The 144179-nt window shown below is 40.3% G+C and overlaps 8 protein-coding genes across 32 annotated transcripts in view; 3 read left to right on the top strand and 5 right to left on the bottom strand.

Moving 5' to 3' along the window:
• Nucleotides 1-10645, bottom strand: part of LOC147236653 (ankyrin-3-like) — a 130736-nt gene extending 120091 nt beyond the window's left edge. For all 21 annotated transcript variants that reach the window (XR_015108536.1, XR_015108548.1, XR_015108542.1 and 18 more), the window contains exon 1: nt 10281-10645. Coding sequence is in view for 18 of the 21 variants with exons in the window: in XM_086171841.1 (XP_086027967.1) it covers nt 10281-10349 (69 nt within the window). In the remaining 3 variants the exon portion in view is untranslated. The remainder of the gene's footprint in view (nt 1-10280) is intronic.
• Nucleotides 10646-35829: 25184 nt separating this feature from the next.
• On the bottom strand, nt 35830-45005 carry ubac2 (UBA domain containing 2). 2 transcript variants are annotated; one of them, XM_086171818.1, is made up of 10 exons: nt 44868-45005; nt 44100-44224; nt 43413-43532; nt 42296-42402; nt 41548-41671; nt 40488-40535; nt 40170-40278; nt 39172-39314; nt 38840-38986; nt 35830-37808 (listed from the first exon to the last, which is right to left on the bottom strand). In XM_086171818.1, exons 1-10 carry the CDS (start codon nt 44896-44898, stop codon nt 37701-37703), a joined length of 1062 nt encoding a protein of 353 aa, XP_086027944.1. In that variant the 5' UTR covers nt 44899-45005; the 3' UTR covers nt 35830-37700. The 2 variants fall into 2 exon arrangements, with proteins under 2 accessions (XP_086027944.1, XP_086027945.1); XM_086171819.1 differs by lacking the exon at nt 44868-45005 and adding an exon at nt 44499-44637.
• Nucleotides 45006-48600: 3595 nt separating this feature from the next.
• Nucleotides 48601-77156, bottom strand: dachc (dachshund c). Of its 3 annotated transcripts, XR_015108365.1 has the most exons (12): nt 76245-77156; nt 68537-68646; nt 65360-65467; nt 60977-61155; nt 59220-59340; nt 58950-59078; nt 55051-55244; nt 53721-53871; nt 51663-51791; nt 51410-51502; nt 50187-50350; nt 48601-49163 (listed from the first exon to the last, which is right to left on the bottom strand). XR_015108365.1 is itself a non-coding variant. In XM_086171826.1 (11 exons), the coding sequence occupies exons 1-11, from the start codon at nt 76892-76894 to the stop codon at nt 49126-49128; spliced, it is 1902 nt and encodes a 633-aa protein (XP_086027952.1). In that variant the 5' UTR covers nt 76895-77154; the 3' UTR covers nt 48601-49125. The 3 variants fall into 3 exon arrangements, 2 of the variants coding, with proteins under 2 accessions (XP_086027952.1, XP_086027953.1); XM_086171826.1 differs by lacking the exon at nt 50187-50350 and having other exon boundaries at nt 76245-77154; XM_086171827.1 differs by lacking the exon at nt 50187-50350 and having other exon boundaries at nt 53721-53868; nt 76245-77152.
• An 8203-nt stretch (nt 77157-85359) lies between these two features.
• mzt1 (mitotic spindle organizing protein 1) lies at nt 85360-89102 on the bottom strand. Its single transcript, XM_086171825.1, has 3 exons — nt 88835-89102; nt 88521-88666; nt 85360-85876 (listed from the first exon to the last, which is right to left on the bottom strand). Exons 1-3 carry the CDS (start codon nt 88884-88886, stop codon nt 85853-85855), a joined length of 222 nt encoding a protein of 73 aa, XP_086027951.1. The 5' UTR covers nt 88887-89102; the 3' UTR covers nt 85360-85852.
• Nucleotides 89103-89510: 408 nt separating this feature from the next.
• Nucleotides 89511-94266, top strand: bora (bora aurora kinase A activator). The gene is made up of 11 exons (XM_086162243.1): nt 89511-89660; nt 89822-89928; nt 90107-90152; nt 90238-90316; nt 90455-90499; nt 90589-90645; nt 90741-91024; nt 92362-92518; nt 92638-93188; nt 93370-93510; nt 93610-94266. The coding sequence occupies exons 1-11, from the start codon at nt 89511-89513 to the stop codon at nt 93628-93630; spliced, it is 1638 nt and encodes a 545-aa protein (XP_086018369.1). The 3' UTR covers nt 93631-94266.
• A 383-nt stretch (nt 94267-94649) lies between these two features.
• dis3 (DIS3 exosome endoribonuclease and 3'-5' exoribonuclease) lies at nt 94650-104170 on the bottom strand. Its single transcript, XM_086162232.1, has 21 exons — nt 103814-104170; nt 103164-103321; nt 102089-102285; nt 101796-101869; nt 101547-101714; nt 101018-101182; nt 100220-100333; nt 99430-99567; nt 99196-99342; nt 98955-99071; nt 98194-98295; nt 97962-98026; nt 97749-97833; nt 97479-97606; nt 97229-97315; nt 96975-97131; nt 96195-96409; nt 95926-96094; nt 95622-95780; nt 95420-95542; nt 94650-95312 (listed from the first exon to the last, which is right to left on the bottom strand). The coding sequence occupies exons 1-21, from the start codon at nt 104030-104032 to the stop codon at nt 95244-95246; spliced, it is 2856 nt and encodes a 951-aa protein (XP_086018358.1). The 5' UTR covers nt 104033-104170; the 3' UTR covers nt 94650-95243.
• Nucleotides 104171-104569: 399 nt separating this feature from the next.
• pibf1 (progesterone immunomodulatory binding factor 1) lies at nt 104570-124662 on the top strand. Of its 2 annotated transcripts, XM_086171815.1 has the most exons (18): nt 104570-105220; nt 105569-105669; nt 106296-106494; nt 107139-107258; nt 108253-108386; nt 108841-108949; nt 109577-109696; nt 109798-109859; nt 109994-110119; nt 110293-110391; nt 115119-115284; nt 117104-117254; nt 117636-117726; nt 119241-119343; nt 120844-120974; nt 122758-122842; nt 123712-123882; nt 124489-124662. In XM_086171815.1, exons 1-18 carry the CDS (start codon nt 104954-104956, stop codon nt 124540-124542), a joined length of 2289 nt encoding a protein of 762 aa, XP_086027941.1. In that variant the 5' UTR covers nt 104570-104953; the 3' UTR covers nt 124543-124662. The 2 variants fall into 2 exon arrangements, with proteins under 2 accessions (XP_086027941.1, XP_086027942.1); XM_086171816.1 differs by lacking the exons at nt 119241-119343; nt 120844-120974; nt 122758-122842; nt 123712-123882; nt 124489-124662 and adding an exon at nt 117806-117938.
• A 2073-nt stretch (nt 124663-126735) lies between these two features.
• klf5a (Kruppel like factor 5a) lies at nt 126736-135643 on the top strand. Its single transcript, XM_086171817.1, has 4 exons — nt 126736-127228; nt 128215-129292; nt 130873-130932; nt 133587-135643. The coding sequence occupies exons 1-4, from the start codon at nt 127052-127054 to the stop codon at nt 133763-133765; spliced, it is 1494 nt and encodes a 497-aa protein (XP_086027943.1). The 5' UTR covers nt 126736-127051; the 3' UTR covers nt 133766-135643.
• The last annotated feature ends 8536 nt before the right edge of the window (nt 135644-144179 follow it).

Raw genomic sequence — 144179 nt, 5'->3', positions numbered from 1 at the left:
GTGTGTCATTTTGCCACTACAACATCTTAACTACATACTGCTCCTCCTCCCCCCCCCCCTTCTTTGTCGGTCGTAACTTTTGAAATTTCCCATTCAAGTTGTTGTTTTGGCTTGGTTTAACACCATTCTTGGAGGTAATAGTCATTTCCCCCACGCCTGCCTTTTTGAAGTGTTTGATTTCAGTGGCGGCGGCAGCTAATTGATGATGGATGAAGCAATCATAGAGAGTCCTCAGCTAGTAAATTATGACTTGGCTTATCCTCTGCGGGTAAATTAGGCCATCTGGGATGCGTTCTAAGTATGCAAGTATACTGGTCCATGCTGGCTAAGGCAGGGAGGAGATCTCAGCTGTGATTTATTCATGACCGGAGTGGGGAAAGACTTAGGCTCCTTCCTCTTTTCACTGACGCCTCTTTTCTAAGCTGCTTCCTGGACACCTTCTTTATAATAGCTTTTATGCATCAGACGGTCCCTAATTTCACAACCTCCATTACCATATTGATCCACACAGATTTGGCCCCATCGTACATTTGCGTCGTGTTTGGTGTGATGGCACCGAATGATCTCCGCATGACCTCTCACAACTTGTCTGGTCTATTCTATCAACAAACAAATGTGCACACACACACGCACCGTCGTGCTCACATACAGGTCCGGAGGGTATCTCATTAGCAAACTCACACCCTCACAGCTGGAGGTTGTCACATTGCGTGTGTACCGTAACTGACCGAGGTAACGTCAGCACGAGGCCATGGAAGATTCCCACCACGGGCAATCTGTGAGATACGGATTCCAAGCAAGCAGAGAGTATTTATGATAATCAAATCAGTGCTTAATGCTCTTGGTGTCACCTGACAACAGTCAACGGTAATGTGTTCTTAGGGAATTCGGTAGACCTGACATGAGACTTGGGGCGATTTGTTCATCAGGGAGATCCGGGCGACGCACCACGAAAGCTCGGCAAAGGAGAGAATTTTTAAAATTACAATCTACTGCTGTTACAGCAGTTCTGATCGTTGTAGCTGTCTCTGAATGTAACATCCAATCAGTGTGCGGTGCCGTTCCACGGGGAACGGTCTTGTTTTGGGGCGATTTTCAGTCAGGTTGAAATCAGCCCAAGTTATTTCATAGACACGTGATTTTTTTTTTTTTTTTTCCCCACAAAACAGGCACCTCAACGCATTCCCTATGGGTTGTGGGAGGGCTTGCACATACGTGCATTGGTTACTACATGACCTGCTCAGGCTTGCACATACGTGCTTCGGTCATACAGGCAATGGTCAAACAGGCATCTCTCTTCATATTCAGAGGTATCTGGAGTTTAACTGACAATTCTTCTATGATAGAATGATAACCCACCGTGGTCATTGTAGATAAAAAACACTCGTGAACAATTTTGATGTACCTTCCTCATAGCTTAGGTAGCTAAAGGAAACATCTTTTTGTGTATCTCGCCGCCTATTAGTTACAAGTTGTATTGCTTGGTAATTTTGTCAACATAAATTGTGACAAAGGTCTAGTCACCTGTGACTACCTATTTAATGGGTCACCTTAGTCGTCATTGCAAAGGTTGATAGTTTTGTCAGGAGCCACAACAGCATTAAACACAAGGTGTGGCAGAAATTAGTTTCGACGTGCAAATAATGGCCGTGCAAAAAAAGAAAAAACACATTAAACTCCAAGTCAATTGACATTGGCATTTCTTTTTTTTTAAAATGACCACGTGAAAAAGATGACTCTTTCATATCATGTAACTCCGGCCCAGCAGCTTTTAGCTTTTTCCATCCAATCACTCACTTCATCACTGTCATTCCAACGGTAGATGTTGTAAATTTGCGGTGCTGATGAGCACCGCAATAATATCTTCCAATCTGTGTCACTCACGGGTGAAATAAATCTCAAGGAAAACAATGTCAGGGATGAAAATTAGTGATGTAGAGAATGGACGGTTGTGTTTGAGGAAAGGAAGGAAGGCTTTCAGCACACTTGTAAAGTTCAAGATTGGGATTTGCTTTCAGATAGATGTTTCAAAACAAGACTAAAATTATAGAACAGAGATTTATGTCCAACCATCGAATGAAAACATTGTAAATCAGTTTTTACCTGTCTGCGATCACTTGCCAGATAAATGGGATGTTATGACGAAAGAACAGATGAGGTGAGCTTTTTTTGGTTCTCGGGCAAAGGTGATGGGTTTCTCACAGCAGCGGCAAGATGTTTGTTAAGTTGCGTAAGGTTGTCAAGAAACAAAATTTAGCACGCACCCTCTCTTTCGCTGAAGGAATGTAGATTCCAAGCGGGCCTGGGGGGGGGATTTTTGGTCGTACATGTAAGCATACGTCCTAAAAACTCATCCACCGCTCCCACAGCCCCTGCCTTTTCTTCTGCTTAACGCCAGTCCCACGAGGTCTCACCCGCCGTGATTCACTGTGCTTCGTTCTCGTTTAAAGATACCGTTCTCCCATTCTTTCCCCTGTCCCTAATCCATCTTCAGTGCCTGGCTCACCTTGCCTTCACACCTATTCCCATCCTCCTTTCAAAGGCTACCATCAGGAAAGGTGACGTTGCCTCAGGGCTCACATTATGCTGCTGTCAACCCTGAACTGAAATTTAAAAAATGTGAGCATGTGTACGGTCCCTTCTGTACAGCTCCCAATTTTTCCCCGAATGTCTTTCACGTGTTCTGACAAGGAAGCCTAGTAAAATCCCCCAAAAAAGGAGGTATAACACTGTACTGAAGGGCTGATGGTGTTTTAAATATTCACATTTTCAATGCCTAAGAGAGGGAACAGCAATCGAGGGAATTGGGTTTTGTAGATCCTAGAAATTTTCGCTTCTCACAGTAAAAGTGTTTGACAAGAAGGGTCAAACCATACAATCTTCATTTTGTGAAACACGGGGTGTTAAACCAAACTACGAAGAAAAAAACTGGACAAAACCAATAGCAATGTTTGCTTTTTGTAGTTTTTGAACTGCCTGTAGAATAACCGATTCTTCCTCCTTTCCTCGCTGATCGATCGAGGTGTAATGTATTGGAATTTGAATTTCAGCAATTCTAACGCATTCAGATGTCATATTGAACATACAACCATTCACACATCATACAGAGACATACAACCATTCACTATCTCATTCACAGATCATATAAACATAGAACCATTCACTAGTCCGGGTATTGAATGTCTCTAGATAACCTACTGCAGAACCCGGAGAAAACCTACAAATAAAATTTACATCTATAAAAAAAGAAAAAACAAGCTTGAACTTGGTTATCAAACAAGCAGGTAGCAATGAGAAGTCGCATATAAAAAGGGAAATTTGTGTCAGGAGATGGCCCTAACTTGGTTTCCCATGATTCAGTGTGAGGGGTGCTAAATTGGCAGTCTTTTCTAAATTTGTCTGGCTGTCAGACATTTTTGAATTTCAACCTTAGCCAGATCCTGCAGTTAAGTGCATCTTGATGCTGAGAGCCAGCAGAAGGGTCTTAACACGTGGCCTTTTTTTTTCTTTTTTTTGAGAGAGCCCCGCTGCCGTCTCTCCTCAGACCGAGAACACGACGACTGATTCCTCACTAGCAAGGCGGCGCTCTCCGTCTCACGGAGGGAGCTCGGGTGAGCCATCTGGCTGGATTCCACCCTTGGATTTATTCCCGATACCCCACAATGCATCCATGCGTGTGACTCAAGTAAATAACACCTGATATCCGAAAACCCATTGGCCCCACATTTCAGTCCAGAATTATTTAATTGCGATTTCAAGTTCAAGATAGAATAGGGTGAAAGGTGTCCTTTTTCTGCCTACCGGATATACAAATGTCACAAACTGGCTGTTGCTGATGTCACACAACATAATCATAGTAATGAATTTATTAGCAGCTCTTCTATCCGGTCGACTTGTGCTAATTTATTTGAACAGAACAATTAGCAGTGGGTGCACCTGTGACTTGGCTGATTCACGCACGAGCTATAAATGAAGGGACTATTTTCGTGCGTGTGCGTGCAGCGATATTGGTTTCGAGGCGCAGGAAAAACACGACGAAATAATTAAGCAATGAGGTGAAATAATGCTGCAGTCATAACAAGGATGGCAGACAGAACGGAAAACATTAATCTGTGTTTTGTCTTTTTGTATGTAACAAAAGCTTTTGTTATCCTGCTCTGTTGCATGTAACAGTTGCCATGGCGACACTGAGCCAGGAGAGGCTTAAGGAGGATCCCAAACTCGATAAAAGGTCCCCCCCGCCCCAAATCTGACGGTGCAAATCTATGTGGTGAATTTTCTGGTGTGCATATTGTGATGCATGCTGTGGAGTCTTTCAAAGAGGAGAGGAATAGAAAGATCACGGCGTGACGACAAATAAAGCGCTTTCCGGATGGAGCTGTGTGAAACGGAAGAGGCTGCAGGGTTCAGGCGGCAGCAGCTGCCACCACAGAAACACCGTGGATATGAAGACATACATTAATGGATGGTAATAATTTCTGAGCAGACACTGGGAATCTGGAGCACCCGGTGGCCCAAGATGGAAATATCGGTCTCCTCTTTTGCATCTTTTTGATTAGCAAAGATGGAAAATACCACTTATAATTTCTGAATATATTAAAAAAACTGTGCTGTATGAGGTGTGTCATATAAATATTTGTATATATATATATATATGTAATTGTATATATGGCCTATGCACCTATAATGTCACGCTTAATCTACACAAAATGTCTACACTTTGCCAAAAAAACATTCCCAAGTAGTGAGTGATCATTTAAGTACACTTTGCTAATGATTCTCTAAAACTAAGTAAGCCTCTCCATTTTTGATGTTCAACCTGGAAGTGATTTTTTTTTTTTCTTTAAAAGTACCTAAGTATTCATTTGTAAGAAATACATACTAAGGTTTCCCTTAAAATCAAACACACAAATCTTTTCTTCCCTTCAAACACGCTCACTGTAAGCTTTCAAATGAGCAGAACAGACAAGAGCAGTCGGCCATTTCATAGGGGGGGGGGGGTTCATTTTAAATTGAACCGTGCTCAAACCACTATTGATTTCTTCTTTCCAACAGCGCATTTAAAAAAAAAAAACTCACTCAGGCTTTTCTTCGAGTTGCCTGCTTTTACTGATGAAAGAAGAAAGAAGGGCTGGGGTTTGGCTAGATTGGAGTGGCAGGTTCTTGTTGGGACCTTTTTTGTTGATTAAGTCTCCATCGGTGCGACTGTTTCTGTTTTCCACCGACTGTAAAATAACATCCTGCTCGAGCTCACGGAAGAACAGCCGCCACAGGTTTGCCAATAACTAGTTGTGACCGGTTGTTGAAGCAAACCGGCAGATCAGTAAGCAATATGACTCCATCTTGCCCTTCCCGAACCTCCGGAGAGAGAGAGAGACAGCCTTTCTGGATACATTTTTCTCCCTTCCCTTCTATCAACTCTGTCACTCGGCCGCTCACACCTCACTTCCCCCTCACTGGGTCTTCTCAGCCCACTCCACCTCACCTCTTTCCTCAAGTCTGCATCCCTCTTTCCCCTAGCTCTTCTCCTCTTTCTTCACCTCATCCCCTTTTCTCTCTCTCTCTCTCTCTCTCCCCGAAGAGAGTTTTCCAGGAGTGACGGAGCTCTCACAGGCCGACCTCTGCGCCCTCTCCCCAGGCATGCAGCTGTGGCCGGGGCCAGCGATGCCTACCTCCCTGAACACACATCCACGCAGAAATGTGCAGGAATAACCCACCTACACACACACACACATGCATGCATACATTTATAGAGCTGCCAAGGGAGCACACATGTGCAACTTACTCACACCTCCGCACTCCATCTGATACAGTGCCCGTGCATGCACAGCTTTATGTAAGTCAGCCAAACTCTATGCGATGCCCAAATCATCGAGAAGGTAATTTAAGGGGCATTAGGGGCTAGATGATTGTAATAATTTAGAGTTCATTACCCTTTTTTGAAATCAGTATACACCTGCATATGCACCGAAGCCAATACTTCATTCGTCACTTAGCATTGTGAAGTATTTACTGCATGTCGCCCTTAAGTGCACACATTTCCTCAGAGTCTCTCACTGCAGCCTATAAAGCACAATCTCCCCTCTTAAGAATTTGCTCTGTGCCAAGTCCATTAATGTAATCTGAAAAACAAAAGCAATATCTTGCTGTCTCCTCTCTCTCTCTCTCACTTTCTTATACACAAACACACACACACACACACACACACACACACACACGTCACATCTTCCATCAGCACATTCGCCAGTGCCCTGTTATCCGGGGGGATGAGAGGTGCCATTTTTTGTCTATGAAGTCACTGTCACTGAGCAGCTTATTTCAACCAGACTCCCTCCCGCCCCAACATCCAAGACAAACAACAGAGCTGCCTCATTAGGCGTAAGGCAACAGAGGCCACGCAAAAAAGAATGGTTTCATACAGTCCAGTGAAAAATGAAAGAGGGTTAAAGGTCACATCTCTATTTTTTTTAACTTTGCCATGATCTTCTGGTCGGTTTCAGCATCTACATTATGTTTCATTTTGCAAGAGCAACAGGTATGTTCACGTCCTGTCCTGTGATGCATTCATGTACGACCGTTAACCCTCGCATTCACACATCATATAGAGATATACAACATTCACTTTCTTATTCGCAGATCTTATAGAAGGTTTTCTAATGAACCTCATGCATGTTTTTGGCCTGTTTTGGGAGAACATGCAAATTCATATAGAAAAGCCTCTTGTTGGAACTGAACCAGGAACCTTCTTGCTGCAGACGCACACTGCTATCATGCTAAACCAAACAAACCAGTTTCTTACCTCGATCTAAAGAAAAAACTCAAGACCGAAAACATGTAATCGTGTCATGTAATTATGTAATCATGTAATCATGTAATCATGTTTCATCATGTAAACATGATGAAACTAAGCCATTCCATAACTCTTTGTGTGCACACACCCTTTGTGTAACATTATGTAAAATTCATTTGGAGTATTTACTTTGCTATTCAACATGGAATCCTGACATAAAATAAAAGTATCCTTGAGTGGATTTGATATAAAAGGACATCACCATATTCTTTAATAATCTGTTACAATTTTATATAAGCTCACCGTAAATGCACACAGTATAGTAAGTATTCTGCTGATGCGGTCTGTTCACTATAATTAAAGATTAGACTCCTTTTAATGCAGAGGTGTAAACCTGTGGTTTATTTACAGCAGCATCCCATTCAGCCATTAACTGTAATTGTTAGCACTAAGATATTGCATCGTCGTTAGTATTTGCTGGGTAGAGCAGTCATGTTAATCTCTTCACGGACAACTACTATTGGTTTTGTCTTTTTTCTTTTTATCTTGATTTATAGGAACTCACACCCATCCTCCATCAACCACTTATTTATCTATTTATTATTTATTTATTTTTTATTTATATATTTTATTGAGCTTCTGTTTAGTTCTAAGGATTGTAAAAGGGAGATATTTCCAGTCCCTTGGGGGTGGCTTCTTATCTTGCAAGTGCATTTTATTTTTGTCTTCTTTTGAAGGAGGATTGCTCTTTGGGCAAATTTAAAACTAACACCCTGCAGAGCCAAAGAAAAACAGATGCCCGGCAACAAGAGTGCATCTTCTAATGTGTGTTTATGTGTGTGGTGATCGAATTTATGCAATTGAATATCATTGAATACAGCATGTGTGTGTGTATGTGTGTGTGTGTGTGCGCGTGCACGCATGCGCTATGTAAATCTAATTTTCTCTATCATGCTATCGAGCTCTTATCATTTAGCTTCTGTGAAATCGTGGAGCATTTGCAGAAACGTCAAACATCAAAGTGCTACACAAAGACATGCTGGAGCAGCACCGACACACACACACACACAACCACACACACCAGACTTAATACACGCACAAAAAAGGCAAACATAACATTATGCTAGGCGCTGATTTACGAGCGCCGCCGCGATCAGGTTGGGCCTAGAACCTTGAGTCAACAGGTATTTGATTGTATCCTTGAGCCTCATCCTTTGCAGAAGCTGCCTCATGAAAAATATATTCCAGCTCTGGCCACCAAGTTCATCAGTCCACCCCCTCTCCACTCTCCCACTCCCGCTTGCTCTCACCCTGAACATCTTCCCTTCAGAAGAGAAACTAGTTGCCATGGTTACAATCATTAACACATCTGGCACATCTGCGTGCACACGCGTGGATCATGACTCTCAAATGCGACGAAAGCTCCATACACTCGTACACGACTGCATAACATACGTTAAAAAAAAAAAAGAAAAAAAAAAAAGTAACATGTATGGTTTCAGTGCTCCATTCCTGGCTTTTGTCTGCAGCTCAGGCGATAACGGGCCAGGACTTGTTGGGTAAAAATACTTAACTGGAGAACAGTTGACCTCATTTATAATCCTTTTAAGAAAAGTAGCCCAACTTGTTTTATCTCAATCTGTCGAGAGGTTGAGCTGATCTTTACCAAGACCGAAGCTACGGAGCGCCACAATATTCTGAGAGGGTCAGGTGCAAACTGCTCGAAAATGAAATGAATAGAATTGAAATGGCCTTTTGATTAAATTATAAAATAAAAAAAAATTTAAACAAGCAAAATCATTGAATTTTGTATATTTTAACCACTATACCTTTGCAAATAATATCACTATATCATGTTTAAGACTCATAATATGCATAAAATATTATGTGTCGTAGAGTACGAGTAAAGCAATTTTTGTATTGACAGTATTCTCAAAATGCCAGAAAGGTCTTCAGGTTGCAAAAACATATTTCAAGGGAAAATCCTCATAAAATTAAAAACTGTTAAAAGGCAAAAGCGGAAAGTGTGTTCTTCTATTCATCGTGTCAGTGTCAGTAAATTCACAAAACGTGACCGGTGGAGTCGAACAATGTTGAGCAGAGAAAAGACCATGCCTCTGCACACACACACACACACACACACACACGTACACACACGTGTGCCACGTGTGTGTATGTCATGAATGCATTCACGGAATGTGACGCAAGATATATTTCAGCTACTTTCTTCCATATCACGTTGGGATATTTTACCTTTTTCAACTATGAAAAGAATCCATTTGATTATTTTGTCATTGTATTCACACGTATTGTGTGAATACAATGACACCACCCGTCACTGAGCGTAGAATCTCATTGTATTTAACGACTTGTATTTAATTACTTTTATTACCATGGTGAATATTGTGCACATGCAGTGATGACTCTTGTCATAAAATTTAAAAAAAATGGACCGACGGGACTTCTTTCCCTGAACATCAGCTCTATCATAATTTATGATCTGTTATAACTGTATCCATCCACGAAAAGTAACCTCGGCCGGGAAAAATATACTTTTTAATGTCTGTTTTTTATAACTAGTTCCACTAACAGCATATTAGGCGGATGGGCAGACAGGAACTGTGCTTTAGTGGTGTTTATACCACAAAAATACGGCCTCTGGGTGTTAAGTGGTAGACCACGACCAGAAAATGACATAAGTGTATACATGTGAGCTCAAGCTAAAGCAAAACAGCATTCCAAGTCTTGAGTCCAAGCATGTTGCCAAGGTTTAAATACCTTTTATTAAAGCGACTCCTGAGGTAAACAAAAGGACAGCGATGCATCACATTGGGTTTTCTCTGATGTGCAAACACACACACACATAGGAGGGCTGTGGAGTGGGTTTTGACAGCACAACAGATGCATTCTACTGCCCCCACCCCACCCCCCGAGGACATCCCCTTACATTATACACACACCTTCTCTCTCTCTCTCCACCTTTACATACCAGTGGCCCGGCAGCCACTCACCCCGGAGCAAAACAACCAGACCATCCAGTCGCAGCTCCAGGTTTTTGTTTTTTGTGTTTTTTTTTTCATAGGTGGTGATTGACAGGACGCACTTCAATGAGCTTCGGTAACATTCCAGGTGAGGCTAAAAAAAAACAAACGTGCCATACTTCTGAAAAACTGATTCGAGGTTGTGTCATGTGAATAAATAAGTAAGTAAATAAATAAAAATAAAAAATAAATAAAAATAAGGGGGGTGTAAACAAACGGACGCACGCCACTTGCTGTTGACATCTGATAATCAATAAATTATCAAAAGCAATTTTGTCAAAGCCCTCTTTGCAAGGGGTTGATCGATACTCGCTTATCGATCAAGCATCATCCGACAACCTTTTTTTTTTTTTTTCTACTTTTCAATCCACACGCACGGCACATCTCCGGAGGATCAACAACTGGAAGCGCACGCCGAGACAAAGAAAGCTCATCATTCATTCTCCTACCTTTTTGCCTTTCTTTTTACGATGGGTCGCTTTTCCACCGCCTGCTTTCTCTTTCGCCTCCTCGCTCATGATCGCAGACCTCTCCCCGTTCCCGTCCTCACTTTTCTTTTTCTTTTAACGCGAGTGTGCGTGTTTTAAAAAAATCCAGCATGTAGGAGCCTGTCGGAGGAGAGCCGCTGTCTTCACCGGTGAAACGTCGCCACGTTCATGTCCGCTCGGAGGAAGGATTGTTGAAAGACCACAACGTGAATTGAGTAGAGATCGGGATGCTCTCCTTTCTTCTTCTCTACCTCCCCACGTTCACGCACACTCGCGGGCACTTGCGGGCACGCTGGCGTCGGGGTCCACTCCCACTTGCAGCCGTGCGCAATTGGCGACTCTCTCCAAGCAGGGTGTGGAGATGAAGAAGAGGAGGAGGAGGAGGAGAGGAGGTGGGATCGGTGGAGATGGGCAACCCCTCTACACCCCTTTCCTCCCCTCCCGAATGTAAGTCTAAGCTGAAAAAAAGGGGTGAAACAATAAGAAATAAGGTCGGGGTGTGCAGGTGGGTGGGGTGGCTGGTCCACTCGGTCCTTGCCGGCTGTTGCTCCCATCACAGACGTGATGTGAAACGAGACTCTCCGCATCTCTGACGAGCCAGCGGGGAGAGAGGATCATTAACACGATGCATCAGGTCCTTCCAGAAAAGGAAGTCTATCCACCGGCCTCTGCCAGCTGGATCCAGGCACTGACCAACTGGCTGAGTGGTTAGAAGCTAGACAGTGTGTGTGCATGTGTGTGTGTTTTTTTTTTTTTTTGGAAAGCGCAAGGATCATACATGTAAAATCCAAAATATTAAAAAACAAGAAACATGTCTGCGTGACAATTCGATTGGAGCTGCAGGTCTCAACCGTTGAGGGATCATCGGAGGGACGGCAGAAGAAGAATAAAAGAGAGGCAGGGAAAAAAAAATGGGAACAAAAAAAGCTTTGGTGTGACACTGAGGGAGAGATTAGGGGACAGGAGAGGATGTGTGGAGGACAAAACAACAAAACAGTGAATCAGACAAATGAAAGAAAGCATGGCGGCGGGGGGAAGAAATGAAAGAACAAATGAAAAACAGAGGGATTGTGGTAAATTGTGGCCTCCAAACAACAGGTTCTTTATCCTCGCCTTCTATCCCCATGCAGATTCACTCCTGCCTGTTCTCGGGTAAATATGTGTCGGTCCAACGGGTTTCTGCTAAATTGCACAAATGATTTTTATTTTTAGAATGAGTCATTTCACCTGATAACCATTACCGAGTAAGCAAACGAGGATATCAGTTCATTTATAAATACTTAGTTTTTTTTGTTGTTTTTTTTTACCCCAAAGTGTTGGTTTTTTGGCTCCTGCACCTTTACGGCTCCAATTCCATTTCTGAGCCTCGGGCTAAAATAAACAGTTTCTCATTTCGGATCGCTGGTTCTCTTGCTTGAGATGAGTAGGAGTAAAATGGCAGTCAAAACTACCGGTAATACTTTTTGCATCATATAGAAATGAAAAACATACCTTTTAATTCAGCCAATAAAAAAAAAAAATCATTTTGTCAAGATTTGGGCAATTCTGGACAAATTCATGTACATTTTTTTTTATTTTTTTTTATCATTTTTCTTTTGTCCCCCTGAAAAACAAACCATATTCTCCAAAAATACCAGGACCTCCCCTGGACATCCCTGAAAACATGGAGGCTTTGTTTTTTTCTTTACATAAATTATGAAATAGAATTCCAGATATGCCCTAAAACAAAGATCCAACCACTTGCCCATAATGCCGGCCCCTTTTCAATGTTTCCTAGCCTTAGTTGGAACAGACAGGGTCCGGAGAGACACTCGTTTGTTTTTTAGCAAAGCCTTGAGAGAGATAAAGAGATAACAGAACAAAAAAAGTGGTGTGTGTGAGTATTTCCATGTGATAAATGGGCAAATATTTGAGCACATCCCTTTGCAAAAAGGGAAACATCTCATTAGACGGGGTAAAATGGAGGACTTGTGAGGAATTTGCTGTAACCTACTTTACTTTTCCATCACGAGTGGCTTTGTTTTTGTTGATGTTTTCGCTTTATAAGCAAAATCGGAGTTCTACACAAACATTTTGGGCGCTTCTTGAAAGAGCGACGTTACAAGGGTTTAATTCAATCCTGGTCGCTAAACTAAATAAAGCTAAAGAAGATGTGTGAATGAGAGAGTGAATTAATGAGTCACTATATGACGAATGAATGAGACCGTATGGTTGTGCGTCTCTACATGATAAATGACAGAGAGTGAATAGTTCAATGTCTCCATGTTGTGTGAATGAGAGAGTGAACGGTTATTTGTCTTTATATAAAGTGTAAATGAGAGGATGAATGGTTTTATCTTCTTTATGATGTGTAAATGTCAAAGTGAACTATACAGAATGTATGGATGGTTGTTTTTCCCTATACAATGTGCGAATTGGAGAGTAAATAGCGTAATGTCTCTATTTGGCCTTTGAAGGAGAGAGTGAATTATTGTGTCACTATATGATGAATTGTGAGAGTGCATAGTTATCCGTCTCTATGACGTGTGAATGAGAAAATGAAAGATTATTTGTCTCTATATGAAGTGTCAATGAGAGGATGAATGGTTTTATCTTGTGTATGATGTGTGAATTGCCGAGTAAATAGTTTAATGTCTTTAGATGATATGTGAATGAGAGGGTGAATGTTGCCTCGATACCATGTGTGAATTAGAGAGTAAAAAGTGTCATGTCTCTATATGACAATTGACCGAGAGTGAATAGTTGTATGTCTCTTTAAAATGTGAATAAGAGAAGTGTGAATGAGAGAATGATTGGTTTTATCTTCTTTATGACATGTGAATGACAGTGTGAATAATCGATTGTTTCTATAGGATGTGTGAATTAGAGATAGAGAATAGCGTTGCCTCTATATGACCTGTGAATGTGAGAATGAAGTAATGTGTCCGTATATGAAGCGTGAATGAAAGGATGAATGGTTTTATCTTCAGTGGTCCACAACCCTCCCAAACTCCTCTCGGATCATTTGCTACCGGTCCGCAAAAAAAAAAATCTTTCTTGGTACAAATTATAGTTATTTCATTAGACCTTCGGGATTTTGTTTTGAAAAAAAAAAACAGTTTCCGCCTTCGCCTTACTGCCGCACTTCATATTATAATTCTCTAATATAAAGTGTAATCGTTGAATTCAGATTCAATAATTTCGAACTGACAAAAGTTTGGATTATTTGAACTCCGTCGCCTCTAACCAGTCCACGGAAAATAATTCAAGCATAAAACTGATCCCTGGTATGAAAAAGGTTGGGGACCACTGTTCTATATGATGTGTGAATTAGAGAGTAAATATTATGTTTGTACATTACACGTGAATAAGGTAAGATAAGATAAGCTAAGATAAGCTAAGCTAAGATAAGATAAACTTTATTGATCTCCATGGTGGAAATTTGTCACAGCAGTGTAACAGTTATAGTGTAAAAAATAGATATGAATATAAATATAAATAGAGAGACAGTTAGAAGACAGAAGATAGCAAAGACATCCATGAATAAATAGACAGCAGGGACAACAACAGCAACAACATCAGGGATAAGAATGGACAACAGAATGGAACATCAAGGATGAAAAATAGACAACCCAAACTAAATGACAACATAAATAGCGTGACAATAGCAATGGCAAGAATAAAGTAAAAAACAAAAATAGGCAGGTTGTGTGTGGGCTGGGACCAACAAGGATGAATGGGTGAGGTGGTGAATATAGTGAGGTTGTGGTAGCACAGATGCACCTCAGACCAGTCAGAGTTGTGCGGCATCCAGACTGGTGTTATACAGTCTGATGGCCATGGGCACAAAGGAGCGTCTAAAGCGTTCAGCTCTGCGCCGGGGTGGGATGAACCGTTGGCTGAAAGAGCTGCCCATCAGCTACAGCTCGTCGGCAGGGGGTGGAAAGGATTGACCAGGATCGCTCCCAGTTTGTCCTTCACCCTCCCCACTGCCATCGATTGAAGATGATTCCAGGTTCAGTCCCACCATCGAGCGGGCTTTCCTCACTATCTTGTTTAGCCTGTTGAGCTTATTCAGAAAGCGGCAGCCCGTCCAGTGTATAACCATCCCATACTCTCCCACACAACGCCCTTTTTTATGTTCCTACACTGGCTCCCGGTAGCTGCCCCCATCAAGTTCAAGTCCCAGGTGTTTGCCTACCGGGCAGTGAATGGGACAGCCGCGTCTTATCTCCAGGCTATGGTCAAGCCACATGTCCCTACCCGTCCCCTCCAATCTGCCACTTCTGGGCGACTGTCCACCCCATCGGCTCTTCTCGGTCTTGGCTTCTCAGTGGTGGAAAAAACTCCCCAAAAAGGTCAGAACAGTGGGGTTGCTGCCCACCTTTCGCCGTGAGCTGAAAACACACTTCTTCACCAAGCACTACCCTACTAATCACACTTAGCCACCAACCCCCCCCACAAAAAAATAAAATGTGTATGTATGTATGTATATGGTTCTGAGATGGCTATTTGGTTGAGTGGGCACTTCTGACTCCTGACTATAGGTACTTCCGATCTTCGATGACAGAATTGCACTTCTTGTGAGTCGCTTTAGTTAAAAGCATCTGCCAAATGACTGTAATGTAATGTAAATGTAATGAACTCACCAGTCCTGGCATCGCCCCACCAGCACACTATAGCGACGAAGAGTGAGCTGGCTACCACTGCCTGGTAGAAGATCTTGAAGAGCCCACGACAGACGCCAAATGACCTCAGCCTCCTGAGAAAGAGGGTAAATGATTGTGTGTCTCTGAATGAATTAAATTAAGTTGATGATCAATGTTTGTTATTGTTGCTCCTCCCGATTTTACCAAGGGGTCTGAAAGATGACTCCCATTGCCCTTCACCACCTTCTCTAAGTGCAGGGTAAGCGATATAAACAATGAATCACAATCACATTCACACCACTGACTACCATTTTTTGTGCGTGGCTACCTAGCAGGACGCAAGTCTGTAGTTCCCACCTGCAGACACAGAGAAAATAAGCCGCCCCCTCTTTTGTGAAATGTAAGAGGAAGAATATACCCCTAAAAGTTGTGCCCCTTATATTAAGGGTAATATATGTCGTAGGGTAAACCTTGGGATTCGTGAGGTTCGAACCTCAAACACATTCGCGCAAGCATCAAATCGAAATATTGTATGACTCAGAGAATATTCAGTAGGCACCCTGCACAGATCACCTTGGGATATTCGCTAGTTATTAAGTATCACTTGACATGTAACATCATCCAGTCAAGCCCAGCATCGTCTTCCTTTCACCACACCTTCACCCATCGACAGGAAGTCCTGGTGAAATAGAGCAGAGGATTACACGCTTCTCCGCAGATTAATCTGCTGCGGGAAATGTTCTCGTCATTTTGTGCGACGACGTGCATGTGTGTGCACACACATTTGATTTCACGGCAGCTTACAGTGAATGTTCGTTTTGTCTGTGTGTGTGTGCGTGTGTGTGTGTGTGTGCGTGTGTGTGTTACAGGGTGTGGCTCATACCACACAGGGTTGACAGTGGTTATGACTGATTAGGCCAGGAGACTGCTCTGTCTGCTGGCCTTTTATTGGGATTTATAAACCCCTGCACCTTTACACCGGGAAATACATCAACTGTATATTGGCTCCGCTCTTAAGAAAACCTGCCTGACTATATAAAAAAAAAAAAATCCTTCCTTGTAAACAATAAAAAAATGGATTAATTTAAGGGAGATAATGGCTCAGTCACTCAAAGCGTACATTATTGTCATCACACCACTCAATTCTTTCAATGGAAGATTGGTTTAAAGTGAACGTTTTACAGTTGAATTAATGTATAAAAATGGGATCCAATTCAAGCTGTATGTCATAAACGGGGAAGTTATAGATGATGGAGATGTTTTCCTTTAAAAGGGGACTGTTTCTCCGATAGCTGTAACCCACTGAGTCAGCCACCACAGCTTTTCCAAATCCAGTGTCAACTCTAATATCCCCCATGAAATCTTTGGGAAAGATAGATAGCAGTAAAGGGACTGAATTACTGACTGACTGAGAGGAATAGTTCAGTTGGGGTTTAGTAATATATTGCAATATGAAATGATGTGTGATATTTGTTTTGTGAATTTTCATATCACGAAATTAATGATACGTTTTTCACTGTTTGCGTCCAGAGAGGTGGTACTTTGTTTTTTCTCGATTTTTTTTCAACAGGGATTTTAAAAATATTTTTTGCATAAAATTCCAATAAAAATTATCCACTCACATGGTGATGACTGTGTATGGTATATGGAGTTTATACGGTAGGAAATACGAGGTTATCTCTGCTACGGTGGGTTATCTGTGAGGCTATCAGTCACTCCGGTCATCTGTGAAGGGTGAGCACAAACAAATCCATTATATATGGTTTACCGTTACCATTTAATGTTTACTTATTTGAAGAAGCTGTTTGAGCCTGCTAAAAACTACAGCCTGAGAATTAAATTGTACTAATGGGTTAATGGAAAGGAATGTAGAAAGTAATAAAATAGGGATAACAATCAGGAATAAAAAAAGAATATGGAGTAAGTCTAGCAGATAAAGTGGAAAGTCCAGTCTCTGAAAATCAAGTTCCTCTAGCTCCTCATCTCTATGACAGTGAAAGACAATTGACAAAAAAAATGACAATTATTTGTAAGAGAGGTTTTCTGATGGTGTGTTTACATTTGTAATAGAGGTGTTGCGAATTTACATATTCACACATTTGTACACATCATCTATAGTACTTTATAGCACTATAAATAGTTAAAATTTAATTAATTGATAAAAATGTACACATACATATATATATATATATATATATATATATATATATATATATATATATATATATATATATATATAGTATCTTATCTATTTATTTACTTTATCTATTATTTAGAGACACAAAGCTCTGGCCTTTAAGCCTCACTTGTTGCCGGGTCAATCACCAATTTCCTTCAGTCTTCCCTATTTGTTCCTTTCCCTCGACAGTGTAAACCCATGCAGTTCACTGGGTCGTCACCTCCCCAGCGGAGTAAACCCATCCACCTCGCGGGCCACTACCTCCCTTCTCGGTGTATGCTAATGCCTCCCGCCTAGCCACCCGCTCCCAATCGATCTGCCTGTTCCTGCCTAGCGTGCTTCCGCCTGTTCCTAACTGTGTTTCCTCCTCATCAGTGTAAGCGGGCACCTTCCGCCTAGCCGCCTGTCCCCCGCCAGGCCTCTCTGCCTGATTGTTGTATGCTGTGCCTTCTGACAAGCCGCCAAGCCGCCTGGCCTGCATCCTCCCTACCTGGTCTGCCTGCTCCTGTGCTGTGTCTCCCTACCTGGTCTGGCTGTATCTACCCTGCATCCCCCTATCTGGTCTGGGTGTACCTTTTCAATGGTTCAAGTAGACTTGTTTCAAACCTTGTCTGTCTTGGTGCAGAGTCCTGTGTCTACGTGCGGGTCCTTGGCCACCAGCTTTTTTTTTTGTTGTTTTTTGGTCAGGAGTCGTCCCTCAAGGGGTTGGTCACTAGCTTTGAGCCTCACTGGTTGCTGGGTCGTTGGCAAATTTCCCTCACTCTTCCGCATTTGTTCTTTCCCCAAGGCAGTCTAAACCCTTGCACCTCGCCGAACCACCACTTCCATAGACAGCGTATGCTCGCACCTTCCGCCTAGCAGCCTTCCCCTGACCGGGCTACCTGCGCCTGCCCAGCGGGCCTCTGCCAGTTCCTGACCCAGTTTTCTCCCCCATCCGTCCAAAACCGGGCCTCTCTCCCCCATCAGTGTACGCTGTTGCCTATCTGCCTTGCCACCAGTCACCGACAAGGCCTCTCTCCCCGATGTGTGCATGCTAGTGCTTTTCACTGAGCTGCTTGCTCCCAATTGGGCTACCTGTTCCTGCCCAGCATGCCTCTGGCTGTTTCTACTCAGGTTTCCTCCCTCGTCTGTGCACACCAGCGCATCTTGCCGGTCGTGACCCAACTGGGCTTCCCTCATCGGTGTTTGCTAGCGCATTCCCCTATCTGGTCTGGGTATACCTGTTCATTGGTCTCAGTAAACTTGCTGTTTCAAACCCAGTCTGTTTTGTGAGGAGTCCTGTGTCTGCGTGTGAGTCCTACCTCCAAAATATCTAATATTTTATATTTTCTCCCCTCTCTATATATACAAATCTTCTGGCTAAGGTTTATTGACAAACACTCAGTCAAAGCCTCCAGGGTGTAAACAGAATTGATTAGAATAATACTGTGAATTTACTGTCTGCGGGGGGAAAAAAAAAAAGCTGTTAATTATTTAATGGCGGACCATTTTTCATAAATTTTTAAAACTCATTCATCACACGGCGCCGTAGATGTCAGCCTGACAGCTCAGGCGGGAGAGTGACGCCGGTGCCATCTGCATTTTTTCAGAGCCCAGGTTTGCACCATCAACAACGACTTCACAAGGCAATGATTTGAAAAAAATGAGGTGTTCTTGCTCTTGCTTTCTGAGACACTTCTCAGGTCTCTAAATTGAGAACGATGGTGTCTGAGCAGTGTTTTGCAGAGGGAATAAAAAAAGAACACCTTATGTAATAAGACAAACTTTTGGCTTCATTTAATCTTGGTCAATCAAGTAATCACTAGCTTCAGTAAAAAAAAAAAAAAAAAAAAAAACGTAAAAAAATACTCACTGTATTACATTTTCAACAGCCCATTTCCCTTTTTCTAAAAATCATTTACAGAATATTAGAGTGAAGGCTAAATTAAGAAGTTAGAAGTCAGTTTTGCCCTTGTGCCAACAGCCAGAAAATGTCGTGAGATCAGACAGTGGTCTCTCGGCTGCGTCGGCCATCAAGTCTTTTATTAACCAAAATATAGACGTATCAAGTGAAGCAAGGGAATCTAATTTTCCTCTTATTGCTTTTAGAATATTCACACTTAATAAAAAGAGATGGAGAGACGGAAGAAAAAGTAATTATGGTTTATGAATAAACATCACCCACAGGAAAATGACGGTGCCGGACACCTGGCCCGATCTTATCTAGTGGAGAATCGGGTCTTTTTAAAATTGCATTTTAAAAATTAGACCCGTTGATGAGTTGCCCCTTTTCCTGACCTGTTTTGGTGTTATCTATTGAACATTTGCTGTCCTACGGAGCTGCAAACATCATAATTCATCTAGAAGATACGTGTCCTTTGAGATGCAAAGCATAGATCGCAATACCGAACCTAGAAACCGTAATAAAAGGAGAGCTTCTGTCTTTTAAGTGCGTGAAGGTAATCCTGCGTCAAATGTAACTCAGACTCATCAGCTGCCCAGACAGAAGCTGAAGCCATCCCCTAACAAACCTCTGAAGCCAAGTGTCTTCTCACATCCATCACGCCTGGGATCGAACCTCTCTGATCAATGTGCTGTGAGCAGAGGCCAGATTGGAGCCTGACAGACGAGCTCTACGGGGGGTTCCCATCCCAGACTCGCGGAGGAGGCCCCTCCCTCTGCGGAAATCCGACGGCACCCTTTCACTGTAAATCAATCATCACAGGAGAGACGATGACTCCTGCACCTCCAGGAAAACAACCGGCCCTCCGAACCGAACAGCAATTCAGCGACCCGCCTTTGTATGAATAATATGAGAAGGTGTGATTTCTTTCTCAAGTCAATTTATATTCGATAAACTGACTTAATAATCAATAATCAGTGTGAGTGGGGTGAGGTGAGGTCATAGTCAACCCCAATCGGCTGTACCCGTTCCCCTATATTGGAGATTCAAGGCTTTGGGTGATAGTTTAGTTACTTCAGACTGGCAGGAAATAATTGATAGGTTGCATCAAATCAGAAATCAGAGACAGTACTTTTGTAACCCCCCCGAAAGAAAATGTACTTTAAACTCCTATGTGATTTTGTGCGTTCGACACAAAAAAAAAAAAGATTCATTCAAGGAGGTTATTTTTTTTCTTTAGGACACCCCGATCATCTTGTTTCTTTTAAAAACTAAATTCAGAAAATCAGCCACACCAAGAGGAATTCTGATTAAAATAAGAAAAATTGAGTATGCATGTGTGTGTGTGTGTGTGTGTGTGTGTGTGTGTATATATATATATCGTTTTAATTGATTTCTTTACTTACAGGATCATATTTACAGGATCACATTTACTTACAGGATCACAGGATCTACATTTTATCTGAAGTAACATTACAGTTGAGCCAAAGTGTTTTAATGAAAATTTTGGGCAAGACAGCAAATATAACGTTTAATAATTGATTAATTATTTCATCAAGGGAAGTTCAATCTTATAAATTAATTTACCCAAGTACTTTGCAAACCAAATATCATCCAATTAGGAGTTTCTGCATACATCCTTCTGACAATACCACTCTCTTCTATTCTCTGTTTGAAGCACCCTCCCCTGTTATAAATAACCCAAAATAAATAAACTCTGTTATGTGAAAATATGTTCCAAGACTTTGCCAAGCAAGAACATAAGAAAATTAGAATAAAATAAGAAAGGCAAATCCTAGGCCATTTCAATTCAGTGAATAGGTTATTTTTAGAGGTGAGCTTATTGGCCTGATTTTATCTGTTCTGTTGTAAACCAACCTTTGATTACGAAAGCTTTTCAAGAAGAGTACCACAGATTCTACCGCCATTGATAATTCTAAATTTTCATTCAGAATAGGATCTTTTCACCATTTTCCAATGCATGTCCTTGAATACTTTGGCCCGGCATTTTCAATCAGACATCACTGTGACTTTTCCAATTTTCCTTTGCCATGATAAAAAAAAATAGCTGCTTTCTCATCTTTATCTTATGTGGTGTGTTTTTTGGGTCTGATGAAGTAAATGGCCAGGATTTAATCAAAACATTGAGGCAGTACAATGCTGTTATGCAGTACAAAATCGCTTGACTTTAATTGTTTATTAAACATCAAACAAGTTCTTAAAATAATCATTTAAATAATGCATCATCTTGAATAAGATGTGTATAAACTGAGCCTGAGTTAGACAAATGTTATAGCAGGCCAGTTAAACTAAATAGACAACATTAGAAAATACTGTAGACACTTTTAATTTTTTTTTTTTTTTGTTTAGAAACTCAAGATTTATCAAACAGTTGACAAATCTTTTATGGCTTTTAAGTTCACCTGCATTTTGTGCCATTTCCAGCCAAGTCTAAAAAATTGTTTTTTATTTTGCAAAAGCCAGAAATACATGGCTGTGCATAGATGTTGAATATGGCTTTTTAATTTTTTTTTTTCTATAACTCTACCCAACCTGTAAGACAATGCTTTCTGGTTGACTGACAGCAATGAAGGTTAAATTCAGACCTACTTTCCACCTTAATCAGGTCAGCCCTGGACAGCTGCTCCCCAACTGATAAAGAGCCGTGAGGATGGAGGTGCTCCAAGTTTCTTTTCTTTTTTTTCTTTTTTTTTTATACAGCGAATTTGCTCTAATGGTGTGGAGAGGGCTTGTATTACCAACTGATATAAATGCACAAATGAGTCCGGGTAACCTGCTTATCATCACACATTTACTTTAATTACTGTAATGTTTACATTTTCTAACTACAAACGTGTGTGAGTCTAACGTCGAATTCAATTTCACTTTTTCGTTATCGATACCACTAATCCTGCAGTTATTGTCTTTGATTAGACGTTTGTAAAATGGTCTATTCTTTGCCCAAATGTTTATAATATTGATCTTGTTTTTGTATTTTTAGCACTATCCTGATGTTAGTATGGTCAAGTTATGGGTCTGGGAAAGTAATTTGCATAATACGGAACAGGCTTATTACTCTCCCGGTGTAGGTAATGGAATTCCGGCATGAATGAATGGAATTTAAAAAAACACTTATTTGCATTTTAATTTGATAAGAGGTTATTTATAGTAACACTGTACAGAGTCCTCTTGGTTTTTTACCTGTCCACAGACTCGAAACTCATGGATGTAGCCCAAAGAACTGCAGGGCAACTAATGATTTATTTTAGGAAGCCGCCCCCGCAAGCACCCTCGAGGTCATAGATTATATATTTTCCTGTGTTAAAAAAATATATTGAAATAAGATATATTGAAACATTTAGACGCTAGGATAATGCAAAACTCTTCAATCAATTCTTTTGTTTGCAGTATTGCATGCATGCAGGCATGCATACATGCTAAAGCGTCCATTATTGATTTTTGCATTGTATATTTTCCTCCTGAGGCAGTTTTTAACAGTGGGATTCTATGGCCGGTCATTGCATCCAATTTGATCTTCTAAACACAGAAGGGCGAGCACGGCATGAATGGTTGACGCTGCAACGACTGAAGGAACTCAGAGTGGAGTTGGCGGTGGAAACCAGATAGGGTATACTTAAATACCTTTAGGGACTAAGGTGAACTAGGAACCACCTGTTTTAATTACAGTCATACAATGAAATTGCTATTTTACATAAAGTGACCGCTCCCCGGGCAGCATAACAAAGAACTTGCAATTATCTTGAAATGAAATTTAGCGAGGAAGCAAAAGCATTTTTTTTTTTTTTTTTCAAACTGAGGGGAAAAATCTAGTGCTGTGCCTTGGGACAAATTCGTATTGGCATCCTCAGACGAGTACTGCGGTACTCACCTGAACACCGACACATATCACTGACACGTTCAATACAGGCTGAGGGGCTCTGAGAGGGAAAAGTGGTTTCGTGATGGCCACGTTCCTTGTAATTAATGATGGGTCTGTGAGGTCCCCGTCGCGAAAGTCAGGTGAGGGCTTGTAAATTAATGCAAGGCATCAGGCAGGTCATAATGTTAATGCAGAATTGAAAAGGTTAGTAAGAGAGTCCACCAACATCATTTTGAATTTGAGCTAATCTATCCTCCCCAATATTTTATCAAATTTACATATAACACAGGCCTTGAAAAGGGGTCAAAAAAAAGGTTTTCTTTCTTATTTTTCCAGTTGAGTGAGTTTTTCTATTGAGTATCTTCTTAAAATATGTCCATTGAACAAACACTACCAAATAAACTTGTGAGAAATTGATTGGACTTTTTACCAAACAGATCTCAAAAGCTTAATTTAAAGACAAGGCCAAAATCAACAGCCCCAACAAGAGGAACAGAAAGTCACAAGATCAAAACAGAGAACTTGTCAAAGTCTGAAAAGGCTTGACAGAGCATGAATAGAAACTAAATAATTGCACAATGAGAAACAGGAGAACAGGGCGCGGTATCGCAGTAGAGGAATCCGATGAAGCCAGCGATAAACAAGAAAACATCGATGTAAAACTGAATGCAAAAACATAACTTCAAGTCCGGTAATAAAACTTTTAGAGTCCAAAAACATCATGAAATTGTCTTCATGCCCTGTCAGTATTATTTATACATATATATACTTGGCCGAATATCTGTATTGTGAAGATAATAAGAGAAAATAAACAGGCACTTTCAGGCAGAGAATATCTGGGGTTGCTTGTCATTATTGCTATGAACTAGAAGTGGCCTATTGTCTGAAGTGTTACAGCTTTATTGACTGCAGAAAATCCACAGTGCCAGCTGTTAATGTTGGCAGTAAATGCCCCATTGTGGTTTGTTCCCTACAATTGCAATTGTGAGTCATGGAATGATTAAATTAGCTGACATCTGGATCGTGCCATTCTATCCCGGGAAACAAATGATAAGTTATTCCAGTGACTCAGGGCCATTCCCCTCCGTTATGGTTTGGCATAACTTTATTTGAAACGGCACAAAATTACATTTACCTGCTTAAAGTGGCCATTGATGTCGCGGTAACGTTTTCAAGAAGATGGAGATCCCAGATTGAGAAAGAGATGGGTAGAGAGAAAAAAAAAATCCAGAAATTATCTTTACTGAGGTAAAAGAAGTGGCTCTTGCGGTCTGTGTCACACAAAAAAAACAAATGAAAAGTAATTTATCCAACAAATAAAGATTAAATATGTTAACTGATACAAGATGCCATGCACAAATATAAAAACCTCAAAATTTTACCACACTCATTGAACTGACATTTTGTCGTCTCCCCCCCAAGGCCATAATATCCCATCTTTATATTCTCCACTTCAAGTGCTGCATTGAGAAAAAAATGACGACTCAAGAAGTCTGTAAACCCTCCAGCTCTGAACAACAGCTGTTGCTGGTCTGCTTAATATCACCGTAAAACATATTCTGCCACATAACCTCCTCTCCCGGCAAAAGGTGTTGGTATTTCATATTTCTCTGTCATACAGGAAATTCAAGTTTAAGTCACGATAAAATTTGAACAAATTGCTTCCTGTGATTTCGCATTATTATTACAGTGCAATAAAGATCTGTTGCAGTTGCATCAATTGCATGTTTTATTGTTCTGTTTGCTCAGATATGCTTTTATGGGTTTTAATAATTAATATGCTGATGATGAAATGTTATTCTATGCAGATTCACAACACTGATGAAATAAATATCCATAGTCTAGTCATTTTATTTTATATGTCTGGATGTCACATTGAAATTGAAATCTTTGCAAGTAGACAAATAAATTTAAATAGAATATAGTAGTTCCTTATATGGTACAAGTATAAATGCATAACACAGAATTCCCTTCTATTTTGTATAATGATAATAAAAATAATACAAACGTAGTTATAAAATCAGGTCTTCTCCCCTTTTCAGTTGGTTGCACGAAACTCATCCAGTTAGGCGTTATGTAATCCTGTTACAAAAACAACCTTGGCTCCAACAAACATGCTTGTTGATAACAAGAGTCATCTTAAATATGTTGTTGTTTTTTTTTTAAATGTGGTATGTAAAAACTCTATTTCACCTTTCTCTACATTCTTTACTGATGGATGAATGTGAAACTTAACTATTGAGGAATAATCTGAATAATTTTTCCTCTCCCATGTGAAAGTCCTTACTTGATTGGGATCGAAATCAGGATAAGACTTCATACTTCAGAAAATGACATGCAAATAAATTCACTGGTTCATCAGAGCCTCACGCTCAGCCACACGCCTTCAAAACAAGGACTAACTCCTCTTTTCATTCATCCGCCCAAGATTGCCATTTACACCTGATCCATGACCATAAAATCCAATGCTCTGTGTTTATTTTTGCTTTGCAGGTCATCACAGGGCGACAGAAACAAAGATGTGGCAGCAGCAATGCTTTTATTTCTTTTTTTAATTTTTTTTTATTGATGTTCCACTCAACACCTCTATTGAGTCACTGCATTATCATCATTGTCATTACTGGTTTTACCATATTTGTTATCTTCTTCTATGGTTGCTCCCTTCGGAGGTCACTGTAGCAAATCAACTTTCATCCAACCATGTCCTTCGCGTACTCTTCTGTCACACCAACAATCTTCAAGTCCTCTTTTCACTTCATCCATGAATCTCCTCATCGTCCTTACATTCACTATCTCTCCTCTGTGCATGTTCAAGCCGTCTCAGTCTGGCTTAATCTCCAAAAAAATCTAACATCAACCGGTTCCTCATCCTATCCATCCTAGGCACTCCAAGAGAGAACCTGAACATCTTAATCTCTGCTCCCACCAGTTCTACATCCTGTCTTCTCTTCAAAACCAGCCACAGCACCATCTTTGTATACTTTTCTTTTTCATTCAAGCCAATACTCTTACATTATCTCTTTTGCTTTTCTCCACCCATTCCAAGCTAACCTCTTTTCCACACTCTCCATTGCTCTGGACCTTTGACCCAAAGTACTTGAAAGCCTCCACCTTCTTTGTCTCCACTCCTTGTATGCTTCCACTCGGGTCCCTCTCATTCTCATGCATGTATTCTGTCTTGCATCGGCTAACCTTCACTCCCCTATGGCCTAATACCTCCACTTTTCAAGCTTTTCCTCCACATACTCCCTCTACAGATCACAGTGTCATCTGCAAACATCATGGTCCAACCTCACTATTGTCAAAATCTTCTTGTCATGGCGACTGGATTTGAATTTCTTCACTTGAAGATGTTTAACCCCTCATCTAAGGCTTCTTCACTTCTGATAGTTCATTTTCACTAAAGACATCCTGGAAACCAAACTCACATAAATAAGAGAGTAAACAACACAACATCTTCACAGTTCGGTCACGGATAAAGTTGACAGGTTTGTAGAGGAGGCACAGACGGGTCAACACAACCAATGTTCCCTCTAATTTTTCATATGTCTGGGCATACAGACAACCTCCCCGAGCACACGAGCCACTGTGAGCAACATTAGATGTGCACGCTGCGGCCACACATCAGTATCACACTTGGGATCATAGCTTCCATTAGTCCATATTTTTCCGTAAGAAAACTTGGTTACTACTTTGGCTTCGCTGCATGTTTTGCAGAGCAGACCGTTATCACTCAAAAAAGAAAAAATCTCACCTAGTTTCACCCCTTGTTCTTCTATATGCACGTACTCCAACTTAAATGAACCGCATTTGCCACATTTCGCATTGATAAGGGGTTAGCATGTTAGCATTAGCGTCACTTAACTCCGCCACAGTGTTATTATTGTTATATAGCGTGTATGGGCAGAGCACATGCACAAGTACTGTCAATGCCGTGATTGGCTGCGTAGCGTAATTGCATCGTATCGAATGATTGGCTGGACACCTGTCACTCACAGAATTACACAGCAAAATTATACCAAAAAAAAATGTTACATGTCTAATTCATTTGCAGTGCGCACACTGAGCTGGATCGTTTTCTTGTGCGCTGAGAGCGTGCAAGCAGTGTGCAAATGCGCAGTTGTGCAGCTTAGAATGAACATTGAACACAACATTAGCAAAGAAAGACAAAAACAAAGAAGCCTCTTGGATGAGGGATGAAATATCTGCAAGTGAAAAAATTCAAGTCCAGTTGCCACAACAAGATATTGACAAGAAATCACCATGACTTGGATGAACCTCCACAGATCTGTCCAACCTCATCTATCCTATCCAATGCAAACAAGAGGGGCCTCAGAGCAGATCCCTGATGCACTCCTGCCTCCATCTTGAACTCCTCTGTCACACCTACAGTGCACCTCACCACCATCTCACAGCTCTCATACATTTTTGACACTTCCAGACTTCCTCAGAGTACCAAGGTTCTAGTATTTTGATGTTCTTTTAAAATATTATCATGTGACGAGAGAATATGAAATTCAAAAGGAAGATGCATCACATGAAACATGCTTCTGAAACAGCCTCTCTCATTGTGAGCTTGCTTTTTTTTTTTCGCTCTCCAATCCTTCTGACGTAAGGGCAGACAGATATGTCCTCGGATGTAACGGTTTATAAATAACCATTTTGAACCGAGGAGAATGGAAGACGCACCCCTTTATTATTACAGTTCTTTCATCGTGCTTTGAATGATGGCGAATCTTGGGGAGCAAGCAGTCGAATGTTGCTCCGTTTTTTTTCTGTGAGAATATTCATGTCACAAACAATCGGCTGCACTCTGCCTGTCAAAACTTGTTTAATCAATTTCCGGGTTGAGCGGGGCATCACTTATCGATACGAGCGGCTAGTTTTTCACCTCAGATGTGACATTCTGAGAAAAAAAGGAAAATACCTACAGCATGTTGCTAGACAACGAAATGACCATCAAGGTCAGAAGTGAAAATACAAATCTTTGTCCGCTTCAGCCATGTATACTCGCACATCCATACATGCTGTGAAACATACAGTTTGATTCAGGATGGCTTTTCTGCCAGCAACATCATCACTCTCCTTCCCACCCTTGTCTCCATGGAGACAAGCTTCCAGAGCTGGCTGGTTCCTGACGGTTGTGAATCAGCACAGACTAAAAAAAAAAAAAAAGAAAAAAAAACAGGGGGGGGCCTCTTTGTGTTTAAACATGACCAAAGAAAACACCCCGAGTTCTGTGTCGCTGAGATGAGGTGATGAAAAAGTCACAGAACGATCATGGGAACGGATTTAGCTTTCTGATAAAGATGCCTTTACCATGTAAACAATCTTGCAACAGAGCTTGTCTGGTACAACATGTCCACTCGCCCGGCTCACAGCACTATCTCAGTTTCCGCCGCAGCGACATTTTCGACACCCGGGATGATACTTGACAAGACGAGCATATACTGTACAACTGTTTTTTTTCTTTTATTTTTTTATTGATAAGATCGACTTCTGCTGCCGAACACGTGACATCCCTGTCGTCACCGGGGTGTTTTCACATGGGTGTTTGACAACTTGCGTCAAAGCCGCGTGATTGCTTTCTCGCCCCTTTCTCCGAGGTGTAGCACTGACAGCGTCCCCCTTATGCAGATGGATAATAAAACGGATGGGTGGGGGTCAAAATACCACCCCGTTGCCTCCAGCTGTATCTATCAGTCAGATAATGTCGATGTGAGCTGCTGCTTTTCAAAGATATAGGCCAAAAAGGAGCCTTCATTCTCTGAATGACAATGGATGTGGGTGGCTTTTTATAAAGTACCCCCTTAAGGTACCAATCACTCTACAGCCAAATTTTTAAGATACAAAGCGGGATTTGAGAACATTTTATTTCTTTTTAATGTCCCTTAAATTATTATAATCCTTCTTTTTCAGGTTGTTTCTCTATTAAATTCCTTAAATCCTTTCTTTGTGAGTGTTGGGGGGGAGGGTGCTGGAATGTATTAATTTTTTTTCTTTTATTTTAAATGGGGAAAATTGTAAAAAAAAAAAAATAATAATAATAATAATATTAATAAAATAAATAAATAAATCAACATACAAATCCACTTCTGGAATAAATTAAATTTGTATCTTAAGGGACCACTCTAATGTTATTTTCAAAATGATCACTAAAAATAATAAGGTGTACGAGTATAGTGGACAGAAAAACAATCAATATCAGACCTATTATCAGCTTCACCTCTCGGGGACAATCGAAGAAAAAAAGCCACCGCAGGCCACAAGGTCACATATTACTTCCAGGGCGTCTCAGATGAGCAACCGTACTTAAAAATAAATGTATCTTACAAACCAATTCAAAATTATATTTCATAAATTTCAATCAATCCATTTCTCAAGAGCAAAATGACCTCAAACTCAACGTGTCAGAAAGTCACGACCCCTCACCGTTCCCGGGAGTGTTCAAAGAATAAGGATATGTGTGCGGACACACACAGACGGATATGAATTTTCGTTTCCCCCCGGAGGATCCTGACACCTGCTTTGCAGCCCAGCTGCGGTCTTTGACATTGGCACTGCTGATTTTTGATTAGTGTTACAGATAAAAATAACGTGGCCGCATTTGAATATCACAAAACGATAAAGAATAGGAATTAGGACCTTCAGTTTGAATCTGTGTCTCTAAAATATCTTCTATCCCCGTCATTTCCTCTCGATCTCGTTCCAAACTAAGTGGTCGAGGCGGAAGGCCGCCCGCATTGAGCTCCGATCAGTCCAAGGTTTCTCCAAACGGACCGTGCTTACTCATGAGGGAATGTTGGGTTTGTGTATGCCCAGGATTACCCGAAAGTCAAACATCCCATAAAATATTGCGTCAGGAGACGGACTTGCAGGAGTAAGGGAAACCGTAAACCGGTTAGAAACCATAATCCTGCTGTATTAACACAGACAACCAGGATCAATGATAAATGCTCCGGCAGCTGAATGCTGGTACAGTTGGGAGGACAATGTTGGAAGTGTTTAGCGGAGTCATTTTAGACCGGATGTAATGGAGCCACTGGAGCGTAAGTATGTTCGTACATTCACTCAGAGGGTCAGCGGAAGAGAAAGCTTTCATCAGCTTAACACTTTCACCTTAACTAGCGGATCTGAACGGACGATGGCGTTCATCTCTTTTATTGAGACGTGTCAGAGAGCGTACACGGAAGCATAAAAATAAACACACGCAGGCAGGACAGATGCATTCATGACATACCGTGTGTACGATTACAGAGGAAATGAACCTTACCAAAGGTCAGATGACACAGGGAGATTCTTGGGAGTGTAGCGGGTGCGCGGGGGCAAGGAAAGAGCAAGGGAGGGTTTATCGGGGAGGGAGAGAGAAGCATAGAAGCCGGTTTCTGTTCTTGTCAACATTGAGTTTTGCTTTGAGTGTCTGTGGTTTGTCAGAAATCTGCGTGCACGCCGGAGAACACGTTGGTCCGGTAACAACTTACTTCTAATGAATAGTTATCCAAATACAGCGATGACTACCGCATTTATTCTTATCTATAAAGGGAAACTAAATATTTGGTGGAAAATATCTTGTTTTCCATGACCCTGATAGAAGCACAGGAGGTTGAATAACATTCTCTTTTATATGTATAGATTCCGGTGCTACAGTTATCCAACCTGCAAAGTAACTTAGCATAATGGATGGTTTGAAAAGTCCTCAAATTCTCCAAAAAGTTCCCAAATATACATATAGGGGATCTGGAGCCTAACAACTTTCTTTGTTTAGGAGGGGGGTATAACCACTCATCCTCTCATTCACAGAAACAAACAAATCATATTCACATCTGATCGATTTGGGATTGTTGGTCAGTCGGGTGAAATTGGGGAAAAGCTACGCAGACACAGGGGAGAACATGCAAACTCCACAAACAAAGGCCCACGGAATTGAATCAGAGATTTTCATGCTGTGAGGTGCAAATACTACACACTGTGCCACCGTGCCACTGGTTATATATTTTTTATTTCCATAAGCTTGTGGATAATTGGACTGTCTGTTTGGAATCTCAGGCATTTCCAGCTTCCTTCCAAAAGACCAAAATGCAATATACTACTAGCGTTTTAGTCAGGGAAACACCTGGGTGACGGTAAAATGTCTGTTTAATGAGCAATAGCTGTTGTTGGCCACAGCCGCGCCACCCGAGCCTAGAATAAAACTAACTGTTCCCACTCAATTCCAGGTAAAAAAAAAAAAAAAACAGAATTCATTGCACCCCAAACCACACCCACATAATTCCGAGCAACCCCAGAATCACACAGAAAACAAGCATCAGCATAAACCCCAACAGTCGTGACTCACTACACTATATATGTATATATATATATGCCACACAAGAACAAGTGACACCTGTTTACCTCTGCAGATTGAACCCTAGACCAGGGGTGGGCAATTATTTTGGCCAGCAGGCCACATTTCTTATTTAATTTTTATGCGCGGACCAACTCGGAATCATGTACATTGAACAAAATGAATATTACAATTTAACATTTTATTTTTTTTGGTATTTTATTTCAACTTTAAAATCATTAATGATATAAATGTACCGACATTATTTAGCATGTAATCATCCATACAAAATTAAACAAAAGGAAAAAATAAGGAGTTTCTAAATTCAATATTGACTGAAAATACTTATTAAAATATTCAAAGAAAATACTTTGGCAAGCTGGATGAAAAAGCAAAATGGGCTGGAAGTGGCCCCCGGACCATAAAATACTCAGGTCTGACATAGACCTTAAATAATCATTTATTTTTAGTCCAAAACTTGCAAGGTATTATTATTATCGAAAATTATTGTTTGGGAGCATCTGGCGAGATTGTGCGTCTTATAATTGAACCAAAGCAGATCTGGGCACAGCTCCAGCGGGGCATCAATAAACACAAGAGAAAAAAAAAAACACAAAAACAGGAAAACAAGCTGCACATCAGCACAGCCATCAGTTCAAGCAATATTAAAAAAAAAAAATTAAAAAAAAAAAAAAAAGAAGAAGAAGAAGAAACAGGTTCAACTAAGCGAGCACGGATTTAACAGAGCCGTAGCAATTATAGAAGATTGCACCTCTTGTGATTCAGCTGAAGAAGGCACAGACTAAACAGACCAGAAGTGGCTGGCAGGAGCCGGCGCACGATTGAAGTGAAATGCCAAACCCCTGACTAGCCCTAAGGCAGGTACATTGTTGCGCACCATTAAGTAAGAAATTCTTCTAAAAATGACTGAGAGGAGACATCAGTGGCCTTTGCTGCTTGCTTTCTGTCTCAAAATGGGATGCAAACATTCCTAAATGTGGCAACCATTGTATAAAAAAACACACAGAGATGGGCACAAATGGGTGGACATACATACTCATTTAGTAACATGTGAGTATGGTGAATAAGAACAAATCCTGATTGTTGGAAGCAGACAAATGATATCATTATCTCAAAGTGAAGTAATTTGAATTTTATTACCATATTAGTAGGAGGCATTTGGTATTCTTGCCTAGCATAGCAACGGGCTTCGAAGAGAGAGAGAAAAGATGGCATTGTTCTAGATGATTCTCGTGTGTCTGATATTTTCCTAACATGCACAGTCACAGCAAAAATTATCAGCAGCTTTTTTTTTTTTCCCTGCCATCTACTGAAATAGTACCTGGTTGAAATTCTACAAAAAGGCAATCCTCCAAGGGAACCCCACCCCCTGCTCTGCTAACATTTTTAGAGCATTAGCGTACAGAAGGCATACAAATGAATGTGCAGAAACATGATGAGAGGGAGGGAGAGAGAGAGGCTGCTATACACAGTCCCCATGGCAACCCCATAAAACGGCATGGACTCACCATGGTAACAGAGCTGGAGAGGGAACACAGCGTCGGAACTGGTGTTGGCCTCTGGCTGTTTTAAGGGAAAACATGTATGCCAACAGGACAAAAATCAAAAGTATTTCCACCTGAACATAAACATTCACATATTGCGTTTGGTAATAAAGATTGTTTTCCACGTACAAATTATGTCGTGAATGTGTAAGGTGAAAAATATATCATATATGTGAAATTGACAGAAAATAAAATACAATAGGATTGCAAAGAAGCTGTCTTGTGGAGCCACCTTTGCCTGGAGTTATTAGGTATCTTTGAGTATATAGATTTTCTTGGGCAGAGCTTGGACTACTTACATATAAAAATGTCATCAGGACAGGGTAAATAAGCTGGGGCAAACTTGAATGACAACATTTTTTTATTTCTTGTGGTCTTGTGTCAATTGAAATGATCTTGGGCGTGGCTTCGACCAGGACATGGTGACCTTGAAGGGAAGGTTACAGGAAAATATGTTGTATACCCTTGAAACTAATTCACTGAAACATCAAAGAAGGCTGATCGCCTAATCCTTAATGTCAAGGTTTGCCATTGTCGGCTATAGTGTTATCGAATCGCTTCTCATTGGGTACTTTTGATTTTTCAGATGAGAACGAGGGCATATCAATAAAGAAATTAAAAAATAGCGCCTCTAACTAAGTCCCACTGATTATTGCACGGCCTCTTGCCCTTTGGTAAAAACTTTCAGGAGTCACCTCCCTGAGGCAAAACCTCAGAGGGTTCATTTCAGGACAAGAGTGCTCCTCCCACATCAAGGCGATAATTTTAAACCCAACAGGTCGTCATCGACCGATGAAAACCCAATGTGTGATGTTTTTGATCAGATTTCTGCCAAAAAAATTGATTCCTGTTCATTCAACTGAGAGACAAATTACCAACACTTTAGTAAAACGAAACACTGAAACACTTGTTGAAACAAAAGACGTGAAGGGATACACAGGGGCGTGCCTCCGATCAGACATCGTAGGTGAAAAAAAACACCTGACATAACTACGGATGCTTCAAGGCTATGTTTTTTTTTTGGTACTGTCAATGAGGAACGGCTTTCTAGCCTGGAGAAACTCATTAAAGACACAGCACTGTTCTGTTTGTTTTTCAAATATAGCAACATGCAAGAGGACATTCTTTGTGTCACAAAGGAATTTTCTAAGACCTGTCTTTGCAAAGTTGGTTGAGGTAAATTCTGTTTGCAGAAGTGAAAAAAATGCATTGAGATTCATTATTTCTGTCAAGATAAAACTGTTTCCAAGTGTGTGTGTGTGTATATATATATATATATATATATATACATATATATATATATATATATATATATCACCCTAATGAGGTTAGTTGAGTTGTCATTGTTTTTTTTTTCCTTTTTACATAATTTCCTTTAATTAAACACTGAAACACAAAGACTTTGATATTAATCATTCTGGTTTAATCTGCTTTTCAATTCAACCACCATTAAAAGTGGCGCTGCTTGACTGGGTTCAATGTCAGCTGAGGGGGAGATTGAATTGTGTCACTGTGAACTCAGGAGACCCTGGGTAAAATTAAAATCCTCTTTGTTATGCGTCTGCGATGAGATTTCAACTGCGTCATGTGTGAGATGAAAAATACGGGGCGGCTTGTAGTGTCACTCCGTCTTTTTTGTTCCCGATAATTGTTGGCAAACCGTCCACTTATTTATTTCTTTAATTCTTTGACTTGAAGCTGTGCATAATAAGTCACTACATTGATATTCAGCCACCCTGGAGCAACACTGTCTACCAGAGCTGTCTGCTCTGTGGAATAATCGGGGCAGGTGGGTGTGGCAGGGAGACCTGGGAATAACAAGCGCAGATTCGTGTCAATGTCGGCATCTAGCGTCTAAAGCGAACACTGCAGCCAAAAAAACATTTCAGAAAAAAAAATAAAGAGTTGAAAAATAAATACATAAATATATAGTCTTTCTATTGTACGCTGCTAATTTACTCTGTTACACAGAAAAAAAAGAAAGAAAGAGTAGAAAGTAATTTTCTCCCCAGGCTTTGAGAGGTTTGCTTTTTTGAACACATTTGAATGAATGATACAAATGAATCTGAGAATTACAACTTACTTATCATGAGTTTGTCTAAGCTTATCAACACATATCACGAATCATAACAAGTCAATTAAATCAGTTATATTATTTCATATAGATTAGATGAAAATTTAGGATGTACTATCGCATCTGGACTGGAAGTTTTGGTTATTGCTCTGACCCAATGTGACTCAATAATTCGTATTTTATGGAAAATGCCACCAAGCACCATCAAGTGTTGGAAAGCAACAACAGAGCTCAGCAGTAAGACAGGTTCTAAATAAGGCCATGAAACAACCAGGATATTGATTTCATATTATTACAGTAAAGAAACTGCATCAAGACTTAAACTTGACTGTCCCATTCATTCATTCTCTACATCACTTATCCTGCACTTAGGGTTGCCTGAGCGATGGAGCATATCCCAGCTGTCATTGGGTGTGAGGCGGGTTTACCCTGGACCATTTGATCAAAGGGACATCATGTAGAGATATACAACCATACACTCATTCACACGCCATGACAATTTAGTCTTCAACTAACCTACAGCACGTTTTTTGGGACTGCGAGAGGAAACCAGGAAAACCCCAGAGGAAATCCATGCGTACACAGGGAGAACAGGGAGACCCCATACTACCCCCTTTGGGAGTCGAACCAGAGAAACGTAAGTAATTTTCATTGTAAATAATTCAATTTGGATGGTGATGCATGATATGCATTCTATGAATTCGAGAATGACGTATGGAATCAGCGCCTTAATAACATCTTGAATACTTGTTTAAATTTTTTCAAGTAAACTGAATCAGATGTGGGGAGAAAATATACAAACTGATATATTTACAGTCTTTTTCATCTACGTCCGGTGGCTAAATACCAGCTGGATATTTTTAATGTACATGTGTCCATTGCAGATTAACATCTTAACATTATACAGAAAATACAGTTGCCTTTTTCCCATTAGCCTGAAAAAGTGCATCATCTTCAAAATGAATATCTTCTATACAAACACAGTCATCAAGTTGATTTATTTCACACACAATTTACGACAGTTGTCCATGCAACAACTCCCTCGTCACTTTATATACTATCATATCACTCTTGGAACACATACAAAGAAATCGAAAGACTCAACTCGGCGTCATATATTAATATTATTATGCACTAAAATACAAAACTATATCAATTTTTAACATCAACACATAGTGGCTGCAGTATTACTCCTCTTAAACGTTTATACACACAGACTGTAGTGGGTACTACGCGGTGCATAGTCTCCTCTGAACTCTTGTCTTAATATTGCATAATAAATACCGATAAACCTTTTAAGACCTGCTATGGTTTGAACATGAGTGGAGTCAAAACTCACACTCAGTTCAGACTGTATAAATAAAATCTGGAGGTATGTATATATGTGTGACAAGATGACAGAAGTATGAGCAATCAGCCCCCCGAAGAGGTCCTGTTGACATTGCTGGATGTGATGGATGAAGAGATACATTTCGCCTCACAGCCCCTGAGATGGCCCAGGCTCACCTCACCTGTGTTATGTCAAACTGACCGATCTAGTCCTAACAAGGTACTTAAGACCGTCAACTGGGACGAATCCCATTTGAAAAGACTTTGCTCGGTCGGCTTTGTTAAAACATCACACAGAGGAGAAGGTTGAGACCTGCAACTTGTCGGGAAACACCGCCAGGACGTGGCAGTTGTGCAGTGAAATGACTGTGGCGTTCTGATTTACAGATTTAAGTGTGCATTTAGACCCATCGTGTTCTAAAAAGGTCGATGAATCTCCAAAAACTCCGAAAGAAAAAAAGGCTCACTTGGGGTGTTTTCTGGGAAAATGAAACTTTTCCAAATGAAATACAGACATAAAAGATCTTTCACTTACAGACAAGGACTTTGAGCTGATGGGTATTTCATTTTCAATGGGACTCCAAAGAAACCAGCGACATGTACAAATAAAGCCATTTTCCAAATCAAAACTTGGGAATTGAATTATTTTGAATACATATGTTTTGTCAAAGGTGGCTAAATTTGGCCGTTCATTTGGTAAACAACCAGACCATTAATTTCCAGATCACTTTGGAAAACAAGGCTGCATTACAAGGTCATGTTTTTTTTCTTTTCACTCCTCTCTGAATGATCAAAAGAGCAAATGGCCTGCAAAGGATCATTATTTTCTTTTTTCACTGAGGTGTCCTCGGACTTCACGTCTCAAAGACCTGCTTTTCCAGATCCATTTTCTACATCACACAGTCTCAGACCAGTTAATAAGATTAGGCTCACTGGTTATGCCGAAGCTTTTTGAAGAAGAGCAGAAGTAGATGAAAGTGGAAATATAAAAAAAAAGGATCCGTGTGGTGGTTGTGTAGGTTTTTGGCTCATGTCAGAGCTTCAGCATCAGTTCTGTTTTTAAAGAAACAACCCACTTCAGATTTAGTCTGCAGGACTGAAGGCGGTGCTTCTATGTGCAGCTGGAGAAGCTCGGACCTTTTTTTTTTACTCTCTTTTCCAGGCGACCCCCTTGAAGTTTAAATCCACTCCATCTGCCTTGAGCAACAGCGCCCATTTCACAACGACAATCACCGACGGAACGCTTTGACCCAAACGTCTCCCATTTTGTGCTTCACACTTCTTCATGTAACAACAAGCATCTGTGCTCAGTTCATGTCCACTTAACCAAAATACTGCCTCCAGGAGCAGTGACTCCATCTCCAGATTGTCTGTACAAGATCTGTCGTCCCCTCTCTGTCTCCGGGTATTCATTTTTTTTCCCGACACGTTATCCGTTTTGCTTTAAGGTCCTTGGCTTCGGTTGCTCTTCTCCTGCTGCTTTCACGTCTGTTCTCACTGAGTGCTCTCTTTCTGTGTGTCTCAGTGCTGCAACAGGAAGTTGGTTGCCATGTTGATGTCATTGTTTGAAGCTCTGAGGGCCTCAAGTGCATCAATTCTGGAAAAGCCCATTTCTACCAACCTCGCAACCTATCGTACAAGACATTGTTAAAATGAGCCAATAAAGAAGAAGCAGACAAATACTTGTTGGATAAAATCTGAGAAAGCTATTACAATAACATTTTAACTGAACACACGTAAAGATAGACAAGAACATCGATTTCTGGTGGACCAAAGCCAGAAGTTCATCTCTACTGATCCAAACTCATACAGGCTTTACTCTGTGATTATCTTCAGATTACAAAAAGCAAAGAAAAATATTATGTACATATTGTAAATTCTTATGGTGACTTTATATTTTGAGGTGCATATATAAGTTTATATATTCTATGTGTTAATGCAAAGCAATTGAGATGAATCATGTTACAAATATATACTGATCGCAAAGGAGATTGTCATTTCTCTATTTTGAATCTCCTGCCGGCTTCCCGGTGCCATCTCAATTCCTAAAATGAATCTTGAGATAACCAATATGTGGAGCGTTCCAAAAATGTATTTGCCCCTGCAATGTGATGAACACACAGTAACTCAAAGTGGGCAAAATATGCAGCAGGTTAAAATTCTGAAAAATATGACAAATTGAAAATGAAGTCCTCATATGTGTTTGACCATTGACTATGGACTCCATTTGGAGCGGAGTAAAAATACAAAGTAAAGAGAGAAAATAATGTTTTGAATGTTAAGAGAATACTAATATTCACCCCACAGCAGAAATGGCTGCTTCAACAATGCGTTCTTTTTTTTTCCTGTGATTAAATATTTACCATCATGCAATTGTAAGTGTATGATTTATTGAGAGTGTGGCAAGCTAATTTATGTTGTTAAAAGACTCACATCGCCCATTCACTTTCGTCACATCTGGCTACATTGTCATTCAAGTAAATAAATCATCGAGGGCACCGTGAATTATAATCTGGCACGTCATATACATACAGGGATTTGCAGCTCGACCGCACGTCACATTGTTGTGTGACCATTATTCCCCCCCCAAAAATAAACAATGGGTAGGAAACTATTAGAAAGTTAGGGGGGGGATCAAGAGGTGAGAAAGAGCCACAAACCTGCTCCTCTGCCACAGGAGAGTTGTCCAGTAGCGGTGCCTGGGTTGGAGGCTGTGACTGAGCCTCGGGCTGGGGCTGTATCGGGGGCCGGTTCTGTCCTCGATGTCTCAGCGAAGGGAACAACCTGGTCCACTGAAGCAACCCGCCCTGCACGCAGATACGGAGTCAAACTTAAGCACTTGAGTAGTCGCATAAAAAAATGATTAATGCACTATTTTTAAAATAAATGTTTTTAAAATTACATCAACAGGTAAGGCCGCACACAAGTTCCCTGAATTTGTATGCAATGAGACCGTGCAGGCATCAAGCAGGCATAGGGTATGGGTAGCTACCTGTGGCTGGTGCCTGGTGTTCCTCCTGGCCTCGTTGTATTGTGCCAGCAGCAGCTGCTGGTCAAGCAGGTCCATCCTTTGTTCCCTTTGGATGTCCAACGTGGCTCCCATCCCCAGGGGTGTTTCACTGGTTGGTTGGGAGCCTTGGTCATCAGAGTACAAAATGTCAGTGGTGTGGGATCAGCAGGTTTAAGAGAAAAAGCTGTGCGCTTTTCACACTGGGCTATACATCCAGGGGCCCCACTCTTTTCTCAAATTTATTTTTCATCACAAAAACTCGTGGTCAGAGCAGATGGATAAAACTGAAATTTAAAAAAATTGGTCCATGTAGAAGTGCTTACAGGCCTCCATGCTCCCTTTGGGTTATAGTTATACATTTTTTCCTGTCAAGTGTTATACAGATTCTTCCACAAAGAAATAGATGAAGAATATCTTTCAGGAATTCCACAGAAATACTTCACATATATAGCACATATATTGAAAAAGGGTTATTTTAGTAGATACGGTTAACTGGCTTCACATTTAAGGTATTCTAAGTGCTGTGGTCCATAAACAGAATAATTTCAACCCCAATATGATTCACAACTCCTCCCACTATGATGATAATACTGTCCATTTGCAAACGCTCTATACCAAAAGTGGGGTCAGGACCCACAGAAAGTTGTGAGACATAGCTGAGGGTCCATAAAATAGTTTTCAGTCACCAAATCAAATGTATAAAATCTTAAGAAATTGGACAAATTAGAAAGTGTCACTTTTTCCCTCCTTTGCTTTAAAATAGTGTAAAATTGATCCATTTGTTGAACACCTTACAAAAGGTTCCCCCTAGATACGTTTAAAAAAACAATACATATGGCTCTTCCAAGATGCTAATAAATCAAGTCTGAAATGAGAGATTATTAAAAGCTGACGTTACAAGATTAAACATTTACAAATGTAGGGCGGGGCAAAATGAATGACGTTTAAGTTTGGAAAAGAAAGGGCTGGTCGGGACTTACTGGAGAAGAGGGGCTCCAGACAATACTGTCCAATACGACGGACCCAGGCAGGCATGAAGAGGAGCTTCTGCAACTGGAGAACATTGGAGTGGTACAGTCCACCTGAGATCTGAAAGTCATATTTAATAGGGGAAAAAAAAGAAGAAATAATAGTTTATATACTGTTCATATACATGAAGGAACAACAAAGTATCAGCAAAGTGAACGATGAAAAAAGTTATATTGAGCAAAATTACTTTAATGGAAAATGTTTCCCAACAGTTTTCACTACTGTTAAAATATTACTGAATGCATGAGAAAATGAACTTTAACACTTACAAGTCCACTGAGTGCTAGTAACCACATGAAGGGGCTGGAAGTCAACAGCTACAGTGCCAAACAACATTCAGGAAGACAAGGGGGGGAAGGAAGCAATTTTTAAATAGAGTGAAAATACAGTGAAATACAGGATTGTTAAAACTTTTAATTCAAGACTCCCCAAAGACTCACAAGGTTCACACAACTATTTAGCAAAAGATTAAAAAACAAATAAATAAATACTGCCCAGTAGTATACCGGTGAGTTAGCACACTTTCAGCTGACCAGCAACATAAATGTAGGTGAGATTGTCTGTCCAGAGATTCCAGTAAACTGCCTTGCTCTGCATTTTATCATAAAATGCTGTGCTGCAGCAGGTTTTGCCATGTGCGCTGCAGACACTGCGGCAACATTAACAATAAATTATGACTCCGCAACGGACATCAGAAAAAGGGAGTTTCCACAGCTTAAATGATTCAAACTTCCAGCCGGGGTGCCAGAAATAACAAGGTTTGACCACTACTAGGGCTTTTTTCAAGCAATGCTTCAAATAAAAGTAATGTTAACAGGACTTGGATTTGCACTTTATGAAAACGTAAGTCTCTATCTTGTCAAGTAGCTCATCAAGTGGCTTGAAAAATTTAAGCTTTCCCGAACTTTTGACTTTGCTTTGTCTCTGGTATGTGGAGTACTTGCAGCTGTCACATGCTAACTTCCTCTGTAGAGTCCATTGCTGATGATGATTAACCCGGGGCTTCAAATACTAACAATGCATACCGATCAAAATGCTGCGTACACTAAGTTCCACACACACGTCAGGATGCACAAAATTCAATTTTGCTTGGCTTTGCACATGAGAATGTGCAAATGTCATGTGTACTCTTTCCTTTGATAGTGCCAAACTTCAATTTTTGGGCGTGCATACTTTCCCAGTTACAGGCAAATGCCATCTTTCAGAATGCAAACCTTCGTAAATGAGGCGCCAGATCATTATTTTCAAAACCAAACTTACTTTAATGACAAATATCCTGTTCAATGATATCTAGCTAACAGGCCAAATATATGAAATGCAAGGATTTACCTGCAAGCCAACAATGTAAACCAAAGACTTGTTAGTGATGTGGATGTGGCCCCGGACTTGGGTGACTGGCATCGGGGGAATGGAGAGATAGAAAGGCACAAACAGAGAGAAGACGGGAGCGAGTCTGTGACAGAATGGAAGTCAAAGGAATGAGCTTGACAGGACAAGAAATATGAAGAATTTCTGTGGTACACATAAGATGCCACACCACTGACTGAATGATGGTGATGCTTTGAATAGATTTATTTTGTTGGAGGATTAAATAGGTCTTTTAATACCAGGGGCCGATCAATTACCTAAAAAAAAATAACATCACAATATTTAGAACAATCAGATCGATATATTGTGTATCACTACATCAAACATTCTGATATATTTCACTGTTTATTTTCTTCGAAAAGTTGAATATTTATCTTCTACAATTTCTTTGGCAATGTCAGAATCAGAAAATCAATTTCTGATTCACTTGAGATTGCTTGATACTTTTTTAACAATTACCTGATTACCTGTTGATTTTTACAGTATTTTACAAGACAGAAAAACTATCTGCAACCAGCGTGAAGCTATACTTCTGTCTGTTGAATTTATTAATACCAGTGGCAATGCTTTCATTACTTGAGCAGCACAGAAAACAAATGCCAAGCTTTGGTACTTGAAGTAAAAAGGAGTGTCAACTGTTCAGTATCTTTGGAGACACAAAAGAATGTAGTAGCAACTAAAATGAACCCACTGAAGTCATACTACTCACAGCCCAGCAGGCAGTTCCTCAACCTTGTAGTCAAACAGAAACTGGAAAGCCTGGGCCAATAGGTAGTCCATCAGCGCAGAGAGACACCAGCTTCCCAGCAGGAAGGACTAAGATAAATATGATCACCCAAATTAGTGATTGGGTGAGGCAAATAGAGACAAAAATATTGTTCTCTCAGAAACTTCAACCATCCCTTATTTTCAAGCATACACTCTTTTTGACAAGTGAGCAAGAACACCTGCATGCCAAAGGGGAAGTTGTTTTTACAAGACTGTTTCATATGAACATGCCATGAAGACCCGTAGAAACCCGATATACTATAACTTTTCAGCATTTGTATCAATTCATGTGTCATGTGTTTAATCCAACCCATAGCTCCCTGCGGCTTTGGAAAATAAATAACGACTATTTAATTTCAATTAATTATCTATTAGTTCCTTTATTAATTGAAATTCTGTATTTGAAGATTATGGTTGTCTTGTAGCACTAAAATGAAACTCGTTTGATTCGTGTAGCTCAAATTATGCACCACAATAACTAATATGTGTCACCTGCCGGCAACGCCGGCACACATATTGTGACACACATATTAGTTAACCAGGGAAAATTAATATTTAGATTGCCTATCAAAATTGCAAATACATATTTCACAGTCTTCAGTGAAATAGACCTTTTTTTAATTTGTGGTAACAGCTCATTGCATGCGGTAGTACATGTGATAAAACAGTGATGGCGCATGGACACAAACAGAATTTTTTGGTTTGCTGCAGGGGGATAATTTAAGTTTTGGTCTTTAATTTCATAAATCCAAGGAGGACTCACATAGACACTGAATGTTTTATTTGAACGTAACAATCTTTTTTTTAAGAGTTCAAAAAGTTCTTGCTACATGCAGAAACAGAACTTCATTTTGTCTATAAGGTTAATTAATTTCATAACTGCAACTCACAATAGCTTTTATACAAAGCATAAAGGGGGTAAAAAAAAAAAACCTATATATATGCATTGTCAAAAGGGTTTCGTGGCTCATAGTGTTTTCATTTCTGTAGGAAATGGGTCTAATTGGATTTCTAAAGTTGCTGACCCTTGGTCTAGTCATTCAGTGTTCGGTACTTACAGCAAACTTCCCCGTGCCGAACCTCCGCTCAAAGATTCTGAAGTTATAAAGGAGTAAGCTGCTACAGAAGGTGTCCTTTACGTCAAGGCAGACCAGCCTTCCACACAACAACCTCCATACCTGAAGAGGGAAAAGAGGGGAAATCAAACCCACACACCTATTACACACACTAAAACTGACCAATTCAGGAATTGTAATATTTATTCTTTTGAAAACCTACAAATTTTTCCCGAAAAAAAGTTACATCACAGGAATGAACATGTGGCATTATGTATACTCTAAATCTATCATAGCAATGCCTTTAAAAAGTTGAATATTAAATATATGTTGTTTTTGTTTTGCTAATGAAAACAGGTATATATATTTGCACATTGTGCAGTGTGATAATTTTTTCAAGTACAAAAAAAAAAACACCACATGGAGACTAAAATAAATTAATTACAATGCCAATAACTGAGTTCAGCAAGGGCAACGAAGCTGACTGAACTGTTTTGTGTAGCTACTTGTTTTAACTGTGCCTTGTTATGTCTCCTCACATATTACAAACGTTCTTTATTCTGATCATCTTTAAACACATATATATAAAACTGTCATCTAATTTCAGTATTAATAGACTTCTATCAAATCTCACACGCTCAAAGATATGTGGCCTAGCAGGATCCTGGTGCAGGAATGCTGGAGACCTACCTGCTGCTGCTGGCAGACAGCCCGCAGGTTGTACACGAACAGATCCTGGTACTGTGGCAGCAGGGTGAGCATCACTGTCAGCCCATTGAGCACCAGCAGGAGGCCCTTAGACAGAGGAGCCTTGTCTAAAACACACACACACACACACACACACACACACACACACACACACACACACACACACACACACACACACAAAATTCAATGACATGCTGACGTTCATGCTAGAGGGGCTGCACTATTTTCTTAGTATAGTCAAGCTCCTCTATTGACAGACATCATTTGTTGACAGTGTCACTAATTTCAAACTACTTCGGCACCTCGAAGAGAACGAACCAAAATGTATTTAAGGCGAAATTGAGGTTGTTAGGTCTCTAAACGCGGTTGTAGAAGACATACCTAGGTCACAATGTATGAATGACAACGCAAGACTATAGTGAACAAGCAAAGCTAGCAGTAGCTGTGTCTGTGGAGGTTCTCAGTCACCCAGGTCATGATTAATTATTGTCAAAATCTTCTTGTCGAAGCAACTTGACTTTATTTTCTTCCCTTGAAGCTCAAAACTGGTGGTTCTTTCTGAAAACCCCCCACAGTCCGTTCGAATTGAAGAAGCCTCTCGGATGAGAGGTGAAACGTCTTCCAGGGAAGAAAATCAAGTCCTGTTGCTACAAGATTTTGACAAGAATTAGCAGTAGCCGCTGACATCAGATGCGTGGAGGGATCCTAACAAGCTCTGCGGAAGTTACGCGTTCCAGCCGGACTACTTACAGAGGCCCCGGGAACCGGTGGTGGTAAACATGGCGTGAAGATTTATTACACGACCCAGGCGATAAGTTAGGTCACGAAAACGTGACCAAGCTACCTACGAGAAGTTAGTCGAGGGATCCATGCTGTGCGGAGGACAGGGTATAAAAAAAAGGAGGGGGGGGGGGTCTCGTACGGAAGCCCTCCAGGTCCAAAAATCCTTACTACGCAGTAAGGTGATGTTTATTCAGTGACCAGCAGAGGTCGCTGTTGGTCTTTGTTGGGGAAGCGCTCACAAAGAACCAGGTGGCATAAGTGCTTATTTCAGTGATGTTAAAAGATTTCCGCTTAATCCTTCAAACTGCACCGTGTGTCTGCTTGCCACCGTTTCCCGTTTCTAATTGCCGCTTGGAATTTAAATATTGCAACCTTAGTGCTTTAGTAGGTCGTCTGGGGTGTGATTTTCAAGCTCATGGTGTCAGAGGGGAACTACACAAAGCCACCGACAAAAAAGGAAAAGTCACTGAATAATATATAAAAACATGTGACGACTGAATGAGAACAGAAAAGGAACACAGTATATCAGTATAATTCAGGATAAAATAAGTGCAGGAATAATAAACCTCAAGGGATATGAAAATTAACTACTCTGTTTGGAGAAAAAAAACTGCAAATGTGACTGAAAATGCATAATTAACCTCTTGGGAACTCTGTTTCCTCTGGATGAGAGTGTCTGATCTAGCAACAGCAGAAAGCCTTAAGCTGAAACTTAGGGTTTGGTTTGGGCTACTTGATGCTTTGGTCAGTCTCCCTCAACAACTGTTATCCTCAGATAGATTATTCCAAGGCCCTACAGGCCCTGGAGTCCCTCTCTGGTCATTTTTGATCTTGAGTCTAGTCTTCTATGACCATGTGTTCAGTTTTATCATGCGTTTACAATTTCACCAAAAGGTGTATCCTGTCTTTTAAAACAACTTTCTTACAAAAGTGGAGGCCGTGTTAATTTTTCCTCAGGGCGTTGTGGATGCTGTGCTGCAGAAAGTCAAAATGAACACTTTTATTTGTCTGGTTAAGCACATGCAAATCTTGTCAAAGTCTACCAGTACCATAGTACCGGTTTTGTTCACGTCACACAGTGCTTGTGTGAGGTTCAAGTACATTTTAAAAGATATGGTGAACAGCTGTCTAATCGTCTCCACAGATGCAGTGGTGCGTTAGTTCTCATTGGTTAGTTCCTACCCATTAGGTCTATTTGTGTGCTGGTGGTCAGATGTGACTGCAAAGCAGAGCTCAGGAACAGCTTGCTAATTGTGTTTCAGACCTTCTCTGTCACTGATGTAGGAGTAAGGTCTAAAAAAGGTTGCTTTGCCCCTGTTCTCAATCAAAGATAATCAGATTAAACACCGCAGTGAGATGTGTGTATACATGCGCGTGTGTGCGCGTATGTGTGTGTGTGTGTGTGTGAGAGTGAGTGAGTGCTTACCAATAAAGAGACACCAGATTTGGAGACAGCCTTGACTCCTGCTGTTTGCTTTGTTCATTAAGAGGAGATGAGCAGATGGTTTGCTGGTCTGTTGTGCAGTACACACTTACGGACAGACCACACACACACACACACACACACACACACACACACACACACACACACACACACACACACACACATATGCATACATACATACATACACTCTCTCTCTCTCTCTCACACACACACACACACACACACACACATGCATGCTCAGTCCTGTCACCTTAGCTTTATCCTCCATTTATCTTTTCCATTACACATCTCTCAGCAGGACAATGCTAGTCAGTGAATTGTGAATGCATGTGAGAGGGAGCGAGAGGGGGGGGGGGACACAGAGAGAGAGAAACAAGGGAGAGAAACAGGAGTGCAGGGCTGAATGAAGACACAAACCTTTTTAGTCCAGACAGCGACAAAGGTGGTCATCTGAAAAGCTGGTGACTCATTCATACGTTTACTTGTGAATCATTGCCCTTTTCTTGTCAGACATCCTGTAAATGTATGCCAATAAACACATCTGAACTGGAAATGATCAGTATCATATGTCACTGCAGAATGCATCATATTGTTATTACTTCTCTTTTATGTTCAAGTCACACCCAGTGCTTTAGTGCAGAAATGGCTTATTTGTAAAAATGGCTGAAGTTTACAGATGAGGAAACATTGATTTATATCACAGGACTGTTGCAGGGCATCAATCCCTGTTGTGCAAAGAGACAATTTAATTAGTGATGATTGTACTTTGTGCTAACATGGAAAGAAAGGCTTGCTAATGTAGTAAGTTTAGACAAAAGAAAATATAGTGCATTTTCTATCTTGAAAACAAGCCTTCAACCAGCTTGAAAATTCTATTCAAAATGAAGAACTGTATGTAACTATGTTGTATACAGACAAGATAGACTATTCTTCCAATATTGTTATAATGAATTATCATTGTTATTGTTGTTATTATTATTATGATTGTGATTATTATATGCCAGTAACCAGCAATGATGAAGCTTGAATCATTTCTACGCAAGCGTTAATAGTGCTTTTAGTGAGTAATAAAAGGTACTTGTATTACTTAAGGCATTTAGTATTGGAAAGAAACTTACGAGCAATTACATTTTCATTGATTCAGACATAGGAGTTGTGCAAAAAGAGACATAGTGGTTGTGCAAAGACAATAGAAAGAAAACACCATTTTCACCTTAAAGCTGTTTATGAAGGACTGGACAAGAGGGAGTGACAGAGAGCTTTATCGCATCTTTTATCAAAATTATATGAAACTCTGCATCAGCAGAACTAAGATTTTGGTTCATGACACGAGGAACTCACGTCATACAAATACCTAAAAGTCAAAATCAATAAAAAAGAAGGAGCAAGAACAGACAATCCCTCCTGATCTCTCAGCATGAGCAACAGGTTCCTGAAAAAAATCAATGTGGCCTTAGAGATGACTCAAACAAAACAGAAAGATAAGACGCGTCTTTGATTGAAATAAGTTGTACTGTATATTAAAACTGCTATCAAACTAATGTTACAATGATCAATCCATGAAGTTCATTTCGATGTTAAGCCATCAAAATGTTTTTTTTGAAATGTTTGATATTCCAGATACAATTAATTCAGTGTCCAATCAAATTCAAGCAAGTTGTACCCTTTTTCTTTCATTATTTTACAGGTGTTGAAAAGGCCTACTGAAGATGTGATGTTAAATGTCATCACCTCATCATTTTACATTACTCATTGTGAGTGCTAAAAACTTTCCAATAAGCCCCAGATGAATTCTTGAATTGAGGCCAATAACCTGGTGCTCAAGGACAAAGTAACCTTGACCTTTGACCTCTGGCTTGTCATAAGTGAATCCTTCAGTGTGCCGAATTTGTAAATATGAGAGCATACAAATGTATGAAGATAATGCCACCATCAATATTGGTGTCATAAAAAGCAACAACCTTACTCACCACTTTACGGTCATGCAATTGGTAATTACATCTACATGGAGATAATTAAGGACAAATCATTGTAATACAACTCATCACTTCCTCAGTGCAACCAGAAACAACAAACTCCATGTGCAGCATTTTGTTTATCTCTTTAAATAAATCAGTACAACACATATAAAAACAAAGGTTTCATTTGATTCTAGTAAATTAAAATGAAAAAAAAATCAATAAGATTGAACCACTATAATTAGCCAAGAGATGGGAGGCAGCTGGTGTGAAAAAAAGACACAATGACGCAATTTAATAAAAAGTATTTGTATTGTTTGTCAAACTGCACTACTGCATAACATACACAATACAAGTCATTTACTGACTGTACAACATGCCTTTATGTTTTTTTTATATTATAATAACAAAAATGATGACTATATATATGTACACACCTCTGTTACAAGTTATAGTGATCACTTGTGTCCAGATAAACAGCACAGACAAAAACAACTATGGTCATCATCATCATCATCATCATCATCATCTAGGATCAGAAAACCTTGATTGAAAGTAACACAGTCAAACACATCATCAGATTAAAGTACTGTTCCCACTACAGCTGAGATTTTGGTGATAAATGCAATAAATTAAACGAGAGAACAATGAAAAAGTTCAAATTTCAACCTTGGAATGGAGGGGCTTCTTCCTCAGAGAGTCGAGAAGTGCTTATCTCGGATGTCGCGGCAGGACCGAGCATGCCTGCTCAGCGCACGTCTCATTAATGAGAAGTCATCACTGTTATTCCATCAACCTAGTCATTCATCCGCCCGCCTCCTCTTCAGTACATCCCAGCTGTCTGTAGAAACACTCTGCCCTCTGAAAGAGACACATGAATGCTTATTAATAAAACAATTAAGACCATTCAGACCTTTATTGTACAAGAGTTTAATTTGCTTTTGAGCCAATACTGATACTGTATGAGGGTGTAAATTATAGAAATGTGAGTTTGTGAGTGTGTGTGTGTTTGTGAGTGTGTGTGTGTGTGTGTGTGTGTGTGTGTGTGTGTGTGTGTGTGTGTGTGTGTGTGTGTGTGTGTGTGTGTGTGTGTGTGTGAATGTGGGGGGATAGATAGATAGATAGATAGATAGATAGATAGATAGATAGATAGATAGATAGATAGATAGATAGATAGATAGATAGATAGATAGATAGATAGATAGATAGATGGATGTGAATTGACAATATAAATGATAAATCTGTATGAACTGTATGAATGCTCCTTGAGAAAAACCTCTGAGATTTTATTGGTTATATTTCTGCGTTCACTGACACTTGAGCGGCACTGAATGTTCAAGGCAGTGCAAAAAATAGGAAATCAAATTTTAGCTTGTTTTTGTCCAATGCTGGTATTTATTCTAACACTGGACCAGATAGCAACATCTAAATAACATGCCATAAATAAACCCCTAGACTGATCCAATTTTGCAAATCTTAAATACTGATCTGTAACGTATTCATATATTCCAGTAAGATATGACGGTGTGGGTGGGTGGGGTGGGGTGGAGTCTGTGGTAATAATTCTCCCCTGAATTTCATTGTTATCGTTTTCGCGCAAATTCCAATTTTGTGATTATTCATGAAAGTTGGTTAACAAGAAAGGCTCAGCTGAAAGTGTTTTTCGTCCTCCCGATCACTGTTCCCAGCGATAAAACTTCCTGGCACAAAGGAGCCACATCCTGCCCCACTGTCTTGACAGACAATTCCCCTTTAAATGATTTATTACTGGGTGTTAATTATGCAAATTATGTCCAAACAAACACGTCATGAGGACAATTAAGACAGCCGTTAATTAGTGGCTGGTTCTCTTCTTGCTTCACTGGCATTCAATTAAAAACTTGCCTTAGAACAAGCTAGCCGTCTGCTAAAGCGGTCCTGGCACGACACAGAGCAGAGGTGAGATGCAACCATTCACCCTTTTGATGAGGCCGGTCTCGGGATCACGGCCGTTTCTTTTTCTGTCCGTTCCAAGATGTTACACGAGGCACTTTCTCATTAATCTATAGCTGCAAAAACAATAATGTAGGGAATATAAATATATCAACCTCCCGTCTCCTGTTAAAAGTGGCAGCCTCAGTGAACTGCCCGGTGCTTAATATGTTGTTCAATTTCTCAGAAGTCATCTCCCTGTGAAATCTCTGAAAGCCCTTCCAGTAGACCGGTCAGTTGAGCATCAAAAGCAGCAAGCAGGTGAAATGATGAGATCTTATCTGTGTGTGTGTGTGTGTGTGTGTGTGTGTGTGTGTGTGTGTGTGTGTTGGGGGGAATGGACGACAAAAAAACATCCTGGATGTGGTTTTGTGCTATCACTGTTATTGAAATTTCCATGTCATAACAAGGATTATTTCAGGAACGGTTTCATAAAGTAGCTTGGAGGTCCATGAACTTCCTTCAGAGGTTGCAACGACAAAAACTTGTAATAAAAACTTGATATAAATGAAAATGAAAAGCATTTTAATATTCTAGAATAAACTTGTTTTTAATCTGCATGGGCATATAAACTATACACAGCATGCAGGCAAGTCCATGGTCACAATTGACATGTTAAAGTTTGTCAAAAGGCCATATGTAAAAGTGTTTAATTGTTCATTTAGAAATTAATATCAAAAGGTCAAACAAGAAGTATTCTGCATTAAAAAGGGATCAGAGAGAATGGTTGGAAGCAACAAAACATCTATTTGCCTTCAATTAACCTTTGCATGAAAGGAAGATCATGGGTCCATCGACTTTGTGAGGATACACAAGGTTGGGCTTGCAACCAAAAAAAATAAAAGTAATAAAATGATTGCAGTTTAAACTAAATATATATATATATGCACTGTGTTTGGGTGTTTTAGAGATATTTCTCTTTTTTGCAAAATATAAAAGGAGGTTATGCATAGCCATGTGCAACAGACACACAAGAAACACAAACACTCACACTGTGAGAAACCCACAAGTGTGTCGATTAATTAAACAGAGAAAAAGAAATCGGTTCTTGATAAAAGATACAAAATGATTCTCAAGACCTCGTATGAAGAATAACTTGTAGATGTTCACACCTAATATGAATTTAAAAAGTTTACCTTGTACTGTTGCCGGGGTGTCCAGCATGTTGTCGTCATGGCTGCTCACATCTCTGTCCTGGCTCCCGGGACTGGGCTCTGGTGACTGATGGCCTTGGTCAACAGATAAAGACACTCAAATAAATGGGCTGATGAATAGCGATGCACAGCATGCTTTGAGAATGAAATTAAAGGTAATGCTCATGTGAAGAGCAGTGAATAAATCCAACATGTATGTAATAAGTGTGTATGTGCTATTCAGCATCTATGGTACCTGTGTGTGTGCTGACAGTGTGCAACAGGCTGTGCTCTGCCTGATCACGCAGTTTGACCTCCTCCTCCAATGCCTCCTGTAGTCTCCTCTTATTTCGCTTTTCCTTCTTGAGGCGCTTCTGGATCAGGACTTAACAAGGAAGGAGACAATGAGCAACGGGTGGCGAAGGATACAAAAATAGCAAAATAAAAAGCACAATTTGGATCAATTCTTTTAAACATTGAAATACTTTTTGTATCTGTTGTTGCAGAAGTTTTTTATATTTTTACAAGGCTTCTCCGCTTCCCGACATTAGTTGTTCTTTGCATCAAGGGCTCTGGATGACTTTGAAGGTATTGTTGCTTTGTTGTTGTGAGTTTCTTTAATTCTGACTTATGGTGAGTCACTGAGGCCAACTGTGACGGTGCCTTGAAGCCCCACACGCGCACGCACACACACACACACACACACACACACACACACACACACACACACACACACACACACACACACACACACACACACACACACACACACACACACATACACACACACAGGGCTACTGCAACAAAAAAGCAGCAGCATGATGGAGTAGAGTACCGACAACTTACTTTGGAGACTGCGGCATACAAGCAAAAATGATTGACCACGGCCTTGAGAAATTCGTCCCTTAAAAGAAATAGTATGACTGAAATATTACTTTTTGGTCAGAGTTTTTTTATTTTTATTTTTGTGTCACTTGATTTATGGAGAAATGCAGAAAAGTGTAAAGCGTCATTATTGTTGCAAGTGTCTTAACAAACAGATAACCCACTGCTAACTCAGCCAAAATGTGACTTGCTGTAATAAAGTTCCCACAAAACTATACTTGTATAGTTTTGTGGGAACTAGAGGATTTAACTAGTCCATAGCTGCTTTTGAGCCAATACTGATACTATGAACCTAAGTTGGGAATGACGCCAGCCCTTGAAGAGAACTGTTAAGGCAGTGGTTAAACAAACAAACTGTCCTTGCAGAAACAGTAATATTCTTTCAACTGAGTGAAATGTGATGGTTTTAAATGCCATATTTTGGCCCGTCTGACCTCGGCCCTATATTATGGTGTCAATTGTTTTCTCCTCCTGAGAAAACGCAGTTTTCATAATAAGTGTCTATGGTCTCCGTCTCTTTATGTTTCTGTCTGACCCAGTTTAAAGTTACTTGCAACAAGAAGAAAGGTATCTGGTGTGAATGACGGCGACAATGAAGCGCCGTTTGGTTTCAGGTGATGAGCCGGAAAGCTGAACACATATTCGGTTTGATCACATAGATTGTGAACTCCTGCATGCGGCAGGACTCCATGAGGGAACGTGCCCTTCAGCGGTGTTTTTCTCTCGCGGGTTATGATGTGACAGTGTATACAGACATGCCAAACTTGATTTAGTTAAAAACAAGACTGCCAACCTCGGTGTAATTCACCTTTGCAGGGTAATGCATAGAGTGAGTGTCCTCAAACCCTGATGAGATTTAGACAAAATAACAGGGCTCCTTTCAGCTTAGAATTGTATCACAGCAACCTGTGAAGCTACATGCTACAAGGTTCCCTCGCCTGTCTAATGTTTCCTGGACTTTTCCAGGTTCCAAGTTTACCTGTTATGACAGAAAGCAAGTGATAGATACTTTGTGAACGTGCAGTCAGCATGTATTAGGTAAATGATCTTTTTTAATCTAATATAATCGCAAATTATCGTTTGGCAGAAAAAAAATCATAAGCTTCAAAACACAGATGGCAAAGTCATTGGATTTGGAGAGTTTTCGGAAAATTGAAGAATATTTAATATCCATGTTTTTTTAGTGACTGAAGAATTTGGTTGCCCTTTTCCTTTTTTTTTTTCTCAGCTCTATGCCAATTTTAAGGCAAAACTGGAAATTTAAATAGTCTTCAGTTAAAAAAACTTCTAAGTCCGAGAGACAAATCTGCAGGCAGCCCTGATAGTTAATGATTTATTTTGCTGTTTTCGCAAAAGTATTGCTGAACATTTACCCGCAAACCCACTGAGCTGTGAAATATGTGATGCTTGATGAGGTGTTGTTATATACCTCTGTTTTTCTGTTCCATGCTAAGCTGTCGCTCCAGTGTCTCTCTGAGCTCCCTCTCTCGTACCAGCTCCATCTTCAGCTCTGTCCTCTCCAGGTGGTCCTGCTTCTCCTGTGCCCGAGCGTTCTCTATGGCAACCCTCAGCAGACCCTGCTTGGAGACACACAAGCAAACAGCAACAGGTTACACACTGAACAAAAGTAATGAGGCTCATCGGTTTATTTCAATCATTTAAAGATGCGAAACAAAAGAGTTGCGGTTCATGTAACTACGATTTTAATCTTTAGCTGCTTTTTACAGCAAACTCAGATTTAACTTTCGTTCAAGTAACTTTTAAAGATAAGATAAGATGAGATAAACTTTATTGATCCCCATAGGGGAAATTCCTTTGTCACAGCAGCGTAACAGTTATAATGTCAAAAAGTAAAAAAGTAAAATAAATATGAACATAAATATAAAGAGACAGATGACAGCCTTTGTCACAGCAGCGTAACAGTTATAATGTCAAAAAGTAAAAAAGTAAAATAAATATGAACATAAATATAAAGAGACAGATGACAATATAAATAGAATGGCAATAGCGATGACAAGAATACAAACAAAAATAATAGACGAGATACGTGCCGGCTGGGACCAACAAGGATAAGAAAGACAACCAAGTTGGGGCATTACTTGTGAATGGGCAAGGTAGTGAATGGGGTAAGGTAGTGAGATTGTGGAAGCAGCACAGATGCACCTCAGGCCGGTCAGATTTTGGAGCCGTACAAACTACTGTTGTACTGTCTGATAGCCGTGGGCACAAAGGAGCGTCTGAAGCGTTCAGTTCTGCACTGGGGGGGAATGAACCATTGGCTGAAGGAGTTGCTCATCAGTCACAGCTCATAATGCAGGGGGTGGGAAGCACTGTCCAGGATAGCTCCCAGTTTGTCAATTACCCTCACCACTGCCACCGGTTGAAGATGGTCCAGGTTCAGTCCCTCCACCGGGGAGGCTTTCCTCACTATCTTGTTGGGCCTATTGACCAGTCCTGGCACCGCCCCACTAGTGTGTTGGTGGGGCGGTGCCAGGACTGATGAGGTCAATAGGCTCTTGACTGGTAAACACTGTTTTCCTCCAGGGAAAACCAAACTGAAACTAGTGAGTGCTTTCAATGTGACTCTTTTATTCCAAAGATGTGTAGACACTGAGAAGCAGGTAACCACGCGCCCATTGCAATTACTGCACATCCTAAAAGTCTGCTATTTACCATTTCAGGAAATCCCAAACAGTGGGTCACCTCCTTTCTTATTCATCTAGGGGAATAATAATAATAAAGCACCGGCAGAGCCTCACCTGGATGTTCGTGAGCAAGGTCTCTATGGAGGACAAGCCTTCCGGGAAGATAAAGGGAGTGTGGTGGAGACCTGCTGGGAGCTTCTGTCCTGCAGGGTAAGATACTTTCTCACAGCCATCCCTGCTTGGTGGGGGTTTCTGGTAGACTTGTCTATCAATGCAGTCCCTGCTTGTCTGAGTAGCGAGTGAGTTGTCTAGAATGAAGAGAGATTTGTTTTTTGTTAATGTTTAGTCAGTCAAACCTCTGTTATGCCTAATATTCAGGCAAATTCTTGATTTCTCCAGTGACTTGGAGAAAGCGGACAATCTACTGATCATTATCTCTATGGAAAAAAAAGCAATATTTCTTTGTTCTACACCACCATTGTCCGAAAATATGATAAACACATATGCACTGGTTCAGCTCACTCATTCCAGAAACTGGTCTCAGCCCCAGCCTCACAGATCAGCGAGAAATTGCCTGAAACTTTTCAAAACTGGATCGAGAAATTGCTAGAAAACCAGCACAAAATCCATTTATGGGCACAGAAGCACAGGCAACAATTAGAAATTTGGGAAGCATTTAGAAAAAGATGTTCTGGATTATGACAAAATATATTTTCATGCATTCATGATTTTGTTATTGAAATATCATTGCTAATTCTTACATAGCTCATGAGTCTTGATATTGTATAGAAAACCCATAATGCTGAGAATCAGTTAGATGCTATGATTTATTGCCCAACTAATACACTACCCCAATACATTTGGGAAAGGAGTTATCATGCTACAAATTATCTTTAAAAAGAAAACAACAAAAAACAACTACAATAAATTCTACTGAACTTTTTGACAAGTTGCATTTAAACATTTTCCTCTAACAGAAAAGCATTTAAGGCATATGCAACTCAAGGCTTCCTGGTTAAAATGACGCATTACTTAATATGATTGAAATAATCAATCTAATGCATTTTTTTACTTTTGGCAAAAAGAACTTAATATCTGTTATAAAAAAATATCACTCATCTAACTGTTGTTTGTTTTTTATTTGTCCAAAGGCAGAAGCGCACATTCAGGATAACTCAGAAGGTAATATTGACAGTATCCAGCTTTGATGAATAAATAACATTTTGTATTTTTCCTATTTAAATGCTGGTTGCTAGGATAAACAGCATACTCATGTCAACTTATTTTCAAAAGGGATGGCATCCTATATGTTTTTATTTATATTTATATTTTGATTCTGCAAGACAAGTTCTTGAATGGAAATCATAAGTGCATCGAAACTTTGCATTCACATTTTACTCTTTCCCAACAGAGTAACAGCCATTTTCAAAACAGCATCTCAAATAGTCTTTTTTTTCTTACCCGCATGAATCTATATTTCTAGGATAGACAATCACATTTTTATACTCTATGTTAGATTAATCTTTTGATTGTTCTGCACTTTTATCAGAAAAATTATATACCTTATGAAAAAATCCATCCATTTTGAGAGTGCCAGGCAAATTAATTGTCCTGGTAAAGCTTTCAAAGGACAAGGGAACCACATCTTCGACATTTTTCTATAAATATGGCACATTAATATATGTTTTCCTTGTAAAGAACTCAAAACAATCTGTACCTTGGTCTTTTTCACTAATTGCTGTGAGGGCGTGCACGTGTGTTTGTAATTGTATATGCACTGAAGTCCAGGTTTGGGGTTTTGAAAACATGCTTATTCTTTATTAGATGGCACTCTGCCTATTGATAATGCATCACAGCTTGACATCTCCCATAAAAACAACGAAGAAGCTGCATTATGGATGACCATCTGTTTGTAAACCTGAGGACTGCGTGTTCCTGAATCGTGACAGAGAGGGAGATGAAGATAAGCCGCTTTCTGTGTTTTTTTTTTCTTAAAATTCACATCAGGTAGTTGCACACTTCATGCGTTCACTATCATCCGACCCACTGACGACGCCGACATCCCAGGAGTCCGACGGTCACTGGAGCAGAGACGAGTGTGAACGTGCAATGCGATATCTGGCACTTTTCTCTGTCTGTGACAAATGAGTGTTTTCTCCACTTAGCTGACCACAGCATCTTCTGCTCCAAATCCACCCACCTCTTTTACTCTGCCTCGGCCCCGCGTCTTGGCAACTGTCACATTCAAGGTGTTTCACAGATGAGAAGCAATATACCCCCCTTCCCTTCCTCCTTCTACTTTCTTGCTAAAAGCATTGCTCTGTAGAGAAAGGTAATTAGCAGGTGCTGGCGAGCTCAGCGGAGGGCATCCAACTACACTCCTGTGGCTCACATACAGACACACACACACGCACACACACCTTCATAGCCGCTGAAGTGCACAGTCAGCAGCGTGGGCTCCCCAGGCTCCTTGGATGTGACTGATCCTTTATTGAGTTACTGTTTTACGCCTACTTTACCTCACACTCACACACACGTTTGGCATAAATACACACATACAAGCGGCTGCCAGCTCGTTTGATCATTTACCCATCTCTCTAACCAAGGTCACTGTCTGTTTTTCTCTTTTTATCCCAACTTCATCTCTCTCTCCTACCCCCTCTCCAACCCGTCCCCAGGGCGAGCAAACATCACCACATGAAGACTGCCAGTCAGCGGAAGTGAACAGGAGGGAGGGTGAGAGAGACAGAGACAGAGTAATATTCTGCTGATGTTTGGTTAATGGGAGTGAGGTGTCAAGGATGGCCTCTGATCTTTGCTGCATGGATACATTGTTCAAAGACCACTGAAACAGCACACACAGCCAAAACCCGACTCACACGCATGCCCACGCGCACGCACGCACACTCAGAGATTATACAGTGGATTGACGCGATGACAGTACCAACGTGCTGTTTTGAGACTCTGATACACCTATCCTGTGATGCTCGAGGTCAAATACAGACACAAGTAATCCAGCAGATGTACATATGTTTCATTTGCATCCAGAAAAATCAATTGAAAATCAACTGGATAAATATGGCGTGTGACGGCGGGCATTCATGTACCTTGTCAGTATGTTCGCGGATACCTGAAATCTGAAACCTTACCTGGGATGCCTTTTGCGCTTTTCAGATTCCATTACCGAATAATGCGATTCAGTATTAGAATACGTTTACTGAGGCGAGCGCGTGCACGCACATGCAAACCCTCCGTTTCTCATCCCTCTCTCTTTCTCACTGTAGATTTCTGCTGACTGTTTGTCCTTGAGCAGTCCTCATTAAGCTAATGCAAACCTCCCTGACAGAGAGAACCAAACAACTGACGTTGCAGTGCCGTGGCAACGCGGGGCCCTAACGACAGGGAGGCGGTCGTTATGCAGATGAGGTCCAACTGAGAGCGCGGGAGGCCGCCTGGCTCGTTAGGCCGCGGCCCGGCAAATGGCTCGCTAATGTAACACCGCTTCCTGGTCTAATGGAGCCCTGTTTTTGCAGAATTATTTGTCTTTGCGCTCTGCGGGGAGCCGTGGGGCCTCCAACAGTGAGAAAGAGAAAGGGAGGAGACGGGGCAGACGGAAATGGTGAGTGCATCAACCTGTTACTGAGATATTTCCTTCTTGTCAAAATATCAGACACTGCTGCCATAAGTTTTATAAATCACAGAATTTTAGCAAATATGAGGCACATATAGATGGATAACGTGTTTGCACAAGAGCCCCAGACTGAACACTTGCTGTGTTGTATCGACACATTTTTTTTTTCCCACAGCAATTGATTTGCCTGGGAAATAATCATTACTCATGAATCATCCGCTTATGATTAATCACTGTGACCAGAGATTTCCTGTAAACAGCAAAAATGCATGGTGCGTTAATGCCATCGTTCAGCAAAATCTCACTACTTCAGCAATTTAACCCCCCCAAACGATCCATTTTGAATATGAGATGAAAATCATATGCAAACACAGTGTCTTACCTCTGTCAGTGCGGCCCTTCTTGTTTTCCTTGCAATATTCCAGCGAGTCCATCTCTCTGACCCCGAGTAACCCACCTGGCGACTGCCCTAACACACTGTGACATGATGCCATGCCATCGTGGAGTGAGTCTGGAAAGAAAAAAAAAACACAATTTTCAAAAGGTTACAAATTCTCAACAGGTGCCTGTGAGTTCAAAAGCATTCTGCTTTTTCCACAGTAAAACTGTACTTGCTTTCCCCGTGGTACAGATTACATAGGTAGGTACTCACGTAGGGTTTCTGTGGTGCGTTCTGTATGAGATGGCGAACTTGACACACTGCTGCTGTGATTGGATGACATCTGAGCTTCTTCCAATGACGGGGTAGGGGAGGGGCTGTCTTGTATTCGCTCCTACAGACCGAAAAGTGATTACCAGGTCAAATTGGAAGTATAAAACCAAAAAAAAAAAAAAATTAAGCATCCGATTTAATTTACCCAATTAAAGACAGAAAATTAAATATTTCTTTTAAATTCATCATTTCAAACCATCAGTTTTTAAGGCCAAAAAAATCCAAATGCTCCTCTTATGAAATCCAGTTGAGATTTGTGTTATTACAGATTCATCATTTTCAAATACATACTTGGAATTTACTATTTCAGTTCAGAGTGAGGGTCTATACCTCTGGTTTGCTTTGAGTCATATTGTAACTTTTCTTTTGATGCCAAAAGAAAAAAAAAAGTTTGCTCTATTTGTTGCAAGGATATTTCACATCTCAAGTGAAGACAGTTATTGAAACATTTAAATACAAAACATGTCTGATCATCAAAAATTAATTTAACGTTATATTCCATGAGATAAGGGACTTGTTCATCCTCTGTGCAGTGACATAATAGCTTTTAACAACTATTGATTTTATTGGACTTTATATGAGAAAACGAAAAAAAAAGTCCCTAAATAATAAACATTTACTTTTTTCTTTTGGCTCTTAGAAGTACCGCAAATAAAATAACATATTTGGAAAAGGCTTAGAAATGTATGCTGTGGTTTTTCCAGAACAACTTGGGTTCATTCCAAAAAAGCCTTGGAAAGTTTGAGGCTTTGGAAAACAATTGGTCTCCATCCTTAAAATTATGACCGGACTTGCGTCTTCCTGCCTCTGATGAAGACATGACGTTATATCATACTTTGTGAGGCCTGCTTCCAACAACAAGAATCTGCCCAGGATTATATGTAATAATTCAAAAACTCTGTCAATTATTCTTTAGATTTACAAGAGGGATCGCTGAGACACAGGATTGTTGTTAAGTAAAGTGACCATTTGGCTAAGAGGGTGGCAGTTATGCAGGAGATTCAGGAATGTATAAATAGATACAGGATTGGCCTTAAGCCATGGAACAACTGATTATGGCCTGGTCGGGATCCAGATGTGGGACGTCCACTATTTGTCCAGTTTACGTCATTGCTCTTTTTTTCTTTTTCTCATTTATATATCGTACATGATTGGATATTTGCTGTCTTCTTAAGGGGATCAGTGCTTTTCATTTTCTCATTTTTTTACATGTTATGTCTTGGAGGGTGCTTCAAGTCCATTTCAGTGCAGTACAGCCAGACAACACAATTCAAAACGTTGCAGTTTCTACTCATCTGTAGTCTAAATCTTGGCTGCATTAGAAACCCCCCACTAATGTCACAAATTACATGAAACAAAATTAAATGTCTAAAGAAATAAAAGTGTTCAGTGACAACGAATATATAATTTGTTTTCATATCAGCCACAAATAAATTAATTAGTGAATGGCCAATACAGGTCAATAAATTAACGTAAACTGTGCAATGAGGTATCTAACTATATGATATTTGTATGTCTTTTTTTTTTCTAAGGAACAGAAATTATTAACTTGTGCTTACAAGAGGGGAAATATTATTGTTCTGTTCAATAAAACAAACACCTTTGTGTAATTTTAAGACAGTTCCTGGGATCACGTCACCTCACGTGACTATTGGCTGGTGATCACATCTACCAGGATGATGAGCATCTGAATTTACCTTAATGACAGAGGTGGGTGCCCTGGCAGGGGGGTTGGCGTGGAGCTGCACTGCGTTGGCCATGCTAGCCAGCGTGCTCAGTCGGTTCATCTGGCCCATCGCCATTGAAACGGAAGCCGGTGCCAGACTGGCAGGGATCAGAGGATGTGACATCATCATGAAGGGCAACTGGTCCAAAACTGGAGTAGGGAATGAAATGAAAAGGAATAAAAAAGCTTCCTTGACAGAGAATATTTCTCTGTATTGAGGTGAAGAATCAAAAAAAACATTTTTACTGATTTCATTTTTTTTTTGTCAATGGCAACTTCATAGCCTTTCACCATTCAAACGTAGCAAAAAAGTACCTACACATCCATTGTCCTCTGATGATAGAACTGAAATTCAAACGCTACTCCAGCCTCTGTCATAAACATAACATTCTAAACCGTCAATCAAAAAATGTGTGTGAGAGAGTGTGCTAGCATACAGAACAATTATTGGTGGAGAGAAGAATTATTTGATACACTTCTGATTTTTCAGCTTTTCCCCACTTACAATTTTTATAATGGGTTCCATAGTAATTTTTATCATAGGTATTCTTCAACTGTGAGGGACACAAAATCGAGAAAAACACATGGCATGATTTAAGTAATTAATTTGCTTTTTATTGCATGACATAAGGATTTGATACATCAGACAAACAGAGCATAATATTTGGCACAGAAACCACACACACAGTTGCACACACAGTTGCACACACTGTAGCGGGGATTTTGGCCCAAACCTCCACACAGATCTTCTCCAGATCCTTCAGGTTTCGGGGCAGTCGCTGGACAATATGGACTTTCAGCTCCCCCCAAAGATTCCTCCAGATGAGTGAGATGCTTCTCACAAATCCACTCTTTAGTTGCCCTGGCTGTGCATTTCGGGCGGTTGTCATGCTGGAAGACCTAGCCCCGACCAATCTGCAAGCTCTTACTGAGGGAAGGATATTGTTGGCCAAGATCTTGCGATACAAGACCAAAAAGCTCTATTTTTGTCTCATCAGACCAATTCGTTCATTCCTCCTCTGGATCATCCAGATGGTCATTGGAAAACTTCAGACAGGCCTGAACATGTGCTGGCTTGAGGAGGGAGACCTTGCGTGTGCTGCAGGATTTTAATCCATGACGCCGCAGTGTGTTACTAATGATTTTCTTTGAGACTGTGGTCCCAACTCTCTTCGGGTCATTGACCAGGTCCAGCCATGTAGTTCTGGGCTGATCCCTCACCTTCCTCATGATCACTGATGACCCGCGAGGAGAGATGGAGCCCCAGACTGAGGGAGATCTTCTTGAACTTCTTCCATTTTCTAATAATTGTGCCAACAGTTGTTGCCTTCTCAGTGAGAAGTTCTCACCAAGCTGCTTGCCTATTGTCCTGTAGCCAATCCAGTCCTGTGCAGGCCTAAAGTTTAACCCTGATGTCCTTACACAGCTCTCTGGTCTTGTGGAGAAGTTGGAGTTTGTTCAATTGGGTTTGTGGACAGGAGTCTTTCATATTGGTAAGGAGTTCAAACAGGTGCAGTTAATACAGGTAATGAATGGAAAACAGGAGGGCTTCAATAAGAAGAAATAATAGGTCTGTAAGAGCCGCAAATCTTACTGGTAGATAGGTGATCAAATACTTGTCATGCAATAAAAAGGAAATTCATGATTTAAAAATCATACAATGGCATTTTCTGGATTTTTGTTTTAGATTCTGTCACTCACAGTTGAGAAATACCTATGATAAAAATGACAGGCCTCTACATGCTTTTTAAGTGGGAAAAGCTGAAAAATCAGCAGTGTATCAAATACTTGTTCTCCCCACTATGTGTGTATCAAAGCTTTCATCCTGCTCAGCGCAGCAAAAAAAATACCACCAGAGTGGGGTAAAGGCAGACACTGTCAGAGTTTTCTCTGAGTGTCCCTTAGTTTTTGAGAGTAATCCAACAAGTTTTCAACAGTTCAAGCCAAACTCTTTTTTTTTCATCTTGTCCGATATGTTGTTCATGATCTTCTTTTTAAGACAAGCATCCACTATTGTTAAAAGGAAATCCTTCCTCTCTACAGCGCCCTGGTGGGTTGTTGCAGTCTCTCTTTTCATGAAACAAACAATCCCGTTGAGGGGGAGAAAATGACATAAATATTTATCATTTAATAAAAGGAAAAACAAAAACAAAAGAAACACAGGGAGGAAGTGGAACAAAAGAAGCTGATGGCAGTCCTGGTGCTGGGCCAGCAATGCACGCTGGGTAATTATGAACACAAAGGAAAAATCTTGGACTCTATTCTGCACAATTGTCGCAAATAATAGAACGAGTAGATGGAAAGGGAAAAAAGGCAACCCGAAGTGGAGATATGAAATAGAACAAATAAAGAGGGGAAATGAAAGAAAGAGGAGAAATTTAGAAAAAGAAATTAAAAAAGGGGGGAAACTAAGACATAAAGGGGGAGGTATTGAGTCAAGCTCGCCGGACATATGTGCGGTGCTTTGTGCATTTGGCAGATTAGTCTCTCTCTTGCCCAGAGCAGAAACCAATCCAAACAAAAGATCTGTGTGAATGGAGCTAAATAACCAGATGCTCCAACAACCAACTAGCAGCCAACTCCAAACATTAAGCCTTGGTTAGAAATCCACTTTTGCCACCCACCCCACCTGCCCAACCCCACCTCCTTCTAATTTCATTTCCCCTCTCCATTTCTTTTTTTTGCTCCTCCTTTCTTCATGCTCTCTGCCCTCCCATCACTCTCTCTTATGTTTCATTAAAAAACATCAAAAGTCAAAGTGCTTCTCTTATGTTTATCCAAACAAACCATTACTGTAAACAAACAGTTGCTGTAAATTTCCCAGAAGATCTTGTTAAATGCAGAAATGGCTGCTCCCGCTCTTCCCGGCCCATAAGGTGTCACACTCAGCATTTGTGAGTGTGTGTCTGTGTGTAATCGGAGATTGCCTTTGTAGTGGTTGCAGCTCTGGTAGGGGCCGATCCTTCCCATAAGGCAGTGGGTGGCGGCATGGAAAAAAAAAACATCGCACTTATGTATGCATGTATACCCGTGATGTGTGTGTGTGTGTGTGTTTCCACTTGACTATCATTAACAGTGATTAAGGTTTACAGGTTTATAATAGCTGGTGGTAACAACGCCATCTAACTGTGTACAGATGCAGGCAGATGTAACTGTGTTTATACAATAGTAAACAATGACTTGGGCATTTACTTTGAGAACAGAAAATAGAAAGGAGTACTAAAAGAAGAAGTGATTATTACCATTTTTTTACATTTCTAATTTGTTATTGTTTACGTCGCACAGCTTTGTTGGTTTCATAAGACAAGTGTATGGATGTGTGTCCCAGGTTGATATTCCACATGGACCTCCGTAAGCCCTGTCATCTGTCTAAACACACTGATGTCGCTTTAACCTGTCGATAACAGTGGGGGCGGTGGATCCGGCCAGTTTGTGTGTGTGTGTGCGCATGCACGTTATGTGTATATCCCACCATCGATTGTCCAGCGTTTGTCGTTTGCATTCAGGATAGTGAATTAGAGAGAAGACTATTGATTTGGCCCCAACCTCTCATCTTATTCATCTCTCCATCATCCCTGCTCTCATCCACTCATGTTCCACTTTGGTCGGAAGCTCGCGTTCGCCGAACAGACCAAGCACCCTGCAATCGTCCATATGTAATGCATGGCATAAACTATACCTGCATAAGTAATCAAACAATGGGAGAAATTAAACTCTAAAATTGAAGTGCCTCCAAGGGCAAAAGAAAACAAAAAACTTCAATTTGCATGTGGTTTTGAATGAAGACCATAAACATTCAATGGTTCTGAATGCAGCACTCAGCACTGGCATCAAACTTTTTGTCCTGTTAAGAGGACACGTGACTTTCCAAACTCAAGCAGATATCCTGATACACATTGGAGTGGAAAAAAAGGCTCAGAATGTTGCGACATGCTTTTTCCAGCTCTAACCCAAGCCAGAGGAACAAATGACAACTGATTGTCTATAAGGATCAGAAAAAAAATATTAAGGCAGAAAAACTGGCTTTGAAAAGCATTTGAAAAAAATCTATTCTGTGGGCTTTTGATTGTTTGATTTTCCCTAGGCAGATACGAGTTTCATCTGATTCATGCCTGTTGTAGTTTATTTTTCATTCACCTTCACTCAGAGGAAATGCACAGGCGACAGAGGTGATGTCACATCCTGGTTTTAATCAGCTCAGTTCAGCAGCTGCATATAAACACAGCTGCTCACGTTGTATTGACTTGGCATGGCAGATGGGTACAGACAACAACTGCGATGTGTTTACGACCGCAATTAAACATTTTGCACGCACACTTGTGTGTGTTTAGACAGACAAACCAATGAGACTCACCCAGACCGGGACTGTGATCACCGTTCTCTCCGTTTGGTCCGCCATGTTGGTTGCTGTGGTAACCTCCCATGGCTTCAAGTTTGATCTTCTTGGCCAGGGCAGATAGATCTGAGGGCAAGACAGATAGAGGGATGGGAAGAATAAGAAAAAAGGAGGAAAGGAGAGGAAAAAAAAAACAATCAATACAAGCCAGATCAATGGGCCTGGTGGAGGATTAGGGCGGTGGGTAAGCAGGAGGTTGTCATGGGAAGACAGAGGCCGGCCATTCATTGTGACTGCACCGCTGCACTGGCCATTTAGTCTGGCAGGGAATCAGCAGTGATAGGAACAAGCCAAGACATTCATCTCTCCCACACGAGGACATCACAACCCACAGCACAGCGCTCTGGATGACACTCTGCATCAGCAGCTCCACCTCTTTGCTTTCTCTATCAGTCCATATTTGAGGCATTAAAAAAAAAAAAAAAAAAAAACTTTTGATAGGGGTTGTGCTCTTTCGGATAAAATGAAATTCATAGTGACAAAATGTGGCGGGAGAGCCGAGACAATTTAATTTGTGTCTTGAACCTCACAAGGCAGTCTGACCCACCGAGCACCCTTTTAAAAGTCCATCTTACGACAGAGAAAATTAAATATATCTCACGCTAATACAGACAAACACGGTCAATTATTAAAGTCGGACAAGCGGTGCAACTGTGCAAACACCAGTGAGGAAACACAAACAAATCATAAGTCTTAATTTCCTGATCTTGGATACATCTAAACATCTGCACTGAACTGAACTGCGGAGGGTTTCTTTCCTTACACAATGGGAGTCCGAGGTGAATTGTCTGTTTGTCCAAGACGTCGACAACCACAACAAATTGTTCCTTTTCTTCTCATCTCCTCTCCCTCTCTTCGTTGCCCTTTCTCCCCGCTCTCCTCCCATCCCCTCTCCTTACTTTACCTTTTCAAATGTCAGCATCACAGCAGGACATAAGCCACTGTGTTGTGTATGTGAGTGTGTGTGTGTGTGTGGGTGCACAAGGGCGAGAAAAAGAGACTAAGGAGGATCACATCAAAGATTTTTCCTGCCTTTTACGCTCAAATGTCCCCCCTCTCTCAGTCTCTCTCTCCCCTCTCATGTGGCCAGTTCTAATCAGTAGCACTGACATTGCCGCCGTGCCCTCTCCTTTGGTGGAAAAAGACTCTTTTCCCACTGAGAAAGATGCTCTTGAACGCTCGCACTTACACAAGACACACAAATGCACACACACTCGAGCACCTTTGAACAGTGAGAGGAAGCGGAGGCTAATAGAAAATGGCTTCTTTTGAGGCGGGGAATGAAAAGATCAGGTTGCAACGAAGAGCACAAAGCCAAGGGCAACTTTGAGAGTGGTGAGGTGCCAACAATTACTTTCCTCAGCTACTCTGTACTACACACACACACACACACACCCATCATGCACACACGCAAATCTTCAACTGTGACATGAACAAGCATCGCTATAGCCTTAAGAACGTTTCTCCCCAAGACTTCACTGAGAGTGAAATTATGAAATAACTACTAAACAGACCTATAGATGACATGAAAATCCTGAATTCTAAAATTGTATCTAAAATACCCAACGATTAATGACTGAAGAACGTAAGTAATTTCACATGTTAACACATCAAACCAACATGTGAGGGGACGTCATGAATAATGCAACAATCCACAGGTTTGAGTTGGAAAAATTACTTTGTGTTCTTCGTAATAAGAAAAATCTCCAAGCTTGGGATTTTTTTTTTCCTCGGGTATCAGCAAAGTGTATGTTCATCTTATTAATCAACACAGCAGCTTCGGCCCCGAACTCCACCTCCTCATACTATTGATGATGGTTACAATGCCTCATGATGCGGGGTCTGCAGGGAAAATAGAGGATTCTTCCCCATCATGTATCTATTTTGCATAAACAACCTGTTCATTCTTTTTAATTAGTGTTTGCCTGGTCATTTCTTTTACTTTCTGACAGCAGTAAACACACTAAAAATATAAACTTCCCAAAGGGTTCCTCTCAGGGCTGGAGCAATAATGTGTCAATAAATCGCTATTTAAACAAACAAGTCATCAAACAAGTGATTTCTAGATATTTCACAACAGTGCAACTCTTAGCATGAAATGGGAATATGGAAAAACAAGAGCCATTTGATGAATTTTGCTGTTTAAAAATAATAGATATTTTTATCATTCTTATTTTAGTATAAATATAACTGGATTAGCATTAGCTCAGAATAAGCAGTACATATGTATATCTCCACTCCTTATTGCCATGACTGGATTTCACACACAATTAGCAATATTTCCAAAAATAGCAATACAAATAATTTGTATTGTAATGTCTGTAAATTCAAACAATCTGTCCCAATTTCTGACACAGAACTAAAGGGATTATGTTTTCACTAGTTCACCAATAAAATGGGTAAATGGGTGTTTTGACACATTGATCTCAGGCTAGAGTTGTTAACTCACATCCTGGGTGGATGGGACTCACCCTCAAAGCTGCAAGTGAAAAATTTTCAACAAATTTTATGACCTCATATCCAAACCTCTATTTTTACAGCACTATTTTACCAAAAAGATACACATTTTGCTCCACGACCCTCCACGTGACAAGCGTGAACTGGAACTGCTCTGTCGATTTCAATGTTCGGTGAGAACTCTATTGCCTGAGGGGCTACGAAAGCGGGAACATTTTTATCCCCATTATTTCACTCATTTCTACACCACATACAAATAATTAACACCACTGATGTTTCCTGTTGTTTGACGTCAAGTCCCATAGAACCGATCGTAATCACAGATAATGACACTGCGGTTTATCTAATCTCCAATTTCATATCATGTTACCATTTAAACACTTGCTTTTATCATCGTGTACTAAGACCTGTCTCATTTTTGTCCCCAGGATGGGGCCATTCTATCCTGAGTTAACCTTTTGTAACCCTGAGCAGTTATGTTGACGATCATGTGGCTAATGATTTATTTCATTTCATCAAAACAATTGTATATTTTTTGAAGAACAGTGTGATCTTCTTGATTCTTTTTTTGTTTTTTTCAGGATGAGGTTTTCTGGTGGAGGTTGAGCTTAAAAGGTGTGAGTTTGCAAGAGTACTGTACAACACTGTGCACGTGCGCAAAGAGTCCTGGGTGGTCACCTGCAGGAGGCATGATCCCAGCATGTAGCAGACCGCCATGGGACAGCATGGGGTGAGTCCCGCCCTCTGTCACACTCTGCAGCCTCTTGGGCGGTCGGCCAGGCCTAGAACTGCAGGCAGACAAACACAAGCCAATGTTAGTTATTAGACGGTTTAATACTCAACTCTATCCGTCATGCTGAGACTCAGATGGGTGGCCTGATTAAAGAAACTGTCCTTCAGTCTGTAAAGCTCTGATCCTGCTGAACCGTCAACAAGCAAAACTCCGAAAACCGACCACTTCCAGGAAGGCTGCTGTACAGCAAATCTGACCTCCCTGTGGATACAAGCAAGCAGAAAAGGAGTTTCCCTGTGGCATCAATAAAGCACCTCGTTACTGTTCAGCTTACTCATTCGTTTGTTTGCTTATTAAATGGTGGTTGCTGAACTCCTTCGCCTTTACATCTTTTTCTTCGTTGTCCATTTGTTCCCATTTTCCCGCCGTATCACAAAACCTCCTCACTACAGGCTGTAGACTACAAGCAGATTCACATGCTTTGATTGAGCTGGGCATGCTCAATCAATCCTGGAGGAAGTACGTGAAAAGCTGTCAGGCATCACTTTGGCTCTGACTAAACGGTGTGAATGTCCTGACAAGGGGAATGACACGGGCCGCATCAGGCCTAATGACAACCAGCACGACTCATCTCCCTTCATCGCAGACTAACGTCGGGTAACACGAGTTTGTGAGGAGTGCGCGCCTCTGTGAGAGTGATATTAAAAGACAAAGTGAGTTGAAAGGCGGGAAAAAAGGGAGGGAGGGGGGTGCTAGTGGATGAGACAAGAAAGGCATGACAAGAAAACACAGAGTGCAGTTAAGGAGATGAAAAGTGAGATAGAGAGGAAATCAGGAGATGAAAAGCGAGAGGAAAAGATGAGAGGATGAGTCAGAAAAAAAAGTGAAAGAAGGTGGGAAAGAGCAAAACGACTAGCAGCAGCAGCAGCTTCCTAGCGTGGGGTGTCTTTGAGCAGATTTTAATTAGAATCTAATCCAGCCGTCATTAAGGCCCCATAAACGAAGCTGTCAGTCAGGAGATTAATGGCGCCTTATTTGCATATTGCATATAATTCATCAATTACCCAGCAGAAAGGACCAATCCCCTGTTGACACACCCACTGACTGAGTGGGGGGGGGGAGATGGAGTGAAACAAAAAGACAGAGAGAAAGATTGTGTACCCACTAACTGTGTGAGAAAACAGGTAGCTTGTGTGCATGTGCACATAAGCACAAATGGGTGTGTGAGCAGTTGTGTGAGGGTGTGTGTGTGTGTGTGTGTGTGTCTGTGTGTGAAGTGTTCAAAGGTTAATTTGATGAGCCGATGAGCTCCACAGTTCCTGCCCTCGGTTTTAATGAGTTGTTATTATTGTCTCTTATTATGGGCCCAGACCGACTGGGATGTGACAGCTGACATCAGATATCACACACACCCACACAGGCACGTAGACAGTAAGACACAAACACACACACATGCAGGTAGACAAATTCACACAGGAGTGAAGAGGGATGAATTTGTGACTGTACGCATACAAGTGAGCATGTTCCTGTCAGGGCAGGGGTGCGTTCATATTACACAAAACATTTTTTACAGTCCATATAGAGCGGCATACTGAGCCTGACAAAAGCAGGAAATGTATTTTTAGGTCTGAAGTTTGAAGGTAAAGTAACAACAGTTACACGGCAACTGATGTTGGAAAAAAAAAACTCAAATAAACACACACGCACATAGACACACACACAAATGCACAAGCAAACAGCAGCGGGGGGAAATAAAACACGCAGAGACCAAAGACTAAAGTCAGTTTTACTGCAGCCGCTTCCCTTTCCCTTACTACTGTTTATTTGCACACACTAATTAATGGCCTGCGTCTGTATGTGTGTGTGTGTGGGAGATGATAGGTACGTGCGTTGTATGTGTGTCTCTGTACGCCTTTGTATATGTTGCATTTTAAGGAGCATAAAGAACTGGCATCTAATTTTATGTTTAGTCTGCAAGTGCGTTGATACATCAAAGTGACCCATAGAGGGAGGTCTATATGTGTGTTGTTCATGCAACTGTGTTTTGTGTGTGTGTGTGTGTGTGTGTGTGTGTGTGTGTGTGTGTGTGTGTGTGTGTGTGTGTGTGTGTGTGTGAGGTTGGAGAGCACTGGTTCCCTGAGGTAGGATTAATGAAAAAGCCTTTCATGGAAAAGTCATCAAGCTGAGGGGATGGAATGAGGGAGAGGAGGGGGAAGAGAGAAAACAGTGCATTGTGTGTTTCTCTGTATGTGTGTGTGAGAATGTGTGTACAAGGTGTGCGTGTGTGCGTGCATGTGTGCGTGTGTGTGTGTGTGTGTGTGAGGAGGAGGGGGTGTATGGCTTATGACCTCTTTGTCTCAAACTTTAATTAAAATCTCACCCAGACGTCCTCCCTCATGCCAACACTGGCCACACACACACACACACACATACACACACACACGTTCACACACACACACACACACACACACACACACGCACACACACACACACACACACACACTTGTTAAAAGAGGTGCTCTGTACGTTTAGTTCAACCTCCTAAGCTTAGCTTGCATGTGTGTTTGTGTGTGTTACCTGAAACATGAAACGTCAGGACATGGCAGCTGGAGCTGAGCACAGGTGGAACAGAAACAAAACATTGCAAAGATGACAGATTCTCTTGCAAACACGCACTCAAGAGTCTGTAGACAGAGAAAAGTAATGAAAGAAGAGGAAGTGTTACAGTCAAAACAGTGGAACAGCTACTGGCTTGGAGGGACTGAGGTGCTGATAGGTAGCAGCTGTGTGTGTGTGTGTGTGTGTGTGTGTGTGTGTGTGTGTGTGTGTGTGTGTGTGTGTGTGTGTGTGTGTGTGTGTCTGTGTGTGCGCGTGCGTGCGTGCCTGAGTGCCTGTTTATGAGTTTTATGTTCGGAAAAAAAGAGCTAGCTCAAACAAGATTTTGTTTGGAATATATTAACAGCATTTTACAGCTCCCACGTTCCCATGCTTTCAATCCGTATTTATCACGCGGGTGTGTATTCATCGTCATGGTCCGATTTGATAAATCATATCTTCGCCACTGTGTGCAGGACGACTTCTGCTGCTGCTGCTGCTTGCAGAAGACAGGCAAAGGATTGATGTTCTGATCTTCCTCCCGAATCAGACGCTGAGAAAGCTTTATGCGCCATTGTTATACGAAAAATCCAGTGTGATGATGTCATTGAAGTAGCAGGCACACACACACACAGGACGTTTGATCATGGCAAGAATCTGATTTCCTAAACTGATACCGCCTTGCATTCCTTTCCCACATTCCAGGGTCAAGACTATGTCAAGACTGTATTAGTGTGTGTGTGTGTGTGTGTGTGTGTGTGTGTGTGTGTGTGTGTGTCTGTGTGTGTGTGAAAGCATGCCTGAGTGTACTCCATTAGGACCTGTCATAGTGGAAGACATGGAGGCCCTGAATCTCATCTTGCTCTTCTCTTATAACATCAAAAGAGGGTGGAGGTTAAAGTTGAACCAAACACTTCGCTTAAAACTACACACAAACACACACGTACGCGCACATAGAGCCCGACACCCCTTCATGCACACTGACAGTGAGTTATGACAAGGCAATGGGGTTCAGTTTTTGAGGGGACAACTTACACGCACACACACACACACACACACACACACACACACAGAAACACAGACACACAAACACACAGGCTTGCATTGCCAACTTGCACAGCCGTTGTTTGCCACAAAGAAAACACAAAGAGCAGGCTTTTGTTGCTCTCTGCAGGCCATTTCATCCCGTTTATCAATCATCCCACGATTCTTTAGTCTCATGTTCTCCACCTGCTCACGGCTACAACTTGGCTACTTGAAAAATTACTACTTGAAAATAATTTCTTTTAAAAATCATTTAAAAATGGACAAGCTATTATTAGACTTCTGACGTTTTTTTTCTCTATCACGGTGTCAAACATATCAATCAATGATTATAAAAGTTGTCGATTAATTCAAATGTCGACAACAAAGTTAATTATTGCAACTCTACAACTGGCTTTATATGTAGCTCTGGGGATCGGGACTACCGAGAGTTTCAATGCATCAAGTTCAAACTAAAATATTTTACTGGCGGTAAATGTCTTGTCATGCAGAATATTTAGGCGCTAAATTCACACTGAGAAGTTGAATGAACCTAGACTTTGTGGTAACTCTTGAGAGGAAAAAAAAATCAATTTTCAGCAACATCTCTTTTCAGAAACTGCATGCCTGTGACTCTGGGTCATCAACACTGACGCTTCACTGAGCATTGTTATCTATCCGTCTCTGATCTTTTATGCAGAATGATGCATCACTGTTTAAAATTTGATTCAACGCTGGAAGCGCACAGACAAAACTCAAAATATTCCCATTGTATTAGGGTGGAAACGGTGATAACATCTCAAAGACGGACATCCTAGAATGTGCACTAATCAACCTTGTCACGTATAATAAAATAACATTTGATAATATGTCATTGGGATGAACTGGTCCTTCAGAGTAGCACTGTGTACAAAAGATGTTCACACACATTAATGGAGAAACCATGTGTTGCCATTATCACATGCTCTGTTAAAAAGTAACAAGAGAGCTTCTAGCTCATCACATTACACTCCTTTTTTGTAACACATGAGGTTGGAGTTTCTGTACATGGGATAAAACAACGCGCCTGACACACACACACAATAACACACGCTAACCCATACACACACACACACACACAAATACAGTTTGACCTGAGCGGTGAGCCATTTGATGTGTGTTCCTAACTGAGAATGAAACTGTTCCTTTGTGAGGGAGAAAGAAAAGGATGGAGGATCAGGTTGCCTCCATGTTCTCTCTGTGGAACTAATGTCATTTAGCAGCAAAGCCTGCAAACACACAGGCGTGACCATGTGAGTTTGTGCATGTGTATTGGGAGATGACAGAGAAAGCGTGTGCGTGTGTATGTGTGTTTGCGTGTGTGAGTGAGCGTGCACACCACCTATACATGAATTATAACTAGGCTTTGACTGAGGGTGAAGTCGCCCCTTCTTCATGGTTTGATGAGTCAGTACTCAGGATGTGTTTGTGTGCACAGAAGTAAGGGATGACACACAGGGGGAGGAAAAAAAAACTAGTAGAGCTGGGCAATCAATCAATGTATATTGTTCAAAACATAATATATAAGAGATTTTCTTGAAACTAAATAATTGTGACAGACAATTTCACTGTCAACATCCACCCGTGGTTCATTGGTATGTTTTTGTTTTCTCAATGCTTTTTGAATGTAGTGGACTTTATAATTATGGTCAAAGCAAATGTATTTAATTAATTGTAAAAGCATATGAATAAAAATGGTTTTATTGTGGTCACGTCTAGTACAAATATTAATAGAATGATCATGAAAATGTCTTAGATACTGCAATAAAATATTTTGAAACCGATGATGAAACTGCCTAAAAAAAACTTACAAGGGCAAATTAACTTAACTACCCCAAAAATGTTGAATTACAAGGAATTCTGCCAAAAGGAATCGGACAACTCTTCATGCTTGCGTTTGTGTTACAGAGCTAAAATTCAATACTGAATAGCCGAATTGTTTTCCAGGTCAACCAGTCCTTTGAAAAACAATGACACACAAGGGGGCATTTCTTTATGACTGCTGATTCAAACTTGCATTCTTAAGGTCAGGTCCGCAGCCATTGGAGCGCATGTGACAATATCAGTTAGTCATACAAAGCTTTTGGACAAGACTCTTTTTTTCCACCGACCAGTTTGACTATGCTGGACTAAAATGTAATGAGTGATGGTCATCTTAATCAGTAACAGAATCCTCACTCAGGCATGATGGTGCTGGAGAGCCTTTGTAACTTCAGAGTTTAGAGGTCTGGCCTCTCTGTAACCAATTTCAGTTTTCTATTTCACCTCAAACTGCAGTTTTAGTTTCATCCTTACGCTGGGGGGGATTCTAATACGGCACATTCAGCGCCGTCAGACAAAGAATCACAGGAGTCGTTTGAAGATTCCAGACGAGTGATGTTTTCAGATCTCATTAACTAAAGACTGTTTGAGTTTTGTGTAGATAATTAGAGACGGCAGAGGCTGTGTATTTCCAATGGTTGTATAACAACACTCCCATTAACACCTGATACAGAAGAAATCCCCAAAGCAGTCAGAAGATGCATCTGGATTTGGTCTTGGCTGGAGGGTCTCAAATGCTTAGGCGCAGGTGTTAATCCATGCAAATGGAGCTGGAAGCTGACATTTGTTACTATTTGTAGTAACTCTGGTTTTACTTAGCAAGTCAAAGCTTGTTTCAAAACCTCCCACTTGGTATTAAAATAAAGTTGGAGCTCAAAGATTAAAATATGAGCACATTGGGTTCATTTGAGACTCAATAAACACAAGCACCAAAAAAAAAGAAAAAAAAACTTGTGGAAAGTAGTTGGAAAATCGCTACACATCTTAACATCCCCTCAATCTGCATTTAATGGCAGGAGTAAATTGGATCATTCATGCTCCAAGGAGTAGGGATTAACTATCAAACAATATAATTCCCCAAACTCGGGCTAATCCGCAATCCTCTGGATTCAAACCCATGCTGTTATGGGCATGTGGTCGACACAACAGCCGACCAAGGCTCCAGGAAGCAACAAATCTCAGCCAATTTAGCTCCTTTATCCAAACATCTCTGTGGCATATTGGATTGATGACCCATGTAGTTGGTCACCATCATAGTTCTGCAAAACAGCTAATTTACATAATCTCATCATAAATACCGAGAATTCATTTAATCATCTCCTCTGTTCTGATGCTCTGGGCTAAAGAGTGTTGATATGATAAGACAGTGAGTTATTAAGGAAGGAGAGAGAGCGAGAGGGTGAGAGCAAAGGGATCAGAGTGAGTGAGCTTGTCCTGATTTAAGCTGTCGCTTGGGGCCAAATGAAAATTAATTAATTTCTGTGAAGAATCAATTTCTAAGAATGACAGTGTCAGATTCAATGTGTGCCTGGGTTGCTCGGTGTCAGAAGACAAGGGAGAAGCAAGGAGAGGAGAGGCGAGAGAAGGGGGAGTGTGTCAGCCGGAGTGAGAGATGATAGCAGATGATAGCAAACTTTTAAGAGTGTTTTTTTTTTTTTTTATTAAGATTACTGAAGTTCATTATCATCGGGACCATCGCATCGTTTATCATGCGTTAAAATGGTAATTAGCAACGGGCTGAGCTGCCCAAACCTCGGGGATAAAGGGTTAACCGGACCACCAGCCTGCAAATTAGTTGTCATGGAGCATCACAAAACCACTATATAAACACATCTTCAGCAAAAAAAAATAAGTAATTTGTTTCTTTAGTGATTAAACATGATTCTGGAGGACTCTCCTAAATGCAGATTTCTGTGATACACCAATTATGAGTATCTCTCCCCCCTAGAATTTGGCAGATCACCGGATTTTTGTCACCCTTGAAAAGATTTGTATTCAATTTTGAACCTGAGTGAAGATAAAAGTGTGCGTGTCCCATACCATGGGATAAAATAAGAGAAATTGCAGGGTTTATACGCATGATTTCTGCCGGATCACCCTGCATCCTCAGGAGTGACCCCCGACCCCTACCCACCCACGCATCCATCCATCCATCCATCCATCCATCTGACCCACCTGGCGTTGGTACAGTCGTTGTAGAGCGTCTCGAAGTCCTGCCTGGAGATGAGTTTGCAGCGGTTCACGCCGGGCTGTATCGCCCCGAGTCCCCGCAGCACCCGGACCTGCTCCACGTTGCACACCACGGGGGTAATGTCCAGCCGCTTGAGTTTGGTGTAGACGGTGTGGAGCCCGCCGACCAGGTGCTTGAGGAAGACGTCGAAGGCCTGGGGCAGGCAGATGAGCTCCGTGTCTTTGACCGTGAACGACGCCAGCTTGGCTCCTTTCACCTCCACCAGCTTGCACTCGTTGTTCTGCGGCGTGCTCTCCACGGGCGACGGCGTGGCGTACACGGGTTTCCCGGCTGCGGCGGCGGCGGCGGCGGCGGCAGCAGCGACAGCGGCGGCTGTGGAGGAGGAGGAGGACACCGGAGCCCCCGCCGGCTTCAACGGCGAGCCGTTCGACAGCAAGAGGTCCGCTCGGAACTGGTGGAGCAGCGCCGGGTGCGCCACCGGAGGAGCCGGGGAGGAGGCGGCGGAGGTGGCCGCGGGCGGCGGGGAATTAGTGGCCGGAGACGCGGAGCTCGGCGCCGGGTGGTGACCGAGCGGCGCGGCGGGGAGGAGGACCGCCGCCGTCGCCGACGCCGCCGAAGCTGCCATGCTAGTCATGGAACAACAACAACAACAACAAAAAGTAAACTTTAAAAGTAAACTATTCGAGAAAAGTTGCCCAAACAATTTCTTTTTCTGTTGTTTTGTGAGCGGGAACCGGACATGGGAGTGTGGCGAGGAGGAGAAGGGGGTTAGGAGAGGAGAGGAGATGAGACAGTGACCGTGTGACTGGGAACTCAGATCACATAACGTTAGTTGAAATAGAATGGAGGCTTGTCTCTGAGCTAGAGATGCTACTGTCACATTATCATAAAGAGGAGGAGTCTGGCCATATTCTTAGAGAGAGGGGGAGAGAGAGAGGGAGAGGGAGAGGGGGAGAGCAAAGATTAGCCTACATAAACTTTGGATAAGCCTATTTACACCCAACTGAAATACACTTAACGCTTTCGATGGGACTTAACGTGTCTGCGGCTTCTGTGTGGCACTCATAATGGTATATTCATGGTATGTATATTCATGGTATATTTCCACACATTTTTTTTTTCTCATTAGGGCTCACAGGGATCAGGGCATTTTCTAAACAAAATTGAGATTTATTAGATGGCGAGTATGTTATTTGCACGATTCCTGTTGCGTTTTTCGTTTTGCGCTTAACTATCTACTTGCACGTTATAAATTGGTATGTTCAATGCTATACTAGACAGACTACATCTCAATTTGTACATGTTTTAATTTTCCATTGCACATTAGTCGTTGTAATCGTACAACAGTCGGCAGTTCGTTGTCATTGACAAATAATAGTTCCCGTTGTACAATAATTGCCAACTCGTTGCAGTTGGACAAAAGTCATCAATTCATTGTCAATGAAAAATAGTAGTTCTTGTTGTACAATAGTCACCAACTGATTGCTATTTTACAATAGTCGCCAACTCATTGCCACTGAAAAATAGTTGCCATTGTGCAATAGTTGCCAGCGTGTTGCCATTGTGCAATAGCTGCCAACGTGTTGACATTGTACAATAGGCGCCAGCTGCTCACAGTTCACCCATGATGGATTAAATGCAGAGGAAAAAAAATCTGCAAGGGATTAATAAAGTATAATAAACAGAAAAATAAATAAAGCTCATGGCACCTGTACAATAGTTGCCAACTCCTTGCCATTGAAGAATAGTCATTGCCATTACACGATAGTTGCCAAGTTCTTGCCATTGTACCGTAGTCACTCATTCCTTGCCATTGCAGAACAGTCATTGCAATTGGCCGGTATTCGCCAAGTCGTTGCCATTGTCCAGTAGCCACTAATTCCTTGCCATTGAACAATACTAGTTGCCATTGTACAATAGTCACCAACTTGTTGCCATTGGACAATAGTTGTTGTCACTGTACAATAGTCTTTGACTTAACTACCTCTACTGCACAGTCTTCTACTGCGTCAATTGAAATTTCCCCACTGTGAGACAAATAAATGCATATTCTATTCTATTCTATTGTATTCTATTGTATTCTATTACATTATATTATATTCTATTCTATTCTATTATATTATATTATATTCTACAGTCGGCAACAAAACTCATTGCCATTGTACAATAGTGGTCAAACTAGTCCAACAGCCATGATCTACCTCGGATATTCAGTGACTGTCTGCACAGATTACCTGCCAATTCACAACTCTCTTTATCACATATTTTATTCACTGTCCTTTATTGTGCTTATTCATTTATTTGCTTTATGTCCTTACTAATTTACCTATGTCTTTTCTATGTTATGACACCTTGTCAAACGGTCTGGCCCTCACTGCAGCCAACAAAGTAAGAATTTTAATTTTACACACTTCCGCACTATGAATATCACAATAAACACTTTGAATACTTGAAATACCACCCTGTCCATGTTTATTCAGTGTTGTCAGTCCCTCCCGAGCTGAAATAGCTGGTATAAATGTGTTTTGCGTATCACTGATTGGTCATTTTTGCAGTGTTTGTACTTCATATGCTGCAGCCTTGAATTAATCTAAACCCGGCCCTGATTAAGATGTCTGAGGAAAAGGCTAACCAGATAGATTGTACTACAAAAACTCACGAGGAGCAATAACCTTGTCTTGACAAATTGACCCTTTTACCTGTTCCTGTGCGTGCGTGCGTGCGTCTGCACGCGCACACACACACACACACATTCAGATGCACACATCATTTACATATGGAGCTTGCAGTCCTTTCAAAGTGGCTTTCACGGAACATTGTGCTGATAATGATCTTGGTCGTAAGGGAGAAACACAGATCTCCAGAGACCATCTCAACATAAGACAAGGGGGAAGAGGATAAAACTCCAACTGTACTCCAACTCAAAGGACTTTAACACTCTTTTTTTCCGCCTCCAACACCCCCCTCTCTCCAATAAGCCCTCTTGTGTTTTTTAATTGGCAGAAATTAATCTTTAGGATGTAGATGGTAGATTTACATTCATTAAAAGTCAAGAGAGGAAGCCAGGCTTGATGCTAATCAAATCTGCTTAATTATGCTTAACATGAGTATCTCCAGGGGAAAAGAGAGAGAGATGGGGGGGAGAGAGAGATAGCAAACTCAAACTTTTTACTTTTTTGCCTTTGATAACTCCTGCTGAGTATGGCCTTTTCCTTGCCAAAAAAGAAATGTCACGACTCTCTTTCTCCATCTGTGGAAAATACACCGATAAAGCCGTCAGAGTTAAGCAGAATTGATTCATGAAATAAATTTCCCACCTTAAAGACTTTAATAAAAAAAAAATCTGAAAAAAGTGAAATTCTCTATTTGACCTATACTGGAGCTTTGCATCATTTTAGGGTTAGTGACGCGACATGTCTCAAACCTATTAAACTCACAAGAGGGGGCATCAAGACCCAATTGCTGACATTTCAGCCTGAACAAATGACCTGTTATTTCAACCTTATAAATACTAGGTTTTATTTAAGTGCACGTCTTGGTTTAATCATGTGTATGAAGCCTGCGACCATTCTGTATAGCACAATGGTGTTACTGGGAGGCACCAGGAGACCCTGCTGCGTATGACTTTGTCCCGGACTACAAAAGTCATCAGTTTAATTCATACAGCAAACATTGTACCTCAAACCAGGACTCAGTGATACATAGGACAATGTGCCTCCAGATTAAAATATATAAACGTTTTGATTTTACTCAGGGTTATGAGGGTTATTCCCTGTAACTATTCCCTTTTGAATTTTTCCGTTTATCTATGAATCATCATTGGTTGCTTGTTTTTAGATAACTTTTTCCAGAAGGTAATCAAATATTTGAGATCATAGACAATTTCTATCTGAGCTTCAGTCAATTTTTGACTGATTTTTTTTTTTTTTTTTCTTTGCTGACTTTTAAGTGATTTAAATGACAAAGCAATGCATTCATTTACATTTTTTGTTTGTTTTGTTTTGATTTTTGTGTCCAGGGGCTTCACGCACCCTGAATCTGCCCGCACAATTGTTAATTTTGCATCACTTACGGTAAATGTCTGTAGTGATTGTGACAAATACTCCCCCAGAAGACATGTATGAATAATCTGGCCTTGTTCACAAGACTGTCTGTCGAGCCAGATTCAGTATATTTTCCCTCCGGTAGATATTACTGAAGGTTTTTTTTTTCATGTGTACTTTGATTCTCCTAATTGCTGAGTGTGATTCATAACAGTAAACCGCAAACATGCGCCTCAGTGCATGTTATTGGGTCATTTTTTTTATCAGTTCTGTGTTTAAGTCTGAACCAGTCTAATCAAATCAAAGATTTAATGCTATTTAGAGTCGAAGCGTCCCGAAGTACTCGACAGAGATTTAGATGTGGTTTCCAGACTTTGTTAAACTTTCTCCCAATCATCTTTACTGTCTTGGACAAAGACATCTTCCTTGGAGAAATCGAATCTGGCTGCAAATTTTGACAGTTCACATTTATTTTACTGTTGTGTAATCGGGAGCCAATGAGACAAAGATAATATTCATCGTGTTTCGTCATTTCAGAGCCAAGCTCCAGTCCTTTCCACATGTCTCTTTTGGCCACCGAGTGGAAGCATGAGGGAAATGTGTAGGTGGTTAGATCAGCCGATGAAGTGTAAATACCACTCAATCTGTTCTCATTAGAGGAGTAAAAACATACGAATCACTTCGCCTCTATTAAAATGCCCCGGGGTCCAGGGTAAGTATGTGTGTTCCTGCATGCGTTTGTGCGTGTGTGCGTGCATGCGTGCATGTATCTGGTCTTACATGTGGTTCTATGAGAAAGAAGGTGGGGGTGACAGAGTGATGTTTTGGCATTTGAGACCACAGAGGGGATCTGAAATGCCACCACCATCAACGCTGCTTAATTCTCAGATACACACTCTTAATCTGAACAGACAATCCATCCCGACAGCCACTGTTATGATTCAAATCAACTCGGAGTGAAGGGTGTGTGCATGCTTGCGTGCGCGCACTCTTGTGAGTGAGAGAGGATGTCATTGTATTGTGGTACGTTATTAGGTGTGTGTATGTGTGTGTGACCAAGATATCACACATCCATTCCACATTCCTCTATGATAATGTGGATTGATTATGGATATGATAATGAGAGGCCGGCGCGGCATCGCGACCTTCACAAGGTCTAATTGAAACAAGCGTTGGTCCTCTGAAGCACTTATCAAGTCACACAGCACATCATTAATCACGAAGAATACAAGCTGTCACTATAACACACACACACACACACACAAACACACACTCACACACACATACACAATCTTCCTGCTCTCTGTTTTTCTGTTTTTCTAATATAACACACACATATTCTCTTTCTCCTGTCCCCCTTCTCCCCCTCTTACACACATGCACAATGCAAGCTGTCACCACAATATGCCGGCTATTGTCTTCTTTAAAGGAGAGTGGACAGCTCGTCCACCCTCCGTCTCTATTTTCAATAAGAAAAGTTGAGGAAGAAACAGGCTATTTAAGAAAGGACAAGGAACAAAACTAGAGAGGCAATGTTAAAACAATTCAGCAAACAAGAACAGCTGTTCACTTCGCCCAAACTTGCTTGAAATTGAATTAGCCCGAGTTGTTTTACTACCTGCTTTTATTAGGAGACAATTTAACAACCAAATGTGATTCCAATGTCTGATTAAGGCAACATATGGTGCCTACCTGTTAAACACAACGTGTTCAATACCATCTTAACGCTTCAGTGAGTCACTTGAATAAACTAATAAGCCTAATATCATATTAGTCATTACATAGTCCAACACACAAAATTCCAGTCTGATAAAAAGGTTTCATTATCATCTTCGGGAAAACACAAGGGAGTATGCAGGCAGTGCGACGATGCCTCCATCACCAACTTTGTTAATTGTTATTCAATTAAGTGCTTTTGTTAATGAAACCAATTAATACTTTAAAACACGCAAGCAGATATACGATTATTATGCATCTATGCAAGAAGACAGCTAATTACAACTGTTAATCAATCAATCCAATATTAATCAGCTTGGAAAACATCCAAAAACAACAAAGTCACTAAAAGACTTTGGAAGTTGTTTTTTTTTTTTTTTTTTTAAACAGATTTTGATTGCCATGCCATTATCCTGTCTAATGATTGTTAACGATCCTTTAAAGAGTTTATGATCCAATTTCCTTGCTCTGAATTTAATTGGGACCTAAATAGTATAATATTAAACGTGTAAAAGTGCGGCCTGTATTTAATCAAGGGTGGTATGTTGGAGTGAGCTCGAACAAGGTCATGGAACTCCTCTCAGGGCAAATGCAGTCAGCGAAGCTTCATATTACTAACGGATTGGGGAGTGTGGGAGTGGGGGGCAAGACAGCTTGTTTAAAATAAAATAAAAAAAAATTTAGATATCAACCCAACATGTACGTGTTCACTGATGTAAGATCTATTAAGTTCCTTTACTTGGGTAAACATGCTTTTTACATGATTTGTAACAACTTATAGAATGCATTAAAAATATTTAATGTAAAATTAGTGGTCGTTCGGTGAAAATGGGTCTTTACTGTTGTAGATATTAAAGGTTGAGATCGTTTTAACTACTTTATCTGCTCTTGAGTAGATTAATCCATTAAACCATTAAATTGTTTTTGTTGTATCACTCTCCCGTAAGAATCGCATGTCTCCCAAAGGGATGATCTCCGCGTTTTCAGGAACACAATACTTTTTCATCTTTGTGACGCATTTTTCCATCCCGCTCGAGAGTGGTTGCAATATCGTCACTTGACCGTTTAAGAAACGGTTGGAGTAATGCATCGGTTTATCACAAACATTCAAAAATCAGTGCATGTGGAGACGGATGATTATCACAGGACTGGAAAAGGGCTGAAACTGTCATCTGGGTTTAAATAGAAACTTCAGCTGTCATATAAAATGACCATTGTTCTCTGTGATCCATTGTATTGTATTACGTCCCAAGAAAAAAATAAAGTAGCATGGGATGGAAAAATAGTCCAGCAGCCCTAAATACATGTACAGTTTGTACCTCAGTGTATTACTTGGATAAAAATTACCTTTGCATTATGCATATGTCAGACTCCAACAGAGAGCTGATGATTGAACAAACTTCTAAATAAAGAATTCACTAACTAGTAGAAAGGTACGCTGCCCGTTTCGAACAATCAGCACACCAGAAGGATTCATCAGAATCATTATCAAAAAGTATGGGTCTTAATGAGCGATGAAGCCCGAAGTGGACCTGAATAACACAACAAAGAAAGAGTTTTGCAGGGTGGTTGTTTTTGATGAGCATCTTCGTCCATAATTTAGCTTTTCGCATCAACAGCGCAGCTTTCCTTACACATAAGGAACTACTAATCAGTCTAATTATTTTTGCAACATCCATTTCTCACACCGAGTGCATTGCTGCAAAACATGGATCGTGCACTTTTAAATGAGAATGCCCTCATTTATTGGAAAAAATAATCCTGAGCCCGGATAATTATCAGACGTACAGACATAAACACCTTTAGAAGTTTTGATGTGAGGACCTGCTTACCTCTTAAGTTTATATAGTCATGTGACCTGACCAGTGCCCTAGTTGAACACCTCTTAGATGTTTATGCATATATGGACGCTAATCTCTCAGTCAGGACTATGGGATTTGGGAATATTTTGTTTTACAGAGATCAAAGTAGCCAGCTAGGATCAGGAGAAACCCTTCAAACACATCAGAGAGCAATGCATCCCGAATCCCACGCCCACAGTAGCCAATCAAGCCATGCAAAACTCTTTTTCTTTGTAAAAGAAAAGGATTCTCAATGCGGGTCTCCCTCCATCAACATCTCTTCTCACCCCCCACAGAGGCCAGAGGTTGTTTGGGCTTATGGGTTATCGAGGAGAGCCACTGCGCCGCATCTGTATGCCCCTCATACTTGACGAACATGATGCTGGTATTGAGGAACAGAGAGATACTGTGTTAAGAGATCAAAAGGAGCAGTGAGATTTAGACCCACAGCCTGTCAGTCAAGATGGCGAGACAAAGCCGAAGACAGAAATGCTTACACTTGCCGTCTTTCTCGGTGGTGTGCCTGTGAGGGCCCGAGACATTATTGTCAGATGGCTTAAGGGCTACTCGTTTGTAGACATCTAAAGAGCAGCAGCAACACCTCAGCTTGGAGGAGAGACCCGCACCACTGCCTCTCCCAGCACACAAACTCACAATTAAGAGCTAGTGATACAAGCCCTTACGGATGAGAGCTTGCTTCCAGCCTTTATATTGGCCTGTGGAGGAATGTTCTGTGCACTCAGCATTTTCCCTGTCTGCAAGATTAATAGAGTTATTTTATGGACGGCAGCGAAACAAAAGAAAATGTGGTTGAATTTGAGATATTGGGACTTTTATTTGGGGTTGATTTAAGACTTCTTTCTTTCAGTTTTACCAGTTATCTTATTTTTTTCTTGGGAGGACAGCGCAAAGATAGTCCAGGTTGGCATTTTCTCTTGCTGTTATACACTTCTTTGTATGCTGATTTTCAGATACTTTACTGACTTGTGAAAAAGAAACAGTGGATTTTATTTTTTTTCCTTTTTTGTTCTTACTAATTTGACCTTAATGCTGACAGTGGACTTAATATAATTGATCTGCTTTGGCAGCGGATTTTTAAGGTTTTATGAAACATATTGTCCTTTGAAGAATTGCCATATGGTGCAGCCAATGATTCCTCATACCCTATATATCTGGAAGTGGGTAGGAAAAATAGGATTGTTGAAATAATTCCCAGCACAAAGTAAGATTTCACAGTTTTGCTTTGGTTCCAGATGTGTGGAAACAGGCAAATCTCACAGTCAATATCCCTTTTACTTAGGAAAGTAGCATTTGTAACTGCTTCCCAAAACGAATATTTTAACTTGAATTGAGATAACACCATAAAAGACACCATGTCATCTGTGTGGGAGGTAAGAAGGCATCTATGAAAATGAATCGACTCCACCTGAATATCAGTCTCAACATCTATTGGACACATTGAATTGGCACAAGTATGTCACAACACCACCTGGTGGCTGTTGAATAAAATACTTTATTTCATACTTTGTTCATCATAAAAAAAGGTCAAAAGGACAATGGAAACGACACAGACTTGCTTGACAAAAAGGCATTATGTTTACTTGTTTAAAAAAGGATTTCTGTTTCAACATTGAACACTAGCAAAAATGTTCATGAAAAGTGCAACACACGTTAAAAACAGGAAATGAGAAGTATGCATTTCAGTTACGGCAGGATGTCGAAACCTTTCTGAAATACACCTTACAAAGAAATGGCAGCTGAAAAAAAAGAGGCAGAATGGCTGAGTGTGCCCTTGCGTGTCTAAGACGAGGACTGACGTTGGACATTCGTCAAAGCATGGAACGCAAGCGTGTTAGTCGCAGTGGAGTCGGAGGACAAAAGGTTAACACACGACACTTCTGCCCGGCTGGAGATCCTGCAGGAAAGATCCTTGAGTGGGGGATGATCCCATTCAAGAGTTCTCAAACTGGTATTATCCCTCTTCGTGCTTCTTCAGTTTGTGCAGTTTTCAGAAGCCTGCATTGCAAGAGAAACAAAATCATGCTCAATTATCATTTTAGAGCTTTAGTAAAAATCAACTGGGGAAAAAAGGAGCCTGTAATTTGTTGAATCCACAAAATTGACATCATATTTTAAGAATTCAATGTTCATTATTTTTATTGCTTTGCTCTCTGTGCAGACTGAGCAGACTAGGTCAGTACCGAGTCTGCAGAGTAATTATCCCTGATGTAAGTTGTCTTCAATAGTATCAGGAAATATTTTAGCAACAATAGTGACACTGCAGTGATAAAGCCCATATTTGTGGATATACAGACCATTCTCTGCTATTTCCTTAAACAAATTAATTCTCTTTCTTTAAAATTCTCGTGAAAATGCAAAATTCCAGACGCCATCCAGTCACTTGATACTATCATCTGGGAACTGTCAAAAATCACCAAAAAGTCATCTTCAAACATTGAAAATAAGTGAATGATAATATTTAAAAAAAAAAACAGCCAGCAACTGCTTAAGTGTTTTAAAAATTGAATTTTACACTCAGGTGACAACTGGCTATTTGATTTGTGCGTTGCAGATTTTCCATATCAAGGCAAGTATAAACAATGAATAGTGTTTTTATTATATTAGGATATTATAGTCCTCCCTACATATATGTGTGCATGTAATTATCTTAGTATATTTATACCACTTGGCAGGCAGTGATGTTCTTGAGATTCAATACTATCATTCAATATTGTTGCAACCAGGACAAATGTTTTACTGAGTCACGTTATGTTTACATAGAAATTAGAAAACTAAGTACAATAATCAGATTGAATTGTTTATCTTTGAATAATCTTGCAAATACATTCTTCAGCTCCACTGACGCAATAAACAAAACACTTCTAACTTCAGCTAAAATCACCACAGAAGCCCAGTAGCCTTTGTAAAAACACAATGTGTTTATCTGTTTGACAGATTCGTCATCACAGCCCGTAGCAAGTCACTGTATATTTTCACATTTAAAAAGGGTTTTGTCAACTAAATCATTCCAAGAATCTATAAAGCTTTCGTTGTAAATTTTATGGCTTTGGTAATACCAGCTTCCATTCAGTCCTGTTTTATGAGCGCTTTCTAGCTGGACTTAGCTAAATTTAAGTAGGGCCATCCTTATGTCTAGAGGTATATTCATTCATTCATTATCTATACTGCTTATCCTGCAGCCAGGGTCATCGCTGCTGGAGCCTATCCCACTTCACATTGGGTGAGAGTTGGGTTACACCCTGCACCAGCCAATCACAGGGTCACATAGAGACGCAGACAAAAATTCAATTCCTCATTCACACATCTGGACAATTGAGGCTCTACAATGAAACTGAATGTTTTTGGATTGTGGAAGGAAACCGGAAAACCCAGAGGAAACCAATACAGACACGCGGAGAACATGCAAACTCCACAGAGTGGTCTTCTTGCTTTGAGGCCAAAGCAGTAGCCACTGTGACATCCTCCACACGGAGTATGTTTATGAGAAGCGGGAATGCCCGAGTTCCTCAGCATGTCTTTTATATGCTTTAAAGCTGAAGATAGAACAGTATTATGTTGACAAAAATAACCTGGGAAAATATTGTTTCTTTTGCGTGTTTTTTTAAACTGCTATTTTTAGTAAATTCCAGATATCCAGTATCAGACAAACAATCACTCTAAATAAGTAGAAAAATGATGTGGATATACTGATAATCAAACAGATAGATTGTAATGTTGTTCAGACTGTACACCACCACGAATACATACTCAGACACATCACCAAGAATTTAAAAACATTCCTTTGTATGTAGAACAGTGTTGATGCTGATTCAAGGCATCACCAAAACATTTCTTTACACTACCCCACTAACTCAACATCTCTACTTACCTCTCTCCTCCATGCAATATTTATATTATATTTATACATTCTCCAGGACTCCTTTCTTATTATTTCATGATCACTACACACATCTCCTGTTGTATTACTGTAATTTATACATCCATTCCCTACAAAAGGCATTTCTTTTTTCATTTTACAGTTTTTTTTTTTTTAATCTTTGTCTTTATTTGCATATTCTTTCTATTATGACTATTTGTACACTTTTCTACCCTCTCGTGGGATCAATAATGTCTATCTTCATACATAATTATGACGGTCATCTACAAAAACAAATCTTTGTAAATATAATTCATAAAATTACTGAATATCTGCTCATATACATTTATATTTGCTGTATTGGCGTACTTGTGGTAATGTCCTCAGAAACTATACCAGTACACAATAGACTAAAGTTTCACATGAAAGTGGTTCTGTTAAAAATCTTTAAGAAATATCCTAACTTGAATTATGGCACTGCAGAAGATCAAATGGAGGCATTTTCTTAACCATCTGAAAGTAGCTGAAATACATACTCAGCTCATTGCACAATCTCTTAAAAATAACTGATGGATCTATTCTTGTCAAAATCTTCTTGTGGCAACTGGACTTGATTTTCTACCCTTGAAGACGTTTCACCTCCCATTCGAGAGGCTTCATACTGAATAAGAGGTGAAACGTCTTCAGAATTAACCATGACCTTGATGACTGAGAACCACCACAGACATAAATGAGCACTGGCTGTTGAAGTTGGGGAAACACTACGTAAATAGGTTAATTTACCTTAAGGGATTCCGAGGCTTTCCGCAGCTCTTTGATAACTGCAGACAGAGCCTCTGGATTGATGCCCTGCTCACACAGCCTCACACAGATGGACAAAGACTCCATGTCCAAGCCTGTGTTCAGCAGCCTGGAAATCTCCAGCAGAACTAGAGAAGAAGCAGAGTGACAGGCTAGTTAAATTTCGCTTCCCAGTGACAGCTGCCGTTGACCATGACTGCCGCATGTTCAGTACAATTAAATGAATTATTACACAACGATTAATACCGCTCATACGCACTCACATTTGAAATTCATTATTATATATGTATATTTACCGTCCATTGTCTCCCTCACAGCGTTTAGGTTTGCGTTCGATGCACTAGCCATCTTTCTGAATGAGTTAGCCTAGCCAAAGCTAGTGGGTAGCAAATGAAGAACTATCTGACACGATACAAGTTTAACAATTTACCACGACAATAAAGCCAGGTCGTATACCCATTTCGGTATTTTTTTTATACAAATTAAAAGCGATGATGCATTGTTGTTGGCAGAAAGAATAAGTATTAGCTATCAAACCACGAAACCCCTGCAGAAAGGGTTTGATGGAAGAACAAAGGAAATGACGACAAAAGTTTCCTGATTGGTCGAACGGAACTTCCTGTAACGTTCCTATTGGCTAGCGGCTCTGAAGAGCGAAATTGAAATAAACGTTTGGGGCTTCCTCACCAGCCGTGGATGGCCACTTATTTAGAATAATAGTGTTTTTTTAGCCGTGGAATCAAATCATCGGCACAATCACATATGTAAGTATCAACAGTCGTGCATGTATGTTTAAATGTGTTACTGCGATATAGCGTTAACGTGTTGGGACCAGGAAATAGTCTAACCAAACAGATTCATTACAGTTAAAGGTAAAACATCGATCTCCCCTCATGACTGACGTTGCATCGCATTATTCTTCATTTTATTTTGATTGTCCCTGACTGAAAATTATATATGTGTGCAGGTAGGATGGCAGAAAGCGCTGAGTCCCAGATCACACCAGAGACTCCAGGTAGGCACAGCATACGAAACCCCTTTGAAAGTCCCAATGACTTCCGCCATCTCCGTGAGCCATTGGTGCCCAGTCCATCTTTCTTCAAGTCCAAACCATGCAAAGCTGTAAGTTTGCTCTCACACATCTTGAAGCACAGCATTACCCTCTGACGCATCATTTCCCACATATCTGTTATTACAAATGTCCACACACTTCTTCATCATTCCAGAGGTTTTGGGCTGCAAATAATTCTCAATCTTGTATTCTTTTGCCACTTTCTCTCCAGACTCCACCGAAGTTCTACTGGTCTATTGATGAAATGGCCAGTCTTCTCCCAGTACACATAGATCCTGAGGAAATCCAGCGCCAGTCGTTTTACTTGAGCCAGACCAGGTAGAGTATGGTGATGTATCGGTGGGGATTAGTCAAAGATCATAAAAGATTTGTGAATCGGGTGTGATTGCAATGATGTAGTTACAATACAAAAAATGTCTTGTTTGTAATGGACTGACTTATCGCAAATCGAAGGAAAATCAGAATGGCAGATTTAATGTTGACATGTTCTCCCTAGGACGGATTCTGACATTGAGGAAAAGCGTCAGAATGCTATTGAACAGGTACGCTGATGATCCACAGACATCTGTGGTGAGCTTTTTTTTGCACATTTTCTCTGCATAGTGACATTGTTTGTCTTCTGTTTAGTTTTTTACCAAAGAAGCCATTGTGCCGTCTCCCTGGGCAGGGCCTAACAACTGTAAAGACCCTCATACATATAAAAAAAGCAAGTGTTCTTTTCTATTTTTTTTTCCAAAATATTTGTATCATCTCTGCTCATTATGCCTCCATTGAATAATATGCATTATTTTGATGTGTCACTTAAGCATTTTTCAAAAATATATTTTGACTTCCGATGTTTTAGGTCCTTTATCTGCAATGATCGTAGAGGAACCTGAGAAGCACTCAGGTTGATATATTTTTTGAGTAATTTTATCTATTTTTGAGAAGACTTCAAGTTCTCCGTCACTGTGACTAACATTATGGTTTATTTTGCAGTTGCTTGTCAAACAACCCTATCATTACCTTTGGCTTTTGATTTGGAGAAACTTCTAGGTAAGCCTCTAATTACTGTCAGCACAATTAAAGAAGAAAATAAACCTTTTTATCATTTATCACTTAATAATCTTATGTTATTCCCCTCCTTTCAGGCGAATATTACCGCTTTGAGGACGCATGCGACGCCGTTCAGGAAAGCCTCAGCTCATCCTCGCTGAGACGAAAACTCTTTCTTGACGGCGAAGGCATTTATAGCGGCTCCGACAGCTCCGGTCCGACAAGCCCCGACAGAGACCACTTCAAGCGTGAGAGGCTGCCACCAAACCAAGAGGAGGAGGAGGCGGTTCAGTCGGTTGTTGGTTTCCAGGGGGAGGTTGTATCATCCATTTTCTCTTCCCCTGTGTCCTGTGGTGCTTCCGCTCCCACTCCCTCTACGGTGAGTAAAGCTGGAAAATGACCAAATAAATCACCTCCTAATTTGTTCCAAATAAACTTAAAGTTTAACCTCATTAAGTTTTTAGATATGATCCAAAGCATGTTCATTTTTACGTACAAATTAGTCTGAAAAAATGCAGAAGAATGCAATATATTTTGAAAATAACTCAAGGCAATTTCTCTAGAAGTTGCGTTGAAATATTGACACTTAGACTCGAGGATGAGGGATGAACTGAAGAGACTTTTGTTAATGTTCTGGAACATAATTCAAGAATCCGCACAGCAATTATGACTGCATTTCAAGCGATGTTTCATAATATCAAATGATGAATTGGTGACATTTATGTCCAAAATCTGCAAAATCAGCTCTTCAAATGTGACATCATAAACCTGCAATACACTTTTCTAGCCATCACTCAATGCCATGGAAGTAAGGCTTTAATGGAGAAAATGAGTTCCACTTCACAAGCACAATAGAAATGATCCTGTCATTATATCCATTGTTAAAGGACAAAACATTAGTCCAGACAAATCCAAGTGTAAAGTACAACCGGACTAATCTGCAAATGAGCAAATTCTTTCTTGTTCATGCCTGGGCTGTTTTGTTATGAGTCACTAATTTTATTTTTTAAGTAGTTTTTCTATTTCCTCTGAAATACACCTGGACTGTATCCAGTTTAATCTTTGGTGCTGAAAGAATGAGTGGCTTTTCATTTAATTTATTCTGAGTTTATCCCCGGTGCAATGTTTTGCCCTTTGATTTATCAGCATCCAGTTGCAGTGATCAGTGTATGGGGGCTAAACAGACTTCTAAGCTAATGCCTGCTGAAATCAGTTATTTCTTTCAAAACAATGTGGATGGGTTAAACAACAGGCAATAGGAACAACTGTTTGCATTGCCTTTATATTTAACCAATTTCCCAAGCAAGTGCTGTGGTTTGTGGGTCAAAATTTATCATTTAAGTTCGGTAAAATTGATGAACGGCCCATTTTTGTGGAAACAATTAATAAAGTACCTGCACGGCGTGGTGGCACAAAGGACCCTGGTACAATTCTGACGGGGGACATTCTGTGTGGAGTTTGCATGTTATTCCCGGGTTTCCTCCAGGTTCTATGGTTTCCTCCCACAGTCCAGAAAAATGCAGCAGGTTAATTGGGAAAAATTGCCCCGATTTAGTGAGTGCATGATTATTTGTCTGTATATGTAGCCCTGTGATTGCCTGGTGACCAGTACAACAATCCGGCTCTCTCCCAGCATCCCCTGTGGCCTGAGTGCAGGATAAACAGCAGATGATGGATGAATGGATGGATAAAGTACCTTCATTGTAATCACTGCAGGGTCAGTTCTCCTCCAGTCCCATCCAGCATGGCTGCTTCCGGGACTGCAGCCTCGGGAGTATCACCAGTCCCATGTTCCCTGACAGATCGTCCCCTGCTGGACTTGTCTCACCGACAATCTCACCTATCGTCGCGCACTCGGTTGTCACCCCACCAGGTAGGCTGCTCGGTAGAGTAAGCGCAACGCTAGAATGAAGCACATAATCCTGCGTTTTCTTCTCAATTTCAATACTTTTTTCACACTCTTTCTTTCTTTCTTTCACGCTCGCCCCCCAGCTGAGGAGAAGCAGATGTGCAACTTGACCCCTCATGGTATCTCCTTGGATGTAGAAACCCCTCCATGCGCCAGGAGCCCATTTGTCGAGGGTTGCTCGCCCATTCGTAGCTGTTCCCCTCACTTGCTCCACTGCCACAATGAGCTCCAGTACAACACCAGATCCAAGCCCCGGGTCCGACTCCGCTGCTGCACGTCCCCTCCCCTCATTTCTCCAATCCTCAACCCTAAACTCCTGGACAGTCAGGAGGCGGAGGGCAAACTGTCTCCCTCCTCCTCTTCCCCCTCTTCATATTCTCCTCCTTCTATGGAGCTAGATTCCCACCTGCTCCAGGACACGTATCGCTCTGAGACAGATCGTGTTGCGGCTCTGGTGGAACCCGTGGCACTGGAGAAGGGCAGGGACGTGAGGATGGGAGAGGTAGAAGCAGGAGAGCTTTCCGAATTACTGACCAGCTCGCGGATGGGCAATGTGTCCACGACGGAAAGCTCTCAGATGTTCATGTCGCTCCTGGTGGAGGGAAGCAGCATACGCTACGATTCAAGTATGCAGGTTTGCATCATTTCAACAGCTTCTTTTGTCAAGAACGCAAGAAAAAAACAAACAAAAGGAAAGCATGAAATGAATGAGCATTAAAAACATGATGAAGAATTGAAAAATTGGATATTTAAACAAATTGGATGAATTGAACTACATCAGGTTGGTACTGATAAAGATGTTTGTGTGTGTTCAGGTGGACAGTGGCTACAACACTACCTCTGCAGGCACTGCAAGTATTATCGATGGCCTCGGCGTCGAATGTCACGGCAAAGAGTCCTCCAACTCGCACTTGACTGAGGAAGCCCTCCAGCTTACAAGACATTCAAAAGCAAAGGTATTGTTTACTGCTTATAAAGCGCTTACTTCTGTTACAACCTCTAGAAGCCAATTTTTTTTTTAAATGTACAAACTGACAGAGGTTCTTGTTTCGCAGGTGTTCTTTTCACAACATTAACTCATCGCCGCATTAACATGGGACACCTCCTCTCGCTGTAGTGAAGATGAAAGTGATAAAGATGCAATTAAATCTGAAGTTTACACTGTTTTTAACTTTAATGTCAGAGTAATTCTTAGAATATGATCAAATATTAAAGATGCACAGGTGGTTAGTACTGGCTCTAAGGGTTATGTTTAAGTCGCCTTACAGAAAGCGAAGTACCACTATAAAGTTTTATGACATTTTTGAAGGGATAAGATCACATGCATGTGTAACACTATAATGCCAAGGCTTTGTCTCAATGAACTGATATTCCTGTGTGTGTAAAGGGAGGACTGAAAAGCCAAACTAGTATTGAAACAGCACAACAGTCTTACTTTTTATTTCAATCTTGTCTGGCGGTTCTTTGATCGATTCTGACTATTACTTGAAATCAAATTTGTACTGTATTTATGTTTTAATCATGATGCTTTTTTTTCATCTTAATGAGTAAAAATGGTTTGAAATTCTGGTTTCTCATGGATCCCATTCCAGAAAAAGACCTACTGAATAATGCTACAAATGATGATCAGGACATTGGAAGCCATTTGTCAACTGTTGCTGGATTGTTGTCACATTAAAGTAACTTGAATTCTTTATGGTGTGAGAACTGTAAATCTGCGAAAGGATCTCTTGGACGTTGTTTATTTTTATAATTTTAAGGAGTATTTTTCTGAATGACTTGATGTTGTAACCAGTATTTATAATTGAAATTGTCCAAATTAACTATAACCAATAAAATTATTAATTTGATCATTGACATCGAAACTGAACTTGGGAGGCTTAATCTGATTCTCATTACACGACGAAAATGTAATTGTACTATTATTTATTAAAAGTACTAATAGTATCATTATTATAATTTAATTGAGACTGGATGGAGGTAGTTAAGGCAATTAATGAAAGACAAAAAACATGACAAATAACTATTTATAAAGTTTGAGTGGTAATGACACATTGAAATTGAACATTATATCAATTAATACTGTTTGGTCACATCTATAGTTTAGTAGTCATGTAAAATTTGAATCTGCATTCAAATAATGAAATGTTTTTTTTTGTAACCCTTGACAAAAATGACCTGCAAATCAACAAGAAATTGTGAAGTTAGAATAAAATGACCAGGAAATAAGGGACAGAATTCTGAATGGAATATGGCTAAGCAGGAAGAATTTGGAAATGTTATTTTGTAAAATGTCTAAAAATCCTCAAATAGTAAAATCAGAAGAAACAATGTTAATATGAAAAACTCACCACAGAGATGGTTTTTATTAATAAATGAGATGGCATAGTCATGTTGACAAAGTTGTAAACTTACTGTCAAGGCTAAAAAAGTATTTCCTCAGCAAGTCATATTATATCCGATGTTAAGATCCAATAGTGTACAATATATAAGAAAATTATTAAAAAGAAAAAAAAATAAAATTCAAATCATATTTGAAGAGGTACAAAGACAGTAAGGGAGCAGAGGTGAAAAGGAGCTGCTGCACTTGCTAAAAGTAAAGTTACTGCGCTGAAACAGCCCAAACTGGTACTTTTCTTGATCGAGGGGAGCAACTGCTGGTTCAGCTGCTTTATTGGCACTTTCTTTGTCAGCAGCCCAGTTTAGGCTTCTTGGCTTGAGGCTCGATATCCTGGGCTTGAATGCTCACACCGGGAATCTGACATGAAGATAACAGACACACTCACAATGTTAGAAAAACAAACTTCACGATGGCAACAGGTTTCCTGTTAGCTTATGAAAAATCTCGCTGGTATTAATCCTCACCACTGGGTCTATGAGAGCCATGCGAATCTTCTGGTGCTGAATATTGGAGTCATCCAGGCTGATCGTGACTTTTACCTGGTCGAATATGTGGAAAACGTGCTGCTCCACGGTGAGGGTGGGACCCTAAATGAAAAAACACGGTCCATCCTGAGCGTTGCTGATATTCAAAATGACTTTGTGAATGAAAAGTAAGAGTCTGCACCTCCTCGTCAAACACCATCTTCGGAGTGGCCTTGTCTTTGGTGTCGAAGAAAACGGTCCCCTCGAGGCCAAACTTGGGGATGAGGACGATGATGGCATTCTTCCTCACAAACAGAACAAAACCCTCCTCCTTCTGAATCCCCCGACTTTTGAAGAACAACTAGGAATAGATTTTGCGTATTTAAATCATAAAACTGAGTCACAGTTCTATGAGGGTTATTTTTTTAAATGTATCATTCAATATGATACTGAGCAGGGTGTGCTTATCTTTAATGAGGAAATCAAAAGTGACAGTGCGCGGTTACCTGAGTGTGAAAAGCCACAGACGCCCTCTGTGCATACTGAGCCATCTTGTGTCGGTAGTTCAGATTATTGCAGAGGGCCGACTGCTTGTGCTTGTCCATGAGATCCGGGTAGGTGCCGTCTGCACCGATTGCCACGGCCAGCAGGCGGTGCACTATTATATCGGCGTACCTGTAGGAAAAGAATAGGCAAATTGAATGATTTGACACGGCGGGAGGTGGGATGACAAGAACCGCAGAGCAAATGCCCATCCGAGCCGAGGTAGTCCTACCTCCTAATCGGAGATGTGAAGTGTGTGTAAATAGGGGAGGCCAGGCCGTAGTGGTGGAAATCGCTGTCCATGCCAGAACAGAAATAGACCGCCTGCATCATGCAGCGGGTGGCCAAGATGCGCAGTAATGTGTTAAAGTACGGGAAGCTGTCCACCTTGGCCCCGTCGAGGGAGTCGGCCAACGCCTTGGCAGAATCTGTGTGAATCTCCACATTCTGAGGGGAAGGGGAAACAGTTTCAGTGCCTCGGATTTCTCTGAAGAGATATTGGGTGGTGTGTGAAATCATGTGAAATACACAACAGCACAAAGCCCTGAATATAATGATGAGTGGCTTTGCTCCACTTTTGATCCGATGCAGCATCACTGATTTTAATCACAATAATTTGATGATACATTTCCTCCCAAGAACAGTGAATTTTCCTGTTTTTTTTCATTGTTGCTAAAGGTTAATTAGAAATTGTTGCCAAAATTATATTAAAACCCAAGTTTAGATGAAGATAGTATAATTATCCATCAGAGTTTCACTTAAAAAAGACAAGATACTGTACAATACTGTATCCTGGACAATTTCAAAAAACATTGACTTATATAATAAATTCATGCTACATGTATGGTCTCCCAGAAAGAATGTATAGTATTGTTACGTATTTATTTAGAACTGAACTTGTAGTTTTTGGATTCAAAGCTAAACAGATTTTGCAAGAAACAAAAGAGGTTTCTGAGTCACACCCAGGGATGAAATGCACCCCAAAGCAAATATCCCCATAATTTACACCCACCTTTGACTTTGCAGCTTTAAGAAGGATGTCGTAGTTAGACGGAGGCGGCGCTGGATGTTTCCGGAGCAGGGCGCATTCGGTGAACTCATCGTAGATCTTCTGAGCGACCGAAATATTAGCCAGTAACATAAATTCTTCCACCATGGAGTTGGTCTCCCTAACAAATGAGATCAGTTTATTTAAGAAAATCTAATAACATCACAGCGCAGATGAGGAAATAATTCTGCAAAATGAGCATTTTTAAAGGTTCTTACATGAGTTCTTTGGTCTGCAGATCAATGGGGTCATGGGTCTCACTGTCCATGTGGAAGCGGACCTCCAAGGATGACAGAGTCAGGGCACTGAAGAAAAGCAATCCAAAAACATTTTAGAAGGTCAGCTTTGCCAATGTCGTGTCATTATGTCAGAGATTACTAATTCTGTGTTAAATCGTAATTTTATTATTTTCTGTTAACATGGATTCTGCTGCCCAAACTCCCGCTTATCACAATCCAAGCCCCTTACCCATTTAATATCCGTTGCCTCTTGAGAATTTTGGCAAGTTTGTTGAGGCCGCGTAGGCTCTTTGTGACGTCATCGTTCTTGCTTGTGTCGTCGATCCTCATCTGGGCTTCTGCGTAGGTCAGAGACGCCTGGACAACAAATCGATAATATACCGCTTGACCCACTTAGGACGGAATTTTCAACAGCCTTGTAAGAATAATTGCTGCATGTCAAATCCGTTACACACAAGACTAGAAAAACGTACAACCGTGCTCGATGCTGATGCTGTACCTTTGAGTTGATGACACTTTTTGTGAACCGCGTTTTGAGAATTTCAGCCTTGTGGTTCATCTCCCAGATGCACGAAAAAGCCATCCTTGTGAAAACAAAACGAGAGGGCAACAGTTGTATTTTTTTTGTAAATAGTTGAGGGGGTGGGCACTGTTGAGGCGGATGCTTATGGGTAAAAAGGGTGGTCACTGCACCAGCATCTCTTCTCCTTACCTTTCCACGTTGGAGCGCAGCGAACAAAGATTAGAGCTCAGAAGCTCAGGAACCATATCTATCCTCTGTTGGACAAAACAAACACATGGAATTTGTTATATTTTACTGCGAATAACATAATTGGTCAGATTTTATCCTCAATGATCAAATGTTTAATGAAAGACCATAAGCTCATCAAGACGTGTTCTTTTAAATATTTAGGGAGACAACTGTCATTTCTGCTTCGATGCACCTTGCCACAAAGGTAGACAGTTGTGCCACGATTGGCAGCCTCTTTGTCTAGGGCGTTTCCAGGTCTGATGAAGTGACTGACATCAGCAATGTGAACCCCCACCTATGACAAAGAAGCAATATATTCTGAGGCTTACATATTTTATATATTTTTTTTTAGATATGAAAGATGGTAAAACATTGTTTTAATATGCACATTCAGATCACTTTTTCCCCCCGTAAGCTTTTTCTTTTTTCAACAAGAGAACGTTAGACAAAAAAGTGTTAAGTACTGGAATAGTCTTGCAAAATTAAATCAAAATAAAAAAAAAATCCCTGAAAATGTACTTTAAAGGAATTACAACATGGAATTAACAACAAAAAACAGGCTGAGGTGACTGTACATGAGTCACTGTGAAACTATCTGACAAAATTCAAGGGAAGTCGGGAAGAAAATTCTTATGAGTCAGCTTTTGCATCACAATATATGAGAAAGACTCAGACTCTGCACTCAAAGCCTTTTTACATTTATTGAATTCAAAGTCAAATTAAATTACACCTCCTTTTACTGGGCACAAACTCCCTTTTTGTCTGTGCTGAGTACTTGACTTATTGAGTACCTGACTGTTTTTTTCCGCATGGAATCAGATACCGTACATACATATATATCAACAACAGAAACCTCACTTCACAAATGTGATATTTATTCTCCAAGAGCCAAGCCCTTATATGCACTTACAAGACCTGTTTAGTCCATATTATATATGTGTAGAGAGCATGTACCTCCAGATTTCCATTATCCAGATCTCTGCAGTGCAGGGCATCGTCAATGTCGGTACATCCTGGGGGATCAACACTGCAAACTGTGAGATGTCTCAGGTCCTCTCTCTTAACCATGTCCTAGACAAAAATACATATTCACAGCATATATGTGTGTGTTTGCAATGCAAAGACTTTTACTCATAATGAATGACAATATACTGATTTGAAAACATCCCAGTTATGCAAAGAAAGAAGGGGTTACCTCTGGAGTGATGGTCCATGGTAGTTTGGGGAGAAAACTGAGCACAGCTTGAGAAAAGGCCTGGTGGGGGACGTCATGCTCCAGTAGCAGAACTTCCTCCTCGGTGTCCTTTTGGCCTGCATCTCCCAAAGTGCGCACAAAGTGACCCTATGAAATGACACACAAACCTCATGATTTTAGGATAAAAAAGATCAAAAAACGGACCATACAAAATTGACCGTCGACACAACTGACGTTTGGATATCTGGAGTCTTTGGGCCAGCCATCAATAGCCACCATGATGCGCTGGCCTGCGAGCGTGGCTGCCTGGCGGGTTTCGATACGAATGCGTGGAATTCTGCGATCAGCCGGCGTAAACAGGTGGCGGGTTGACTAGAAGACAAGATGGTAATACTGGTGGGTGGCAGATTTGCTTTGTCCTTATACCACACCGTTCCTTGTTCACTTCATATTCCAGCATAATGTTTTGAAAAACCCTTGTAAATATAAGTACCGTAATTTCTGGACTGTGAGAGGCTACTTTTTTTTTTTTTTAAAGCAGCTTCATGCCGCAAAAACATTTTGCCTCGTCACATCGGACCAATGAAATTACCGTGAAATTCTAAGGCTGTTCAATTCAGACATTCAAGAGGACAATTTTAATGGTTTTAGTGTGCAGGAGGAAGATAAAATAGTGATCAGCTGGAGTAGGACAAAGCGAGGATTGAAAACTGATGGATGGATTGACTTTTTCTTGGGTTATTTGTTATTAGTCTTTTTTCATCAGCCATGTTACAAGCACTGTTTGGAAATAAAAAAATTCCAGTACGTATTTGTGGATGTTACCAGTATTTACTTAATTAAAAGTAAAAAAAAAATAATTATATCTCATGTTACAACATTGACACCTGCGGCTTCAAGACAAGTACGACAACCTATATATGACGACCTATATATGTATATGTATATTTATCTATTTATTTTTAGCTGGTGTGGCTTGTATTCAGGGGCTCAATAGTCTGGTAGGTAGAGCAGACACAATTACCTCTTTAATTTGGGACACATTGAGCATGCCGCAGAACGGCCTCCAATTCCTTTTGATGATTCCCACCACCTTGCCTGTGGGCTTCCGGGCAGCCTCCGCTGCTGAAGTCTTCAGCTGCATATTACAATGTTATAATAATGTTAAATATGCAGATGTGATATCATGGTATTCAGAAGGCGATATCATCTGCGGTTTGCATAACACAAAAATATCCACTGAGCATGTCCTCACCACTGTGAACGACAGTGTAATTCCACATCTGGATACTGTGCTCAGAGGCCTTTATGTCAAGTACTTAGACTCAACAGTGTAAGTGATTGGACCTTGCTTTGATTTCAATGATTTCAAGTGGTTTGCTGCTTATTTTTCCTTCATTCCCTTGTATATTTTTTTTGCCTCTGAGCTTTACTGTTCCTTCTTCAAAGATGTACAGGAGGTTTAAGGGCTATTTCTGATTGCTTCAAAGTAATTTGCAGTAAATTTCATTTTTTCTGTTTAATCGTTTCTAGAGCCTAATTCCTTTTTTTTTGTAGCTAACTTTAAGTTTAATTTTGAGTGACTATTTGCATGAGCGGAATAACATGATTCAGTGATACGCTTGATTTGCTGGGGTAAAAACTGATAATCAGACAATGATAAAAGGTAGGGGAAAAAGTCAAATTAAATATTTTACATATTTACAATTTTACACATAAAAAATATAAAAAAGAAAATATAAACACTACATAAAAAAATAATAGAAAATATTTCGATTTCCACCAATTCATTGCCCAGCCCTTTTTCAAATTTCAAACTCACAGCCTCCTCCTCCTCCTCCACTTCCATATTGTCATCTTTGGCTTTGCCCACATCCTGCAGTACAACTGAGGAGGGCGCCACCCACTGATTCCATGGCAATAACTGCACAGCAACCACATCTTGGTGTACTGCTCTGTTGAGGTTCTGAAGACCCTGCAGGAGAACCTGTAACGAAATAAACAAGAGAGAGAGACAATTGTTTGAGCACATGCAATAAGTTTTTTTGTCCGTGGAGGTTCTCAGTCATCTAGGTCATGGTGAGTAATTGTTGAAATCTTCTTATCTTGGCAAATGGACTTGAATTTCTTCACTTCACAAGCCTCTTGGATGAGGGGTACAACGTCTTCAAGTGAAGAAATTCAAGTCCAGTTGCCAAGACAAGAAGATTTCAACAACAATTCACATTTTTTTTTTGTCCCCACAATAAGTAAACAACTTCATCATCAGAGAAAAATGAAGTTATTAACCCGATTTTACCTTGGAGAGATAAATACAGAAACGATCACCTTAGAACACATAAAGTGCATACCTCTTTGCTGTCTTCCCCCTCGCCCTGGACAAACACCGTGGCCTCCAGGTAGTTGTCCCGGCTGGCCCTGAAAGTGCCTTGGAGGAAAGAACCACTTTTGATGCCAGCCTGAACCTTGGACAGAGGAAGATGCTCCGGGTATATCACCTTACTGCTGGTGATGTCGTTCTGAGAGAAGAAAGATGGGGAAATGCATTGGTCAGAAAAACAAACGACTCCTAAAAGATAAAAGGATATGTGCTGGCTTACCTTGTCATCATTTGACAGTGCCAGACGATCTACCAACGTGGGGTTTGCTATCAGACTCTTGATATACTCTTCACCTAAGTTGTATATGAATACATCAATGTAACATAGCTGCCAAAAAAGCCATTTGCAAGTTTTTAATGCCCTGAAAAGAAAAATTACTCCTATCTTTTGGTTGTGCATGGAGGTATAAAAGAAAAAAAAAAAGAAAGAAAAACTTTCATGTTTTCAGAATGAGTTTGATAAAAAAGGTCTTAAAACTGCTACCACGTTTTTTTCTCTGAAAGAATACTTACATTTGTACACTAGCAGGCCGCTCTCTTCTGCCTTCTCCTTGTTCCTCTGATCATTGGTAAGAAGCACCACCTTTGGGCATTCTGTGTCAGAGTTGGATGTCTTAAGGTGCTGGCTATACCATTTGACTGCCACGCGGATCGCTCGGTCATTACGGTCATTGGCACTCTCCCCTGGTTCTCGCTCGATGAATGTCTCTCTGTAACAAGAATTATGAGCATCAAGACAAAAATGACCAGTGACGTGGGGTGAGGTTCATGGCTGGTAAGGTACTGTATTCTGCAGCCAAGGAGTGGCAAGAAGAATCCCTGGAATCAAGAGCGCCCCCTACAATGAAGCAGGAGAATTGTGTGCCTCATCTAGTAGTTCTTTGCAGCCGTTTTATGATTGCTGAGCATAAGAAACTAGTAACACACATCTGTTGCGAACTAAAACACTGTACATTGGAAATGTGGTTCATATAGCAAAAGTGTTTCAACAGTTTGATAGCGACATACAGAGAGACAGCAAGATAAGAGAAGACATTGATCCCCACAGGGGAAATTCCTTTGTCACAGCAGCACAACAGTGCTGAAAAAATAGAAGAAAAAAAAATTGGAAAAAATAAATACGAATAAAAATATAAATAGAGATAGATTAGAAGACAGAAGATAGCAAGACATCCACTGTCTTATGGCAGAGCATGCCAGCAGTTAGCCATCATTGCACAATCTACATTGAGGCTCAACAGCCCGCAGCCTTACCGCATCTCTTCTTGGCATTTGAACAGTAAATGTGAAAATCCAGCAATTTTGAATAAAAAAACTATTTAAAAGTGGTGAAGTTAAATGAAAAATACCTTTATAATGCAAATCACTGATATATATAACCATTTTATAATTTTTTTCATTTTACATTTGTCTCTTTCCATGATTGACAAGTGAGGCACGGCCTCTCCTGCCTCCCCTGACTGCACATCACTGAAAATGATTATAGATTCATCACCACACTATCCACCTGTTGATACAATCGGCTACTGCACAGCCAATTTTTAACATTTAAATACTATCATGGTCCCGCTGATTTGCTTATTGTTACCTGTGGTGCTCATTGGTAAAGGTGTAGAAGTGTTTCTCTTTCTCATGAATGATGTCCTTCAAACGTTTGTGGATTGGTGCACTGCGGTGTCGTACCTCCTGCAGCACAGTCTGAAGGATAATCACATTACGAATCACAGGGTCCTCCAACACGTCAATCTGAAGGACAAAGAAATTGCACAGTGTATTTAATGAGCCTGGCAGCTTTGCAGATTCATGCAGTGGCAAATGTTTGTGCATGTAGTTTAAACCCTACTTCATGATCTTGGTTCCCTATTGTACACTTGTTTTCATCCTTGATGTTTTCATATTATGGCTTTTACTGAAACTCTTGGGTATTGCTCTGGTTGTGCATTCAATTCTCATGATGAAATCATTCATTAATTATTTTAATCATGGTAATTTGAGTTTAGATAGGTCAAAAACTGTTACCATTGGGATTTAATAGGAGGACTCTATAATAAAATCATAAAACAATCTAAAGCACAGGTCTTCAGTTTTACACCTACCTAGATATATGATATATATATTGAAAAAAAAAAGGATTACACGTTGACGTCACACAAATACGTGCTAAGCCGTGCCATTAGGACTGGACAGGATTTGGCCAAGAGGAGTAAGTTGTAAAGAAAAAATAGACAGTTTGTGTACCTGGTGTAGCACCACATTGGTGTCAGGGACCAGGTAATGCGGATAGTGGCACAAGTTGCTCTCAATACACGCGTCCGTCTGCAGCACCGTGCACTCCTGAGTGCAGTCGCAGCACGCTTCACTTCCACACCAAATATCATCCCTTAAATAATGCTCGCGCACTATTTTCATCACCCCACCTGACCGAGTCTTCTTAACGAAAGTTTTCGATTTCAACATTATGATGCCTCTATTTTTTTTAAATATAAAACCGAGCTTTTTTTATCCTAACATTTAACCGTGGCGAGACAGCTTCCCATGTGTAGCGTTAAATCAATTTGGAGGGCCGACAAAACTAACACGGAGTTTTGAGAGATGTATGGTGTACATATTTTTTTTCATACGTATCAAATATTTCAACAGACGTAAACATTTAAGGTATCTGCTCTAATCAAACGTGTATCGAAAATTATAGTATTTTACAGTGTTGATGAGTTTTTTGTTAATTCCATTGCTAGTTTTGGTCGGCCATCTAATAGCGCCGGATGAAAACAAAAACGAGAACGACATCAAAAGAGGGGCTGTTTGGTTGGAATAATTGGAATAAATGATCTACAGCGTCCTACGTGGTTGGAGACAGAACTGCAGATATTTTTATTTAATACGATTCACGGAACAGCGTCTGTTGCCTGCACTTCACGTCTATCATCGCTGGGGTCGCTGTAAACATTACTTCCATAGAAACTAGTGTTATTTCACTTTTAGCGGTTAGCAAGAGGTTCAAGGCGGGACCCTTAAAAACGTAAATAGAACACCGGGTGTGTTCGCTAGCTCTGGATAGTAACGTCTACTCGACATTTAGTTTGATGCCGTATTTTTAGGCCGCAAGTATTATTATTATTTTCAATCTTCCATTTCATCTTTTTTGCCAGAGATCATCACACGGAGATGAACATCTATTCCCGAGAGATCAGATGATTGCAAGGATGATATGATAATTGAGATCGGTTACTTTTTGTCGAGCTAAATATGTTTTCATTACAATTTTCAGCATTGCGATGAAAATAAGGAGAGAACTGTACTCGACTATTCTGACGGTTTAACGTCCCCGACGCCTCTTCGGTGAAGATTAACGAGCACAAAGGGCAGATTTAAAACACAATGCCTCCCAAAAAACAGCAGTCCAAGCCGACGGTTGCGAACGTCTCCAGCTCCTTGGATATGGAGTCCCAGGACATCAGCCTGGAGACAACCGTGCCCACCACCGAGGACGTTTCCTCTTCGGACGAGCAGCGCGTCGGCTCTCAGAGGATCACAAGGCAGCTGATCGAGAGGAAAGAGCTGCTGCACAGCGTTCAGCTCCTGAAGATAGAGATGTCACAGAAAAATCTGATCATTGACAACATGAAGGCCGACTACATGACCAAGGTAATGGAGCAACTCTTGTGTTTTTTCACCTAAAAAAAAAAACAAAACAATACAATATTCAATATATTCCCTCAAAAATAAATTGCCAGACTCAGCTAGAATTCTGCAAGAAAAATCTAGGAAATCAAAATAGCTTGAAATGGCCTGGTCATTTGAAACTAGCAAGAGATGACTTGCCATCAAAGATGTTAAGCTACACAACGTAGTCAATGAAAAGTGACAATGTATGAGCAGATAATACCCTTTCAAGGGCTACAACACCCCCTTTTTGTGCATAACCCCTTGACCTTTGTAGTCAATGCAAAAGGTCAGTCCTCACACCTAGCAACACATGTCGTCATGCATTAGGTGGAGGAGCTGGAGGAGAGGCTGAATGATGCTCTACATCAGAAGCAAGTGTTTGCGCTGAGGCTGGACAGTGAGCTGAAGCTGGCTCAGGAGGAAAATAGGTACGTAATGTGAAAGTGTAAAAGCAGAATATATATTCATGATATTGTATGGTGGATCTTGAAATTGAAAATTACCACATGTTGCATGCTTGATAATTGTTTATCTTATACTTTTTTGTGGTGATCCCTCAATTTATTGCTATCGAAGTTTGCACTTTTCCTCATTAAATTTGGATAGTTTTAATAGAAAAGGCAATATTAAATCAGGAATTACTCACCAACTCATCAACCAAGATCTGCAAAAACAAAGCAAAAAAAAAAATCATCAATAATCTAGACATATAAGAATATCTTCCTAAAAGTTATATAAAAAAAATAATAAACTGAACTAAAAGTCACAAAAATATGATTAAAACTACCAAAAATAAGTGAAAATCTAGAAAAAAAAAATTGAAAGTTAGCAGGAAATGGTCTTCGTGAAACCAATTACAATATCAACTTGGAGTATTCCAAAACACAGAAAGTTATCAAAAATTGTAATTTGAATTCAGAAGAAAATTAATTTACAATGTTTAAAAATATATATTTACAAATTGACCCAGATAGTCAGCTCTAATTGATCTATCATAGCTTTGCATTTGCAAAAGCTTACAAAGGTAGAGTCCTGATAAGGAGTGTCCCAGCAGGAAGCAGCAGGCGCTACGCAAGCAGGAGATGGAGGCCATTCTGCACAGGCAGCAGCAGCTGGAGGAGACAAACCGGCAGCTGTGCGAGAAGGCCGGTGAGCTGCGGAGATCTCTGCGGGATCTTGACATCTCCCAGGAGCGCTACCAGGAGCTTCGTGACCTGCCAGATGACAAAATCTCGATTCAGGAGTACGTCGCTGTGAGTACCAACATCGAGCTTGAGAATAAAATTCTCTGTCTGAAAAGGTTTTCAAACATGGTAGGTCTTGTGTTTTGAGATGTCAGGGAAAAGTTCTTTTTCTAATGTTAATGAAAGGATAGAAATTTTACTTTGATTGTTATTTAATAATAGTATTATAACAATTAATGATACATTCGATTCAAAAGCACCTTTCAGAACACCCAAGGAGACAGTACATAATAAAGTGATGCAGATAGAGTTAAACAGATATGGAGGGGCGAAGTGACGGATGGCCTGAAATCTAAATGGGATTTTGAAGGTGATCTGGAATTTTATAGGGAGCCAGGGAAACACCTGAAGAATGAGAGTGATGAGAAAGGCCCAAGGAAAGGAAAATATTTTTTGAAGGCAGTTATTACAAGTTGACATATTTTTGTAGATTGTAAATTGGAAGAATGGAATAAAACTATAATAATAAGCATATTAGTTGCTCAATTTCACATAGAGTTGGCTCAAGAAACAACTCCTCTGTTCTTTATTGTCTCTATTTTTTGTTCCAAGTTATTTGGGAGGGGTTTTTATCACTGTATCTAATGTGTATTTATTTTCCCATGGAAACTGTTTTCTTCTGTTGAGCAGTAGTTTTTCCTTTTTTTTTTCAGATGCGTTTCTATGAGGTAGTGACGCCTCTGCGGGCTCAGCTAGCTGAGCTCAGCGTGAGGAGAAGCAGTCTGACCGAAGAACTGGACACACACAGAACCCAAATGAAGGTTCTGTTGGAGGTATTACGCCTTTCTCATTAAGCATTATTCTCTTAGCATTTCCCCTTTTGCTACATGGCTTTATGACATAAATCCCATCATCAACCCAACAACTGAATAGAAGCAACCACCTACTGGCTAAGTGTGGCATTTGTTAGAGATGAATGACAGCAGGACATATTCAGGTCAATTAACCGTCTACTTCAAGTTATGTATGTTTTTCCAGTTGGTTGTCACTGACTGTCGTACGTTGGATTTTTTTTTTCCTTTTTACAACTGGGACATATGATTTCACCACTTAAAAGTGGATCATTTTATTGTGAATATCTTTCCTTTTGTTTTTTACAACCCTTTCCATAAAATTGGCAATAAGTCAGTGAAGCTGTAAATTACCCCAAATTTTGCAAATACTAATTTCCTTCAGAAGTCAGACACCCAACTGCAAGTTAGACATGATGCAAGACATTATGTATACCAGCTTTAATGTATTCTGTTGATTTTACAGTATGTTGTAGGTGAGTGTTATGATTTACAAATGAAGCAACATTGTCAAACTCATTAGTCGCACTGGAGAACAGGGGGCACAAGTGAGCAGAAAGTAGAATTAACCATGATTTCAGGCCTAGGCTGGTGGTGAAAGGCAATGTTCATTGAGCCGTTTTAGAGTGAAAGAAGATTTCAACATAATCCACTGAACAGATGCTTATTTTTGTCATCAGTTTATCTCTCATTCTGATACAGTCAGTCTATTAACTATCTCATTTCAACAAAAGCCGCTTCTATTCTGAAATTAAGTAAAACCAAAATCAGTAAAGCATTTAAGGGCGGCAGATTAATGTCCCTTTTACTGCTTGAAGTTTATACTGAGAATTTTAAAAAATAATAAAAAATGATAGCAATTATAAGGAGGGTGTGGGTTTTTGTAAAAACAAACAGAATCTGCTAAGAAATAGACAATCAATGTAATTTACTTGGAAGTTCTTTTAAAAAAAAAATTGCAATTGACAACGTTCAGAGCTATGAGGAGGAACGGCGGCTTCGGTCAGAGCTGGAACTGAGGAGCCAAAGACTGACACTGGAACTGGCTGACACCAAACAGCAAATCCAAGAGGGGGACTACCGTCGAGAGAACTACCCACACGTCAAACGGTTGGTGTGACATGAGAACCCATCTCCCTTCCCATTTAGAACTGCAGAAGTGCTAAGAATGTATAAAGTAAAATGACTTGCTTAAAAGTATACTGCTCAGTTTGTCAGACTCAACTAACACTGGCTCTCTAAATTTATTTTTTATTGAATTTATTTTTTTTGATGTGCATTGCTTGTCAGTGACACAATTACTATCAACTTCCCTGTCATCTGAGATGAGTGATTTCCAAGTCTGTGTGTTTTTATGGAATTGTTTTTCTACCTTTTGTGTCCTAATCAGTGTGACTTATATTTAATTTTGGCAGGAACTTAGGCACATATTTTAAGTCTGTGGATTTTTAAGTTTTCTTTTTAACCAGAAGAACATGATGGGAATATATTCTGTTTGATGTAATGAAACAGTAAAGATCAATATAGTTTTTGTTCATACATATGATAATTGCCCTTCATACAGTGAGCGGGACAACTTTGAAACGGAGCTGAAGGAACTGAAGAGGAGATTTGAGACCTTAGATTTGTCTAATACGGCACTGTCCAGGGAAAGAGAAAAGCTCAGCAAAGAGGTGACACACACACACACACACACACACACACACACACACACACACAGTATATATGGTCTCATCTCCACTTATATCGTGTTTTTATCATCTTGTGCTTTTTTCAAAGTTTTGATTTCATTTGATTACCATGGTCTCCCTGGGTTTTCCTATTTTCCTTTTTTATTTTCATTTTACTACTTCACTTTAAAAAATTCAAATAGGAATTACCTACTTGTTATAAGTCAGTGTCTTTTTTGAAACACCTCTGATGATTTTTAAAGGTCTCAGTTTTCCTTTATTTTGAAAAAAGTGACATTGCTAAATAAATTGCAAAAAAGTGCTTCACAAGCGAAATACTGCAAAAAAGAAAGAAACATTTTTTCAGGCTGCAGTCCTTGACTGGATGTGGACAGTACAAGACACCTTCTTTAAAATCACACCTGTGAATATTTTTGATACATTGTAGTTACAGACAGCATATTGAAAGCTGGACTATGAGTACATTCTCATTTTAAACTGCCAAGCCAAATTTTGTAACAACTCTTTTTCTTGAAGACTTCTTTAGCAAAAGATCATGTGATGGGTCAACCTATATTACTTGGGTCCAGGTAATGTCACATAATGGTAATCTATGTTCTGTGCCTGCAGGTGGCGTCACTGCAACAGTCAGTGACTCTCCTGCAGAAGGACAAGGATTTCCTCCATAGGCAGAACATGGAGCTCAGTGTTCGCTGTGCACATGAAGAAGATCGCTTAGAGAGACTGCAGGTCAGCACAGTCCAGAGACTACAAGGCCTGCCTGTTGAACACAAATTAATATCTGTCTAACCTTCTGGAGCGGGCTCTCACTGTCGGTTTCTGTGCTCCAGGTACAACTAGAAGACACGAAAAAGGCCAGGGAGAACACCTATGAGAAATATGTACTATCCAGGTGCGGTTCCGCTGCTTTTGACCCTATTCCTGAACAGCCAATGATTTCCAGTGTGTCTCAACTCCAATGTGTATGAAGAGGAAAGACATTGTGTCCAAGGTTGTTTATTTTCTTATGTGCTCTTTCAATGGCAGAGATCATTACAAATCAGAGTATGAGAACAAGTTAAGAGAGGAGCTGGAGAACATCCGTCTGAAAACCAGTCAAGAGATAGACCTCCTGCAGAGAACTTCCAGAGAGATGTATGAGAGAGAGAACAGGTACAGCTATTTTTTTTTAAAGAAGTTAAACTAAACACAAATGAAGAATTATTCAGTGTGAGAACATTCGATGTCATGGAAAGGGCAGAGGTTTTATCACTCTGCTCCTCTCTTACAAAATGCAAAATCATATCCACATTGACCCTTTTTTGTGTATGTCTGTGTCTGTATAGAAATTTGCGCGAGGCTCGTGACAATGCTATATTGGAGAAGGACAGAGCAACAACTGCCGAAAGAGACATTCAGTCCAGATATGACCAGTTGCTGGAACAGTGAGTTTTATCTATGTTTAAAGGCATCAAAGTAGACATTTTACATTGAACAAATTATAAAGCGTGGCACAAATAGCTATAGGTCATATCTACAGTTTATTTTTGATCTTTTCAAGCATTGAATTTGGGCAAGTGAATTCTGAACGTGTTTTGAAAAGAAATGTACCGTCAATGCTATGTGTTCGTGAAGGCTACGGCATCGCAAGCAGCTATGATGTGAGAGTTGCTTGAAAACTTGGAAAGGATACAACTGTTCAAGGTGAATTTAGGCAACAGAAACCGCACAAATGGGAAGGCTGAGCCAAAAAAAGAATTTCACAACAAACATCGAACAAGAGTTGCAAAACCGTCTTCCTGACTGGTTCCATTGTGATTACTCAAGATTACATGCAGAGTCCTTGATACTATGTTATAATTGAAGGGGGTGTCACATTCTCAACGTTAACAGCTCTTTATGGAGTGCAGGGGAAAGGTTCGATTGAGAGGGAATGCAAGGAGTCCAAATGTCTGATACTTGAAAAGGAGGCAGCAAACATGGTTGATAAACTCGTTATTCATGCTACTTAAAAGTTTCTTAGAAGGTTTACCTGCTGTTACACCAAAAATACACAGAGCAGAAAAGGACATGCATTCCAGAAATGGTGTTCTTGCCCTGATATTTAAAAAAAAACCTTTTATCACTGTAGGTTATCAAAAAATGATTGATACCCAACCCAGCCAACAATCATTACTAGTCTGTCAGAGCTTTCCTATGACTTTCATCCCTAAAGTCTGATCTCCATTTAGAATACTCTCTTGAGTATACATTCAACAATACGGTATGTATGATCAGTCATATAAGGGAAACCCCATAGTCACACAAGTCACAAGTCTGGTCTCTTTTTCCAGCTGTTGCACTATCTTAGGTATTCTGTTCTACTAAATTACTTTTTTTTTTAAAAGTTTTTTTATTTTTTTGCAAATCGTAGGCATTTCTTTTGTTTTTTCCCCCTAGGGCAGAACTGTGATGGCCAGGACAAATTCAGATCCCCTAAGAGGACTAGGCTGGATAACACAACAAATGATCTTTATTTTTTAATATCATTCCTTTGCAGTAGAATCTAATTATTTATGTTGTTAATGTTTTCTGTTTATCGTGGTGTAAAATCAAGCAGCTCTATTTTAAACATTGAAATGTCAGCAACTCCTCCTCAATAATTGCATCACCCACCACTTGAAAAGTGTCAGCTTTCTTTTAAGAGTAGTGGTAAAATCACTCCTGGGCTCCCAGAAAAGTTTGTCATGATACAGAATATTTGGCATTTTCCGCAACTTGTTTTTAAAAGTAGGTTACCCCTTGGGTCTAGTTAAATACCAGGTTTAGTTAAGAAATTTTTCCTGAGGGCATCTATTAAACTGTCAGAAAAATTGAAGCCAGTTGGTACAGATTTTATCAGGTTATTATACAGTTGTGGGATCATATTTCAAACTCATACAAAAAAGCACTTTGCATGGATCTTGTTGCCTCACGCTTAATGAGTATATATTGTTATTTAGGGAACCGTGGTGGGATTCTTCTCTATCATCTTAAAGTTTATGAGCATTTACTTGCTCTCATACCGATGTGCGAGGTGTCTCTCATTAACGTGCGCCAGAGGTGAACTAGGACTGTGGTGGTTTAGTTTGCTGTCTCTCGCTAAAGGTCACAGGAATGCTTTACAGAAGCAGAAGGGCCAGAAGGTCACTTCGCTGTGAAGGTGTAAGGTTGTGCTGGTTGTCACAGGCCTGGCTTCTTGTTTGCAGGGGAGCAAACTACTCTCAAGCCAGAATAAATGGGTGCAATATTGGAAACATTGCTGAGGAAAATTCTGTTTTTATCTATATTCATGATGGATATTTTTAATTCATATCCCTAGATATTTAAATTTCTTTTTTAAGAAAGGGCATCATGTGCATTTAGCACATAGTAAGGAGGCCTTGGATTCAAGGCTGTGAATTTGTCAGTCCTACACCAAACTTGTGAAGAGGGTTAAGGCAATGACCAAAGTTGTCTACATATGTGAACGAGAGAGTGAATTCTAATATTTACAAAACTTTTGTGGTTTGGTGGAGCATGAAATTGATTGATTGATTGATTGATTGATTGATTGATTGATTGATTGATTGATTGATTGATGAAATGAATATGATTCCTCGCAGAGCCAATTTGTATGACACATATATGACCAATTTTTTTCTTTGAATACTCATTTTTTCCAATATTGTATACGGTTTTTCAAAGTCAATTTTTTTTTATTTTTATCTGACTAAAAGAGCAAGAGCAACTATCTTATACCGCATCCAATCGTACCTCTGGGTCCTGGCCTTGAAGGACATTTCAAATCTTGCATGGAAATTGTAACAGATATGTTACATGCTATGGTACACACAGATTCATTCATACATCCACAAACTCATAAGAAGTTTTCTTACTTATGAAGGTCAGGGGGTCTCATGGATTGCCAGTTTTTTTTTAATGAGCATTGTGGTCTGGTATTTAAATACGTTCAGCATAATGTAGCACTTCAAAATGTTCTTAATTTATTCTCTTGTCTAATGTTTTATTCTTATTATTATCATGTACTAAAGCCCTGAGAGATCAAAACACAGCAGTGAAAGAAAGTCACAAGTTCACATAATGATGCATTATGACAACCACGAAAATTACAATTTTAAAACAAGACATCACTAAACAACTTCAAATCACAGCTACAAACCTTGTGACACATTTGCTGTTGTTTATTTGTTGTTGTGATTTGACCCCAAGGGCCACCATAGCTCTGCAATATTGTGTTTCTAAGTTTCTGTATCATTTGCGTGCGTGCGTGTACACACACACACAAACACACACACACACACACACACACACACACACACACACACACACACACACACTCAGCGATGGCAGCTTCAGTGTCCTTATCCAGAGTTACTTACTACTGCATGCCCAGCATTTCTCCAAATCCAAACCACCAGCTGTTGGTCTTTCCATACACTCACACACCTCACTCTCCCTCATACTTTCTCTTAGTTGCGATCACATTCCTTCTATGCATCGCATCACAAGCCAGCAACGACAGATGCGAGGCACAAGCCTTTAACCCCTAACCCCACATATGCCCCTATTTTTGGGGCAAAGAATGAGGCGTACAAGCTTGAAATGGCGTCAGATGATGGTAGCACGGACGGAGGGCTTGAATGTTAGCGCTCTATTTCAGAATGTTGGCAAACACAGCGGTAACAGTGATCGGCTTATTTGAATCGGAGTATAAATTTTTCAACTCATGCCTCTCTGACGCAGTAAACTCAACAAAATTTAGGATTCCCCGGAGTCAGGTGTTCTTATCTACTTGTTGCCCCAGATATTTCTAGTAAGTTTGCATTTGATGTGAGAAAAAAAAAACATGGCACAAAAGATGGTGCATAATTTGCATCTTTACTGTAGCCATCATTCATAAAAGAGGACATCAAATGTCGAGCATTTGTACATGCCTATCACTGTGGGCAGGCAGCTCAGGCTAGCACTCTACGGATGATGAAATCCTATCAGGTCAGCTGTAATCGAGAGTTATTAATATTATCCAACCAACCTCTGTGGCTTCATAGAGACAGCGAGTGTGAGCATTAAAACTCTTTAAACTCTATTTACTATAGGGGGCTACCACCATTTTGTGATCTATTATTCAGTGATCAGCAAAAAAAAGCTAAAAAAATACTATTTGTTGTTTTCCAGGGCAAATTATCAATGTTTTTTTTTTGTTTTGTTTTTTTTTGCATTTCTGCCAGAAATTCATACTGTTATGTCATAGCATTTGAAGCATTGAATGGTTTTAGAATAGTAAGGAGCTTCATAAGTCTCTATGCGCCAAGTGATTGTCCAAAACGAAAAATGGTGGATTACAGTCTGGCTTTCCTCATTTCTAATTAATGGGAAGTTCAGAAGATAAACTCCTTGGTAGCTGTCAGCTACAATCATGGCCGATCAAACAAGGTCAAACATCGCCGTGAATACTCTTAAGAAATATTCCTCTGAAATCAGATGTTAAAGGGCTGGGCTACCTGTTTTGTGACTTAATGTGATCCCGGAATTGCCAAGATGTTCCTGAATATTGGCATGAAAATGATCACAGGTGTGTGTGCATGGGTGAAAATATAAATATATATATATATATATCAGCCATCATAGGTATGTGAATGTAATGAATATTGGCATGAAAATGATCATAGGTGTGTGTGCATGGGTGAAAATATAAATATATATATGTGTGTGTGTGTGTGTTTGTGTGTGTGTGTATATATATATATATATATATATATCAGCCATCACAGGTATGTGAATGTAATCCATATATATATATATATATATGATTAGGACGACTATACCTTTAAATGAGGGTTTTGGGAATGGTCTCAATGTAAACTAGAGTCACTTTAAAGCATTGTAAATATCAAGGTGTGTGTGCTAAAGTCTAGTATTTCTTTTTTAAGTACTTTGCATCACAGAATGGAAATGACCAAGATTGTATATTATTTTAGGTAGTTGTATTAAATGTATGTTGTTTGAACAAGTGAAATAGTCATTCCCCAGTTTTAAAATGATGAATCGCTCGTTATTTTTTTGTGTTTCAATACCAAGGTTGAACGTGTTTTTATATCCACATACCTTTCGTACCTTCGTCACACTAATACTTGTGTTTCCATTGCTGAAGGTTTCGCCAGCTACAGCTTGGCACTGACAGTCGGGTGGCAGAGATGTCCAACCAGGTGAAGCTGCGCTCCTTCGAAGCAGAGCGTGCCGAGATGGTCAAGGAGGAGACGGCAAAATCCTTGGCCCAGTGTCAGGTGGAATGTGAAAAACAGCAGAAGAAACTTGAGGTACTGTGCCTTGACATATGCCGTCATCTAGTTCTGCTCTCCACCATCATTTCATATAGCCAGCTAAGGAGAAACCACACAGATATTAAATAGAAGTTCCACTCTGACATATAATATATTTACATTACTCAGTCATTATGTTGTCTATCATTGACAGCTCATGCTAATGGTTGAATGTAATAATAACGTGACACTTAATCATAACATTTTCACAATAAACACATATGGAATAATGAAGCATTCATCGATTCACGGTGGTAAGTGACACAGTATTTCACACGAGCATGACACTATTCTGTATCCCATCATCCAGTCATGCTTGTCAGTCATTTTCATTATAATTTTCCAGTATATAAAATTAAACTGAAATAATATGAGATAGTTTTGAGATTTCTTCCTACTTTGAATTTCATTTCTTATTCATCGGCAGGGAATATTTCAGGAAACACACACAAAAGCTTTCAGATTACCATCTTCCATTTGTCGATATCCTATGTATAAAGGTCTTACTTTTCTCTCTGCTCTACATTATCATTGCAAAAGCCAAGACAAAAAACTTGCTTACGGCTGCCAATATCAACCAAATGAATACTGACAACAAATATGCCAACTGATAGTTCAATACACATTCTGTTCAAATTGTTTTTCATAGTCCTAAAAGATTCATGTTCAACTCTCAGGAATACGTCAGTCTATCGTGTATTCAGATCAAGTTGCTCCATCCTTACCTCTGTCCACTGCTCCAAACCCATGTTAAAAAAAGCACCAAGTGAGTGCAAGTTGTACGTGAAGCCCCGAAGTGCACACATTTCATACGGAGCAGAGAGACACATGGATACTCAAGATTTTACAAACTCCTGTAAAAGAAGGAAAAGTCGCTTTGATTTCCTGACAGCCATTCATCCATTCTACTTCAAAGGTTGCAGGTTTTGAGGACACTGAGGCCATATTGGTTTGATATTATTTCACTATAAGATCCAAATAGGCTTATTCCAGGTAAAATTCTACTGCATTTATTGAACATTGGAGCATGTTGTGACAGTTCTAGTGAAAACTGCTTACAGCAACTACTGCAAGTAAAATTGTGCATTTTGAATGGGTGCCAAACCATTTGAACATAATGGAGTTAAGTAAGGGAGATAAGAGATGAGGTCGTGAGCTTTGTAAACGTGTTACACGTGGCTGTTAGTTTGCTTTAGCATGGCTTTGATTTTGTGCATCAGTTGTTTTTTGTATTTTTTAAAAATCCCATTCCTCAACAAATTCCCACCTCAAGTAAATGGGGGATAACAAAAGGGTAGAAGCAAATCATTTTTACAGACATCATACTTCTACTGTTTTTCAGAAATCTAGAAAATACACAACCAGAGGATATGGAGGATATGATTACATTGTCCTTGATTTTTTGGGATGTAATACATATCACATCTTAGATACCACTTCATTATGTACACAGGAACACATTATGTGATAAAACAATCTCTGACTTTAAAAACATAATGTATACTATCGTATATCAACTATGATTATTATCAGAGATGCAACCTTAATATGGCATAAAACTTATCTGCTCTGTATTGAAAGCAGTATCTTATCTTATAGCTCGCCCATTTTCATTTATGAGATCTTTCTCACGAATTTCCAACCTAAGTCACCACCACACCCTATTACTTGAAAAAAAGTTTTGTTAATCGAGTTGATGGCAAAGACTGCTTAACTATAATGCATTTATAGATTGCATTGTTCGCCAAGCCCACTCATAAACATAAAGCTGACGTTCCCCTGCTCCTCTTTAACTCCTCCTCTTCCTCTCTCCTAGCTCCTGACCCAAGAGTTTTACAGGCTTCAGACCTCATCAGAGAAGCGAGTGGCTGAGCTGAACACTCAGAATGCCGAGTTGGCCTCTCGCTTGGAGACATATGAAAAGCTTGAGCAAGAGCTGGACCAAGTCACCATGCAGGCTGCAGAAAGTAAAGAACTCTGTTGGCTCTGTCTCACTTGTAACATTGCACAAATTATTGTGAGGTCAGAAAGATAAGAAGCACAATCAAACAGACACTGATTCCTCCTGAGAGCTTTACACAGGAGCCTGGCATCAGAGAACATTTAATAGAACTGACTAAACAGATCGTAGTTGGTGAGGATGAAGAGAACAATTACATGAAAATCTGCCAGTGCTGTTGTGAAAGGCCTCGAGAGAGCACATTCTGGAACAGCTGAGCTACACAAGTTTTTACTACAGGCCAAAGTTTTAAATAGTCATCACAGGAGACCAGGACAAATAAAAAACAAAAAGTAAAAAAATCCTACTGCAACTTCTTGTCCATAACTTTTCATAAAATTTTTGCCAGTTGAAAATGAAGACGAAGCTGAGAGGGTTCTCTTCTCTTATGGCTATGGAGCTAATGTTCCCACAACGGCCAAAAGAAGACTTAAACAGAGGTAAAGTACACAATATCCACCCGAATTTGCATATTGTAGGAAATGTCATTTCATTAATATAACTATTTGCTCCCATTAGGGCATGGGTGAAAAGTGCTGAGAATTTCTGCCCATCCATCACATCCCAATACAATCACCCCAATCCTTCACTCATGGCCTCCCTGTGCCGTTCTGTGCTCAACAGACAATTCTACTGACTCATGTCACATTGCTTACTCCAAAAAAACAACCTGTGTTCTGTACAACATTCATCGTATTCATCGTGTTCATCATATTCTTCTGTTCGTCATCCCAGGCTAATTAAACATGTAATTTAATTCATGTTAAAGACCACATCTCGGCTATATTCTCACCAGGCCGCTCTGTACACGTGTAGGACTCTGTTTTCATAGCTACGTAGAATAACACGAATAACAATCAATAATTGCATTCAACCTACAGGTGCACAAGAAGTGTACCTCAGTAATTCACAGCAAAGTAACAATGTGCATAAAAAATTTCGAGAAACTAAAGAATGAAAATTCTGTAAACCCAATAGTTACTTAGTATGTAAGTAAGTATGTAAGTGAACTCAAGCAATTTGGACATGTTATCAATTTTGCTGGGGCAACACTGAAGTTGATGTGAGTAGCGATGTAAGACCTAATCCAGTTTATCAAAGATATGTTCTTCGCTCCATCAAATTTCCTCATGATCCTTCTCAATTTAGTACTCACTGACATTATTTCTTTTCGTCTTTCATCTGATGAAGAACTTAGCGTGCCGGTATAATTTAGATTAAATTTGAATGTTATAGAGCTTTTTACTGAAATATAATTTTATCCATATAGTATGACTTTGGCAGTAACATAAAATCACCTTGGGACTCTTCTGACAAAAGTGAAGGGGATAAAAGTCTTATATGAGTACATTTTTCATCAGTTTTTGCTTTGAAACGCTTACATTTTCTGGTAATCAATATATATGATGTTTTGTGATTTTTAATTTAAGCCATCGACATTGATAACGTCTAATGCAAAAATCTCTTTACATCAAAATTTGTCACATGTCATCTACAACGGGACAATTCTTTGCCAAGTTGATAAATAATTTGTACATATGCACAGCAACCTCCCTTTTTTAGTCATAAAAAACCCACAGCCAGGGTGATGGTGAAATTAAAAAAACAATTATAAAAGGGCCTAAAAATCAGGAGAAATAATTTAAAGGCAGTGAGTCATTATCTACTTTGTTTTGTGTTTCGAAGATGCTCAGTTGATTACCGTAATTTCTTTTTGGTTCCTGGAATAGGGTTTTGAGCATGTGAATACCGAGATTGGGTATATATTGACAAAAAGAAAGCTTTAATATTCTTTTTTCTCTCTCTATTTGTGGTATACACTTGTACCAAAAAAACAACAAAAAAGTTGTCATCCAGACCACAAGTAAAACCAAGGAGTGTAACATTACTATAAACTTGCTGATGTCATGTTTTGCTTTTCATTTCCAAAACCGAGCGCTTTTCTTCTGCACAGTGTTCACCTGGCCCGCAGGGTGCTGCTGCTTGAGAGGCAGAACACATCACTGAGGGGAGATCTAGAGAGATACAAGTCCCAAACAGGACGGATATCTGAGGAGGTAAACAGTAAAACATAACATCCAGGTGTGTGCCTGCCTGGGGACCAACATTAAAGGGATAAATTAATGGCAATTCTTTTTTAAACTCCAAACACTGCAAGTTACTACTTGCAGCTCATACTTCTTTTCCAACTGTAGCAAATCTCCCACATCGTCTCAGATTATGGCTAGTTCACTGCTTTATGAAAACCGTAATGATTTCTTAAAAGTGGCAAGTGTTTCTATCAAAGAGCTAACATTCTCTCCTAATCCATCATTAACTTTTTCCACTATGCTATCATTGGAAGTCATTGTTAAGGGCACATCTGAATGGCCTCTTAAAACACTGTCTGAAGTTGGTAAATCAAGACAAATTCAGGGTGTATTTTGTCACAGACAACAAAAAAAAAAAATAAGGTCAGAGGGGAAAAGAACACATCCCTAGACAGATGTACAGTAGAACTTTTTTTTCAAAACCTGCCATGTCTCTCTGTCTGACCTTTTAAAGCTTTTTAAAAAAACCAATGACATGTTGTTTAACCAGAGCTGACAGAGGAAAAAAAACAATAGGCATAATATGAGTGAAAAGTTAAGAATCTTAGTGCTGTACTGTCATACTTGTTGACATTACAAAACCTACCCAAAAAGCATGACGGACATTGTCTATCCACTCCCAACAACGAACTACAAGTCAATAAGGCTTTTGTTGGTTTTGGCTCAGTGTTTTCAATGCAGAGACTTTAATTTTTGGGCGTGCGAGTCTGAGTGTGTGAAATCACGTGTGGACTACTCGTGCTCAGATGTGAAAATTGTACACTCTAGTTTGAAATTATTAGTGTAGCACCTTTGGCCACTGGTGTGGTTTTCCCTTCTGTTTACCCTGTTGTAATGTCAAGTGAGATTGCGCAACCCACAGACGAGAGGCTGGGCAGATTTGTGCCTGAGTAAGCTACCCATTCACCTGTCAGCCAAGATTGACTTGCATTCATATGAATACCTCATGATTCATAGAGTATGAAAGGAAACACTGAGAAATTGTACTTTTACTTTACTAAGAAGGGTGTTACCCTCTTAAACACCCACATACAGTTGTTCAAGACTGCCTGGTTGTAAAAACGGTTTAATGTGTAACATTTATCTGTTGTTTCCTAGATTTCAAAATATGATACTAACTCCAAGAGGTGCCTCATACCAGTGGAGATATCAGAACAATATAGAGTTATAATTTATGACAAAAAATAAACCATTTTTGTCTTTGATATTGGAGCATTTCTATTTGATGTTCTAATAATTTAAGGCAAGTACAATGTTAAACATGAAGGCTATAACATGTATGCACACAAAATTAAATCCCACCAATCCCATGCATTTCCCACTGTAAATACTTTGTCGAGGTCAAAGTCACACAAACAAATTCATAGTTCCAAGTCTCAGTTTCATTATTAAGTTTAAATAATAAAAAAAGGCTGACATTTGTTTGGTCTATTAATTGTTCCACGCTGTCTGTATTTCTTTCATCAGTTGTTGGCAGCAAACCAACTACTGCAGCAGACACAGCAGCCTTACAGCTACCTGGTTGAGACAGTGAGACACAGGGATGAGCAGATTAGCACCCTGAAAGGACAAGTAAATGCGCTTGAGGAAGACGTCAGGTATATACACACACATACAAGCTGAATAGAGACGCTCATTTACAGAGTGGAATCACTGGTCGATCAATGCAAGACTGAACTAAACATGAAGAATTCCCAAGATCACTAGATGCCATTTCTTGCCCAAAGTATTCTTTGTTCATCATATTTGTAAAGTGACACATTTCCTGATTTGTTTGTGAAAGCTGACAAACAAGCAGGCCTCCCCACCCCCGGGAGACTCTGTTTCTGGAATACTTCTGTCATTCTATCTGTTTGTATATAGTAAGGCAATCAGAATCAAAATCAGAAGTACTGATCCCTGAGGAAATTGTGTGAAACTTTACTTTTTAACCAAATATGCCAAATAATTTGTAACACAAACCAGTCTAAGACACAACTGACAGACACTATTGGAAGAATATTGGGGCACTGTCAAAAATTACTTTTTCAAGTGATTTGACCACCCATGCTCCTACTGCCACTAAAATCCAGATTAATTGGGATAAGAGCTAAACTATGGTTTGCCATCATAAAAAGCCATGAATTGTAGGATTTTCCCTTGTTTCAGTGAAGACCTTCTCCCCTGTTCTGATAGAATCGATACCCTTGCTTGGAAACCCTTTTACTGTGATCACACCTGAAAAGCCCTGTTTGCCATAGGGTGTCACCAATAACAGATACGGTTTGCCTATTTATTTGTTAAGCAGCAAAATATGCAAACTAACAGACTGCCAGTTTTATCTTGCTGCACTTGCTGACCAAGCACTTACCCGAGGCCTGTGAAAGGCCCAATAAAATGTTGCCAAACTCTCAGGCTTCTCCTACCTCCTCAACTACAGTTTTGACAGTGGAACAGTGGGCCAGATTAGTAACTGAATAACAGAAATCTCCATGCTTTTTCACAGATGGGGAAAAAAAACTAATTTTAAATAAAAAAAGAATATTGAATTTTGTAATTGAGTGAATATCGAAATAACACACTGCACATGACTTCATGCACAGAGGTCAAACCTGCAAGTGGAAATAAACAGCTTTGACATGGAGATGAATAGCATGTCTAATCTATTAAAATATTTGATTATTTTAAAAATATTTGGGGGGAAATTACAAAGATGCATCACTAATAAACAATAAGTTATGTATTTTATGAAACGGCCTTTGGGCATCAGCCAACTATTTTTTTTAATAATTGATTTTTAAAAACAAGCTGTGTCAAATGAATTGGTATGTAAATAAATTACAAGGATTCCATACAGTTGAAGTTTTGTTTATTATAATTTGTATAGCCTGTGTAAACTATATCCAAGAATTCAATCACCCATTCAGTATTTCGCTATTGTCACAATTGTCATCGTTTATTGACTCTCAAGATTAATAATTTTATAGCAGATAAACCCAAAAAGGCCTCCTGAATGAGTTATAGTGTTTCCTTTTCTTTTACTTTCTTAAGTACACAGGTAATAAATGAAGGTGGGGAATGCCTTTTCATTTTGTTGCAACATCCAACACTTTACTCTATAATGAACCTTAACTGAACCCACCCTAAAGCAATAAAACCCAACCTGGTTTAAAAACTGAAAAAAACAACCTACTGACAAACTTTGTGATAATACACAAGGCTAAGTGTAGTGTCTGTTTAAGAAAACAGATACAATCAATGATTGAGAAAGAAACGATAAAGAAGATTTTTATAGCCGCTGGTGGCATTGAAAAGGGATGATGGCAAGACCGCATATGAAATAAATCGTTAATAAATAGTTATATTAAGATATGGTGTCTCTGTCTGTCTGCACAATCTCAGTTCTCTCAGGAAAGAGCGGACTACTCTGCTACAGATGAAGAACAAAATGGCTGCTGATCTGGAGCGGCTCCTTAACCATCGGGAGGTACACATGATGATGGTTGAATAGTTCACATTTCTACTCATTTTATTTCTTAATTTCAATTGTATCTTGTAAATCTCTGGTGTATCAAGATCTTTTCAATGGCTACAAGCATGGCATGTTTGCAATTCTGCCTGAAAGACTTCATAAGAAATACGTCAGACCTCTATGATTTCAGAGCGTAATCCACTAGTCGTGCCAGTTTCTCACCGGTCCATCCACAAAATTAACAAGCTTCATTCACATCATGCAAATTATTGCACTGTATTGCAATGGTTCCTTGGAGATTGTATGCATGAACATAAGGAGGGTGTCACTGCAAGCCAGCCGTTTGCTGTATGAAGTATGTGCCCTGTCATAGACAGCTGTTCCTCATTTTGGCTGTTTGAGATGCCACCAGTGTGTGTGTGTATGAGAGTGCTCGTGTATGTGTGCACACGCTCATGTGTGTGTGACATGCCAGGACTCATGTCCTCAGGGGTGATAAATAGAACACTGCAGTGGCCCAGAGCCCTCCCCTCTGCCCTGCTGCCACCCCTGCAGACCGTTGAGCTTGTTGAGCTTATTGCAAGTCATCTCAGGGTCAGTCTTTAAGGGTTCAGCTGTATAAGCTGCCAGTTAAAGACAAACATTCAATTAGAAAACAACATCAACTGGGGATTTAAAGCAAATCTTCCATTAACCATAAAAATACGATTTCAGAAGGCTTTATTACCAAGGTCTTCATTAATGGAAAAAAAAAAAAATTCTGATAGCATTAGCATTTTAGTTATTGTCATTGTTTTAGTTTTCTTTGCATACAGGCTTGGGAAGATATCAAATATGTTAATTGAGTCACCTTTCTTTACTCATCCCCTTTTTGTGTACTCCAGGAACTAGCAATGATGAAGCAGGTCCTGATCAGCATGCACGCCAAAGAAGGAGACCCTCTTAATATGCTGGAAAAGGACACAACTGTAACAAGAAGTTCTGGGGGAAGAATTAAAGGAAATAACAGGAGCGCAGAGGAAAATTCACCAAACAAACCCAAACCCACTGTGTTTGTGAGTGGCTACTTGGCAACACACATGAATCACACTACCACAACCTGCCTGGACCTGAGGAGGAAAATTTGGGAGTTCTTCTGCCATTTAGTTTCATTTTCATTTTTCATCCTAATTATTGAGGCAAAATGTCCTGTTATTGTCCTGGTAACTTTGAAGTTGATAAAATCAAATGAGCCAGATTACAACAGATACATATTGTGCTAATTGGCAGCTCGACCGTTTTAACCTAAGGGCTCCACTACAACACCTCTGCGTGATTCAGAGTCCAAGAAAGTCTGTATTTACATTACACTGGCTCTTTCTGTTGCTTTGCCTCTTGAAAGAAGCTGTTTTGGTTTTGGTCTTTCTAAAGTTCACGTTCCTGAAAGCCCTGCCTCTACTGACTGGTCAGTTTATAGAAGCCTGTGGAAGGGCTGCTTATTGGGGTTCCAGCGTTTTTTTTTTGTTTAGTTTTTTTTAGAAAATTGGACCAAGGTTTTTATAAAGATGTTACAAATTGCAATATGAAAAGAAGAAACAGCATTATGACTATTTGAAGCACCAAAGTATGATGTCCTTTTGTCATCCTTATCTTTTTTTCTGTTTTCTGTTCTGTTTTTGCAGACTAATAAAGAAGTTCCTCATTGGTGCCAAAAGCCAAAGCAGAAATCCACATGACAAGTGATCTCCTCTCCCACCAGTTATTGTTACTGTGGCTATTAATGTTTTGAATTTGAGATTGTGTGATTTCATTATAAAGTTCCACGAGTAATATAAAAATAAAACATGTGATTTAGATACTGGTTTCCCACTGTTCTTACAATTTCATCCTTTGCTACAGCCGGTAGAAAGAGTGGCTAAATACTCAGAGGAAGGAGTTTGCCTTCCACAGGGAGAACATCTCTAGCCCAAAAATTCCTCTTTCCTGGCAGTAGCTGATTTTATTAGGTCTGTCTATCATTATTCCCTCATCTTTTCCAGGTTTGCAGATACTAGGGGTTACAGACAAACAAAGATACTGGAACTTTAGCCTTTGATTTGCACAAGCTGAGACTCTGTAAGCTTTAAATATAGACATAGTCTGCATACCTTTATCATTTTAGAGCCACGTTCTTATTGGTGTCACATTAACTTGGCCGGAGAACTTTACTGCTGCAGTTTATGATGTTACATTTCATTCTGTCTACATTTTTTCTCAGCTGTTTGAAACAAGTGATTTTAAAACCAATAGTTCAAACGCCATTACTATTTTAACTGGTCTTGTGATGTTGACAAGACAACCCAGCAAAATACCAAACTTATTAAAACTGATATATTATCTTTAATATTATTACAGTTGAAACTCAACAGGAACAACAGGCTATATATTTATTTAAGTAACAATATCTTGTAGCTTTGTATTCTAATGTGATAACATGAGAAAGTTACAATATGTACATAACAGCTGTTTGGAACTCCTGAGATACGTATCCAGTCTTTTTAATCTTATAATATACATTATACAATAACAACCATATCCTCTAATTGATTAATATGTGTCAGAGCCTTAAGTGCTTAAAAAAATCCCCAAGCTCTATGAAATTCCATAAAGAAAACTAATTTATCACATTTTGAGCAGTAGAACACATTTAGATAAAGGTTTTGCCTATTCCTTCTGCATACTGTCATCACTAAACCTATATAGGGATGTGTATTTGTTCCTGTAATGGAGCTGAATCTTGTGAAGGCCACGCCTATTTCCACCTGTGTTATCTACTGCTTGTAGATGTAATATACTGAGGTGGTTTGTTATCAGAGGAAACATGTTACATCGGAATCTCACACCCATTTATTTTTAATTTTCCTGCTGTAATGGAATCATTTATAAAGAATAATTAAAAAAAAAACTGTTTTTTTATCTTGTCTACATAACATTCAAATAAAAATCCCAGGCATGACAAATTTATTTCCACTTGTAGTGTGTAAAAGACAATCATAGTTTTTTTCTGCTGGTGCCTTTAGTCACACCTAACCTAAAGGGGACAACCTAGGCACCAGGACTTATAGTTACAATTTTAAATTATTCAAAATGTGTGATTTGGCCCCATTTTATTTTAAAACCACATAATTGTTATTATGTATGAAATTTGTTTCTTCTGTATTTTGTACCCCATAAAGTGGTATAAAGCCCCCAGAGATTCCCAAACAGACTACACTTGGCTTTGCCACCCAGGTGTAGGCGGCTACCAAGATTAGCATTTTATTTTTATTTATTAAAACATGTTACATGACTCCCTTAACCAACAGTCCAGGCACTGACACAAGTATATTCCAGATTTGAGTACAACGTAACACCTTTTCACAAAATCTGAAAATAAATATATGTATATCTTGTTGCCATTTTTCTAAACACTTTTAATGTTTTATTGTAGAAACTGCGTTGTAAGGTTAATGGTTTAACTAGCAACAGGAAACAGGTACGGCCACAGCTTTACTCTCGTGTTTTTCAGGACACTTTGGCTACTGTCTACAATTTAATTCATTAAATTAGTTATTTGAAGTTGTGTACACATTGCTTATGTACTACAGTTCGGTATTTTACAGCACTTTGTTGGTATTTGTCCTATTTTCATAGAAGATATTCACATTTGTTATCCCCTGCTAGCTATTTTAGGGACCTTGAGTCGCGATGCTGCTTCAAGGAGCTCCGGTCATTGTCAGAGGCGTTACGAGACGTTCCTTACCTATGAAAAGAATAAATAACGATTAACTTTACTTATTTATTATTAAATATCTCACAAGAGTTAAATTAACAACGGCTGAGGGGTGAACGACAACAGTGGGTTGGGGTGGGAGGGGGGTCAGGATTGCTACCTCGTCGGCGTACTCGTATATTTAGACGTGAACGTAGGGCGGTGGCCATTGAATGAATGGATGATCAAAGCCTTTTTAAAGGGTCGGTGGGAGGCGCGTGAGCTGTATTTACACTGGGCTGCTCCGCCCTACGGAGAAAACTGATGGTGGGCCGGTGAGGAGGTGAGACAAGTGGACGGAGATGTAGCAAAGAACCTCCCGACACACGCCTCATCGGCTCCACTCCCTTCCCCAGGTCCGCTCGTAGCATCCTCTCGTTTACATCGTCACGTCAAAACCGGGTGTTTTTTTGTGTTGTTGTTTTTTGTTATTGTTTTTTTTTCGGAGCTTTTTCATGGCCGCGACACTCGCAATGAGCGGCGGTGGAGGCGGTGGCGGGCAGGAGGATCCCTTCTATCCGCTGCAGAAAGCTCCATCGACCGTAGGATTCCCCTTGGAGGATTCGGCGTTGTTCGGCTTGGACTGCAAGAGCGTAGAATTGGACAAAGCTGGGCAAAACGACTACACGCAGGTAACCTCCCGATTATACTTTACACATTAGTGATGGATCGATGTGTTTCATTGAATGGGCGTGGCAGACTGCTTGTGGTGCCCAAGCTGTCCCCCTCCCTACACTCTCTTGCTGGCCTTAAAATATCAATCGAGCTGATCTACGTGACGCCGATCTCCGGTGCGCTTTGCAGCATTTTTTTTTAATAAGCAACTTAGATCCGACCCGCTCCGCCTCGGAATCGCATTCACCGCGTGTTTTCCGCGGAGCCAGTTGGCCACCAGTTGTTGGCTCTCCTCTTGGCGTCCCTTTTCCCCCTCCGCGCCGACAACAACTGACTCCACACTCGGTCAGAGAGGTCCCGTTAACTCTGTCCCTCACTGACTTGTGCAGAAGAGGTCTGTCCAACAGCTGGTCGGATCAGGAGCCCCAGAAATAGCAGCCCCTTTCCTCAGGCTGCTGCTACTGCTGCTGCTGCTGTTGGTGCTGCTGCTGCTGCTGGTGGTGGTGCTGCGGACAGGGAGGCATGGGTGTTTCCCCATTCCCTTTCATGTTGCTGTTTCATCCTCTGCTGCAGGGCTTCACCAACTTTTTAAAATATTTTTTTTTATACCGGAAAAAGCAGCTACATTTATCGAATAGCACCGCCTCCTCAATATCAGCGGGGTCTTATAAAGTTGCCGTCTTGAATTTATTTATATGTTTATAAATGCAGAGCTGCGAAATTCCCCTTCTCGCATGAGATTTTATTGCCACCACAATATGGCCTGATCCTCCACTATCGCCTGGCAGGTTTCTGAGTTCAGCCTTGCAGGCAGAGAGGGAATGTGGCAGCCGCCTATTGATGACTACTTGATAAATGTTTTAGTGATGACTGTCCTATCAAATCTCGTCTTCTCGAAAAAGCAACTCGGAGCAGTTTAATGGTAGATCATCTGATCGTGTGCTTTTACTAGCTGCTCATGTGAACTTTTGTGTGTGTGTGTGTGTGTTTTTCAAATCCATAGGCAAAGTGTGAAATGGACAGGTATCTGTCGCCTCAGCCTCTTCCGAACCCCGACAACCAGCTCAAGTCTGGGATTGATCAATTCTTTGGGGATGATCACAACGGGGCTCCCTATACCCTCAACATGAATCTTTATCTTCCCGATATTGCGTACCTGAGGATGGACCTTTGTCAGCAGGCGCGGCCCCCTCAGCACCAGAACCACACAGATCTCATCCAGGTCAAGACAGAATCCGCTCCTTCGTGCTTCTCTGCTACCTTGCAGCCACACTGCCCCAACACTACCCCCACAAGTGGCCACACCACCTCTGGGCATGCCCCAGACAACATTGCCATGGAAACCTCAGCTGTAAACATGACATTAACAGGGTTACCAGATTTCACCAGTGCTTTTAATCAGTCCGGAGCAAGTCACGGTGGCGATTCATTGCCAGAAATCTTTGTCAAACAGAAAATGTCTCCACAATTTGAGCAGCATTCTCTCCCTCAACATCACAACAGCAGCTCACTTTTTCAGCTCCTAAACTCTGGCTTGGACCATCACCATGGCAGTGGTATCGAATCTCACCATCATCATCATCAGCAGCAGCAGATACAACACACTTCCTCAATGCACACACCCTTCCACAATTCTCAACAAGAGCAGACTGTAAAGCCTGCGTACTGTGGCATGGGTGGCAGGTCATACGCACATCCTCATCCTCAGGCACACCCCCATTTCCTCCAGCAACAACAGATGCCCTACCTGCCGCCCTCTCCACCGAACTCGGAGCCCGGCAGCCCCGACAGGCAAAAGGAGCTACTCCATACTATGTCCCCTCCTCCCTCCTATGCTGCCACCATTGCCTCCAAGCTGGCAGGCAGCAACTCCGGACTTGGCCCTGGACTGGGACCGGACAGCTTAGCCCTTCCGCTCACTTCTGGTCCCGCACCAGTCCCAGGCCAAACAACCCCTCTTCCCCATGCCCCTGCATCAACATCTGCCACGACCCAAGCTCAGACCACAGTGCCTGTCCGCTACAACCGGAGGAACAACCCCGACCTGGAGAAACGACGGATCCACCACTGTGATTATCCAGGTTAGCACAAAAATACGCACAGACTGCACAAGCTTGTCACTGTGTTTATTTTTACACGGTGCTACTGTTAGTTGGATAACCGGTGTCTCGCAAAAGGTCATCGTTGTCGAACCAGCCTCATTTCGAGACACTCATGTCTAGTATAGCCTTTCCAGGCAGATGGGTTATAAAGGAAGATATACCTGGCACTTAGCAGAGAACAGACCTTTAAATTTTGATCCATCCTTTAATTTTCCACCTCTTATCACGCTCAGGGTCGTGGGGGATACTTGAGCCTATCCCAGCTGCCATCGGGTGAGAGGCGGGGTACACTCTGAACTGGTCGCCAGTCAATCATAGGGCCACATAGACAAACAACCATACACTCTTTCATTCACACTCCGAATTTTTTCCATTCAGCCTGCCGCATGTTTTTGGACTGTGGGAGGAAACTGAAGAACTCATGCAGACACGCAGGCAGAACATGTAAACTCCACACAGAAAGGTCCCCCTGCAACCAGGGTCCCTCGTGCTGTGAGGCAGAAGCGTTAACTACTGCTCCACCATGCCGTCCCACCTATAGATTTAAATGAGTCTAAAACTACACTGCATTTGTGATCATGCCTCGAAATGGTTCTGGCTCTTTGAGCCAGGAGCCATCACAGATTGTTTTGGTTTCAAAAGTCATCACTAACATTGTTCTGGAATGAACCTCTGAGCAGAGGTGTGCTTGTGTTAAATAGGCTTGTTAGTCATTTTAAGTCTATTCAGGTGTGGGTTGTACCTGCTTGGTTGACTTTAAACATCATCCTTTAACTCCCCTACCTCTGCCCCCCACCTCCACTCGCATTTGCAGACTTGCTTGTATTGCTGAAAATATTTATCTAAAATGAGCTTATTCACAGTTGCGTGTACTTGAACACGCAAGCATTATGCATGTGCAGTTACTTGGTAAGACATGTACTGCCAGGTCGCCTCTGGCAGCGTGTAAAATTGGCTTAAGCCGAGCCTCCTGTAGCATGTTTGCACATGTCTAACTTCTGTAAGTCGAATGAATCAGATCAGCCCATCGTATCCCTTCTTTTACACAAGCACTTATTAGTCACAGCCGCAGCTGTTCAATCTCTGCGACGCATGAAATCCAGCGCCGCTTTTTAAAGTCATAACAAATCTGACAGTTTCCATTAAATATCACAAGGGCAGGGGCAATTTCAACATTGTATTTTGCTTGCTATTCGAACATCAGCGCAAGTAGTTATTTTGGACTTAGAATATACCAACGTCAATGTCAAAGTAACAGGTGTAATGAACTTTTCATTAAAAATGCTTGTGCTTAAACTGGCATGTTATCTGACAAATTTCTGACAATATTCCATATGTATGCTAGGTACAAACGCGTGGGCGTGTCCCGTATACTCATTAGACTTGTCTTTTGGTTTTCCACTCCATTTCTTCCTAAGTAGCTTCGGCTTTTCATCAACTCTAATTTCTAGCGTACGTGGCCTCAGTTTCTTTAAATACGTAATTACACGTGAGGCACAAGTAGATAATTTGACACTGGTTTAACCTATGCGTTTGTGTTTACCTCTGTCGGCCATTAGGTTGCAAGAAGGTCTACACCAAGTCGTCTCATCTGAAAGCCCACCTCAGGACTCACACGGGTAAGACATTCCTCTGATAAATTCTGCTGTTTTGTTGTATTTTTTTGAGCAGGATCCTCCAAAAAATGAAGCTGCCCACTCGACTCATATTTCTGTGGCTGTGGTGGCACCATGTTGCTAGGCAGAGTGTTGTGTTCTTGGCATGTGTGTGTAAATGTACCCTACCTCATTCCCATCCTCATGCCCAATATACTATTCCATCAAAACAGGTGGAAGTGACACACTTCTGCCAGGGGATGACTCCCAGACTATGTGGTTGGTGCTAGACGCGTGGTACAATCTTGGTTAGGATCCCTGTGCCTGCTCAGAAATTAATGTGTAAACAAAACACACTCTCTTCTCATGAAGTTTTCATCTGGAAATGAAAATATAAAAGATATTTTCATGCAGTTAAAAAAAAAATTCCATCAGATCTTTCGATACTTTTCCTTTCCTTTCTTTTGCTTTCAAGCTCGAAAAAATAAAGCTATTTCCGTGCAGTTAAAAAAAACAAGATCTTAAGATTTATTTCTTTTATTTTCTTTCACTTTCCATTTCTCTTTTTCACATTTTCACCTGAGTGTTGTGACGGGAGTTCAACATCATTCCTCATACTGACACGCTGTGAAAACTCTTGTCCCACTTTGTGACCCGGGATTGGCTTTAGTTATGAATCTTAAGTACTAGTTCAAGCCTTTGGTGTGGGTCTGCTCGTGTTACATAGGCATTTTGAACATGACACAGGAATTAGATGTGACATCATTGTCCCTGCTGATTGTACTCTTTTCAGACCATAAGATGACAATGTGACACATAAAGAGGGACACGGGAAGCAATTTCCATATCCTCTTCACATTTATCAGTCTCGCTTAATTATCTTTTTTGACTGTTGCTTTCACTTGTCCTATCATCCCCCTCTTCAGTGCCATCCTCCTTCAAACCCTCTGTGGATCCCCCATCCACCACTATTTCCATCTTTGTTACTCATTCCCCTTCTCTTATTCAGCCGCATGAATGTACACTTACATGAGCATGTACACGCGCGCGCGCGCACACACACACACACACACACACACACACACACACACACCTGTCAGTAATCTGTATGAGATGATTCCTAATGCGTTTGGGTCCCTGTGGGAGTTCCCACTCTAATCTCCATCAACATCCATTATCCTGATTGTTTGTGTGTGTATGTGTGTGTAAGTGCACTGTGAGAACTGAACCCTCCTCCCAGTTTATTTCTTTTTCTCTGCCTTTCCCATTGAGTTCAGCCAGAATTGTGTGCATTTTCAAATTCAGTTAATCAGTGCTTGTTCTTTTCGGACAGAGCACTGCAGAGATGCTAGAATCACATTTGTGACACTAATGGCTTTTTTGTGTGGATAGAATGAGCCGTAGAACAGTCTCGATCATTTTTCTAATAATGATTTAGTCATTCAACGTATCCCCGGTGCTAAGTAACATGGGCCTCTGCCTGGTGTTACACGTTTGGCAGGTGAGCCAGGGTTGAGAATGAGGCACTTACGTAAGACACAAACATGGGCGGGAGCTCAAGGAGTCACAGTTGAGTCAAGAGAATAGCTGAGGGAAACAGGTCACTCTTGTTTTCACACCACACTCGGGGTAACAGTGAGGGAGTATCGGAAAAAAGTGACATTGGGACGTAGCCACCGCCTAAGCAGCAGAAATGCAGAGTATGTTCGTGTGACTAGACAGGGGTGTCAGGCGAGTCACACAAAGACATTTAATTTGAGCACTGCAGAATCCTAAATATTTTTTATTTAACTACGGATGAGTGCAGGTGGTGTCTTTTTAAGAAAATAAATGTCAATCATAAACAACTGAACGAGGGGATTCTGCCTGCTTGTAGTTAACAATTGTAATATCTCCATTAGCAATAAATCTACCATGGAGTTTCTTAATTAATTCATTTACTGTTTGACCTATTAAATACCAGAAAATGGTGGAACAAATGCAAAGCTAGTGTTTCCCTCAACACCTCAAAGACGTAGCAAATGACCAACAGTGAAAATGTATGGAACATACAGTCATGGAGACTGCATGGAGACTACACCATATTCTGGTGTCATTTAGACGCCAGAATATAATATACCTGCATTAGTTGTCTTATTTTTCAGTCTGAAAGCATGATTTAGTCAGGTTAATCACCTTCTTAAGTCCTTTATATGAAGGTTTGCTACTAACTCATTATCAGTTTGTTGCTATTTTGTTTCCCCCTTACAGTACTATTTTACTTATTCAAAGCAAAAGCTGAGCTCAGTCTCAACAGGGTGTTTGTTTGTTTTTGATTTTTCAAAGATAAGTACTATATTTGACCTGAATGATAGTTAATAAGGGATTCAGTGTAACAAGTAGAATGCGACGCTTGATTTAGAAATAAGATAAATCGACTTGGCAGGAGTCTGTTCTTCCCATCAAGTGTCTGATGAATGGTTGTGTCAGACTGCGTTGCTTCGCAAACCAGTTTTTCTGGTTCTCCTTAACCCGACTGTATGAGTCATTCAAAATTCATTGTAAATCCCATGTTTAGCATCTATTTTAATGAGAGTCAGCACCACCGGCACCCATAATATGATGTTGCCGACTCAGACTCTCACAGGGCCACTGCACTGATCCGCAATGTCTCCTCTCTCCCCTCCCCTCTGCTGCAGGTGAGAAGCCGTACAGGTGCACATGGGACAGCTGCGATTGGCGTTTTGCTCGCTCGGACGAGCTGACACGCCACTACCGGAAGCACACGGGGGCCAAACCCTTTCAGTGCGCCGTCTGCTCGCGCTCCTTTTCCCGATCGGACCACCTTGCCCTCCACATGAAGAGGCACCAGAACTAGCGGTGTAGGCGCACAAACACGCCGCCATACAAGCACTCTATTGACTCATGTTGTGCAAAAACATAAAAATCAAACAAAAAAAAACATACATCCAGTCTATTTCCAACGTGACTAAAATGTAAGTAGCCGCATGACGCGGAGCAGTGTCGGCTGCTCGTCTCGGTGCTGCTGTCGTGACCTGTCACGGTACGATAGCCTAAAGATCACTTTCCTCCAAGATGGAGTGGGACATAAAGAAGAAGGGTAAATGATCTGACAAATTCCTGATCCCTTGATTCACATTTTGCTTTCTTTGGGGAAACACAAAGAAGAAAAATTAAAAGAAAGTGGTAGCTCCAAGATGTTTTTTCCGGTTCTTTTTAGACTGTTTTGTGACTGGAATGAAAGCACTTACACTCAAAACATCTTTATATCTTTATTTTCTATTTTAACTAGATACATTTTCTTAAAGAAGTTTTTTTTTTTCTTTTTTTTTTTTTTTTGCAAAAATAGTCAAGCCAAATCTCTGTTTACTTGTTTTTGATAGTTTGTTAATATAACTGGAATATCCAGATTTTATTTTATTTTTTATTTTTTTATCTTTACAAAATCCTTTGGTTTGCACTAGGGTCGTTTATCTTGTCTGGGACTTTTTAACTGATGCATCTCATTCGCCACTGGACGATTGTTATCACTACTGGACGGAATTTCTGTGAACATCACACAAAATCACTGCTGTTCCGATATTAAAAATTGAAGGCATTCGTACTCTGGAGAGACAGGAGGTAGTGCGGCAAGACAGGAGGATTAGGGAGGGGTTGAGATGGAGAGAAGGATTTTTTTTTCAAATTTTAGAGGAGAGCCCTTCGAACGACTGACAACCAGGGAGGCAGACCATCAGTAAAGAGCAGCAATTAGGTGATGAATTATTCAGTTTGAGTTTCAATGGATTTTGAAAGAGAAACGTAAGCTTACTTATCTCCGATGTCATCCAGAGATAAAACAGAAATGACTGCATTTGATGCACAAGCCAGAAATCCTCAAAATCCACCTCCTGTGCTTGGATTGTATCCAGCACTTCACTTCTTTCTTCTTGTTTTAACCAAAGTATCATCTCATCACTGCCTTATTAAGTGCCTCCTTTTCTGGTTTATGTCCTTTTGTTCAACCGTAGTTGAGCTTTGATCAACGGAGACAGTCCTTTAAACACGGTGCTGTTTTTATGTTTTAATCTAACAAATCTATAGACTCACTTTGAAACAGTGATTTGTAAATGGCAAGGTATCCAATTGGTTCAGACCGCCTCAACCCACATTCTGACAACATACGAGTTTGTAATTAAACTTCCAGTCAAGTTTCTGGGAGTTTCCCCTCTGTACCATGACTAACAGGCAGACTCAGCGTTATCAGTCAATAGAAGGTGGACAAATGTTTTGCCTGCAACTGTATTTGTTCATTTACTGCAGGTACCATAAAGATAATATAGCACTGTAATGTATCATGGTAAATCTGACTATTTATTTGATTGTGTAGAAGTGGGGGTTGTATCAGATCAACCGTCTTTCACCCCAGCAAAATTGCCTTAATGTAAATATATGCACTGTAAATAAATTGTTCCTCTTTTGTTATTATTAGCTTTGTTTTTTGTAAACTACAGGGCAAAAGAGGATAAAAAGCCCTGCATCCAAAAATATTTGAGCCTTTTTTTTCTTTTGTTGTCTTGTTAAAGATATTTTAATGCAATCGTTACATATATTGTCCTTCCAGCAACTTATTTTGTAGATCTTTTTTGTTGTTTGTTTGTTTGTTTTTTTCCTTCAGTGGTAAACGTTCCAAAGACAAAAGTTGTTTTTCTTCAACTGAGTGAAGCCTAATAAAGTCAACTGGCAATTTTACAAATTCTCTCGTCTTCTGAAATTCATGTGCTTATACATCCATTTTAATTTCATTTAAACTAAGTTTACACTAGCTCAACATGATAAGGGTTTGGATTTTATTTCATGATGTGAATTTAGTTTTTGCACCAGGTAAAATCTTCCCTTAGTGCAGGAAAATGAGTGGACATGATTAACATTCTACCTATCTAAGTAAAACCCTCAAATATATATGTTAAAAGAAAACTATAATGTTTGCTGTTTTACATTTCTGATGCTGTGACAACAAGTCTCAATCTTCAGAACGGAAATATTTTATGGTTATTGATACAATACAATTTGGATATTTACTTTAAGATCCCTTCGAAATTAAAAAATGATCTTGGTCGTATTTGTCATATTGTCAATTGAGGGAATAAAATGCCAACGTTGTTGAGTTGAACAGTTTCATTGAGTAGATAGATAGCATGTATATTTAATGATTAAAGGTCACACAGACAGACATGCACAAAGCATCTATCTCAAGCCAGAGAATTTAACTTTTAGTGGCAAAAGTGAGCACAGATTCATGTAGAACAGCTTCCTCTCTAGTTGTGTGACAGTTTACAGCACTGGGGGAAGAAGCGCAATTTTTTCCAATACTTCTTGGCAGATTTTTGATAATTCTTCAATTTTGGGGTCTGGCCAATCGAGGGAAAATTTTGCAAATGTTAATCGCAGATTCAAATTGATTAAACAAGCCTCTCAGGGGCATAAACAAAACAAATTCTCGAAACACACTCGCCAACAATCTATCATAGCTTTTTCAAAGAGGAATGTTTTATTTTAATATGTTTTGATATCACATGGATGAGTTGTCACATGATTGTGAGGCTTGGAAGCTAAATCCTTTAATATGTCGTGGTAACATTTTATCACCAAATATTGAAGATATAGAGAAGACGCTTCTGAAACTCTTTAACCTGGTAATAACACAACTGGCTATACTTTAATGACATTTCTTTTTTTTTAATGTATTGCCACATCCCAGGAAAATTAAAGTTGCATGGAAAAATATTCGAAAAATACCTATAAAACTGCATAAATATTGAATAATTATTATGTAACACTGAAAAAATATATTTTCTTAATTAAATGAAATACAGAAATTGAATTTATTTGAAAGTGCATCAATAAATGAGTGATAAAATGACAGCATTATCGTTTATTTTCTATCCATCCACTTCGATAATTGTGATACACACTGGGCCTACATTATGCATCTCTTCTTGAATACCATTTAAAGTGCTTTATAATTTCATAATCTACCCATCCTGGCGCTGATATTGTAGCTGACCGTGCACAGCGGCAACCTGCTCAAGAGGTTCAGTGTCAGTTGCTCAAGGACAATTTGGCACGAAATTATCTCTGAGGAGAATTTGCGACTGAATTTGTGACTCTTGAGCAATGCTGGCGTATCAGCCTCGTACAATCTCTCTTCGGTTTCTGATCCTCTATGACAGGGATATTCTGTTACCGATCTGGCGCACAAGTTCTGTTTGAAAGAGGAGGAGATGTGGTGGAGAGGTGAAGCGTTCTCATTCGGGACCTGCAAGTAACCTGTAGCACCCTCGCTGATCAACAAACAATACTCCTTTGATATCTCAGCAAGAGACAATGGACAAGAAAATAAAGTCGACCACCACTATGGGAATGGAGGGGAATCCCACTGCAATGAGATGGACACACAAACACACGCGCATACACCATATGGTCTTGGTTTAAGTCATAAATGTGACCCCGGGTCTCTGTTGTAATCTACCTCAGATGTCAGAAAAGAGGGAGTTGGACGGTAGAGAGTGAAAGAAGTGAAATTTAGAACAATCCAAACAATGGAATCTCTTGAGGGACCCAATCAGCCACTTCCGTCCTCCTACATCTCTCATTCGCCTCCTCCGCTCTTCTTATTTAATTTCATTTTTTTTTTTTTTCGTTTCTGTCTTTTTCTTTCCACGTACCGTATCCCCCTATCCTCCCCAGTGGAAAGTATTGTATGAACGTCCAGGGGCGCTGCTCTGCAGGTCAGAGTGGATTGTGTTCTCATAACCTGCTCCACTCCTCATCTTTTCTCCCTTTTCATCATGCGCCTCATCCTCCTGCGGTCCATCTCGTCTACCACCTGAATAGGAAAAATGCGAAATTAATTTGTTGCATCTCCTCTGACCTGTTCCATCCTCACAGAATTTACAAAGAGGTGAACTTGCAGGTGAATTTTCTGGGTGCAATCTGAAAAGTTGTGCGGAGGAACTGAAAGTCCACACACTTGCAATACACGCGGTTGTGATGAGTGAGTGAGTGGGAGCTACCGGTTCATGTTTTGGATCAACTAAATTAATGTCACACATCTGGAAGAAGGCTCCTGGCCGCTCCACCCTCTGCTGTGCTGCGTTGGTGTGATTCCCAGTTTCCCTTTGTGCGTGTTTGTGTGTGTGCGTGTATGTGTGTGTGGGTAGGTGTAATGTTTCCAGTGCTCCTCTCTTGGAACAGACCACCCACTCAGAAGACCAATAGAATGACCACAGGGAGCCCGGATAGACACAGACACACTTGCTCACACAGTTACACACAGATATGCAACTCCCTCCAAAGTCAACCCTACCCAACATTCTCAGAATAGAACATGTTGTTATCAAAGATCCCAAAACAGCTGATATGCGATCACAAAGTTAAAGATAATATCTGAAATCAAGGAGGATTTCATTCCAAGACGCTACGTATGTTTTAAAAAATGTTGTCTCAGGTGAACTGTTCAGCCGGTTCGAAAGAGTTTGGAAGTAAGATGTGAAGCCTCGGACCGGCGGCCGAGGGTGGGACGTAGTTTCAAATCATCTTCGGCCAACCGCGGGTTCTACCGTGTGGAGAAATGGGACTGAGGTTATCCATGACTCACCCATCATGTTCATCCCCTGGGAAACGGTCTATGAATACCTTTTGATAGTTACCATATTATCAGTAGAGGTTTAACCTTTTTTTTTTGGGGGGGGGGGGGGGGGGGGGGTCATCTATTTAATATAATACATTTGGTGAAATAGATACATTTGAAATCCAGTTAGACATGAAACAAAGGCACAAAGACAAGCAGGGAATCCCAAACCTTGCAAACTTCAGGCACATTCCCATGTTATTTGTAATTCACTCAATCACGTGATCTCATTTTTTTCGGGATAATGTGACTAGTCATTAAATTGATATTTATTCCTAAATAAATAGGACCGGCCAGAGTTGCATCTGTATTACTGGTCACTACTCCAACTGTCACTCACGTCATTTTACTTTTTTCCTCACATTGCAGTTGATCTATTTTTATCCTTCTACTGTTGTTGTCCTTTTAATGTCTTTATTCATATTATTGTTTAAAACCCTTTGTTACCTCTACTCCTCCTTGAATTTTCCTTATCAGAATCAGAATCAGAATCAGAATCAGAATCAGAATCAGAATCAGAATCAGAATCAGAATCATAAAACCTTATTTGTCCCTGAGGGGCAAGTGGGGGAGGGGGGGGGGGGGGGGCACATGGGGTAGCAGCATCAAAATTGTGAGCAAATGAACATCGAGAATAAGATTTTTAAAAAAAAAGAAAAAAAGAGAAAAATATAGAATAATATATATGCAAAATTGTGCAAATTGTCAATACAAAATCGCTCTGCATTTATATAATAAATATAACATGAGCGGCATTAGTTAAACTCAGTTGGGGGGATCTGCGAGGATCTTTTAGGCAGTTTTTAATATTTGAGTGTCGTTAAAGCAGGTTAGAGGTCTGAGGGGTTGGACAATTATTCTGGAGCAGACCAGGTGACTCCTGTCGCGTTGGGTAATGGAGTGGAACCAGCAGTTTAAGGAGAAGGTCATTACGTTCTCAATGAAGGCGTAATAGAACTTGGTTAGGATTGTGGGGATCAACAAAGTATTATCTTATCTTATCTTATCTTATCTTATCTTATCTTATCTTATCTTATCTTATCTTATCTTATCTTATCTTATCTTATCTTATCTTATCTTATCTTATCTTATCTTAAATGATGTTTTGTATCATGTAGTTTTATATTGCTATTGCAGACAGGATGTGAGTGAAAGTAGTGAAAGTGGAAACAGATTAGAAATACAGTATCATGAGTCACAATGAGCGGCTGCGTGTAGGCCCAGTGGTCAGCGCTTCCACCCAACAGCATTGTGGGCCCCGGTTTGATTCTGACAGGGGGGCCTTTCTGTGCTGATTTTGCATGCCCCCCCCTATGTCTGCGTGGGTTTCCTCCTGGTTCTCGAGTTCCCTCCCACAGTCCAAAAACATACCATAGGTACCTTGGAGCCCCTAAATTGCCCAGATGTGTGAATGAGAGGATGAATGGTTGCGTGTCTCTATGTGTGGCCCTGTGATCAAGTGGCCACCAGCCCAGGGTGAACCCCACCTCTCCAGGGTGAACCCCACCTCTTGGCCAATGACAGCTGAAATTCCAGCACTACCACCGCGAACCTGAGCGCAGAATAAGTAGTGCAAATAATGACAGAAAATTTTCAATGAGGAAACATCAGAGTGTTTGATTTGAAGAAAAAAAAATTGAACAAAATAAAAGTTAACAAATGTGTCATAGTGAGTATGATATAATAGCTGGAATATGAAGATACAAATAACTACAAATATGGGAGATGATGTCTGCCAGCAGATAGGGTCTTAAAGGCAGCAAGGTACAACCTTAATGCACAAAGAAAGGAAGATCATGGTTTCAGACCTTGACTTGTTTACAGCTCTCTTCTTCTCAACAATTCAAAATGTTCCAGTTTAGAGCCAGTCAAACAACCAAATTGTTGCAGGTTGACTTAAAACACTTACAGTAAAATAAATGACAAGTCTGGAGGAGAAAGACATATTATGGCAGGTTGCTGAGTTCACTTACAAAATAACAACCTTAGGCATCCATATGTCTCTGTTGGAAAGGACAAACATGATGTGAACTGCCATTTTTTGTTTAATTCATTGAGAGGGCCCATCTATCAATAACTCCAGCTTTATTAAAAGAAAATAGTTTATTTCAATAAATCTTGTAGATCAATAAAAACCATATTTGTAAGACTATGGCATGTGATACAGACCACATGTACAAAAAAAAGAAATTTTCCTTTACACACACACACACACACACACACACACACACACACACACACACACACACACACACACACACCCAAACGCATGTATAGTGGTCCCCCGTAGGCAGGATATTGTTATCATATTAAAATCTTGAAAATGTCAATCACTTCGTCTCCCTCATTGAAGTCTCAGTATGTCATAATGGTTGTAGGACAACTCTGGCATGACGTACTCGAAGATCATTTTGAGCATTGAATCTGAAACATTCACACAGAAGGACCAAAAAAAAAAAAAAAGATGCACGAAAGAAAAAAGACATATTTGACTGAAGGTTTTTCTTTTTAAATTTAGAGGAAAAAAACAGGCAGTGCTTTGCAGCAATCTAAACATAGTTTATGGTCGCAGTGACTTTGTGTTCTCTGATCTTTGAACCAAAAACATTTGAAATACTGACCCAGATGACCAATTCTTCCAGAGCAAATGTTACTCAGAACGTTGTTTTATTTATAATCGCGAGTTGCTTTTGTTTTCCGAGTTCAAATTCTTTTGCTGTTCCTTCGCAATATGAAAGAAAAGTGCAATGTCAGACGCACAAAACCCCCAAAAACCGTCAAGGAAGGACCGGATTGACAAACCTATCACGACACGGCCTCTGCGTCGGGTTCAACAAAATGTGACGCATTCATAACATGCTTTCCATATTAAAACGAGCAATGTATTATAAGTAGTTTTTGTTTCGGTGTGTACATTCTGGTAATAATTGAACTCTGCTGTCCAGAAATCTATCACCTGCTGATAGCCTGGGGCCTCCGTGCACTTATTCCCTGGGTGGGTTCCTGTGCTTGGACAACCGGTTCAAAGGACAAGACTATTAGGATTCCCCCTGATTCCAGGCATCTTTTGCACCTGCGGAACAAGCGAGGAGATACAAAGAAACCCTCATATTTTAGGAGTCAAGCCCTTTTTTTTCTTTTGATGAACTGTGGAAAGAGAATTTGGGAAGCAGGCTGGGATTTATATCATCCATATATACGTACTCATGCTGTACAAACATTTGTGAGCTGTTTGCTCACTGTATGTACAGACCACCTCCCTGACCAAACAGTTAATAGTTTACTCTTGCCTTCTTATACGATTTATGGTTTTGTAGATTAGGAGCAATTATGCACATACAGCATGCCTCCATCTGACAAGTTCTGCTTAATTATGAGAGAAATGAATCATGCTTTTATCAAGAGAGAAGTGAACTACTGCAAAGTTCTGGCTACGGGTCTCCAAAAAAAAAAAAAAAAAAAGGAACAGATTTTGGTTACACGGAAATATGCAGCCTGACATTTTACAAAATCAAAGTAGAAAAAGCACACCGCTACTGTTTTGGTTGAATGGCATTGGCTCCGTGTTTGCTTTTGAATTGATTTTAAGGTCACTTTGATCACGTACAAAGCTCTTAATGCTAAAGCACCTTACATGACTTTTCCATGACTTATTAACCGCTTCACGTCTTAAAATATTTATCATCTTAACACTCGATGCACAAAGTGGGGACGGTGCTGTGAGGTGTTTGTAAAATGTGGAAGTGGTCCTGCCAATGTACATTAAACAAGAAGAAAACTCAGCCACTGAATTTTCTTATATGTTAGACTTCTAAAAATATTTATATATGTTTTATTTATTATTTTAATCATTGATTATTCATTAGTAGCTTTAAAAGTGATGCCCTTGTCTTTGCTCGCCCCTGGCCTTAATGTCTGATTGTCGTTTTTAATTTCTGAAACCTTATGTAAGTATATTGTCATCAGAATTCAGACGAATATGTTTTTCTGTTTTGTCCCCCAAGCAATCAGGATCCATGCCACGTAACGTTCAGTCGATCAAATGGAGTGTCGAATAAATACGAATACTGATAGCGTGGCTTGAATTATATGTAGAGTCAACATGTTTGAGGAATCAATTTGTTCCAGTCCCATAAAGAGAGCTCACAGGGGGAAACTTCAAGACTCGTAATCAGAAAAATCCACATCACAAACACTGATGAAAGACAATAGTGTCATTGTGAAAGACAAAGTGAATTCCAAAATTAAAAGTCCCAGCGAGACAGCACTGTTGGGAGTATCTGACATTCATAATTCAATGTATTGCTTTTGGAGGACTGTGCGCAGGCAAGACATTAATCAGGCGTTATTCACAACCCAGCGCCAATGAGAGCTCACCGGGAGACCTGAGGCGGTTTTGGTTCTGGGAGAGGTGGAGGGTCAGTACTAAAAAACCAGTTCTCATAAGAAGCGTCCCATTGTGTTTCATGAGGTAGACTGTAATAACATTTTGATGTGAAAAAAACACACCAGGAAATAAAGACAAAAAGAAAACAAGCTGCGAATTTATCGATGAATGCGCAGATGTCATTACGCGTGTTTTTCATGACAACACCACTGAGATTACAGAAATGCCCGGATGACTCTTTTGACATTGTGTCAGGACACAGAAGTCATGTCAGGTTTTGGCATGCTCCCTTATGTTCTGCCAGGGATCCCTTCACTTTCAGTCCACTTGTCAAAACACGCAGGTTATCTGGATTAGATACTTAATGGCATGTAGGAATGAATGCGTGCGTGTGTGTGTGTGTGTGTGTGTGTGTGATTATCTGTGTGTATCATGATGACAAATCACATGAAAAGCTTTGTTCTTTTTTAAATGTACGCTTCTTGAGAAGTCGTATCAAGCTCAGTTAGCCATGACAAACAACTGAGTTTAATGGGCTTCTCGCAGGAAATGAAAATAATTTTATTACATGCAGAAAAATGTGATCCATTTTGTCTCAAATCTAAAGCTTGGAGTAGTTTTTTTTCTCAGGTTTCACACTGTCACAAATTAATTTTTTTACTGCATCAGATGAAGCAGGGTGTTTTTCCAGTCAAGTGATAGACTGGTGATCAGTTCTTGTTGTGCGCCATGGCTTGACAAGTGCATTCTGGGATATGGCGCATCCCCTGTGACCCCAAAGCCGCTGCAGAAATGCACATATGAGAAGTGGACATCTAGGCCTGTCCTGGTAGATTTGGAGCATAAGAAGACCCAAGTGAAGTAAATTATAATTGAACGAGGTGATGCTTGGTTTGATCCAAAAAGAGAAAGCTGCTCAGATCAGGAGGAACATCTGCAGCTCAGTTAACTGTCACCGCAGTGCTATATTGTCATGTCGGATAATCCACAGAAAGTATACTGATTCACGATAATGAAGCATAAAAGATCAAGAAAAATCTGGCATATGGGCTTTTATTGTGAGAACAAATGTAAGTGGCAGCATGCACACACATGCACTCGCGGTGACATGCAGTCTCTTGTAGTGGAAGGATAAGAACATAATTCTCTCTGTGAATAGATGTTGAAAAAACAGAAAAAAAAAACTTCTAACTGCTTGTTCTAATCTGTCCG

The sequence above is a fragment of the Fistularia commersonii genome, chromosome 2, assembly GCF_037954325.1.
Source record: "Fistularia commersonii isolate RoL2024-O1a breed Wild chromosome 2, RoL_Fcom_v1.0, whole genome shotgun sequence".
NCBI lineage: Eukaryota > Metazoa > Chordata > Actinopteri > Syngnathiformes > Fistulariidae > Fistularia > Fistularia commersonii.
Note: the sequence above shows the minus strand (reverse complement) of the source record. Positions and strands in the feature narration are given on the sequence as shown.

Excerpts from the sequence above, each read along its gene's own strand:
- ubac2 (XM_086171818.1), bottom strand. The coding sequence starts at position 44,898 with ATGTTTACCACCACCGGTTCCCGGGGCCTCT. Across the intron at positions 42,403-43,412 it reads TCGGCACGGGGAAGTTTGCT|TCCTTCCTGCTGGGAAGCTG; the intron begins GTAAGTACCGAA and ends TATTTATCTTAG. Across the intron at positions 41,672-42,295 it reads GAGGAACTGCCTGCTGGGCT|ACTCGCTCCCGTCTTCTCTC; the intron begins GTGAGTAGTATG and ends ATTCTGTCACAG.
- dis3 (XM_086162232.1), bottom strand. The coding sequence starts at position 104,032 with ATGTTGAAATCGAAAACTTTCGTTAAGAAGACTCGGTCAGGTGGGGTG. Across the intron at positions 101,715-101,795 it reads CACTGTCAAATGATGACAAG|AACGACATCACCAGCAGTAA; the intron begins GTAAGCCAGCAC and ends TTCTTCTCTCAG. Across the intron at positions 97,316-97,478 it reads AGGCAACGGATATTAAATGG|TGCCCTGACTCTGTCATCCT; the intron begins GTAAGGGGCTTG and ends GCTTTTCTTCAG.
- mzt1 (XM_086171825.1), bottom strand. The coding sequence starts at position 88,886 with ATGGCTAGTGCATCGAACGCAAACCTAAACGCTGTGAGGGAGACAATG. Across the intron at positions 88,667-88,834 it reads TGTGAGGGAGACAATGGACG|TTCTGCTGGAGATTTCCAGG; the intron begins GTAAATATACAT and ends CTTCTTCTCTAG. Across the intron at positions 85,877-88,520 it reads AAGCCTCGGAATCCCTTAAG|GCTTCTGAAAACTGCACAAA; the intron begins GTAAATTAACCT and ends CTTGCAATGCAG.
- dachc (XM_086171826.1), bottom strand. The coding sequence starts at position 76,894 with ATGACTAGCATGGCAGCTTCGGCGGCGTCGGCGACGGCGGCGGTCCTC. Across the intron at positions 65,468-68,536 it reads TGGGATCATGCCTCCTGCAG|ATCTATCTGCCCTGGCCAAG; the intron begins GTGACCACCCAG and ends TCTTGCCCTCAG. Across the intron at positions 51,503-51,662 it reads CACTGTCAGCACACACACAG|GCCATCAGTCACCAGAGCCC; the intron begins GTACCATAGATG and ends CTGTTGACCAAG.
- bora (XM_086162243.1), top strand. The coding sequence starts at position 89,511 with ATGGCAGAAAGCGCTGAGTCCCAGATCACACCAGAGACTCCAGGTAGG. Across the intron at positions 89,929-90,106 it reads TTTTACTTGAGCCAGACCAG|GACGGATTCTGACATTGAGG; the intron begins GTAGAGTATGGT and ends TGTTCTCCCTAG. Across the intron at positions 93,189-93,369 it reads GCTACGATTCAAGTATGCAG|GTGGACAGTGGCTACAACAC; the intron begins GTTTGCATCATT and ends GTGTGTGTTCAG.
- pibf1 (XM_086171815.1), top strand. The coding sequence starts at position 104,954 with ATGCCTCCCAAAAAACAGCAGTCCAAGCCGACGGTTGCGAACGTCTCC. Across the intron at positions 117,727-119,240 it reads AAAAGAAGACTTAAACAGAG|TGTTCACCTGGCCCGCAGGG; the intron begins GTAAAGTACACA and ends TCTTCTGCACAG. Across the intron at positions 122,843-123,711 it reads GGCTCCTTAACCATCGGGAG|GAACTAGCAATGATGAAGCA; the intron begins GTACACATGATG and ends TGTGTACTCCAG.
- klf5a (XM_086171817.1), top strand. The coding sequence starts at position 127,052 with ATGGCCGCGACACTCGCAATGAGCGGCGGTGGAGGCGGTGGCGGGCAG. Across the intron at positions 127,229-128,214 it reads GGCAAAACGACTACACGCAG|GCAAAGTGTGAAATGGACAG; the intron begins GTAACCTCCCGA and ends TCAAATCCATAG. Across the intron at positions 130,933-133,586 it reads CCACCTCAGGACTCACACGG|GTGAGAAGCCGTACAGGTGC; the intron begins GTAAGACATTCC and ends CCTCTGCTGCAG.